Source organism: Panulirus ornatus, chromosome 54 (assembly GCF_036320965.1).
Source record: "Panulirus ornatus isolate Po-2019 chromosome 54, ASM3632096v1, whole genome shotgun sequence".
Classification (NCBI taxonomy): Eukaryota; Metazoa; Arthropoda; class Malacostraca; order Decapoda; family Palinuridae; genus Panulirus; species Panulirus ornatus.
The window spans coordinates 2540266-2684444 of NC_092277.1; the positions used below are offsets into that span (position 1 = coordinate 2540266).

Here is a 144179-nt window from a genome sequence, read left to right on the forward strand (position 1 = left end):
TATATATATATTTATATAATCCCTGGGGATAGGGAAGAAAGAATACTTCCTACGCATTCCCCGCGTGCCTCAGAAGGCGACTAAAGGGGACGGGAGCGGGGGGCTAGAAATTCTCCCCTCCTCGTATTTTATCTTTTTAAAAGGGGTAACAGAAAAAGGAGTCATGCAGGGACTGCTCATCCTCCTCGAAGGCTCAGACTGGGGTGTCTAAATATGTGTGGATATAACCAAGATGAGAAAAAGGGAGATAGGTAGTATGTTTGAGGAAAGCAACCTGGATGTTTTGTCTCTGAGTGAAAGGAAGCTCATGGATAAAGGGGAAGAGTGGTTTGGGAATGTTTTGGGAGTAAAGTCAGGGGTTCGTGAGAGGACAAGAGCAAAGGAAGGAGTAGCGCTACTCCTGAAACAGGAGTTGTGGTAGTATGTGATAGAGTATAGGAGAGTAACTAGATTGATATGGGTAAAACTGAAAGTGGATGAAAAGAGATGGGTGAATATTGGTGCCTACGCAACTGGGCATGAGAAAAAAGATCATGAGAAGCAAGTGTTTTGGGAACAGATGAGCGAGTGTGTTAGCAGTTTTGATACACGAGACCGGGTTATAGTGATGGGTGATTTGAATGCAAAGGTGAGTAATGTGGCAGTCGAGGGAATAATTGGTATACATGGGGTGTTCAGTGTTGCAAATGGAAATGGTGAAGAACTTGTAGATTTATGTGCTGAAAAAGGACTGGTGATTGGGAATACCTGGTTTAAAAAGAGAGATATATATAAGTATAGGTATGTAAGTAGGAGAGATGAGCAGAGAGCGTTATTGGATTACGCGTTAATTGATAGGAGTGTGAAAGAGACTTTTGAATGTTAATGTGCTGAGAGGTGCGACTGGAAGGATGTCTGATCACTGTCTTGTGGAGATGAAGGTAAAGATTTGTAGAGGCTTTCAGAAAAGAAGAGAGAATGTTGGGGTGAAGAGAGTGGTGAGAGCAAGTGAGCTCGGGAAGATGACTTGTGTGAGGAAGTACCAGGAGAGAAGGAGTGCAGAATGGAAAAAGGTGAGAGCAAAGGAGATAAGGGGATTGGGGGAGGAATGGGATGTATTTAGGCTTGCACAAAATATGATTGTGGCATGAGAAAGGCGGGAGGTGGGCAGATTAGAAAGGGTAGTGAGTGGAGGGATGAAGAAATAAGATTATTAGTGAAAAAGAGGAGAGACGCATTTGGTCGATTTTTGCAGGGAAATAGTGCAAATGACTGGGAGATGTATAACAGAAGGAGGCATGAGGTCAAGAGAAAGGTGCAAGAGGTGAAAAGGAGGGCAAATGAGGGTTGGGGTGAGAGAGTATCATCAAACTGTAGGGGGAATAAAAAGATGTTTTGGAAGGCGGTAAATAGAGTGCATAAGACAAGAGAAAAAATGGGAACATTGGTGAAGGAGGGAAATGGGGAGGTAATAACGAGTAGTGATGAAGTGAGAAAAGGATGGAGTGAGTATTTTGAAGGTTTGTTGAATCTGTTTGATGATAGAGTGGCAGATATAGGATGTTTTGCTCGGGGTGGTGTGCGAAGTGAGAGGGTCAGGGAGAATTGTTTGGTAAACAGAGAAGTAGCGAAAGTTTTGAGGAAGATGAAAGCCGGCGAGGCGGAGGGTTTGGATGGTATTGCAGTGGAATTTATTTAAAAAAAGGGGGTGACTATGTTGTTTATTTGGTTGGTAAGGATATTCAATGTATGGATGGATCATGGTGAAGTGCCTGTTCCATCAATGTTATATGGTTGCGAGGCATGGGCTATACATAGGGTTGTGCAGAGGAGGTTGGATTTGTTGGAAAAATGTTTTGAGGACAATATGTGGTGTGAGATGGTTTGATCGAGTAAGTAATGAAAGGGTAAGAGAGATGTGTGATAATGAAAAAAGAGTGTGATTGAGAGAGCAGAAGAGGGAGTGTCGAAATGGTTTGGACACATGGAGAGAATGAGCGAGGAAAGATTGACAAAAAGGATATATGTGTCAGAGGTGGAGGGAAAAAGGAGAAGTCGGAGACCAAATTGAAGGTGGAGGGATGGAGTGAAAAAGATTTTGAGCGATCGGGACCTGAACATACAGGAGAGTGAAAGGCGTGCAAGGAATAGAATGAATTGAAATGATGTGGTATACGCGATCGACATGCTGTGAATGGACATGACCAGGGCATGTGAAGCGTCTGGGGTAAACCATGGAAAATTCTGTGGGGCCTGGATGTGGATAGGTGGCTGTCGTTTTGGTGCATTACATATGACAGCTTGTCGCTGTTCTTGTGTGTAAAGTTGTGATGTAGGAGTTGAGTGACGTGGACAGGATGGAAGTGTTGTCCATGCCGTCAGCTAGTGGGCCTTCATTGTTTCTCGGGAAGGCCTGTATGTTGGGTGGTGACGACTGGTGGAGGTGTTGGGGCAAGGGTTGCAGTGCCCAGGTGTGGGGCAGGGATTTAATGTTGGTGATCCTGGAGCTGTGTGGCACATGGTCCAGTCTCAAGAATGTTATGCCGGAGTACACCATTGTGCTAGTAATTGTGACCCTGAACCTATGAAAAGTGATCTCAACTCCAGTTTCACCTGTGTGCTGATAGGGGAGGCACTGTGTGAGTAATTGGATGTAGTAAATAAGACATTGTGATAATAATGTATATGTGTGGGTGTTATGTTTTGTAATTGGTACTGTGACATGTACACTTATTACAGGTTGGGCCCTAGATTAAATAGAGTAACGACCAGTGCTGTCTCACTCACACCTTGGTGAAACAGTCCAACACATCCCCTGCCAAGATGGATGAACAGCTGATGAAGGAGCGGACCATCGCCAAACGCAAGTTTACTAGGAAGGTCAACTTGTCAAAGGAAGCGCAAGGCCGGGATGACCCTTTGGAAGTGTTACGAGGTATTTATGATGACATGTGCAAACAGTTCCTTGAAATTGAAGAAATTAATGAGCAGTTAGCTGAGTCTCTTGATACAAAGAAATCAAATTATGATGTGCTCATTAATGAACTTGATACTTATATCACTGATATTGAAAGGACAAAAATTCAGGCTCATGCAAGAATAGCTAAAGTCACAAAGAAAGACAAAGCCAGTGTTAACGAAATGCACAAAGTGAGAACGCAGCAGTTAACTCCACCACATTTTGATGGCAAGCTTCGTGATTATCCCACATTCTGTAAAGACTATGAATTAATGAAATCAGTATATGAAGATGATCCATATGTGTTGCGATCCTGTCTGTCGGGGGAGGCAATGGAGGTAGTTCACGGGGTGGATGACTCTTTTGATTCCATGATGAAAAGGTTGGATGCCAGGTATGGCAATCCAGCAAGACTAGTGCAGTCAGTCTTGAATGACATAAAGACATGAAAACCAATACCCGTGGACAATCCACGGAAATTCATGGATATGGTAAGCATAGTTGAAAGAGCCTCTTTAGATTTAGACAAAGTTAATTTGTCTGAAGAGATGAATACTGTTATTATGGTCAGTCATATAGAAAAGCTTCTCCCACCAATGCAGAAAAGAGAGTGGACGAAAATTTTGCAAACTCTAAAGGATTAAAGTAAAATGTTTGAAGAGTTGCTGAAATATTTGTTGAAAGAGAAACAAGCACTAGAATACATGAATGATGACATTAGGGCAACTAACCCTAATATTAACGTGCATGTACACTCAGTGAACCTAGACAGTGAAACTGACGTATTAACTACAGCCATAACCCAGCTTCATGGAAAACAAAGCAAGATGGAGGAGTGTTTAGTTAATTTATCTAAGCAAATCTCTATGTTAACTGGAAATATGTCTGGAGTAGAGTCTCAAAGACCAGTTGAATGTTGGTACCATGGCACAGATACACATAATATGTACGGCGTTTCAAAAACTTCAGAGCAAGGAGAAGATTAATGCCGTATATAGGATGGGTGCCTGCTTCCTTTGTTTACAGTTAGGTCACAGGGGCCGTCAATGTTCACAGAAATCTTTATGTGGTGAATGTGGGAGAGGCCACCATCAGATTCTCCATAATTGTTTTGGTAAAGAGCAGGGATACATAAATAGCAGTTTGTCACCAAAAAGGGGCATTTTGTTAATGATAAGTTCAGTTTATGGTAACACACGACCCATAACTACCCTCTGGGACTCTGGTAGCAATATGTCACTCATAACTGATCGTATGGCAAAATTTATGGGCTTAAAAGGGAGAAGCATAAATTTGGCTGTTACTAAAGTAGGAAATGACTATCACAAAATTGAAACATTGGAATATGATGTTCCTCTTAATGATTTTCAAGGCCAAACTCATGTAATCAAAGCTTGTGGAATATCAGAAATTACCTCAGAAACAGGACAGGTGGATATGGGTAGCGTGGCAGATTTACTAGGAGTACAAGCTAAGAACATTGAACGTCCATATGGCAACACTGATCTGTTGATCGGCGCTGATTACTGCAAATTATTCCCATCTGTGGTTAAAACTGTAGGTAACCTCCAACTATTCTGGGAACCATTTGGATACTGTATTAGAGGTTCACACACTAGATTAAAGGTGAAAGGTGTCGACTCTGCTCATGTTCTTGTTAGGATTAATCACATTGCTGCATGTACAGTAAATGATTTAGTTGTTGAATCAAAAGCCAGTGTTACGAGAAGGATTGATGACTTCTTCTCTGTAGAAAATCTGGGGACATGTTGCATTCCAAAATGTGGCAACTGCAAATGTGGAAAGTGTCCCCTTGGAAGTAACAAATATTGTCTTAAAGAAGAAAGGGAATTGTCTCTAATAACACAAGGTTTAATACATGACTCAAAAACAAGTCAATGGACAGCTTCCTATCCATGAATAAAATCGCCAAAGACCTTGCCAAATAACTTCACAGCCTGCATGGGCAGACTTAGAGCTACAGAAAAGAGATTAGCAAAAAGAGGAGTTGCATATGCAAAGGAATATAGTGATCAGATCAGTGACATGGTGGAGCGAGGTGTAGCTCGAAAATTGACTACAGATGAAATCAAGGACTATCAGGGCCCAGTACACATCCCTCATCATGAAATATTAAGACCAGACTCTAAATCCACTCCCATCAGAATAGTGTTTAATTCCTCTGTCTCATACATGGGACACGTCTTGAATGACTATTATGCCAAGGGGCCTGATGTGCTGTGTGATCTTTTTGGCATATTGCTTAGGTTTCGTCAGGGTCCGGTAGCAATTGTGGGAGATATCAGTAAAATGTATAATTCTGTACTCCTCTCTGAAGCGGATAAAATGATCCACCGGTTCTTGTGGCGAGATATGAACACTACCAGGGAGCCTGACCATTATTGTTTACAGACGGTAACTTTCGGTGACAGACCCAGTGGAATGAATGCCATGACAGCCCTCCATAAAACTGCCGAAATGTTCAAAGACAAGTACCCGGAAACAGCTGCCATGATCATTAATAACTCGTATGTGGATGACAGTCTTCATTCATGTGAAAGTGCAGAAGAAGCCCTTGAAAGAATGAAAACGACCGAAGAGATCCTTAAAAGAGGAGGATTCCAGATGAAACAATGGGTAATGTCTGGAAGCCATGATATGACAGAAGATTCTAAGATAATTGATACTGAGGTTGAAAAGGTACTAGGGATGATTTGGGAACCAAAGAAAGATCAATTCTCTTACAAAGTAAAGATTAACTTTTCTACAAAACGCAAGAAGATCCGCACTGCTCCTGACCTAACTAACAGTAGAGGAAATAGTGCAAAGGATACCCAAACAACTGACAAAAAGAATGATCCTAAGTCAAGTGGCGTCACTATACGACCCTCTAGGCCTTGCTACACCTTTCACGATACGATGTAAGCTATTAATGAGACATCTCATCACACGAAAACAAGAATGCAAAGATGATGAGCAACTGGGATGGGATGAACCAATCCCTGATGAAATGCATGTGCACTGGGTTAATTTGTTCCAAGATATGTATGCCTTGGAGGAGCTAAGATTTAGGCGGTGTATAAAGCCTGATAATGCACTTGGTAACCCCACACTTGTCATTTATGCTGATGCCAGCAATATTGCATACTCTACATGTGTATACATTCGCTTTGAACTGAAAGATGGCACATTTTCTGCTCAATTACTCGCAGCCAAGAGTCGAATTGCTCCCATTCGGCAAATAACTACTCCGAGACTGGAGCTTTGTGCAGCAGTATTGTCTGCTAGGTTACGGAAGGTAACAGAAAAAGAAACAAGTTTTGTGTTCGATAGGGTACTACATCTAACTGACTCAATGATTGTAAGGTCACAGATACAAAATGAATCACATGGATTTGGAGCTTTTGTTGGAACAAGGATTGCGGAGATTCAGACACATACTAATACTAATGATTGGTGGTGGATGGCCACTGACGGCAATGCTGCGGACTACGCCACACGGTCACACAATCCAAGAAAACTAGGATCCGAGTCAGCATGGCAAAGGGGCCCACACTATTTAACTTTACCTATTGATCAGTGGCCAATAGACCAACCTTGCATAAAGGAGTTACCAGATAAGAATAGAGTATCACTACAATGTAACATCAAACAGGAGGTAACACCCAGGATGAATATTGAAAGGTTTAGGTGTTACAAAAGAATGATAAAGATCACGGCTATAATCCTTTGCATTATTAGAAAGAAAACATTCAGAGGAATATTGCATACACTCACTGCCGATGATGTGAGAAAGGCAGAAAGGTACTGGGTTAAGATGGTCCAAAGGGAATTCGAAGAAAATTGTAAGGAAAGATTCAAAAGGCTAGGACCCAGTAAAGATGAAGATGGGATCATTGTAGTAGGGGAGAGAATCAGCAGCTGGTTGAAGGACAATTGGAATCAAAACCAGTTTATGTTACCCTCGCAAAACCATCAGTTTACCAGACAATACATCACTTACACAACACTGATCACGGGGGTATAGACCTCACCTTAGCTAAACTTCAAAGTAAGTTTTGGGTTATCCTCGCACCATGCATTCAGACATGGGAACACAGTTAATGGCTGCCAATAAAGAAATCAGGAATATGACTGAAAAATGGAACATGGACCAAATATCTCAAATCGGGCTTCATCAAGGTATGACATGGTCATTCAACAAATCGGTGAATGCACCCTGGCAAAATGGTGCATGCGAATCTCTGATTAAGACGGTGAAACGGCTGCTTGTTATAGTAGTGGTCGAAAATGTACTAAGCTTCGGCGAACTACAAACTGTGTATATGAGGTAGCAAATATATTGAATGAACGCCCAATCGGACTGAAACCTGAATACGATATATCTTTGGGTGCTTACTTGTGCCCTAACGATCTACTGCTTGGTCGTGCAAGCAACAAGGTACCAAGTGGGCCCATGGTGGAAACGACTGATACAAGGAAGCGTTTCAGTCTTGTACAAAGTATTGTAACCTCGTTTTGGAGGAAATGGATGAGAGACTACTTCCCAACCTTAACCATCAAGCAAAAATGGCACACGGCACGTAGAAATTTGCGGGAAGGAGATGTTGTTTTAGTGCAAGACAGTGATTTGATTAGAGGAAATTGGAAATTAGCACAGGTTTTCTGAAAGAGCTAAACCAGGCAGGGACGGAAAAGTACGAGATGTAGTATTAAGATACAAAATCTCGAAGTCTGACTCTATGAGTGATGGGAAGGACAGGTTGATCAACAGATCGGTTCACAGACTTGTGTTGCTGCTCCCCATTGAGGAGCAATAATTGTTTTTGCTTGTAGTTGTGGCGGAAGTGTACTGAGAATATCTCAGTATGTCCTATTGGTCAAGTTTTCTTTGAATTGAATAGATAAATTGTATTATTATATTATTGTTATTGTATTAACTAAATTTGTTATTTTCTTATGTTTTGCATACAATTTGTACTATTATTTTGCTAATGAGATATTATATTTCGCTCTCCCGTTTTGGCATGAGCTTGTCGCTGTTCTTGTGTGTAAAGTTGTGATGTAGGAGTTGAGTGACGTGGACAGGATGGAAGTGTTGTCCATGCCGTCAGCTAGTGGGCCTTCATTGTTTCTCGGGAAGGCCTGTATGTTGGGTGGTGACGACTGGTGGAGGTGTTGGGGCAAGGGTTGCAGTGCCCAGGTGTGGGGCAGGGATTTAATGTTGGTGATCCTGGAGCTGTGTGGCACATGGTCCAGTCTCAAGAATGTTATGCCGGAGTACACCATTGTGCTAGTAATTGTGACCCTGAACCTATGAAAAGTGATCTCAACTCCAGTTTCACCTGTGTGCTGATAGGGGAGGCACTGTGTGAGTAATTGGATGTAGTAAATAAGACATTGTGATAATAATGTATATGTGTGGGTGTTATGTTTTGTAATTGGTACTGTGACATGTACACTTATTACAGGTTGGGCCCTAGATTAAATAGAGTAAAGACCAGTGCTGTCTCACTCACACCTTGGTGAAACAATTGTTGGAACCACTATTTCTTCATACATGCCCATTTTTGCTTTCCGAGATAATGCTCTCGACTTCCACACATTCTTCAACGCTCCCAGAATTTTCGCCCCCTCCCCCACCCTATGATTCACTTCCGCTTCCATGTTTCCATCCGCTGCCAAATCCACTCCCAGATATCTAAAACACTTCACTTCCTCCAGTTTTTCTCCATTCAAACTTACCTCCCAATTGACTTGACCCTCAACCCTACTGTACCTAATAACCTTACTCTTATTCACATTTACTCTCAACTTTCTTCTTTCGCACACTTTACCAAACTCATTCACCAGCTTCTGCAGTTTCTCACATGAATCAGCCACCATCGCTGTATCATCAGCGAACAACAACTGACTCACTTTCCAAGCTTTCTCATCCACAACAGACTGCATACTTGCCCCTCTCTTCAAAACTCTTGCATTCACCTCCCTAACAACCCCATCCATATACAAATTAAACAACCATGGAGACATCACACACCCCTGCCGCAAACCTACATTTACTGAGAACCAATCACTTTCCTCCTACACGTACACATGCCTTACATCCTCGATAAAAACTTTTCACTGCTTCTAACGACTTGCCTCCCACACCATATATTCTTAATACCTGCCACAGAGCATCTCTATCAACTCTATCATATGCCTTCTCCAGATCCATAAATGCTACACACAAATCCATTTGCTTTTCTAAGTATTTCTCACATACATTCTTCAAAGCGAACACCTGATCCACACATCCTCTACCACTTCTGAAATCACACTCCTCTTCCCCAATCTGATACTCTGTACATGCCTTCACCCTCTCAATCAATACCCTCCCATATAATTTCCCAGGAATACTCAACAAACTTATACATCTGTAATTTGAGCACTCACCTTTGTCCCCTTTGCCTTTGTACAATGGCACTATAAAAGCATTCCGCCAATACTCAGGCACCTCACCATAAATAATACATACATTAAATAACTTTGCCAACCAATCAACAATACAGTCATCCCCTTTTTTAATAGATTCCACTGCAATACCATCTAACCCGCTGCCTTGCCAGCTTTCATCTTCCGCTAAGCTTTTACTACCTCTTCTCTGTTTACCAAATCATTTTCCCTAACCCTCTCACTTTGCACACCACCTCGACCAAAACACCCTATATCTGCCACTCTATCATCAAACACATTCAACAAACCTTCAAAATACTCACTCCATCTTCTCACATCACCAACTACTTGTTATCACCTCCCCATTAGCCCCCTTCACTGAAGTTCCCATTTGTTCCCTTGTCTTACGCACTTTATCTACCTCCCTCCAAAAGATCTTTTTATTCTCCCTAAAATTCAATGATGCTCTCTCACCCCAACTCTCATTTGCCCTCTTTTTCACCTCTTGCACCTTTCTCTTGACCTCCTGCCTCTTTCTTTTATACATCTTCCACTCATTTGCATTATTTCCCTGCAAAAATCGTCGGAATGCCCCTCTCTACTCTTTCACTAATAATCTTACTTCTTCATCCCAACACTCACTACCCTTTCTAATTTGCCCACCTCCCACGCTTCTCATGCCACAAGCATCTTTTGCGCAAGCCATCACTGCTTCCCTAAATACATCCCATTCCTCCACCACTCCCCTTACCTCCTTTGTTCTCACATTTCTCCATTCTGAACTCAGTCTCTCCTGGTACTTCCTCACACAAGTCTCCTTCCCAAGCTCACTTACTCTCACCGCTCTCTTCACCCCAACATTCTCTCTTCTTTTCTGAAAACCTCTACAAATCTTCACCTTCGCTTCCACAAGATAATGATCAGACATCCCTCCAGTTGCACCTCTCAGCACATTAACATCCAAAAGCCTCGCTTTCGCGCGCTTATCAATCAACGCGTAATCCAATAACGCTCTTTGGCCATCTCTCCTACTTACATACGTATACATATGTATATCTCTCTTTTTAAACCAAGTATTCCCAATCACCAGTCCTTTTTCAGCACATAAATCTACAAGCTCTTCACCATTTCCATTTACAACACTGAACACCCCATATATACCAATTGTTCCCTCAACTCCCACATTACTCACCTTTGCATTCAAATCACCCATCACTATGACCCGGTCTTGTGCATCAAAACCACTAACACACTCATTCACCTGCTCCCAAAACACTTGCCTCTCATGATATTTCTTTTCATGCCCAGGTGCATATGCACCAATAATCACCCATCTCTCTCCATCAACTTTCAGTTTTACCCATATCAATCTAGAATTTACTTTCTTACCCTCTATCACATACTCCCACCACTCCTGTTTCAGGAGTAGTGCTACTCCTTCCCTTGCTCTTGTCCTCTCACTATCCCCTGACTTTACTCCGAAGACATTCCAAACCACTCTTCCCCTTTAGCCTTGAGCTTCGTTTCACTCAGAGCCAAAACATCCAAGTTCCTTTCCACAAACATAATACCTATCTCTCCTTTTTTCTCATCTTGCTTATATCCACACACACTTAGACACCCCAATGTGAGCCTCGAGGAGGATGAGCACACCCCGCGTGACTCCTTCTTCTGTTTCCCCTTTTAAAAAGTTAAAATATAAGAAGGGGAGGGTTTCTAGCCCCCCGCTCCCGTCCCCTTTAGTCGCCTTCTACGACACGTGAGGAATGCGTGTGAAGTATTCTTTCTCCCCTATCCCCTATCCCCAGGGATATATATATATATATATATATATATATATATATATATATATATATATATATATATATATATATATATATATATATAATCCCTGGGGATAGGGAAGAAAGAATACTTCCTACGCATTCCCCACGTGCCTCAGAAGGCGACTAAAGGGGACGGGAGCGGGGGGCTAGAAATTCTCCCCTCCTCGCATTTTAACTTTCTAAAAGGGGAAACAGAAAAAGGAGTCATGCAGGGACTGCTCATCCTCCTCGAAGGCTCAGACTGGGGTGTCTAAATGTGTGTGGATATAACCAAGATGAGAAAAAGGGAGGTAGGTAGTATGTTTGAGGAAAGGAACCTGGATGTTTTGTCTCTGAGTGAAACGAAGCTCATGGATAAAGGGGAAGAGTGGTTTGGGAATGTTTTGGGAGTAAAGTCAGGGGTTAGTGAGAGGACAAGAGCAAAGGAAGGAGTAGCGCTACTCCTGAAACAGGAGTTGTGGTAGTATGTGATAGAGTATAGGAGAGTAACTAGATTGATATGGGTAAAACTGAAAGTGGATGAAAAGAGATGGGTGAATATTGGTGCCTACGCAACTGGGCATGAGAAAAAAGATCATGAGAGGCAAGTGTTTTGGGAGCAGATGAGCGAGTGTGTTAGCAGTTTTGATGCACGAGCCCGGGTAATAGTGATAGGTGATTTGAATGCAAAGGTGAGTAATGTGGCAGTTGAGGGAATAATTGGTATACATGGGGTGTTCAGTGTTGCAAATGGAAATGGTGAAGAACTTGTAGATTTGTGTGCTGAAAAAGGACTAGAGATTGGGAATACCTGGTTTAAAAAGAGAGATATATATAAGTATAGGTATGTAAGTAGGAGAGATGGCCAGAGAGCGTTATTGGATTACGCGTTAATTGATAGGAGTGTGAAAGAGACTTTTGGATGTTAATGTGCTGAGAGGTGCTACTGGAAGGATGTCTGATCACTATCTTGTGGAGGCGAAGGTAAAGATTTGTAGAGGGTTTCAGAAAAGAAAAGAGAATGTTAGGGTGAAGAGAGTGGTGAGAGCAAGTGAGCTCGGGAAGCTGACTTGTGTGAGGAAGTACCAGGAGAGAAGGAGTGCAGAATGGAAAAAGGTGAGAGCAAAGGAGGTAAGGGGATTGGGGGAGGAATGGGATGTATTTAGGCTTGCACAAAATATGATTGTGGCATGAGAAAGGCGGGAGGTGGGCAGATTAGAAAGGGTAGTGAGTGGAGGGATGAAGAAGTAAGATTATTAGCGAAAAAGAAGAGAGACGCATTTGGTCGATTTTTGCAGGGAAATAGTGCAAATGACTGGGAGATGTATAACAGAAGGAGGCATGAGGTCAAGAGAAAGGTGCAAGAGGTGAAAAAGAGGGCAAATCAGGGTTGGGGTGAGAGAGTATCATCAAACTGTAGGGGGAATAAAAAGATGTTTTGGAAGGCGGTAAATAGAGTGCATAAGACAAGAGAAAAAATGGGAACATTGGTGAAGGAGGGAAATGGGGAGGTAATAACGAGTAGTGATGAAGTGAGAAAAGGATGGAGTGAGTATTTTGAAGGTTTGTTGAATCTGTTTGATGATAGAGTGGCAGATATAGGATGTTTTGCTCGGGGTGGTGTGCGAAGTGAGAGGGTCAGGGAGAATTGTTTGGTAAACAGAGAAATAGCGAAAGTTTTGCAGAAGATGAAAGCCGGCGAGGCGGAGGGTTTGGATGGTATTGCAGTGGAATTTATTTTAAAAAAAGGGGGTGACTATGTTGTTGATTGGTTAGTAAGGATATTCATTGTATGGATGGATCATGGTGAAGTGCCTGTTCCATCAATGTTATATGGTTGCGAGGCATGGGCTATACATAGGGTTGTGCAGAGGAGGTTGGATTTGTTGGAAAAATGTTTTGAGGACAATATGTTGTGAGATGGTTTGATCGAGTAAGTAATGAAAGGGTAAGAGAGATGTGTGATAATAAAAAAGGGTGTGGTTGAGAGAGCAGAAGAGGGAGTGTCGAAATGGTTTGGACACATGGAGAGAATGAGCGAGGAAAGATTGACAAAAAGGATATATGTGTCAGAGGTGGAGGGAAAAAGGAGAAGTCGGAGACCAAATTGAAGGTGGAGGGATGGAGTGAAAAAGATTTTGAGCGATCGGGACCTGAACATACAGGAGAGTGAAAGGCGTGCAAGGAATAGAATGAATTGAAATGATGTGGTATACGCGATCGACATGCTGTGAATGGACATGACCAGGGCATGTGAAGCGTCTGGGGTAAACCATGGAAAATTCTGTGGGGCCTGGATGTGGATAGGTGGCTGTCGTTTTGGTGCATTACATATGACAGCACGATACTAAGTTTGAACAAATGTTGCTGTTTATGTCTGTTTTCCTGGCGCTACCTCGCTGAAGCAGGGGGTGGCGATGTGGCTTCCTGTGGGATGAGGTTGCGTCAGGAATGGATCGGGGTAAGCAAGTGTGAGCATGTACATATGTATATATGTATACGAACAAAGTGCCTATGAACGCGTACCTTCATAGAACATACAAACCTCCAACAGCCAAGATCGAACCCGGGACCCTGTGCAACAGGCGGGAGCGCTACCGCAAGGTTATAATCTCCCCAAATAGGGAAATGACTATTCGAATACTATGTACTCGAATACCGTTCGTCTCACGTTGGTGAGCAACGGGGTCTACACCGGTCATTTCCCATCAGGCTCGCACAGCCGGCAGATAGCATTTTACCGAACCTAACTGTACAACGCGGACGTATATGAATATCAACAAAGTGCATATGAACGCGCACCTTCACAGAACATACAAACCTCCAACAGCCAGGTTCGAACCCGGGACCCCAGTGCAACAGGCGGGAGCGCTCCCGCTAGGCTATGATCGCCCCAAATAGGGAAATGACTATTCGAATACTAAACTATTCTATTTCATTCTTTATTATACTCTGTCGCTGTCTCCCGCGTTAGCGAGGTAGCGCAAGGAAACAGATGAAAGAATGGCCCAACCCACCCACATAAACATGTTTATACATACACGTCCACACACGCAAATATACAAACCTATACATTTCAACGTATAGATATATATACATACACAGACATATACATATATACACATGTACATAATTCATACTTGCTGCTTTTATTCATTCTCGTCACCACCCCGCCACACATGAAATGACACCCCCCCCTCCCCCCGCAAGCGCGCAAGGTAGCGCTAGGAAAAGATAACAAAGGCCACATTTGTTCACACTCAGTCTCTAGCTCTCATATATAATGCACCGAAACCACAGCTCCCTTTCCACATTCAGGCCCCATAAAACTTTCCATGGTTTACCCTAGACGCTTCACATGCCCTGGTTCAATCCAGTGACAGCACGTCGACCCGGTATACCATATCGTTCCAATTCACTCTATTCCTTGCACGCCTTTCACCCTCCTGCATGTTCAGGCCGGGATCGCTCAAAATCTTTTTCACTCCATCCTTCCACCTCCAATTTGGTCTCCCTCTTCTCGTTCCCTCTACCTCTGACACATATATCCTCTTTGTCAATCTTTTCTCACTCATTTTCTCCTTGTGACCAAACCATTTCAATACACCCTCTTCTGCTCTCTCAACCAGGATCGAGTAAGTATGTTGATATCATTACAAAAGCCAAGGAACATGTACGTTTAGGATCTTCATAGAACATACAAACCTCCAACAGCCAGGATCGAACCTGTACCGGTCATTTCCATCAGGCTCACACAGCCAGCAGATAGCATTTCACCGAACCTAACTGTACAACGAGGAGGTATATAAATACGAACAAAGTGCCTATGAACGCGTACCTTCATAGAACATACAAACCTCCAACAGCCAGGATCGAACCTGGGACCCCTGTGCAACAGGCGGGAAATGACTATTCGAATACTATGTACTCGAATACCTTTCATCTCACGTTAGTGAGCAACGGGGTCTACACCGGTCATTTCCATCAGGCTCACACAGCCAGCAGATAGCATTTTACCAAACCTAACTGTACAACGCGGACGTATATGAATATCAACAAAGTGCATATGAACGCGCACCTTCATAGAACATACAAACCTCCAACAGCCAGGATCGAACCTGGGACCCCTGTGCAACAGGCGGGAAATGACTATTCGAATACTATGTACTCGAATACCTTTCATCTCACGTTAGTGAGCAACGGGGTCTACACCGGTCATTTCCCATCAGGTATGCGCACACGTTCCTTGGCTTTTGTAATGATGTAAACATACTTTCTCGATCAAACCACCTCACACCACATATTGTCCTCAAACATCTCGTTTCCAACACATCCACCCTCTTCCGCATAACCCTATCTATAGCCCACGCCTCGCAACCATATAACACTGTTGGAACCACATTCCTTCAAACTTACCCATTTTTGCTTTCCGAGATAATGTTTTCGTCTTCCACTCATTCATCGAACTTCCCAGAACCTTCGCCCCCTCTCCCACCCTGTGACTCACTTCCGCTTCCATGGTTCCATCCGCTGCCAAATCCACTCCCAGATATCTAAAACTTCCTTCAGTTTTTCTCCATTCAAACTTTCCTTCCAATTGACTTGTTCCTCAACCCTACTGTACCTAATAACCTTGCTCTTATTCATATTTACTCTCAGCTTTCTACTTTCACACACTTTACCAAACTCAGTCACCAGCTTCTGCAGTTTCTCTCCCGAATCAGCCACCAGCGATGCATCATCAGCGAACAACAACTGACTTCCCAAGCCCTCTCATCCACAACAGACTACATACTTGCCCTTCTCTCCAAAACTCTTGCATTCACCTCCCTGACAACCCCATCCATAAACAAATTATACAACCATGGAGACAACACGCACCCCTGTCGCGAACCGACATTTACTAGGAACCAATCACTTTCCTCTCTTCCTACACGTACACATGCCTTACATCCTCGATAAAAACTTTTCACTGTTTCTAGCAACATGCCTCCCAAACCATATACTCTTAATACCTTCCACACAGCATCTCTATCAAACTCTATCATATTCTTTCTCCAGATCCATAAATGCTACATAAAAATCCATTTGTTTTTCTAAGTATTTCTCACATACTTTCTTCAAAGCAAACACCTGATACACACATCCTCTACCACTTCTGAAACCACACTGCTCTTCCCCAATCTGATGCTCTGCACATGCATTCACCGTCTCAAATACCCACCCATATCCCTGTGGATAGGGGAGAAAGAATACTTCCCACGCATTCCCTGCGTGTCGTAAAAGGCTACTATTCGAATACTATGTACTCGAATACCTTTCATCTCACGTTAGTGAGCAACGGGGTCTACACCGGTCATTTCCCATCAGGCTCACACAGCCAGCAGATAGCATTTTACCAAACCTAACTGTACAACGAGGAGGTATATGAATACAAACAAAGTGCATATGAACGCGCACCTTCATAGAACATACAAACCTCCAACAGCCAGGATCGAACCTGGGACCCCTGTGCAACAGGCGGGAAATGACTATTCGAATACTCTGTACTCGAATACCGTTCGTCTCACGTTGGTGAGCAACGGGGTCTACACCGGTCATTTCCCATCAGGCTCACACAGCCAGCAGATAGCATTTCACCGAACCTAACTGTACAACGAGGAGGTATATAAATACGAACAAAGTGCATATGAACGGGTTCGATCCTGGCTGTTGGAGGTTTGTATGTTCTATGAAGGTCCTATACACACATGTTCCTTGGCTTTTGTAATGATATCAGCATAGAAGGGCTATCACTTTTTTTTATTATGTCAACACATGTTTTTTTGTATGTTTTACTGACGTCATGTTCTCTTTTTGTTGCAATGAAGTGAACACAACTTCTTTGGCCATCATTTTGGTGGCAAAAAGGGTGTTTTTGGTCCTGTACGCACATATTCTTTGACCTTTGTAATGTTGTCAATGCGAAGGAAGGGTCTTTGACTTGGATGTTTCATTGATGTCAGCACTATGTTTCCTGGATGATTTATTGAAGTTAACACACGTTCTGTTTTTGTTGTAATGAGGTTAAGCGAACTTCATTGGACGTCGTTTTGATAGCAAAAAGTGTTCTAACGTCTGTATGCACATGTGCTTTGGATTTTGAAATGATGTCAACGTAGAGGGGGTTTTGCTTTTTAATGTCAACACGTGTTGTTTGGATGTTTTATCACTGTCAACACATGTTTCTCGGGTGTTTTACTGATGTCAAAAGCATGTTCTGTTTTTGTTGCAATGAAGTTAATACAACTTGTATGGCTGTCATTTTGATATCAAAAAGGGTGTTTTAGCTCCTGTACGCACAAGTTTCTTGGCTTTTGCAAGGATGTCATCGTAGAGGGGTTTTTCCTTTTTTAATGATGCAACACATGTTTTTTGGATGTTTTATTAATGTCAACACATGTTTCTTGTATGTTTTACTGATGTTAAAACACATGCTCTGTTTTAGTTGCAATGAGGTTAACACAACTCCTTTCCTGCTGTTTTGATAACAAAAAGGTGTTTTAGGTTCTGTACGCTCATACATTTGACTTTTGTAATAATGTCAATGGACAGGGTATTTGTCCTCTTTAGTGATGCCAACACATGCTAGTTGGATGTTTTACTGATATGAACATATGTCCCTTGGATGTTTTATTGATGTCAAAACAACTGTTCTGTTTTTGTTGCAATGAGGTTAACCCAACTTGTTTGGCGGTTTTAATAGTAAAAAGGACGTTTTAGCTCCCGTATGCATATATTCTTTGGCTTAAGTAATGATGTAAATGAGAAGGTCTTTGGCTGTTTTCATGATGTCAACATAAGTTGTTTGGATGTTTATTGATATCACCACAAGATTTTGAATGTTTTATTTATGTTAAAACACATGTTCTGTTTTTGTTGCAATGAGATTTCCACAACTTCTTTGGCTGTCGTTTTGATAGGAAAATAGATGTTATAGCTCCTGTATGCACATATTCTTTGGCTTTTGTAATGATGTCAACGTTGAGGGGCTTTCGATTTATTAATAATGTCAACATATTTTTTTGGATGTTTTATTGGTCACCACATGTTTCTTGTATGTTTTATAGATATTAAAACACATGTTCTGTTTTTGTTGCAATGAGGTTAACTTGTTTGGTTGTCGCTTTGATATGAAAAATGGTTGTTTAGCTCTTGAACACACATGTATTTTGGGTTTTGTAATGATAATGTAGAGAGGCTTTGGCTGTTGTTATGATGTCAAAACACATTTGCTGTATGTTTCATCTATGTCAAGACGTGTTTCTTGAATGTTTTACTGATGTCAACAAAACTTTTTCTTTTTTTAATGATGTTTTATAGGTGTGAAAACACATATCTTTTTGTTGGAAAGAGGGTAACACAACTTCTTTGGCTGTCGTTTTAGCTCCTGAACACACTTGTTCATTGGATTTTGGAATGTCAACATATAGAGGCTTTGGCTTCTTTAATGATGTCAACACATGTATCTTGGATGTTTTATTAATGTCAACACGTTCTTATGATGTTTTATTGATGTCAAAACACATACTTTAATTGCAATGAGGTTAAAACAACTTCTTTAGCTTTGATATCAAAAAGGGTTATTTATCTCTTGAATGCACATATTCTTTGGATTTTGTAATGATGTCAAAGTAGAGGGGCTTTGACTGTTGTAATGATGGCTAGACATGTTTCTTGGACGTTTTATTGATGTCAGTACAAATGTTCTGTTTTACTTGATGTTAAAAACTTGAGCTATTTTCATATAAGAAAGTGTTGTTTAGCTCTTAAACGCACATACATTTTGGCTTTTGTAATGATGTGGAGGTAGAGGGGCTTTGGCTGTTGTAATGATGGTAACATGTTTTTGGATGTTTTATATGAACAAAACGTGTTTGCTTTTTGTAATACCAACCAAATTTCTGTGGCTGCTTTAATAATGTAAACAAAAGATTTTTGGCTTGAGTAATGTCAACGTAGAGCGGCTTTGGCTGTTCTAATGATGTCAACACATGTTCCTTGGATGTTTTATGTAAACACATGATTCTTGGATGTCTTATTGATGTCAAAATACGTTCCGTTTTTGTTCTGATGAGGGAATCACAACCCATTAGTCTAACGTTTTGATATAAAGAATGGTTGTTTAGCTCCTAAACGTACTTATTCTTTGGATTTTGTAATGATGTCACCGTAGAGGGGCTTTGGCTGTTTTAATGATGCCATGTATTAATTGATGTCAGCACTTGTTTGTTTCATAATTTCAGAACATTTTCTGTTTTATTTGAAGAGTATAAAGCAACTTCTTAGGCTGTCGGTGAGATACAAAAATAAATGTTGTTAGGTCTTCAACGCACTTTTTTTTTTTTTGGGGGGGGAGGGGTTGGTAATGATGTGAATGTACACGGTCTTTTCCCATTGTAATAATGTCAACATATGTTTCTTGTATGTTTTTTTCTGATGTCAACACGTTTCTTAGATGTTTTATTCATGCAAACAAAACGTTTTTGCTTTGTAATACTTAACCAATTTCTTTGGCTGCTCTAATAATGTAAACATAAAAGTTTAATGGCTTTTGTAATGACGTACCTTGGAGGGGATTTGGCTGTTGTAATGACGTCAACACATGATTCTTGGATGTTTTATTGATGTCAACACATGATTCTTGGACGTTTTATGTAAACACATGATTCTTGGATGTCTTATTGATGTCAAAACAACTGTTCTGTTTTTGTTGCAATGAGGTTAACCCAACTTGTTTGGCGGTTTTAATAGTAAAAAGGACGTTTTAGCTCCCGTATGCATATATTCTTTGGCTTAAGTAATGATGTAAATGAGAAGGTCTTTGGCTGTTTTCATGATGTCAACATAAGTTGTTTGGATGTTTTATTGATATCACCACAAGATTTTGAATGTTTTATTTATGTTAAAACACATGTTCTGTTTTTGTTGCAATGAGATTTCCACAACTTCTTTGGCTGTCGTTTTGATAGGAAAATAGATGTTATAGCTCCTGTATGCACATATTCTTTGGCTTTTGTAATGATGTCAACGTTGAGGGGCTTTCGATTTATTAATAATGTCAACATATTTTTTTGGATGTTTTATTGGTCACCACATGTTTCTTGTATGTTTTATAGATATTAAAACACATGTTCTGTTTTTGTTGCAATGAGGTTAACTTGTTTGGTTGTCGCTTTGATATGAAAAATGGTTGTTTAGCTCTTGAACACACATGTATTTAGGGTTTTGTAATGATAATGTAGAGAGGCTTTGGCTGTTGTTATGATGTCAAAACACATTTGCTGTATGTTTCATCTATGTCAAGACGTGTTTCTTGAATGTTTTACTGATGTCAACAAAACTTTTTCTTTTTTTAATGATGTTTTATAGGTGTGAAAACACATATCTTTTTGTTGGAAAGAGGGTAACACAACTTCTTTGGCTGTCGTTTTAGCTCCTGAACACACTTGTTCATTGGATTTTGGAATATAGAGGCTTTGGCTTCTTTAATGATGTCAACACATGTATCTTGGATGTTTTATTAATGTCAACACGTTCTTATGATGTTTTATTGATGTCAAAACACATACTTTAATTGCAATGAGGTTAAAACAACTTCTTTAGCTGTCGTTTTGATATCAAAAAGGGTTATTTATCTCTTGAATGCACATATTCTTTGGATTTTGTAATGATGTCAAAGTAGAGGGGCTTTGACTGTTGTAATGATGGCTAGACATGTTTCTTGGACGTTTTATTGATGTCAGTACAAATGTTCTGTTTTACTTGATGTTAAAAACTTGAGCTATTTTCATATAAGAAAGTGTTGTTTAGCTCTTAAACGCACATACATTTTGGCTTTTGTAATGATGTGGAGGTAGAGGGGCTTTGGCTGTTGTAATGATGGTAACATGTTTCTTGGATGTTTTGTTTATATGAACAAAACGTGTTTGCTTTTTGTAATACCAACCAAATTTCTGTGGCTGCTTTAATAATGTAAACAAAAGATTTTTGGCTTGAGTAATGTCAACGTAGAGCGGCTTTGGCTGTTCTAATGATGTCAACACATGTTCCTTGGATGTTTTATGTAAACACATGATTCTTGGATGTCTTATTGATGTCAAAATACGTTCCGTTTTTGTTCTGATGAGGGAATCACAACCCATTAGTCTAACGTTTTGATATAAAGAATGGTTGTTTAGCTCCTAAACGTACTTATTCTTTGGATTTTGTAATGATGTCACCGTAGAGGGGCTTTGGCTGTTTTAATGATGCCATGTATTAATTGATGTCAGCACTTGTTTCATAATTTCAGAACATTTTCTGTTTTATTTGAAGAGTATAAAGCAACTTCTTAGGCTGTCGGTGAGATACAAAAATAAATGTTGTTAGGTCTTCAACGCACTTTTTTTTTTTTTTGGGGGGGGGAGGGGTTGGTAATGATGTGAATGTACACGGTCTTTTCCCGTTGTAATAATGTCAACATATGTCTCTTGTATGTTTTTTTCTGATGTCAACACGTTTCTTAGATGTTTTATTCATGCAAACAAAACGTTTTTGCTTTGTAATACTTAACCAATTTCTTTGGCTGCTCTAATAATGTAAACATAAAAGTTTAATGGCTTTTGTAATGACGTACCTTGGAGGGGATTTGGCTGTTGTAATGACGTCAACACATGATTCTTGGATGTTTTATTGATGTCAACACATGATTCTTGGACGTTTTATTGATGTCAAAACACGTTCTGCTTCTGCTCCAATAAGGGTAACACAACTTCTCTCGCTGTCGTTTAGATATTAAAAAAAAAAAAAAATGGTTTAGCTCCTGAACTCACTTATTCTTTGGATTTTGTAATGAGGTCAAGGTAGAGAGAGACTTTGTTTTAATGTCAACAAGTGTTTCTCGTATGTTTTATCGATGCAAACGAAACGTTTTTGCTGTTTGAAAAATACGAACCCAATTTCTTTCGCTGCTCTAATAATGTAAACATACATACTTATTGGCTTTTGTGATGATGTCAACTTGGAGGGGGGTTTGGCTGTTGAAAATATGTCACGATAAGATTCTTGTATTTGTTGATGTCAACACATGATTCTTGGATGTTTTATTGGTCAAAACACATATTCTGTTTTTGTAGCAATGAGGGTAATACAATTTCAAATTTCTTACACATGATTCTTGGATGTTTTATTGGTCAAAACACATATTCTGTTTTTGTAGCAATGAGGGTAACACAATTTCAAATTTCTTTGGCTGTCGTTTGATATCAAAAATGTTTGTTTAGCTTGTTAGGTTGTTTAGGGATAAGTCAACCTCATAGTTGGCAGCAGGCTAAGAGCTGCGAGATGTTGTTCCGGCAACATTATCTGATAAACTGGCGATGGAGAACTGGTCTGCGAAACAGGGAACAGAGATCCAAGCTCGAGTGCATGGCGGCCCAGCAGGTGACGCTGCTACGCTGCCCTTACAATTCAAAATGGCATCAAGTGATTGTAAGGGGTGCAATGAAAGAAGGTAGTCCGTCCCCACTTTATTATAAAGAAGCATCCTTTCGCGGGAGAAGGGAATCATGACTATCTCAGTTTGACTCCTGCCTCCAACTGCTGAGCGCTCTCACACTAACAGGTGCCCGCCGCCCAACTATCGTACCACGCACTAAACCCTACATCCCTTCACGAGATTTTGGTAACTAAATGTGACACTTTGTTGCAACCAAAACTAAAAACAAATCAACAAAAAAGAGAGTGAAATTTAGCTTCGAAAAGGAATAAGACAAATATACACACAAATCTCTGCTTATCAGCAATACACTTCCTTTACATGCGAGCAGAACAAAAATGACAAAACAAATTAGTGTGTTTACTCTTCCCAGGAGCCACCACAAACATAATCTTGACATGTGCGGGCCGGTGTCTCACGGTAGGGGTGCCGCCGTCTGAGGCTGGGTGTCGCGACAACTGGGGGCAAAACCGCTGCTGGTGGGTACTGTCCTTGATCAACGGGTGTCGTCGGGATCGGCGAAACCCGGGGCCATAGGTTAAGTCGGTTTTGCAGACAGGTGGCTTCACCTGCACTACCATACCCAACCTGTCCCACACCTTCGAAGCGACGTCCTCCACGCAGTTGGGATGCCCACGGACAGCTGGGGCAGCGTAGCAGTGTCATCTGCTGGGCTGCCCTGTACGACAGCCTAGCTCTCTGCTCTGGCCCGCTCCCTGTTTCGCAACTGTCTTCCTGCTGCCAGCTGTGCGGGTGACTTATCCTCCTTAGGGGTGGTGTTGAGATATTGGGGCATAGCCTGAGTTGCTTTGCTGTTGTGCAGGCTACCTCCAACACCAGTGTTGCCCCTCAACACCTATTTAGCTGCCTTTACCACTGCTTCAGCGCATCCATTGGACTGGTGGAAGTGCGGGTGGAAATGCGGGTCATGATTCCCCATTTTCTTTTTAGAAACCTTCCATTTCCTTGGGTGCGCCCCATCTCCTGAAGAAGGTGAGCAGCCTTGCCATAACTTGGGATTTTCCTGTGTAAGTTCGAATCCTACTCACTGTGCCATGTAAGAGGTGCAATAAAAGCAAGCAGTCCATCCTCATTTTATTAAAGAACTATCCATTCACAGGAGAGAGGTGGCATCATCTCCATCTGAGTCTGACTCCTGCCTCCTTGGCAACTGCCTACCGCCCAACCATCGCAACACACACCAAACCCTACAGTGATAGACGAATTAAAAGAAAGTGTGTGAACTTAGTGTGGCATAGAAACAAGTTACATTCAATTAAACAGACTTTTGGTATTAACGACCACTCCTTCCCCAGAAAAGGGAAATAAGTCTGCTCAGGATACAAGGAAAAATTTATGCAAGAATGTTCACTTAAAGAGGGAAGGAAGTGACTGAATGCAGAATAAGTGAAGAGCAAGAGGGTTTCAGGAAAGTTAGGAGATATGTGGAATATGCTTTTATGGAGGAGACGACAGTGGGAAAGTATTCTCCAAAAGGTAATTAGTTGTATGCAGCTTTTATGGATCTGGAGAAATCATTTGACAGTATAACAGAGTCGAGTGGAATTCTTTATGGGATGCACAAAGGATATAAGGGATGAGAGACAACTGTTGGATGATGTGAAGCATTATATAGAGGAGCATTTGCATGTGTAAGAGTGAATGGAAGGCTGGGATACATGTGGATGTGAGGCAGGGCTGTATGACATCACTTAAGGATGGAGTGATAAGAGACATGAAAGCAAAACTATGGAAAGGAGCTGCAGAGATTGAGTGCAGCTGTGAGGTATGGTGGCTAGTGCAAGTAAAAGAAAAGTAATGGTGTTTCAAAGGAGAGTGAAAATACAGATCTTTCAAAAACCTAGAGAGTGAAAAAGAAAATGTACTAAGCTATTTTGGTGAAGGAATTTAAGTATTTTGAAGCTGTCTTGGGTAACTTTGGTAATATGGAAGAGCAACAAGGGTAGAAGAGACAGTGGGTCCCTTAATAGAATAATAAAGGGTATGGGTGTATGGAAATAAAGAGAGGATTTAGGGACAGCACAGTCTTCCCAACTCTGACCTATGTAACCGAAACATAGATGATTCAGAGGTCAAAACCCCAGGCTGTGGAAATGAGACATGTGAGAGGAGCATAAGGTTTGTCTCAATGTAATGAAAAAATGATGAATGTATGAAAGTTGCAGTTTGGCAGGGAATGCAAAGGAAACTAATTGCAGTGTTAGAGAGGGTGAAACGTAATACTGAGGGGGTTTGAGCATGTGAAAAGAATGCAAGATGGGTAGTCTACATATAGAGTGTATGAGAGTACAATTACATGGGTTGGTGTGAGAGGAAGACCACCTGTGACATGGGGAAATAAAGTGGAAAAATACTAAGGGGAGAAAAATGGGGGAAGACTGTGTGGTACAGCATATGTGAGGGAGGCATGTAAAGATGGGGATAAGTGGGAACTCTCTGGTCATGGGCACTCCCTTGATTGGAGTTCCCGGAGGGAACAGGCATCAAAGATATAGTCAGCTAGATAGATAGATCCCTTGCATCAAAACTACTGACATACCACTCATCTCCAAAAACATTTGCCTGTCTTCATTAGTCCTCTTTTTGCCTAGGGTATAAGCTCCATTAAATGCCCACCTCTTGTAATCCACTTTCATTTTTGCCCATATCAATCTGGGGCACACTTGCTTATACTTAGCTCTCTCTTTGCCTCTTAACATGCAAACACAACTTCTGGTCCATTATAATGACATGAGCAAAAGTCTGATGGATGGGAGAAGAGAGGACATTGTTTTTTTATTTTGCAAAATTTTGTCATTAAAGTAGTAAGTCAAAATATAAAACAAAACATTGAAAAAATTAAGCAAAGAATTTTTAACCAACAGAAAATTCAAAGTAACTGCAAATGGAGATGCATCTGATGTACTGTCTAGGATACTGCAAAAGACTGTTCTTGCCACAATACTCTTTGCAATTTTTTTTTTTTTATACTATTCGCCATTTCCCACGTTAGCGAGGTAGCGTTATGATCAGAGGACTGGGCCTCTGAGGGAATATCCTCACCTGGCCCCCTTCTCTGTTCCTTCTTTTGGAAAAAAAAAAATGGTTGTCAAGTTGCTGCCCTCTGACACAGGCAGCTGTCTCTTCTTTCTACCTTACTGACACATGAACTAACGGCACTCTGTCCACAGACACACAATCTCTGTCATACATAACACTTGAAAACATTTAATTCACACAGCCATTCTTCATAACCCTAGATTTTCCTGTGGTGAGCACTATGTGCTAGCCCTGCCTTTTGGCAAAATGGTAGGAGCAACATCTAGATGTATTTTATGAATATTTAGGTAGGAGCATTAGTTATAAACTGTAGGTAGAAGCAGTTGGTTTGGAACATTAAGCAGGGGCATTAGGTAGTAGTCAATTGCCTGTTAAGGGTGAGTCACAAAAAGCTAAGAAGTGGCACAGGAGTTCACTTGTTATAAAACAGATGGGGATCAAGAAAAACTTTAAAGAGACCTTGAAATTATCTACAGATGGCAGATAAGAAATTGTTTTAATTATTGAGAAATCTGAACACATTTGTCATAAGAGAGATTACATTACTGCACTGCAATAGTGCAATACACAGACACTACAGGAAAAGAAATAGCAAATTAAGCAATCATCAGAGATTTGGGAGCAATCATCAGTGAGAAACTTTAATTCGAATTGACTATTGAGAAGATAGTGCTTTCAAGCTGAATAATGAGGAAAGATATTAAGAATGTTTGCACTAAGATACTTAATTCCAGTCTACTGATGGGAAAAAGGAGTTGGTATTACCAATCCATTAACTATAACAGATATAACACCTCTATACCTGCTTAGCGCATCACTATCAACGTGGACACATGATGGAACGACCACCATCAATGGGCAGAGTAACACCAGTGATGAAAGAAGCATTGTCAGAAGCCAGAAATACAACACCTCTTGCCACCTCATCTACTTCTCCAACTCGACCCATGGCATGTGTTGTTTTACTATGCTCGAGAAACTGTGAAAAGAAGTATCTGACTTTATAATTAGTAAAATATAAGGATATACAAATTTAGAAATGAAAACTTACTAAAATTTCAAGTAAAAATATTCACAAGTCCTACAAATAACTACCTAAAAAAAATCTACCTTTCCAAACATGCAAAAAAAAGTATTACTCTATAATACCTTTCCTCTCCCAGTGGGCAAAATGGAGCTGCATAATCTATGGCAGATTGGTTTGTAAACATAGCTGTATATACTTTTACCATATTCTGCCCCCGGTAACAAATACAAGCAAAATTTCTAAATGTGAAAATAATATCTACTCAGCGATATTCTGAATCTGCCCAGGTGACATGCAAAACCTATTAGATAATGATATTATGCACAAGTTGGGCCAAATTAGATAAATTCACTGGCAAATCTTATTGCTGAAAAACTTCTACATTTTAATAGGCAAGTAGTTATTTATCTTATTTATTATACTTTGTCGCTGTCTCCTGCGTTAGCGAGGTAGCGCAAGGAAACAGACGAAAGAATGGCCCAACCCACCCACATACACATGTATATACATACACATCCACACACGCACATATACATACCTATACATCTCAACATACACACATATATATACACACACAGACATATACATATATACACATGTACATAATTCATAATGTCTGTCCTTATTCATTCCTGTCGCCACCTCGCCACACATGAAATAACAACCCCCTCCCCCCGCATGTGCATGAGGCAGCGTTAGGAAAAGACAACAAAGGCCACATTCGTTCACACTCAGTCTCTAGCTGTCATGTATAATACACCGAAACCACAGCTCCCTTTCTACATCCAGGCCCCACAGAACTTTCCATGGTTTACCTCAGACGCTTCACAAGCCCTGGTTCAATCCATTGACAGCACGTCGCCCCCGGTATACCACATCGTTCCAATTCACTCTATTCCTTCCACGCCTTTCACCCTCCTGCATGTTCAGGCCCCAATCACTCAAAATCTTTTTCACTCCATCCTTCCACCTCCAATTTGGTCTCCCACTTCTCTTCGTTCCTTCCACTTCTAACACATATATCCTCTTTGTCAATCTTTCCTCACTCATTCTCTCCATGTGACTAAACCATTTCAAAACACCCTCTTCTGCTCTCTCAACCACACTTTTTATCACCACACATCTCTCTTACCCTTTCATTGCTTACTCGATCAAACCCCCTCACACCATATATTGTCCTCAAACATCTCATTTCCAGTACATACACCCTCCTTGGCATAGTTCTATCTATAGCCCACACCTTGCAACCATATATCATTGTTGGAACCACTAATCCTTCAAACATACCCATTTTTGCTTTCCAAGATAACGTTCTCGACTTCCACACATTCTTCAACACTCCCAGAACTTTCGCCCCCTCCCCCACCATATGATTCACTTCCGCTTCAATGGTTCCATCCACTGCTAAATCCACTCCCAGATATCTAAAGCACTTCACTTCCTCCAGTTTTTCTCCATTCAAACTTACCTCCCAGTTGACTTGTCCCTCAATCCTACTGTACCTAATAACCTTGCTCTTATTCACATTTACTCTCAGCTTTCTTCTTTCACACTACCAAACTCAGTCACCAGCTTCTGCAGTTTCTCACCTGAATCAGCCACCAGCAAGTAGTAAGAACAGTTATCCATGGGGTAGTGGAGAAAGAATTCTACTCCACCGTAATCTCTGTGTGATGTGGAAGGCAACTAAGCGGATGGAAGTGTGGGGCTGAAAACACCTGTTCTTGTACTGCAATTTCTAAAAGAGGGAACAGAAGAAGGAGCCCAGCTAGGAATGTTCAACCTCCTTGAAGGTTCAGTCTAAATGTATTTGGATGTAACTAAGATGAGAAAAGAGAAAAGATAGGTAATATGTTTGTGGGATGAAACTTGGACATTCTGGTTAAGGGGAAGAATGGTCTGTAACATAAGCTATGGAAGGAGAAACACTACTGCTGAAGCACAAGCTGTGGGAGTATGTGAAAAAGTGTAAGAAGGTACAATTGATGTGGGTAAAAATGAAAGCTTATGCACCTGGCCATGAGAAGAAAGGTTATCAGAGGTAAGTTCTTTGGAAGCAAATGAATGGTTGTGTCAGTAGTTTTGATGTGAGAGGCTGGGTTTTAATGACAGGTAATTCAAATGGTTGGTAACGTAGCAGTTGAGGGTACAAATTGGAAATTTGGGGTGTTCAGTACTATAAATGGAAATGGTGAAAAGCTTGCAGAGCTGTGTGCTGAAAAAGGACTGGTGACTTTGAATACCTGGTTTTAAGAGAGGGACATGCACAAGTATGTGAATAGGAAAGATGGTTAGCAGCATTATCAAATTACATATCAAATGACAGGCATGTAAAAGAGACTTTTGGATGAAAATGTGCTAAGAGGAGCAGCTTGTGTAGGCGAGCGTGAAGGTTTATAGAGGTTTCCAAAGAAGAGGAAACAATATTGGTGAGAACAGAATGGCAAGAGTGAGGTTGGAAAAAAGACATGTGAAGAAATACCAGGAGACATTCTGTGTAGAATAGCAAAGGGTGAGAGGAAATGAAGCAGGGGGAGTGGGTGAAGTACGGGAGGTTCTCAGGGAAGCAGTGCTGGGCATGTGGAAGAAATACATGTGGCATGCGGACGGTGGGAGATGGGCGGATCAGAAAGTATGGTGAGTGGTGGGATGAAGTAAAGATGACAATGAAAGAAAAGAGAGGCATTTGGGCTGCACTCAAAGGGAGGATAGTGTACAGGATTGGAGTATGTACAAGAGAAAGTGGCTGGAGGTCAAGAGGATGGTGCATGGGTTGAAAAAGGGAGCAAATGACAGATGGGTGAGCCAATATCAGTAAACTTTAGAAAGAATAAGATGATGTTTTGGAAGGATGTTAATAATGTGAAAAAAAGAACAAATAGGAACAGCAGTGAAAGGAAGGGGGAGTGGTAACTAGTAGTGATAAAAAAGGAGATGCAGAGAGCATCTTGAAGGACTGTTCAATGAGTCTGAATGATAATGTGGCGGACTTAGGGTGTTTGGGTCTGGGTGTTATGTGAAGTGAGAGTCATGGAGAGTAGTTTGGTGCAGAGCCAAGAGGTGGTGAAAACTGTAAAATCAAATGTGACAGGAGGGCTGGAGTGGATAGTATTGCAGTTGAATTTATTAAGAAAGGGGGTAACTGCATTGCTGACTGGTTGGCAAGGGTTTTCAATGTGTGTATGCATCATAGTATGGTGCCTGAGGATTGCCAGCAGAATGCATGTATAGTTCCAAGGGGGAAAGACAAGGGAGGTAAAGGCGAGTGTTCAAACTACAGAGGTATAAGTTTGTTGACTGTACCTTGTAAGTTGTATCGGAGGATACCGAGTGAGAGGTTGAAAGCATGTAGAGAGCATCAGATCCGGGAAAAGCACTGTGGTTTCATAAGTTGTACAGGACGTATGGATCAGGTATTTGCTTCATAGAATGTGTTTGAGAGATATACTTAGACAAACAGATGTATCTATAAGTGGTATTTGTGGATCTTGAAAAAGCATATGATAGGGCTAATAGAGATGTCTTGTGGAAGGTCTTAAGAATATATAGTGTGGAAGCAAAGTTGCTAGAAGCAGTGACAAGTTTTTATCAAGGGTGTAAAGGCATGTGTAAAAGTTGTTAGAGAAGAGAGTGAACTGTTCCAAGTGAAGGTTAGTCTGCAGTAGGGGTGTTTAATGCCATGATGGTTGTTTAATTTGTTTATGGATGGGGTGGTGAGGGAGGTAAATGCAAGTCTTGGAGAGAGGGATGAGAATGCAGTCTGTGGGGGATGATAGGGCCTGGGAAGCGAGTCAGTCGTTCTCTGATGATGATACAGCACTGGTGGCAGATTCAAGTGAGAAACTGCAGAAACTGATGATTGGAAGAGAGTCTGAAAGGAGGAAGTTGAGAGCAAATGTATATAAAAGCAATCTTATTAGGTTTTGCATGATTGAGGGACAGGTAAGTTGGCAGGTGTGAGTTTGAATGGAGAAAAATTGGAGGACATGAAATGTTTTATAGATACCTGGGAGTGGATATGGCAGCCAATGGCTTCATGGAAGCAGAAGTGAGTCATGGTGGGAGAGGGGATGAAGGTTCTGGGAGTACTGCAGAATGTGGAGAGAAAATGCTATCTGCGGCAAAAATGGGTATATTTGAAGGTATAGTAGTCCCAACAACATCATATGAATGAATGTAAGGCACAGGCTATAGATATGGCTGTGTGGAGGCGGGTGGATGTTTAGGAAATAAAATGTTTGAGGACAATATATGATGTGAGGTAAATGTTTGAGGACAACATATATGATGTGAGGTGGTTTGATCAGATAAGTAAAGAAAGGGTAAGAGAGATGTGTGGTAATAAAAAGGGTGTGGTTCAGGGAGCTGAAAAGGGTGTGCTGAAATGTTTTGGACATATAGTGAGAATCAGAGAGGAAAGGGTGATAGCGGTGCTGGCGGAAAAAATTCGCGTGCCCTACTTACAGTGTGATGCATCATACAGAATATCAATAAACAAGTAAAACAGGTACTCACCCCCCCCTTAGTACTTCATATGACATCCCTTCACCTTAATACAATCCTGAAGGCTCTTGGGAACAGATGCTACAAGATGCTGAAGGTATGTAGGGTCAAGGTTGTCCAAATATCCTGGATGGCAACCTGGAGTTTAGGAATGCTGGGTGTATCCCACTCACACAACTATGACTTTACAATCGACATCAAGTTCTCAACAGGGTTAAAGTCAGGTGAGTTACCTGGCCAGTCATGACTATATGTCATAAAACAAAATGCAAACCAGTCAAGTATCAATTCAGCAGTGTGGCACGGTGCACCATCTTACATAAAAAAATGTCACAACCAGTCTTCTCAAAACACAATAGCTCCAGGTATCATTCATAGTCAGATTTGGAGGTAAAAACACAAGACTTCCAACACCATTATAGCCAAAAGCCCCCAAACCATAAGTGAGTCTGGAAATTTTACAGTTGCTTGAATGTCCTTAGGGTCATAAATGTTACGAACAAGCCTCCAGTAACTTTGCCTCTGGCTGCCAGTAACATCATATGTAGCCTCAACAGACCACAACACTTTCTTCCATTTTTCTTTGTCCAACTGCAAACATTTCCAGGCAAATATGAGTCTGTTCTTGCGCAATACATCTCTTGAATTTCAAGTTACCATGAAGCCGGCTACAAATAGTATGTACTGACACATAACAAAGTAGCCTAAGGTTGTCTTCCTGTAACTGTTGTGGATTCTCGTCTACTTGATGCTGGATAATCTTCAGAGTGTGTTGGGAAGAGATATGAGGTTGTTTAGGTCACTTCTCTTGGGTAAGAAGTCAATGCCAACACTGTCAATGAAGCACTTTGTCCATCTTTGCATACTTCGTAGTGCCAGCCCTATAGTTTCAGCTATTTCTTTATCACATTTCTCTGCTTTGTACAAGGGTACAATAGCAGCAATATCCTCTCTAGTCAAGACAAACCCACCACAAACCACATGTGGGTAGGGTAAAAAAGAGGATTTCAGGGGGACAACAGAAAAAAAAAATTGACCCACCACAATAGCTCCAGGCAGACAGACTACTACCTGTTGCTATCCCAACGTCCATGAGCTGCCCCAGTATTTTTCGTCACTTCAAAGTAATGTTTTGGAGGTATGATACAAATGGGCAAAAAGTACATGTGCAGGCCCTATCATGACAGTTTTTTCTACCAGGACTGTGTCAGAAGTAGAGGGAACAAGGCGAAAGGGGAGACCAAACTGGAGATGGAAGGATGGATGAAAAAGATTTTGAGCAATTGGGATCTGAATATGGTGAATGGTTCAAGGCTTGCATGGAATAGAGTGAATTGGAACAACCGAGTACTGGGGTCGATATGCTGTCAGTGCACTTAACCAGAGCATGTGGAGTGTCTGGGAAAAACCATGGAAATGTCTGCAGGACCTAGCTGTGGATACGGTGCATTACACGACAGACAGAGAATGAGTGTGAGCATATGTGGCCTTTCTTCATCTGTTCCTTGTGCTACCTCGATAACACAGGAAAGGGTGATCAAGTATATCCTTTCAGCCATGCTCAACCAGTATCTACAGGGCCAACAATACAACATTACTATTCCTACCAATAAACATTCAACTTTGTGATTAAATCTATGTGTATGGGTTCAGAAAGATGATGTCATGCATTACAAATCTTCTGGACTTCTAAAACAAACCAACAACTATCACTAAATACTTAACTATGTACTCATCTAACATCTTTAACTAATTTCACATTCACATGGGGTGGTTCAAACACACACATTCATCAATTTTGGGAACTATATCTGCAGGACTGGAGTCAGAGTGAGAAGTAGCCTTAAAAGATAATGGATGTGCTAATTATGTGTCCTTGAACTCTAAGGATGCATTTCAAACTTTTCCCAACAGAACGATGTCATAAAAAAGTGGATGTATTGATTATGAGTAACTGAACTCCCAGAAAGTATTTCCAACAGAAGGATGGCAACAGAATTCTTTCCTTCCATACCAAATCCCTCATACACCACCTCATAACTTTCTTCATTCCATCTAGTCATACCACATGATCCTATCCAATAATTCATTTCCACATCTTGGTTTCTTGTTAATTCCAACCAAATGCAAAAAAAAGATGGGACACAGTGAAAGGAAGCCCATGACACCTATTTGCTAAAACTTAGGGAAAATCTTTGAGGAGAGCAAGAAATGCCAGTTATCATTATGCATATGAATACAGAAATTCTTTGTAAAATATTCAGCATACACTAAACTGAAATTAGAGTATGTCTTACCTGTCATACCACTTGAAAAAATATACTTAACAGACAACATCTAACATATTGCAACAACAATGGCACCTGAAGTGCATGAGCAGAGTTACGGGGAGACACTTGTGGCCCACACTGGAAGAGAAAGGGATGTGAGGGAGACATGATATTGACATAGAGTTAAGAGTGAACGGTTCTTTGAAATTTGCAAAAAGAGTGATAAGTCATGGTAAGAAGACGTCTGGAAGTACTTCTACAGAAACAAAGAGGTGGATGTATGGAATAAGCTAAGTGATGACTGTGAATACAAACTAATTTAAACAGATGCAAGAGAGTATATTACAAATATGTAATTATGAACATGAGCATAATTATCAGTTACCTACTTGTACTGTATGGGAAGCAATCTCTACACTAGGGAGAGGCCCCATTTCTTTAATATTCTTCACTGACATAAAACTTCTTGAACAAATTTAAACAGATGAAAGACAGTACATCAAGAATATGTAATTATGAACATGAGCATAATCTTTAGTTACCTTCTTGTACTGTATGGGGAGCAATCTCTACACTAAGGAGAGGCCCCATTTCTTTAATTTTCTTCACTGACATAAAACTTCTTAAACTTTTGTATGCTGTCTCCATTAACCATGTCCTCAGTCCTTTTATTCCATTCATCCACTTCTCTTATAATGTAAGAATACCTATTTACATCTTTTTTCAATAAATTTCTCACTTGATTCTACGTTATGTCCTCTAATAGCCAAATCCTTGCTTCTCTCAACGAACTATTGACTTTATATTTCACTGCTCTTTTCTAAAAACTTATAGGTTGTGATAAGGTTACCCCTCACTCTTTTCTCTCTCATAGTGGAAAAGTTAAAGCCTTTCCTGTAACTCAGCTTTCTTAATTTTGGAATCATCTTTGTTGTCCACCTCAGGACCTTCTCTAATTGCACTTTGTGCCTCTTTAGGTGTGGTGACCACACCTGAGAAGCACATTCTAGTTTTTGCTTTATGCTGGATAGTAACAGCTTGCTAAGTCTTTCCTCATCCATATACCTGAAAGATATTATTATTCAATAACACATAGTTTGTCTCCACTATTCTCCTATAGTGGGTTTCTGGCAACAGTTAGGGATGATGTCAACTCCCAAATCCTTTTTACACTGAAGCTTATTTCTTGCTACATAAGAATCATAGTGAGGCCTTCTTTCACTTTGTTCCATCCTCATTACTTTACACATGCTCACATTAAATTTCATCAACTATCAAACCAACAAGGACCCTTTGTAAGTAAAGGCAATCCACCTTACTTTTGACATCTTAATGACCTTTGCATCATCAGTATCATATTCAGGTAGGAATCCTTACATGTGGATGAATAATGTGCATAGATTAAGAAACAGAACACAACCCAGTGGCAATCTGCTGGTAACCCCAAGCCATTTAGAGATGGCTCCTCCAGTGATCAACTTCCTTAATCAGCCTCTTATGCAGTCCAGATACAAATGCTCCATCCAGTCTTCTGTTTTCCAAGACAATACTCACTCTCTTGTAGAAATCCCTTTTCCCAGAAAAGATGGGCTCTGCCTCTCAACTAGGCAATTCCTCCATTTAGTTATCTTTTCCAGATCTTACTTATCTTTTTCCAGAATACAAACCACACTTGTAAGTTAAAACTGGTCTATACTTCTATGCCTGTTTCCAGTCTTTATCCTTATAGACAGGTATGGTGTGTGCCTTTCTTCACTCCCTTGGTACTTTGTCTCTTTCCAGTGAAATCATGAACAGTATTTCAGGAGTTTTTTTTCTAGCTTATATGCACACACTTTCCAGACATGTGGAATTTCAACTGTACACCATGAGCCTTCTCTGGGCCAAAATTATTTAGTATATTGTTAATGTCTTTTCAAGATATCACAATGTTTTCTAAAGCCTTCTCCTCATTTCATCTCACTGGTGTTGGGGCTATTTGATCTTCCATTATGAAAACACTTTTGAAATTGTTACTCAGTTTTTCACATATCCTTATATCATCCTCTACAATTACTCCCTCTGAATCTCTTAGCATGATAATATATGGAAAAGTTTTGGATTTTCTCCTACCTTGTCCACAATATTCTTTACAAAATCTTTATGTTCCTCCTTTCTTATACTGCTATATAAGGAATGATTAACCAATAAGAGTTGTTGAAAGCAGTACAATAGATACATCTAAAAGCAGATAATAAATATTTTGCTAGAAATCCACTCCTGACATTATTTGTGCTACCCTAGTTGCATGAAAAGTTTACATTGTTTTCTCTTTGAAATACAAATTTTTCTATTCTTACCACATTAATCTACGAGTTTTTCACTTTTTTTATAAAACTATCTCAAACAGCCTCAAAAGGAGCCAACAGTCTCTTGCTGCTTGTATTCTTTGCTCCCTCATACCTCATAAATGCTAACTGACTGGAGTTCCATCAATAACCACCACTGCACATCACAAAGCTCCCCTGCTTTCTGACACCTTTTAATAAAACATTCTTTCCTATTTCTTACCATTCCTCCTGTATTTGAGGTTAGAATTACCCATGTTCCTACTACTCCATTGTAAATTTCATAGATCCTTACAAAATAACTCCTAGTTCCTGTCTACAGAACTTCATTTCCTCATTTACCAAACACTCAAATTTGAGCACTGTTATATTTATTCAGTATACTTTATCGCTGTCTCCCGTGTTAGCGAGGTAGCACAAGGAAACAGACAAAAGAATGGCCCAACTCACCCACATACAAATGTATATACATACACGTCCACACATGCACATATACATACCTATACATTTCAACGTATAAATATATATACATACAAAGACATATATATATATATATATATTATCCCTGGGGATAGGGGAGAAAGAATACTTCCCACGTATTCCCTGCGTGTCGTAGAAGGCGACTAAAAGGGGAGGGAGCGGGGGGCTGGAAATCCTCCGCTCTCAATTTTTTTTAATTTTCCAAAAGAAGGAACAGAGAAGGGGGCCAGGTGAGGATATTCCCTCAGTGGCCCAGTTCTCTGTTCTTAACGCTACCTCGCTAACGCGGGAAATGGCGAATAGTTTGAAAAAAAAAAAAAAAAAATATATATATATATATATATATATATATATATATATATATATATATATTATCCCTGGGGATAGGGGATTAAGAATACTTCCCACGTATTCCCTGCGTGTCGTAGAAGGCGACTAAAAGGGGAGGGAGCGGGGGGCTGGAAATCCTCCCCTCTCGTTTTTTTTTTTTTTTTTTTTTTTTTTTTTTTTTTTTTCCAAAAGAAGGAACAGAGAATTGGGCCAGGTGAGGGTATTCCCTCAAAGGCCCAGTCCTCTGTTCTTAACGCTACCTCGCTAATGCGGGAAACGGCGAATAGTTTGAAAAAAAAAAAAAAAATATATATATATATATATATATATATATATATATATATATATATGTGTGTGTGTGAAAGAAGAAAGTTAAGAGTAAATGTGAATAAGAGCAAGGTTATTAGGTACAGTAGGGTTGAGGGTCAAGTCAATTGGGAGGTGAGTTTGAATGGAGAAAAACTGGAGGAAGTGAAGTGTTTTAGATATCTGGGAGTGGATCTGGCAGCGGATGGAACCATGGAAGCGGAAGTGGATCATAGGGTGGGGGAGGGGGCGAAAATTCTGGGAGCCTTGAAGAATGTGTGGAAGTCGAGAACATTATCTCGGAAAGCAAAAATGGTTATGTTTGAAGGAATAGTGGTTCCAACAATGTTGTATGGTTGCGAGGCGTGGGCTATGGATAGAGTTGTGCGCAGGAGGATGGATGTGCTGGAAATGAGATGTTTGAGGACAATGTGTGGTGTGAGGTGGTTTGATCGAGTAAGTAACGTAAGGGTAAGAGAGATGTGTGGAAATAAAAAGAGCGTGGTTGAGAGAGCAGAAGAGGGTGTTTTGAAATGGTTTGGGCACATGGAGAGAATGAGTGAGGAAAGATTGACCAAGAGGATATATGTGTCGGAGGTGGAGGGAACGAGGAGAAGAGGGAGACCAAATTGGAGGTGGAAAGATGGAGTGAAAAAGATTTTGTGTGATCGGGGCCTGAACATGCAGGAGGGTGAAAGGAAGGCAAGGAATAGAGTGAATTGGAGCGATGTGGTATACCGGGGTTGACGTGCTGTCAGTGGATTGAATCAAGGCATGTGAAGCGTCTGGGGTAAACCATGGAAAGCTGTGTAGGTATGTATATTTGCGTTTGTGGACGTATGTATATACATGTGTATGGGGGTGGGTTGGGCCATTTCTTTCGTCTGTTTCCTTGCACTACCTCGCAAACGCGGGAGACAGCGACAAAGCAAAAAAAAAAAAAAAAAAAAAATATATATATATATATATATATATATATATATATATATATATATATATATATATATATATATATATCTTTTCTTTTCTTTCATACTATTCGCCATTTCCCGTATTAGTGAGGTAGCGTTAAGAACAGAGGACTGGGCCTTTGAGGGAATATCCTCACCTGGCCCCCCTTCTCTGTTCCTTCTTTTGGAAAATTGAAAAAAAAACGAGAGGGGAGGATTTCCAGCCACCCGCTCCCTCCCCTTTTAGTCACCTTCTACGACACGCAGGGAATACGTGGGAAGTATTTTTTTTTTTTGCTGTCTCCCATATATATATATATATATATATATATATATATATATATATATATATATATATATATATATATATATATATATATATATATATATATATATATATATATTATTTTATATTTTTTTTTATTATACTTTGTCGCTGTCTCCCGCGTTTGCGAGGTAGCGCAAGGAAACAGACGAAAGAAATGGCCCAACCCCCCCCATACACATGTATATACATACGTCCACACACGCAAATATACATACCTACACAGCTTTCCATGGTTTACCCCAGACGCTTCCCATGCCTTGATTCAATCCACTGACAGCACGTCAACCCCGGTATACCACATCGCTCCAATTCACTCTATTCCTTGCCCTCCTTTCACCCTCCTACATGTTCAGGCCCCGATCACACAAAATCTTTTTCACTCCATCTTTCCACCTCCAATTTGGTCTCCCTCTTCTCCTCGTTCCCTCCACCTCCGACACATATATCCTCTTGGTCAATCTTTCCTCACTCATTCTCTCCATGTGCCCAAACCACTTCAAAACACCCTCTTCTGCTCTCTCAACCATGCTCCTTTTATTTCCACACATCTCTCTTACCCTTACGTTACTCACTCGATCAAACCACCTCACACCACACATTGTCCTCAAACATCTCATTTCCAGCACATCCATCCTCCTGCGCACAACTCTATCCATAGCCCACGCCTCGCAACCATACAACATTGTTGGAACCACTATTCCTTCAAACATACCCATTTTTGCTTTCCGAGATAATGTTCTCGACTTCCACACATTCTTCAAGGCCCCCAGAATTTTCGCCCCCTCCCCCACCCTATGATCCACTTCCACTTCCATGGTTCCATCCGCTGCCAGATCCACTCCCAGATATCTAAAACACTTCACTTCCTCCAGTTTTTCTCCATTCAAACTCACCTCCCAATTGACTTGACCCTCAACCCTACTGTACCTAAAAACCTTGCTCTTATTCACATTTACTCTTAACTTTCTTCTTCCACACACTTTACCAAACTCAGTCACCAGCTTCTGCAGTTTCTCACATGAATCAGCCAACAGCGCTGTATCATCAGCGAACAACAACTGACTCACTTCCCAAGCTCTCTCATCCCCAACAGACTTCATACTTGCCCCTCTTTCCAAAACTCTTGCATTTACCTCCCTAACAACCCCATCCATAAACAAATTAAACAACCATGGTGACATCACACACCCCTGCCGCAAACCTACATTCACTGAGAACCAATCACTTTCCTCTCTTCCTACACGTACACATGCCTTACATCCTCGATAAAAACTTTTCACTGCTTCTAACAACTTGCCTCCCACACCATATATTCTTAATACCTTCCACAGAGCATCTCTATCAACTCTATCATATGCCTTCTCCAGATCCATAAATGCTACATACAAATCCATTTGCTTTTCTAAGTATTTCTCACATACATTCTTCAAAGCAAACACCTGATCCACACATCCTCTACCACTTCTGAAACCACACTGCTCTTCCCCAATCTGATGCTCTGTACATGCCTTCACCCTCTCAATCAATACCCTCCCATACAATTTACCAGGAATACTCAACAAACTTATACCTCTGTAATTTGAGCACTCACTCTTATCCCCTTTGCCTTTGTACAATGGCACTATGCACGCATTCCGCCAATCCTCAGGCACCTCACCATGAGTCATACATACATTAAATAACCTTACCAACCAGTCAACAATACAGTCACCCCCTTTTTTAATAAATTCCACTGCAATACCATCCAAACCTGCTGCCTTGCCGGCTTTCATCTTCCGCAAAGCTTTCACTACCTCTTCTCTGTTTACTAAATCATTTTCCCTAACCCTCTCACTTTGCACACCACCTCGACCAAAACACCCTATATCTGCCACTCTATCATCAAACACATTCAACAAACCTTCAAAATACTCACTCCATCTCCTTCTCACATCACCACTACTTGTTATCACCTCCCCATTTGCGCCCTTCACTGAAGTTCCCATATATATTATCCCTGGGGATAGGGGATTAAGAATACTTCCCACGTATTACCTGCGTGTCGTAGAAGGCGACTAAAAGGGGAGGGAGCAGGGGGCTGGAAATCCTCCCCTCTCGTTTTTTTTTTTTTTTTTTTTTTTAATTTTCCAAAAGAAGGAACAGAGAATTGGGCCAGGTGAGGGTATTCCCTCAAAGGCCCAGTCCTCTGTTCTTAACGCTACCTCGCTAATGCGGGAAATGGCGAATAGTTTGAAAGAAAAGAAAGAAGAAATATATATATAGTTTTTTCTTTTTTTTTTTTGCTTTGTCGCTGTCTCCCGCGTTTGCGAGGTAGCGCAAGGAAACAGACGAAAGAAATGGCCCAACCCACCCCCATACACATGTATATACATACATCCACACACGCAAATATACATACCTACACAGCTTTCCATGGTTTACCCCAGACGCTTCACATGCCCTGATTCAATCCACTGACAGCACGTCAACCCCGGTATACCACATCGACCCAATTCACTCTATTCCTTGCCCTCCTTTCACCCTCCTGCATGTTCAGGCCCCGATCACACAAAATCTTTTTCACTCCATCTTTCCACCTCCAATTTGGTCTCCCACTTCTCCTCGTTCCCTCCACCTCCGACACATATACCCTCTTGGTCAATCTTTCTTCACTCATTCTCTCCATGTGCCCAAACCATTTCAAAACACCCTCTTCTGCTCTCTCAACCACGCTCTTTTTATTTCCACACATCTCTCTTACCTTTACATTACTTACTCGATCAAACCACCTCACACCACACATTGTCCTCAAACATCTCATTTCCAGCACATCCAACCTCCTGCGCACAACTCTATCCATAGCCCACGCCTCGCAACCATACGATTTCCACACATTCTTCAAGGCTCCCAGGATTTTCGCCCCCTCCCCCACCCTATGATCCACTTCCGCGGGAAATGGCGAAGAGTTTGAAAGAAAAGAAAGAAGAAATACATATATATATATATATATATATATATATATATATATATATATATATATATATATATATATATATAATTCTTTTTTTTTTTGCTTTGTTGCTGTCTCCCGCGTTTGCGAGGTAGCGCAAGGAAACAGACGAAAGAAATGGCCCAACCCACCCCCATACACATGTATATACATACGTCCACACACGCAAATATATATACCTACACAGCTTTCCATGGTTTACCCCAGACGCTTCACATGCCCTGATTCAATCCACTGACAGCACGTCAACCCCAGTATACCACATCGATCCAATTCACTCTATTCCTTGCCCTCCTTTCACCCTCCTGCATGTTCAGGCCCCGATCACACAAAATCTTTTTCACTCCATCTTTCCACCTCCAATTTGGTCTCCCACTTCTCCTCGTTCCCTCCACCTCCGACACATATATCCTCTTGGTCAATCTTTCCTCACTCAGTCTCTCCATGTGACCAAACCATTTCAAAACACCCTCTTCTGCTCTCTCAACCACGCTCTTTTTATTTCCACACATCTCTCTTACCCTTACGTTACTTACTCGATCAAACCACCTCACACCACACATTGTCCTCAAACATCTCATTTCCAGCACATCCAACCTCTGCGCACAACTCTATCCATAGCCCACGCCTCGCAACCATACAACATTGTTGGAACCACTATTCCTTCAAACATACCCATTTTTGCTTTCCGAGATAATGTTCTCGACTTCCACACATTCTTCAAGGCTCCCAGAATTTTCGCCCCCTCCCCCACCCTATGATTCACTTCCGCTTCCATGGTTCCATCCGCTGCCAGATCCACACCCAGATATCTAAAACACTTTACTTCCTCCAGTTTTTCTCCATTCAAACTTACCTCCCAAATGACTTGACCCTCAATCCTACTGTACCTAATAACCTTTCTCTTATTCACATTTACTCTTAACTTTCTTCTTTCACACACTTTACCAAACTCAGTCACCAGCTTCTGCAGTTTCTCACATGAATCAGCCACCAGCGCTGTATCATCAGCGAACAACAACTGACTCACTTCCCAAGCTCTCTCATCCACAACAGACTTCATACTTGCCCCTCTTTCCAAAACTCTTGCATTCACCTCCCTAACAACCCCATCTATAAACAAATTAAACAACCATGGAGACATCACACACCCCTGCCGCAAACCTACATTCACTGAGAACCAATCACTTTCCTCTCTTCCTACACGTACACATGCCTTACATCCTCGATAAAAACTTTTCACTGCTTCTAACAACTTGCCTCCCACACCATATATTCTTAATACCTTCCACAGAGCATCTCTATCAACTCTATCATATGCCTTCTCTAGATCCATAAATGCTACATACAAATCCATTTGCTTTTCTAAGTATTTCTCACATACATTCTTCAAAGCAAACACCTGATCCACACATCCTCTACCACATAATTCATACTTGCTGCCCTTATTCATTCCCGTCACCACCCCGCCACAAATGAAATGACAACCACCTCCCCTGCGTGCACGCGAGGTAGCGCTAGGAAAAGACAACAAAGGCCACATTCGTTCACACTCAGTCTCTAGCTATCATGTATAATGCACCGCAACCACAGCTCCCTTTCTACATCCAGGCCCCACAAAACTTTCCATGGTATACCCCAGATGCTTCACATGCAATGGTTCAATCCACTGACAGCACGTCGACCCCGGTATAACACATCGTTCACATTCACTATATTCCTAGCAAGCCTTTCACTTCACCCTCCTGCAGGTTCACGCCCCGATCACTCAAAATCTTTTTCACTCCCTCTTCCACCTACAATTTGGTCTCCCACTTCTCGTTCCCTCCACCTCTGACACATATATCCTCTTTGTCAATCTTTCCTCATTCATTCTCTCCATGTCAACAAACCATTTCAAAACACCCTCTTCTGCTCTCTCAACCACATTCTTTTTATTACCACACATCTCTCTTACCCTTTCATTACTTACTCAATCAAACCACGTCACACCACATATTGTCCTCAAAAATCTCATTTCCAACACATCCACCCTCCTCCGCACAACCCTATCTATAGCCCACGCCTTGCATCCATATAACATTGTTGGAACCACTATCCCTTCAAACATACCCATTTTTGCTTTCTGAGATAATGTTCTCGCCTTCCTCACATTTTTCAACTTTCACCCATCCCCTACCCTGTTACTCACTTCCACTACCATGGTTCCATCTGCTGCTAAATCCACTCCCAGATATCTAAAACACTTCACTTCCTCCAGTTTTTCTCCATTCAAACTTACCTCCCAATTGACTTGTCCCTCAACCCTACTGTACCCAATAACCATGCTCTTATTCACATTTACTCTCAACTCTCTTCTTTCACACACTCTACCAAACACAGTCATCAGCATCTGCAGTTTCTTACCTGAAGCAGCCACCAACGCTGTATCATCAGCGAACAACAAGTGACTCACTTCCCAAGCTCTCTCATCCACAACAGATTGCATACTTGCCCCTCTCCAAAACTCTTGCATTCACCTCCCTAACAACCCCATCCATAAACAAATTAAACAACCATGGTGGCATCATGCATCCCTGCTGCAAACCGACATTCACTGAGAATCAATCACTTTCCTCTCTTCCTACTCGTACACATGCCTTACATCCTCGATAAAAACTTTTCACTGCTTCTAACAACTTGCCTCCCACACCATATATTCTTAATACCTTCCACAGAGCATCTCTTATTAAACTCTATCATATGCCTTCTCCAGATCCATAAATGCTACATACAAATCCATTTGTTTTTCTAAGTATTTCTCACATACATTCTTCAGAGCAAACACCTGATCCACACATCCTCTACCACTTCTGAAACCACACTGCTCTTCCCCAATCAGATGCTCTGTACATGCCTTCACCCTCTCAATCAATACCCTCCCATACAATTTCCCAGGAATACTCAACAAACTTATACCTCTGTAATTTGAACACTCACCTTTATCCCCTTTGCCTTTGTACAATGGCACTATGCATGCATTCCGCCAATCTCAGGCACTTCACGATGAGCCATACATACATCAAATATCCTTACGAACCAGTCAACAACACAGTCACCCCCTTTTTTAATAAATTCCACTGCAATACCATCCAAACCCGCTGCCTTGCTGGCTTTCATCTTCCGCAAAGCTTTTACTACCTCTTCTCTCTTTACCAAATCATTCTCCCTAACACTCTCACTTCGCACACCACCTCGACCAAAACACCTTGAAACTGCCACTCTATCATCTAACACATTCAACAAACCTTCAAAATACTCAGTCCATCTCCTTCTCACATCATCACTACTTGTTATTACCTCCCCATTAGCCCCCTTCACCGATGTTCCCATTTGTTCTCTTGTCTTACACACTTTATTTACCTCCTTCCAAAACATCTTTTTATTCTCCCTAAAATTTGATGATACTCTCTCACCCCAACTCTCATTTGCCCTCTTTTTCAATTCTTGTACCTTTCTCTTGACCTCCTGCCTCCTTCTTTTATACATCTCACAGTCATTTGCACTATTTCCCTGCAAAAATCATCCAAATGCCTCTCTTTTCTCTTTCACTAATAATCTTACTTCTTCATCCCACCACTCACCACTACCCTTTCTAATCTACCCACCTCCCACACTTCTCATGCCACTAGCATCTTTTGCACAAGCCAACACTGTTTCACTAAATACATCCCATTCCTCCCCCACTCCCCTTACCTCCTTCATTCTCACCTTTTTCCAATCTGTACTCAGTCTCTCCTCGTACTTCCTCACACAAGTCTTCTTCCCAAGCTCACTTACTCTCACCACTCTCTTCACCTCAACATTCTTCTTTTCTGAAAACCTCTACAAATCTTCACCTTTGCCTACACAAGATAATGATCAGACATCCCTCCAGTTGCACCTCTCAGCACATTAACATCCAAAAGTCTCCCTTTCCTGCGCCTATCAATTAACACATATTCCAATAATGCTCTCTGGCCATCTCTCCTACTTACATACGTATACTTATGTATATCTCTCTTTTTAAACCACATATTCCCAATCACCAGTCCTTTATCAGCACACAAATCTACAAGCTCTTCACAATTTCCATTTACAACACTGAACACCCCATGTACACCAATTAATCCCTCAACTGCCACATTACTCACCTTTGCATTCAAATCACCCATCACTATAACCCAGTCTCGTGCATCAAAACTGCTGACACACTTACTCAACTACTCCCAAAACATTTGCCTCTCATGATCTTTCTTCTCATGACCAGGTGCATAGGCACCAATAATCACCCATCTCTTACCATCCACTTTCAGTTCTACCCATATCAATCTAGAATTTACTTTCACACAGTCTCTCACATACTCCCACAACTCCTGTTTCAGGAGCAGTGCTACTCCTACCCTTGCTCTTGTCCTCTCACCAACCTCTGACTTTACTCCCAAAACATTCCCAAACCACTCTTCCCCTTTACCCTTGAGCTTCATTTCACTTAGAGCCAAAACATCCAGGTTCCTTTCCTCAAACATACTACCCATCTCTCCTTTTTTCTCATCTTGGTTACATCCACATACATTTAGACACCCCAATCTGAGCCTTCGAGGAGGATGAGCACTCCCCGCGTGTCTCCATCTTCTGTTTCCCCTTTTAGAAAGTTAATATACAAGGAGGGGAGGGTTTCTAGCCCCCCACCCCAGTCCCCTTTAGTCGCCTTCTACGACACGTGGGGAATGTGTGGGAAGTATTCTTTCTCCCGTATCCCCAGCATTGTATGACCACTTTTTCCAGCAGGAATGTCATCATACTTTTTCTCATTATCCATACTCATAAGTGTAAAGATAAGATCTAGCAATGATGGTGTATCAGTCCTTCTCATCCTAGAGTGCTCACTGATTTGATGTTAGAAGAAACTTTCCTGCATACATTAAAATTTGTGTTTCCATAATTCCCTATCACCAAGAGAACCTCAGTGCTCCCAGGCTATCTTTTCATAATTGAAATCCCCCATTATTAGTACCTTACCATTTCTGAGAAGTAAGCATTTTACTGCTTCATGTACCATTCTAAATGTTCCTTCATTATCACTCTACTTTTGTTGCAGATCATTACAATGCCTTAGAGAATCATCATAAAATTAACACCATTATGATTTCTCCCCTATTGTCACTCTTCCCATAATGTATTGTCTAAATGAGCCATCCTCCAGCCTTCTTTTAAACTTAAGACTCCATGAGTGCAGAGCTCCCACTCCTGGTGTACAGTATTTTTTTCTTCTTTATGTTGGAGGCTTCAGTCACAGACAAATGTCCACATCAAGACTGAACCTAAGTTGAAATATACAGGATTATGAAAGGGAAAAAGAGAAGTAAAGTATTAACAAATTTTGAAAAGTGAAAAACCTATCTTTTACAATGAGTTACATCATAGTTATTGGGAAAAAGACAAGTTCCAAAGCTTCAAAGTGTGGAAAGAAACCATTATCAAATGTCCACACAAGTTACCAACAACCACACAATAATCATGAAACACAATAGCCTGCCAAGTATTGTGTGGTCTACTTAGTGGTGGGAGCACAAAAGCAGCAAACTCTTGGGAGCAAAATCTAAAGTAATACCAATAGAAGAGGGAAAATGAACCACCATTGCAGCAGGGGTAAGCAGGTCAAGTTTTAAATCAAAACACATTTGAATTGACTGTGTCAATTAAGGATGAAGAGGTAGAACCACCCCAGATATCATAGCAATACTCCATATGAAGGTGCACCAATCATTTGTATAAGCAGAGCAACTGTTCAGAAGAAAAGAAATCACGATATCTTAAACAGGACTCCCAGTTTCTTTGAGGCATACCAAGTATGTCCACTGAGTCAAGAGGTGAAATTACGAAAATGTTAAAGAAAAGAGGAAAGTTGTGAGGAATTTTTGACAGAGATGGGTAGAAACTGGGTCTTAGAGGCATTAAACTTTAGAAGATCTCCTCTACCTAAATGAGGTCCAGTCCAATTCTGGGCTTATTGAAGAAGTTGTGTCTGAACAAGATGAGAGAAGGAGCAGAATTGAAGAATATGAAGGAATGCAGCATCGAGTCATCAGCGTATGACTGCATTTGGTTATTTGTGGAAGAGAAGAAATCACTGACAAAAGAGACAAAGTGTAGGGGACAGGACAAACACCACTGTTGATGGAAAATAGGGGGTGGGAGGCTAAATCCATCAACAACATGGACAGAAAATGGCTAAAGATGAAGCAGAGTGAGTGAGGGGAGCTTAAAGATGAGACCACGATACAACATCCTGTCAAAAGCTTTGGATATATTGAAGGTAACTACATAGGATTCCCCAAAGTCTTTCAAGGGTGATGACCAAACATTAGCAAGATAGGAAATATATCACCAGTGGATCTCACCTTATGGAAACCATATTGGTGATCAGAGAGAAGACTGTGAGATTCAAGATGCCTAAGGCTGTGGGCCCAATATGCCTGGTCCCTTGCCTGAATGGCCTCAGAATAGGAATGGTTGAACCATGGATTAAGAGAAGAGTTTGTCTCGAAGGAAAAGAGGATAAATGCAAACTTACCTCTATTATGTATTTGGCATACACAAAAACATCAGAAAATATGAAACAGTAATTTACCCAAAGTAAAAAAAAAAATCAAAAGCACATAACAGATGGCAATTGGAAAAGAAATTTCATAAATGATTCCAGGTGGTGCTGTTGAGATGCCAAGATTTACACTTAGAAGCAGGATGTATTACAAGTGAAAAAAATTTCTCAAATATTAGAATGGTCACAACAGTCAGGAATATGGATAGGGTGGGAGATAATCTGCTCTTGATCACTGAGAATGGGGAACGTGAGGATTTCAATCCTCCATCATCCAAACAGGAGGAATTCAACCTTCCCAATGGTGCATTTTGAGATCCCCTTAGTAGAGGATCTCAGCTTATGGGTGAGAGGATGCCACAATCTCATGGAAGGAGTTTACATAGTTGAAGAAAGATATTTTGTAAATTTACACACTCCAACATATAACAAGTCTCCTCTAATGAAAGAACTTGAATTACTCAAGTATTTCATATATGCATGCAAAAAATCACACTTTCAAGCCTCAATGCTCGCACTTACACATACACTTGTTTCTTGATCAATATCATCATTTAGTGGCAGCTACAAAACTACAGTTATCAATAATATACACTATTCTTTCAATCATTTTCTATAGTTCATACATCTTCATAAAAGATGCTTACCTTTGCATAGGCTTCTTCATTCATTCCTCCTCTTTTGTGAATTTCAGTAATTATTACTCCAGGATTGACAGCATTAACACGCACACCACGACTTGCCACTTCTAAAGCCACAGTGCGGGTTAACTGATCAAGGGCAGCCTTGCTCATATTATAAGCTACAACACCTGGAAACTGAATAAGTACACTTTCACAATCAGAAAATAATGACTTAGTAAATAACTTACTAACAAGTTACACTGGCATTTAACAGTACTAGCTACCAAAATAAATGTGGAAAACCTAAGCATACTTTCAGCCTTTTCAAAGTTTTTAAAGATCCTGGGTATTTTAACTCCTTAACTCTTCAGTAGTTTTCTTTGCAACCCTGTGAATCTCAGTATTTCAAGTTGTATAAAAATCTGTATCAACTCTTACAATTTTAAATATATTCATATACCAGTGAAAAACACAGCTATCTCTAAGAAACACCATGCTGGAGTAAATTCAGGGGTTAGTGAGAGGACTAGAGCAAGGGAAGGAGTAGCACTACTCCTGAAAGAGGAATGGTTCGAGTATATGATAGAGTGTAAGAAAGTAAACTCTAGATTGATATGGGTAAAACTGAAAGTGGATGGAGAGAGATGGGTGATTATTGGTGCATATGCACCTGGGCATGAGAAGAAAGATCATGAGAGGCAAGCATTTTGGGAGCAGCTGAGCGAGTGTGTTAGTAGTTTTGATGCATGAGACTGGGTTATAGTGATGGGTGATTTGAATGCAAAGGTGAGTAATGTGGCAGTTGAGGGAATAATTGGTGTACATGGGGTGTTCAGTGTTGTAAATGGAAATGGTGAAGAGCTTGTAGATTTATGTGCTTAAAAAGGACTGGTGATTGGGAATACCTGGTTTAAAAAGAGAGACATACATAAGTATACGTATGTAAGTAGGAGAGATGGCCAGAGGGCATTATTGGATTATGTGTTAATTGATAGGCGTGTGAAAGAGAGACTTTTGGATGTTAATGTGCTGAAAGGTGCAACTGGAGGGATGTCCGATCATTATCTTGAGGAGGCAAAGGTGAAGATTTGTAGAGGTTTTCAGAAGAGAGAATGTTGGGGTGAAAAGAGTGGTGAGAGCAAGTGAACTTGGGAAGGAGACTTGTGTGAGGAAGTACCAGGAGAGACTGAATACAGAATGGAAAAAGGTAAGAACAAAGGACGTAAGGGGAGTGGGGGAGGAATGGGATGTATTTAGGAAAGCAGTGATGGCTTGCGCAAAAGATGCTTGTGGCATGTGAAGCGTAGGAGGTGGGCAGATTAGAAAGGGTAGTGAGTGGTGGGATGAAGAAGTAAGATTTTTAGTGAAAGAGAAGAGAGAGGCATTTGGACGATTTTTGCAGGGAAATAATGCAAATGAGTGGGAGATGTATAAAAGAAAGAGGCAGGACGTTAAGAGAAAGGTGCAAGAGGTGAGAAAGAGGGCAAATGAGAGTTGGGTGAGAGAGTATCATCAAATTTTAGGGAGAATAAAAAGATGTTTTGGAAGGAGGTAAATAAAGTGCGTAAAACAAGGGAACAAATGGGAACTTCAGTGAAGGGGGCAAGTGGGGAAGTGATAACAAGAAGTGGTGATGTGAGAAGGAGATGGAGTGAGTATTTTGAAGGTTTCTTGAATGTGTTTGATGATAGAGTGGCAGATATAGGGTGTTTTGGTCGAGGTGGTGTGCAAAGTGAGAGGGTTAGGGAAAATGATTTAGTAAACAGAGAAGAGGTGGTAAAAGCTGAGCAGAAGATGAAAGCCGGCAAGGCAGCGGGTTTAGATGGTATTGCAGTGGAAATTCTTAAAAAAAGGGGGTGACTGTATTGCTGGCTGGTTGGTAAGGTTATTTAATGTATGTATGACTCGTGGTGAAGTGCCTGAGGATTGACGGAATGCTTGCATTGTGCCATTGTACAAAGGCAAAGGGGATAAAAGTGTGTGCTCAAATTACAGAGGTATAAGTTTGTTGAGTATTCATGGGAAATTATATGGGAGGATACTGACTGAGAGGGTGAAGGCATGTACAGAGCATCAGATTGGGGAAGAGCAGTGTGGTTTCAGAAGTGGTAGAGGATGTGTGGATCAGGTGTTTGCTCTGAGCGAATGTATGTGAGAAAAACTTAAAAAAGCAAATGCATTTGTTTGTAGCATTTATGGATCTGGAGAAGGCATATGATATAGAGTTGATAGAGATGCTCTGTGGAAGGTATTAAGAATATATAGTGTGGGAGGCAAGTTGTTAGAAGCAATGAAAAGTTTTTATTGAGGATGTAAGGCATGTGTACCTGTAGGAAGAGAGGAAAATGATTGGTTCTCAATGAATGTTGGTTTGCGGAAGGGGTGCGTGATGTCTCCATAATTGTTTAATTTGTTTATGGATGAGGTTGTTAGGGAAGTGAATGCAAGAGTTTTGGAAAGAGGGGCAAGTATGCAGTCTGTTGTGGATGAGAGAGCTTGGGAAGTGAGTCAGCTGTTGTTCGCTGATGATACAGCACTGGTCACTGATTCGTGTGAGAAACTGCAGAAGCTGGTGACTGAGTTTGGTAAAGTGTGTGAAAGAAGAAAGCTGAGAGCAAATGTAAATAAGAGAAAGGTTATTAGGTACAGTAGGGTTGAGGGACAAGTGAATTGGGAGGTACGTTTGAATGGAGAAAAACTGGAGGATGGGAAGCGTTTTAGATATCTGGGAGTCGATTTGGCAGCGGATGGAACCATGGAAGCGGAAGTGAATCATAAGGTGGGGGAGGGGGCGAAAGTTCTGGGAGCGTTGAAGAATGTTTGGAAGTCGAGAACATTATCTCGGAAAGCAAAAATGGGCATGTTTGAAGGAATAGTGGTTTCAACAATGTTATATGGTTGCGAGGCGTGGGCTATAGATAGAGTTGTGTGGAGGAGGGTGGATGTGCTGGAAATGAGATGCCTGAGGAGAGTATGTGGTGTGAGGTGGTTTGATCAAGTAAGTAATAATAGGGTAAGAGAGATGTGTGGTAATAAAAAGAGTGTAGTTGAGAAAGCACATGAGGGTGTTTTGAAATGGTTGGTCACATGGAGAGAATGAGTGAGGAAAGATCGACCAAGAGGATATATGTGTCAGAGGTGGAGGGAACGAGGAGAAGTGGGAGACCAAATTGGAGTTGGAAAGATGGAATGAAAAAGATTTTGAGTGATCGGGGCTTGAATGTGCAGGAGGGTGAAAGGAGTGTAAGGAATAGAAAGAATTGGAACGATGTGGTATACTAGGGTTGATGTGCTGTCAATGGACTGAACCAGGGTATGTGAAGTGTCTGGGGTAAACCATGGAAAGTTCTGTGGGGCCTGGATGTGGAAAGGGAGCTGTGGTTTCGGTGCATTATACATGATAGCTAGAGACTGAGTGTGAATGAATGTGGCCTTTGTTGTCATTTCCTAGCACTACCTTACACACATGCGGGGGGAGGGGGTTGTTATTTCATGTGTGGCAGGGTGGCGATGGGAATGAATAAAGGCAGACAGTATGAATTATGTACATGTGTTTATATGTATATGTCTGTGTGAGTATATGTATGTATACGGCGAGATGTATAGGTATGTATATTTGCTGTGTGAACATGTATGTACATACATGTGTATGTGGGTGGGTTGGGCCATTCTTTCGTCTGTTTCCTTGTGCTACCTCGCTAACGCGGGAGACAGTGACAAAGTAGAATAATACTCTTCAATAACATGATCAACATATTTTCTATGTTTAAATGCATTGAAATTTGATTGCATTTCTTTTGCATCCTACTACAACAAGTTTCGTTTACAGTTTATAAAATACAAAACTGGTAACTTTTTTTCACACAGTGTTACTAGATTAGTTTGCTTACATCCACTTCTGCATTCAAATCACCCACCATGAGAACTTGAATCTTCGCAGAAGATTTGCCTAGGTACTCATTCAATTCCTCTGAAAGGATTCCTCTCTTATCCTCACTCCTCTTGCTGACAGGTGCGAGTACACTGATAATCACCCCCTCTCATAGTCTACTTTTATTCTCATTTACATGTCTTGTAATCACTTCCTTACACTTTTTTAAGACTTTCATGGACCAGGAGCTGAGCTCTACCAATACTCTTAATGTGAAAAGAGCATGCAAAGCCAGTTACCATCTGCACATATGTGTTTACAATAATCATCAGTCTGTGACACTGCTTTTAGTGCACAATTCCTTAATTTCACAAGAATTCATTGTTCATTAATTCATTCATAATACAATGTAAATCAAATATTAAATCTGATGATAACATCACCTTTACAGCACATTTTCTGAAATGCATAATACCACTAACGTGTAAATGTTTATGATACTTAAGAGATTTCCAATACCTTTTTTGGTCTAACACTTTTTTCACAACAATTTGTTTGCAAGTTGTTTCTCTTTAATACTATGTATCCCAAACAATAAACTTAGAGAGTAGTAGCATTACCATTACAGCAAGCATTTTGAGATTTGCCACCAGATGCACAGCACTGTATGTGAAAGTATATTGGATAGCAGTGTGTTGGGTAGGGAGTAAGCCCAAATAAAGTCAAAACACAAGATGCTGTAGAGTAAGCATTTCAAACCATGAAATAAATCTACTGACTCACTATCAAAAACAGCCCTAAAAGAACCCAGTGGTCTGTTGCTGTTTGAATTCCTATGTAACAATGGATTTCATGGGCAGTTCTAAATCTTTGGACACATTATATCCAAAGTTCACGAAAATTCTGAGACATCAGAACACAAAAGTGTTCACACATTCCCACTTCTTACCTCCTACTACCTACATATATGACAGATGATATATAAATCACTCCATCTTTCCACCTCCAATTTGGTCTCCCTCTTCTCCTCGTTCCCTCCACCTCCGACACATATATCCTCTTGGTCAACCTTTCCTCACTCATTCTCTCCATGTGCCCAAACCATTTCAAAACACCCTCTTCTGCTCTCTCAACCACGCTCTTTTTATTTCCACACATCTCTCTCACCCTTACGTTACTTACTCGATCAAACCACCTCACACCACACATTGTCCTCAGACATCTCATTTCCAGCACATCCATCCTCCTGCGCACAACTCTATCCATAGCCCACGCCTCGCAACCATACAACATTGTTGGAACCACTATTCCTTCAAACATACCCATTTTTGCTTTCCGAGATAATGTTCTCGACTTCCACACATTCTTCAAGGCTCCCAGAATTTTCGCTCCCTCCCCCACCCTATGGTCCACTTCTGCTTCCATGGTTCCATCCGCTGCCAGATCCACTCCCAGATATCTAAAACACTTCACTTCCTCCAGCTTTTCTCCATTCAAACTCACCTCCCAATTTACTTGACCCTCAACCCTACTGTACCTAATAACCTTGCTCTTATTTACATTTACTCTTAACTTTCTTCTTCCACACACTTTATCAAACTCCGTCACCAGCTTCTGCAGTTTCTCACATGAATCAGCCACCAGCGCTGTATCATCAGCGAACAACAACTGACTCACTTCCCAAGCTCTCTCATCCCCAACAGACTTCATACTTGCCCCTCTTTCCAAAACTCTTGCCTTTACCTCCCTAACAACCCCATCCATAAACAAATTAAACAACCATGGAGACATCACACACCCCTGCCGCAAACCTACATTCACTGAGAACCAATCACTTTCCTCTCTTCCTACACGTACACATGCCTTACATCCTCGATAAAAACTTTTCACTGCTTCTAACAACTTGCCTCCCACACCATATATTCTTAATACCTTCCACAGAGCATCTCTATCAACTCTATCATATGCCTTCTCCAGATCCATAAATGCTACATACAAATCCATTTGCTTTTCTAAGTATTTCTCACATACATTCTTCAAAGCAAACACCTGATCCACACATCCTCTACCACTTCTGAAACCACACTGCTCTTCCCCAATCTGATGCTCTGTACATGCCTTCACCCTCTCAATCAATACCCTCCCATACAATTTACCAGGAATACTCAACAAACTTATACCTCTGTAATTTGAGCACTCACTCTTATCCCCTTTTCCTTTGTACAATGGCACTATGCACGCATTCCTCCAATCCTCAGGCACCTCACCATGAGTCATACATACATTAAATAACCTTACCAACCAGTCAACAATACAGTCACCCCCTTTTTTAATAAATTCCACTGCAATACCATCCAAACCTGCTGCCTTGCCGGCTTTCATCTTCCGCAAAGCTTTCACTACCTCTTCTCTGTTTACCAAATCGTTTTCCCTAACCCTCTCACTTTGCACACCACCTCGACCAAAACACCCTATATCTGCCACTCTATCATCAGACACATTCAACAAACCTTCAAAATACTCACTCCATCTCCTTCTCACATCACCACTACTTGTTATCACCTCCCCATTTGCGCCCTTCACTAAAGTTCCCATTTGCTCCCTTGTCTTACGCACTTTATTTACCTCCTTCCAGAACATCTTTTTATTTTCCCTAAAATTTAATGACACTCTCTCACCCCAATTCTCATTTGCCCTTTTTTTCACCTCTTGCACCTTTCTCTTGACCTCCTGTCTCTTTCTTTTATACATCTCCCACTCAATTGCATTTTTTCCCTGCAAAAATCGTCCAAATGCCTCTCTCTTCTCTTTCACTAATACTCTTACTTCTTCATCCCACCACTCACTACCCTTTCTAATCAACCCACCTCCCACTCTTCTCATGCCACAAGCATCTTTTGCGCAATCCATCACTGACTCCCTAAATACATCCCATTCCTCCCCCACTCCCCTTACTTCCATTGTTCTCACCTTTTTCCATTCTGTACACAGTCTCTCCTGGTACTTCCTCACACAGGTCTCCTTCCCAAGCTCACTTACTCTCACCACCTTCTTCACCCCAACATTCACTCTTCTTTTCTGAAAACCCATACAAATCTTCACCTTAGCCTCCACAAGATAATGATCAGACATCCCTCCAGTTGCACCTCTCAGCACATTAACATCCAAAAGTCTCTCTTTCGCACGCCTGTCAATTAACACGTAATCCAATAACGCTCTCTGGCCATCTCTCCTACTTACATAAGTGTACTTATGTATATCTCGCTTTTTAAACCAGGTATTCCCAATCATCAGTCCTTTTTCAGCACATAAATCTACAAGCTCTTCACCATTTCCATTTACAACACTGAACACCCCATGTATACCAATTATTCCCTCAACTGCCACATTACTCACCTTTGCATTCAAATCACCCATCACTATAACCCGGTCTCGTGCATCAAAACCACTAACACACTCATTCAGCTGCTCCCAAAACACTTGCCTCTCATACATCATAATTCATCAAGTATGGTTCACTTACCGCTCTTAATCCTGTTACGGAAGATATGTTAACAATATTTCCTTTACTCGCTAAAAGATGAGGCAGGGACAATTTCATCATTAAGAACACTGAGCGGGTGTTAATGTTCATCAGCTGGTCGTAGTCTTCCATACTGATTGTTTCAATGCCACCTCTATGAATGAGACCTGAAACAGGAAAACAAAGAAAAACCAAGAACCATCTACCATTATCATCCTCACAAATTTCTATTCTTTCTCATTTATCCCATGATATATGCTACTCATGCTTCCTATATTTCATGTGGCTCACCAAATAGTCTGAGTTCGATTATGTACTGACTTTGCACAGAGACAATTTGATCATCTGATGATAGCTTCTTACATATGCCATTATGCAATGAAACAACTCACTTCACGAACAGAAAAATATTTACTGATACAGAGGTCTATCAAAACTTGTAAGCCATGAAGGTTTCACTGTCTAGGTTAATGTGTAGCACATATATCACTTTCTTTACCAGCACTATTGACCAAAATGTTGAGGCATCCAAAATGAGATAACGTGGCAGAAATCACACGGTGACAATCCTCATCCTTACACAGATCAGCTGCTACACTTAAAACCTGAAAAGAAAGAGAAACAATTTAAACACAGAAAACTGAAAAGTAGCCATATCAAAATTGACTTTAAGTATGTGGATGAGGAATTTTCTCTTAAATATTTATTTATTTATTTATTTATTTATTTTGCTTTGTCGCTGTCTCCCGTGTTTGCGAGGTAGCGCAAGGAAACAGACAAAGGAAATGGCCCAACCCACCCCCATACACATGTATATACATACACGTCCACACACGCAAATAGACATACCTACACATCTCAATGTACACATATATATACACACACAGACACATACATATATACCCATGCACACAATTCACACTGTCTGCCTTTATTCATTCCCATCGCCACCTCGCCACACATTGAATACCATCCCCCTCCCCCCTCATGTGTGTGAGGTAGCGCTAGGAACAGACAACAAAGGCCCCATTCGTTCACACTCAATCTGTAGCTGTCATGCAATAATGCCCGAAACCACAGCTCCCTTTTCACTTCCAGGCCCCACACAACTTTCCATGGTTTACCCCAAACGCTTCACATGACCTGATTCAATCCACTGACAGCACGTAAACCCCGGTATACCACATCGATCCAATTCACTCTATTCCTTGCCCGCCTTTCACCCTCCTGCATGTTCAGGCCCCGATCACTCAAAATCTTTTTCACTCCATCTTTCCACCTCCAATTTGGTCTCCCACTTCTCCTCGTTCCCTCCACCTCCGACACATATATCCTCTTGGTCAATCTTTCCTCACTCATTCTCTCCATGTGCCCAAACCATTTCAAAACACCCTCTTCTGCTCTCTCAACCACACTCTTTTTATTTCCACACATCTCTCTTACCCTTACATTACTTACTCGATCAAACCACCTCACACCACACATTGTCCTCAAACATCTCATTTCCAGCACATCCAACCTCCTGCACACAACTCTATCCATAGCCCATGCCTCGCAACCATACAACATTGTTGGAACCACTATTCCTTCAAACATACCCATTTTTGCTTTCCGAGATAATGTTCTCGACTTCCACACATTCTTCAAGGCTCCCAGGATTTTCGCCCCCTCCCCCACCCTATGATTCACTTCCGCTTCCATGGTTCCATCCGCTGCCAGATCCACTCCCAGATATCTAAAACACTTTACTTCCTACAGTTTTTCTCCATTCAAACTTACCTCCCAATTGACTTGACCCTCAACCCTACTTATCCTAATAACCTTGCTCTTATTCACATTTACTCTTAACTTTCTTCTTTCACACACTTTACCAAACTCAGTCACCAGCTTCTGCAGTTTCTCACATGAATCAGCCACCAGCGCTGTATCATCAGTGAACAACAACTGACTCACTTCCCAAGCTCTCTCATCCACAACAGACTTCATACTTGCTCCTCTTTCCAAAACTCTTGCATTCACCTCCCTAACAGCCCCATCCATAAACAAATTAAACAACCATGGAGACATCACACACCCCTGCCGCAAACCTACATTCACTGAGCACCAATCACTTTCCTCTCTTCCTACACGTATACATGCCTTACATCCTCGATAAAAACTTTTCACTGCTTCTAACAACTTGCCTCCCACACCACACATTCTTAATACCTTCCATAGAGCATCTCTATCAACTCTATCATATGCCTTCTCCAGATCCATAAATGCTACATACAAATCCATTTGCTTTTCTAAGTATTTCTCACATACATTCTTCAAAGCAAACACCTGATCCACACATCCTCTACCACTTCCGGAACCACACTGCTCTTCCCCAATCTGATGCTCTGTACATGCCTTCACCCTCTCAATCAATACCTCCCATATAGTTTACCAGGAATACTCAACAAACTTATACCTCTGTAATTTGAGCACTCACTCTTATCCCCTTTGCCTTTGTACAATGGCACTATGCAAGCATTCTGCCAATCCTCAGGCACCTCACCATGAGTCATACATACATTAAATAACCTTACCAACCAGTCAATAATAGACTCACCCCCTTTTTTAATAAATTCCACTGCAATACCATCCAAACCTGCTGCCTTGCCGGCTTTCATCTTCCGCAAAGCTTTTACTACCTCTTCTCTGTTTACCAAATCATTTTCCCTAACCCTCTCACTTTGCACACCGCCTCGACCAAAACACCCTATATCTGCCACTCTATCATCAAACACATTCAACAAACCTTCAAAATACTCACTCCATCTCCTTCTCACATCACCACTACTTGTTATCACCTCCCCATTAGCGCCCTTCACTGAAGTTCCCATTTGCTCCCTTGTCTTACACACTTTATTTACCTCCTTCCAGAACATCTTTTTATTAAATATATACATGTATAAGAATCTAAGCAAAGAATGCTACACCAATTTGGTTACCTCACTCTAGGAGACATGCATTCAGAGAATTCCCTAACACAGTCAGCAGGCACTGTACCTGAATTATAACAGCTGAGTTGTAAAGAGAGGATAGCAGCTATGGACTTGCTTAAATTGGAAAGGAGAAATAAAAAAGGCATGAAGAAAACTTCAATTTCTGAAACAATCTAAGTGTTAATATGAAATAAATCATTTGACAGGCAGAAACAAACAAACAGGACACAGAAAACTTAGCAAGAAGTGAAAAGTATTTAAAAGCATACCATCATTATAATGAGATGGATGAATGGAATAGATGAAGTGCAGTAGTGAATGCAATACCAAAAACATTTGAAAAGCTGTAAGAAAGTAAAGAAGCAGCTTTGGAAATGTAAAAAATCGTCCCCATTATTCACAAACACAGAATCATAAATTGGTAATCACACATTTAATGCAAAGGAACAAAAAAATTGGAGGCCTTACAGCATCTCATGAAATTCATGGTGGAAGAAGGGAATAATGACTTCTGTGGTTGGTGAAGTGTGCATTTCGTATAATAAAAGCCTGGTGAATGCAGACTTGAGTACAAAACAAAAGCAGGATGATTCATGAGTTAGAAGAATTTCTAAAAATTTCCCATAAAGTGGTGTAATTGGTAACTTGTCATGAACAGTAAGTCTTAATAAGGAATAAGGATCACTTTAAGACAATTCAAAAAAGCATCAAGAAATTACAGTCATCCCTCATTACACAGACACTAGAAAGCTATAAAATAAAGAAATACCAACTTGAAATTGATATACTGCATGTTACCTTGTTCCAGGTTGGGCCATCCTTGAAACTGGAACTAAATGTACTCACTACCAGTACCCACTTAAGTCCAGCACTGTTCATAAATGGTCACACAAATCTACAACTGAACATAACCTGTACTAAATTATACAACCCCAGGACCCTTTTAGGGGGATCTCTCAATTTCAAAGCTGCACTTCATGCACGACTTAAGAGATGATATGTCAAGGTAGCAGATGGCTGGAATAAAGTAACAAGTGGGACAGAGAATGCAGGCAGTTTACAAAGTCTTGAACTGCTACTTGATGGCAAACAAGTAATTACATATTGGTGATCAGTGGGCATACATACCTTCCCCCCATCATGTTATATGGGTAACTGAGATATTCTTTTCCAGTGCTAATTGTTGCTACCTATGAAATAAGGTATCTGTACAGCTTGCAAAATGAGCACACCTTTCAAGTGAACCCCTTAACTCTATATGTAAATGTACGAATCAAATTTTGCATCTATTTCAAGGCCGCCCATCGAGCCTGAATGGTTGCCAAGGTGGCAGTGCATGATAATTTCTCCCCACAGTTAGTCATCCTCCAGTAATGCCAATGGTATCACATTCTTAGAAGTTTTCTACAAAGGAAACTGAGACATTTTAGCAAGATTAGAGGAGCAAGCAGATGATGAGCCTTAATTACTTAACAATGATGATTTGTCTTCAGACTATGTGGAGAGTGATTTTAGGGACAATGACAATTCCAGCATTAATTGTCAAACAAAATGAGGTAGAAAAAGGTGTTTTCAGCATAAACAGAGGCAGTGTAGCTAGTGCCTGCTTGGTACTGACAACAATACATTTGAATGAAGCAATGGGAAACTGTAAAATTTTTATAATTTTGCTGTTAAGAAAATATAATCAATGAATCAATGATTATAAAATAAAGATTTATCATATACAAGAAAATCAAATCTAAAATCAAATTTTTGGTGTGGTTAAAATAAACAATAAAATGTACATAATGCCAACTAGCTTCACTCTAAGGCCTTATTCCATCAATTTTTAATGTTGTGCTGAAACATCTACAAAACTTTTACACTTTATCAGAGTGAAAATACCTGATGAAATAGACTTCTTGTCATTTTTTCACAGCCTACTCCATGAACCATGAAGGAAGGACAAGTCCTGACCCATTTACAGTATTCCTGTGGAATATGTCTTGCGAGTGTGGGATAAACAGCAGAGGAGAAAAACATAAGATAAAGACGGTCACATAATGGTAACTGCAAGCAAAACACGACTTTAAAATACTAGAGCAAAAAGTGGAATTAAGAAACCGTGGGATACTAAACTTAAAATTCCACTTTTATAGTTCATACCTTGCCCTCTGGTACACCAACTTCATGACAAAGTTTAGTAACTTCTTCTAATGCAGCAATATTGCGACCTGTTACAACAAGGAAGCAGCCCTCCTGAGCAAAAGCCATGGCACAGCCTTTCCCAATACCAGAGGTAGCACCTTAAAGAGAAACAGATTTGCATTGGTCAATGTCAGTTTCAGATTCATTTTAGACATTTCATACAACACACACATGCTAGAGGAGGGTACAGAAACAGTTGACACCAATCAAAATTTAGTTGAAATAAACTGATGGCAGAGGTTGAAAGGCCAAGGAGGTGGTAGATGGCAAATGACACACCTATCTCTAAGAACTGAAACTGGGAAACTGCACTAAACTACAGAGCTGTCTTTCTGATAAATGTAGTCTGTAGCATACCGGAAAAGATTATGAGAAGTCAAGTGGATAACTACTTGCAAAGAAGAAACTACTAGACAGACATGGGTTATGAGAAAGTTGATGCCTAACACATCTATTACTTTTCTAGTAGTAAGTATGATAAATTTTCGATAAGTGCAATGGGTGGGGTGGTTAATGTGTGTTCCTGGGTTTCTGAAGGCATTTGACACTACCTTGTAAAGGGTGGTTAAGAGGTTGGATTTTCAGGGAACCTAAATACAGTCCGTGGTCACCGGTAGCATGCCACAAGGATTGGAGTTGGAGCGTTCTTCTTTGTGATCTACTAATAAAACAGAACCAAATTAGACTGTGCTTCACAAGCTTGGTCACAAAAATGAACCCTTAGGGTAAGGTGTTCAAGTTTTTTGCATAATGCACAAGCATGTTGCTCGGGGAGATGCCAATCTCCTAAGCAAAGTCATACCCGATGATGATATTGACATAATTGCTGCCTGTATCATCATCGGGTATGATTCTCCTTGGGACATTAGCATCCCCACCTCCCCTGAGCAATGCTCTTGTGCATTATGCAAAAGACCCTAAAGCCGCACCCTTGTCCACTACCTTCTAAGATGTCCCCACACACAGTGCTTCTGCAATGCCTACTGGACCACCACTCCATGACCCCATGATGGAAACATGATGATCCTACCCATACTGGTCAGATATTTTCTAAACAATATTGGTAATGTGTTGAAGGAATGTCCTTCCCTTACTTAGGCTTTAGTAAGCCCCTTTGTTATATCTATATGTACTCATGATACTTGCCAGATGCTTCTGATGGTACTGAACAGGGGTGCCAAGTAACAGCACTAGGATCCCATTCCTCTATCAAGGAATATTGAAATCAAAATCAATTGAACTTAAACATCTCACCAAGTTTTCCTCTACATCCCTCAAAATTCACATTTTTTTTTGTCGTTACAAAAATTTGTTTTACCTTGTAATTTCAAATATACTTACATACTATTGAAAAAACACTGCTGAAGTATGTTTCAGTGACAAGTCTAACTGAAGATTTGTATGACAAACTGAGACAGCGCAGCCTGAGTGGTGTAAAGTTAGTCAGCACTGTGCATGTTTTATCATTCATTCTGTCCACAGTGAAAATCTGATTACTAATCAGGCATGTTTCCACAATTCAGAACAGCGAGATTATGAACTTTCAAGGGGGGCTGGGTGGAATAAACTAAGAACTTGCTAAAACAAAATCATTATCTCAAAACAAGAGTGGCATGTAAGAAAAAATCTATTAAAGAGAACTTAGCACTTTTTCATTTATTTGGATAACAAATTCAGTCACTTACGTTACTTACTTATGTAAGTATTTCAACTTTCTAAAAGGGGAAACAGAAGGAGTCATGTGGGGAGTGCTCATCCTCCTCAAAGGGTCAAATTGGGGTGTCTAAATATGTGTTGATGTAACCAAGATGAGAAAAAAGGAGAGATAGGTACTATGTTTGAGGAAAGGAACCTGGATGTTTTGGCTCTGAGTGAAACGAAGCTCAGGGGTAAAGGGGAAGAGTGGTTTGGGAATATCTTGGGAGTAAAGTCAGGGGTTGATGAGAGGACAAGAGCAAAGAAAGGAGTAGTGCTACTCCTGAAACAGGAGTTGTGGGAGTATGTGATAGAGTGTAAGAAAGTAAACTCTAGATTGATATGGGTAGAACTGAAAGTGGATGGAGAGATGTGGGTAATAATTGGTGCATATCCACCTGGTCATGAGAAGAAAGATCATGAGAGACAAGTGTTTTGGGAGCAGCTGAGTGAGTGTGTTAGCAGCTTTGATGCACGAGACTGGGTTATAATGATGGGTGATTTAAATGCAAAGGTGAGTAATGTGGCAGTGGAGGAAATAACTGGTGTAAATGGGGTGTTCATTGTTGCAAATGGAAATGGTGAAGAGCTTGTAGATTTGTGTGCTGAAAAAAAATTGGTGATTGGGAATACCTGGTTTTAAAAGAGAAATATACATAAGTATACTTATGCAAGCAGGAGAGATGGCTAGAAAGCACTACTGGATTATGTGATAATTGATAGGTGCGTGAAAGAGAGACTTTTGGACGTTAATGTGCTGAGACAGGCAACTGGAGAGATGTCTCATCATTATCTTGTGGAGGCAAAGGTAAAGATTCATAGAGACTTTCAGTAAAAGAAGAGAGAACACTGGGGTGAAGACAGTGGTGGGTGAGTGAGCTTGGAAAGGAGACTTGTGTGAAAAAGTACCAGGAGAGATTGAGTGCAGAATAGAAAAAGGGGAGAGCAAATGATATAAGGGGAGGGGGAGGAATGGGATGCATTTAAGGAAGCATTGATGGCTTCTGCAAAATATGCATGTGGCATGAGAAAGTTGGGAGATGAGCAGATTAGAAAGGGTAGTGAGTGGTGATATGAAGAAGTAAGATTGTTAGTAAAAGAGAAAAGAGAGGCATTTGGACGATTTTTGCAGGGAAGCAGTGCAAATGACAGGGAGATGAATAAGAGAAAGAGGGAAGAGGTCAAGAGAAAGGTGCAAGAGGTGAAAAATAGGACAAATGAGAGTTGGAGTTAGCAAGTATCATTAAATTTTAGGAAGAATGAAAAGATATTTTGAAAGGAGGTATATGAAGTGTGTAAGACAAGAGAACAAGTGGGAACATCAGTGAAGGGGTTAATGGGGAGGTAATAACAAGGAGTGATGACGTGAGAAGGAGATGGGGTGAGTATCTTGAAGGTTTGTTGAATGTGTTTGATGACAGAGTGGCCGATATGGGGTGTTTGGTAGGGGTGGTGTGCAAAGTGAGAGGGGTCAGGGAGATTGGTTTGCTAAAAAGAGAAGTGGCAGTGAAAGCTCTGCGGAAGATGAAACCCTGGAAGGCAGCAAGTTTTGATAGTATTCAAATGGAATTTATTAAAAAAAGGGGTGACTGTGTTGTTGATTCATTGGTAAGGATATTCAATGTATGTATGGATCATGGTGAAGTGCCTGAGGATTGGCGAAGTGCATGCATAGTGCCATTGTACAAAGGCAAAGAGGATAAAAGTGAGTGATCAAATTACAGAGGCATAAGTTTGTTGATTATTCCTGGGAAATTATATGGGAGGGTATTGATTGAGAGGGTAAAGGCATGTACAAAGCATCAGATTGGAGAATTTTAGTAGTATATGATGTAGGAGGTAGGTTGCTAGAAGCAGTGAAAAGTATTTACCAAGACTGTAAGGCATGTGTACAAGTAGGAAGAGAGGAAAGTGATTGGTTCCCAGTGAGTCGGTTTGCGGCAGGGGTGCAGGATGTCTCCATGGTTGTTTAATTTGTTTATGGAGGGGATGAATAAGGAGGTAAATGCAAGAGTTTTGGAAAGAGGGGCACGTATGCAGCCTGTTGTGGATGAGAGGGCTTGGGAAGTAAGTCAGTTATAGTTTTCTGATGATACAGTGCTGGTGGCTGATTCGGGTGAGAAACTGCAGAAGCTGGTGACTAAGTTTGGTAAAGAGTGTGAAAGACGATAGCTGAGAGTAAATGTGAATAAGAGCAAGGTTATTAGGTTCAGTAGGGTTGAGGGGCAAGTTAATTGGGAGGTAAGTTTGAATGAAAAAACTGGAGGAAGTGAAGTGTTTTAGACATCTGGGAGTCGACATAGCAGCAGATGGAACCATGGAAGCAGAAGTAAGTCTCAGGGAGAAGGAGGAGGCGAAGGTTCTGGGAGCATTGTAGAATGTGTAGAAGGTGAGAACGTTATCTCAGAGAGCAAAAATGGGTATGTTTGAAGGATTAGTTGTTCCAACAATGTTATATGGTTGCGAGGCATGGGCTATAGACAGGGTTGTGCGGAAGAGGGTGGATGTGTTGGAAATGAAATGTTTATTCATTTACTTATTATACTTTGTTGCTGTTTCCCACATTAGCGAGGTAGCGCAAGGAAAGAGACGAAAGAATGGCCCAACACAACAACATACACGTGTATACATATAGGTCCACACAAGCACATATACATACCTATACATTTCACCGTACACATATATATAATAATTATTATTATACATAATCGCTGTTTCCCGCGTCAGCAAGGTAGCGTCAGGAAAGAGATAAAGAATGGCCCATCCACTCATATACATATACAGACATATAAATACAGACATGTAAATAATTCATACTTGCTGCCTTTATTCATTCCCATTGCCACCACACCATACATGAAATGACAACACCTCCCACCGCACGTGCGAGAGGTAGCGCTAAGAAAAGACAACATAGGACACATTTGTTCACACTCAGTCTCTAGCTGTCATATATATAATGCACCCAAACCACAGCTTCCTTTCCAAATCCAGGCCCCACAGAACTTTCCATGGTTCACCCCAAACACTTCACATGCCCTGGTTCAAACCATTGACAGCAACGTCCACCCCGGTATACCACATCGTTCCAATTCACTATATTCCTTGCACATCTTTCACCCTCTGCATGTTCAGGCCCCAATCGCTCAAAATATTTTTAACTGCATCCTTCCACCACCAATTTGGTCTCCCACTTCTCGTTCCCTCCACCTTTGACACACATATACTCTTTGTCAATCTTACCTCTCATTTTCTCCATGTGACCAAACCATTTCAATACACCCTCTTCTGCTATCCACACTCTTTTTATTACCACACATCTCTCTTACCCTTTCATTTCTTACTCGATCAAACCACCTCACACCACATACTGTCCTCAAACATCTAATTTCCAGCACATCCAATCTCCTCTGCACAACCCTATCTATAGCCCACGCCTTGCAACCATATAACATTGTTGGAACCACTATTCCTTCAAACATACCCATTTTTGCTTTCTGAGATAATGTTCTCACCTTCCACACATTTTTCAATGCTCCCAGAACTTTCGCCCCCTCCCCCACCCTGTGAATCACTTCCGCTTCCATGGTTCCATCCACTGCCAAATCCACTCCCAGATATCTAAAACACTTCACTTTCTCCAGTTTTTCTCCATTCAAACTTACCTCCCAATTGACTTGTCCCTCAACCCTACTGTACCTAATATCCTTGTTCTTATTCACATTTACTCTCAGCTTTCTTCTTTCACACACTTTACCAAACTCAGTCACCAGCTTCTGCAGTTCCACACCTCCATCAGCCACCAGCACTGTATCATCAGTGAACAACAACTGACTCACTTCCCAAGCCCTCTCATCCTCAACAGACTGCATACTTGCCCCTCTCTCCAAAACTCTTGCATTCACCTCCTTAACGACACTATCTATAAACAAACTAAACAACCATGGAGACATCATGCACCCTATCGCAAATCGACATTCACTGAGAACCAATCACTTTCCTTTCTTCCTACTCATACACATGCCTTACATCCTCGATCAAAACTTTTCACTGCTTCTAGCAACTTGCCTCCCACACCATATACTCTTAATACCTTCTACAGAGCATCTCTGATCAACTCTATCATATGCCTTCTCCAGATCCATAAATGCTGCACACAAATCCATTTGTTTTTCTAAGTATTTCTCACATACATTCTTCAAAGCAAACTCCTGATCCATACATCCTCTACCACTTCTGAAACCATACTGCTCTTCCCCAATCTGATGCTCTGTACATGCCTTCATCCTCTCAATCAATACCCTCCCATATAATTTACCAGGAATACTCAACAAACTTATACCTCTGTAATTTGAGCACTCACTCTTATCCCCTTTGCCTTTGTACAATGGCACTATGCAAGCATTCCGCCAATCCTCAGGCATCTCACCATGAGTCATACATACATTAAATAACCTTACCAACCAGTCAACAATACACTCACCCCCTTTTTTAATAAATTCCACTGCAATACCATCCAAACCTGCTGCCTTGCCGGCTATCATCTTCCGTAAAGCTTTTACTACCTCTTCTCTATTTACCAAATCATTTTCCCTAACCCTCTCACTTTGCACACCACCACGACCAAAACACCCTATATCTGCCACTCTATCATCAAACACATTCAACAAACCTTCAAAATACTCACTCCATCTCCTTCTCACATCATCACTATTGTTATCATCTCCCCATTAGCCCCCTTCACTGAAGTTCCCATTTGCTCCCTTGTCTTACGCACTTTATTTACCTCCTTCCAAAACATCTTTTTATTCTCCCTAAAATTTAATGATACTCTCTCACCCCAACTCTCATTTGCCCTCTTTTTCACCTCTTGCACCTTTCTCTTGACCTCCTGTCTCTTTCTTTTATACCTCTCCCACTCATTTGCATTTTTTCCATGCAAAAATCGTCCAAATGCCTCTCTCTCTTCTCTTTCACTAATAATCTTACCTCTTCATCCCACCACTCACTACCTTTTCTAATCAACCCACCTCCCACGCTTCTCATGCCACATGCATCTTTTGCGCAAGCCATCACTGCTTCCCTAAATACATCCCATTCCTCCCCCACTCCCCTTACCTCCTTTGTTCTCACCTTTTTCCATTCTGTACTCAGTCTCTCCTGCTACTTCCTCACACAAGTCTCCTTCCCAAGCTCACTTACTCTCACCACTCTTTTCACCCCAACATTCTCTCTTCTTTTCTGAAAACCCCCACAAATCTTCACCTTCGCCTCCACAAGATAATGATCAGACATCCCTCCAGTTGCACCTCTCAGCACATTAACATCCAAAAGTCTCTCTTTCGTGCGTCTATCAATTAACACGTAATCCAATGATGCTCTCTGGCCATCTCTCCTACTTACATACGTATACTTATGTATATCTCGCTTTTTAAACCAGGTATTCCCAATCACTAGTCCTCTTTCAGCACATAAATTACAAGCTCTTCACCATTTCCATTTACAACACTGAACACTCCATTGAGATGTATAGGTATGTATATTTGCACGTGTGGATGTGTATGTATATACATGTGAATGTGGGTGGGGTTGGCCATCCTTTCGTCTGCTTCCTTGTGCTACCTCGCTAACGCGGGAGACAGCGACAAAGCAAAATAAATAAATAAACATAGGTGATGTTCAAGTGAGATTACCATGGGGGCCCATAGCCATGGTTTAAGTAAAACCCCTTAATTCAGACATTAATGACTCAACTAGACCAATGGTTTGCCAAGCATACTTTGACTATTCAGTTTCCTAAGGAAAAGCCTATAAACTTCTTACATTTAATATCTAAATGGAATGACATGGATACACAAGACCAGATAATTAAATGTGCGTTAAGCTTGCAGTGATTGGAATCTTAATATCTAACTGGGTCCGCAGATATTTACTTAATATTAAATATCTAACTCACAGTATCAGAAAGTGTGTGGCATGCATCATTACAGAAATGCTAATAGTAAATAAACATCCTAATTCTCAACGGCATTAGGCTCCTTATTCTCTGGAACTGAAAGTTCACTTGAGTTTGTGACACATGGTCTTAGATGGATTTTAGCAGCTGGACGGCAGCCAAGTCTATGGGCATGAGTGTGTCTGGCCAAACAATGGCCCCATATCCTCCTTATCAGGTCAGTCAGTCCATGCTCGTGTTTCCTACAACAGCGTTGAGTCAATCATGCCAGAGGCATGCCCTCATTCTTCACACATGCTGCATGGGACACACAAGCTGCTTTCCATGCATATCATGCTGACCTGTTGGGATCGAATTCATCAGTGTCTCTTGTAGACACATTATTAGCCCCTTACCTTTACAGGGGGTGAGCCATGCACATTGTATAAAGACAACTTTTGTAACAAATAGAGGTGCTAGCTTACTCGGATTTCTCAGTGGATGTTGAATGCTATGCCCCTAGGGCTGCGTAAGCCTGGAAGGGAGTAGGGTACTTAACTTGCCCCCCGAGCTGGGTACCCCTCTCTCCAATGGTGTAAGCTACTGAAGTAAACCACAACTGCATCTCATCTATATAATACATGACTTGAAACCACACTGGGTTGCCAAGGCGATCATTTCAATTTTCCTAGTTAATTACTTTGTGACTGCTATGTTGCTTTGTCACTTCCACACTCGATACATTTTCATGACCATATTTGAAAATGTATCACTGTACGTACTTAATTGAACACTGTAAAATATAAATGTCTGCACATGGCATAATCCTATGTGGAAACTGCTATGACGACATGCCTCATACAATTAAATTTCTATTATCAACTTTCAGCTATGTACTCATGATACATGCCACAAGTTATTTCACGTAACAATTCCTTACATTATTCTTACAATATGATACTTTGTTCCTTTCTAGTTAAACAATTTTAGAAGAGTACCCATATGTGGCCCCTTTCCCCACCACGTGAGGGATGCTGTTGTCCCCTTGCTGTTGACCCGGGCCACCAATCAACACCATGGGGATGCATACGTATGATCTCCCTTCCCCATATAGTGGCTCTAGCAATAATACATATTCTTAATTGCAAGATATAATATTCCCAACACATCAAATAACAACTAGAAGTCAAAGACACTATACAGGTTAGATAGATATGACACCAATGGAGACCATCTGCTCGGTTGTTGACTCCGTCTGTGTTTCTTTGGCTTGATGACAATATGGCCACGCAATAACTTTATGTATAATATCAAATCTCATCTTGTCTAACCCGTCTTTTCTATTACATATTTTTTTTTTTTTATACTTTGTCGCTGTCTCCCGCGTTTGCGAGGTAGCGCAAGGAAACAGACGAAAGAAATGGCCCAACCCCCCCCCCATACACATGTATATACATTCGTCCACACACGCAAATATACATACCTACACAGCTTTCCATGGTTTACCGCAGACGCTTCACATGCCTTGATTCAATCCACTGACAGCACGTCAACCCCGGTATACCACATCGCTCCAATTCACTCTATTCCTTGCCCTCCTTTCACCCTCCTGCATGTTCAGGCCCCGATCACACAAAATCTTTTTCACTCCATCTTTCCACCTCCAATTTGGTCTCCCTCTTCTCCTTGCTCCCTCCACCTCCGACACATATATCCTCTTGGTCAATCTTTCCTCACTCATCCTCTCCATGTGCCCAAACCACTTCAAAACACCCTCTTCTGCTCTCTCAACCACGCTCTTTTTATTTCCACACATCTCTCTTACCCTTACGTTACTCACTCGATCAAACCACCTCACACCACACATTGTCCTCAAACATCTCATTTCCAGCACATCCATCCTCCTGCACACAACTCTATCCATAGCCCACGCCTCGCAACCATACAGCATTGTTGGAACCACTATTCCTTCAAACATACCCATTTTTGCTTTCCGAGATAATGTTCTCGACTTCCACACATTCTTCAAGGCCCCCAGAATTTTCGCCCCCTCCCCCACCCTATGATCCACTTCCGCTTCCATGGTTCCATCCGCTGCCAGATCCACTCCCAGATATCTAAAACACTTCACTTCCTCCAGTTTTTCTCCATTCAAACTCACCTCCCAATTGACTTGACCTTCAACCCTACTGTACCTAATAACCTTGCTCTTATTCACATTTACTCTTAACTTTCTTCTTCCACACACTTTACCAAACTCAGTCACCAGCTTCTGCAGTTTCTCACATGAATCAGCCACCAGTGCTGTATCATCAGCGAACAACAACTGACTCACTTCCCAAGCTCTCTCATCCCCAACAGACTTCATACTTGCCCCTCTTTCCAAAACTCTTGCATTTAACCTCCCTAACAACCCCATCCATAAACAAATTAAACAACCATGGAGACATCACACACCCCTGCCGCAAACCTACATTCACTGAGAACCAATCACTTTCCTCTCTTCCTACACGTACACATGCCTTACATCCTCGATAAAAACTTTTCACTGCTTCTAACAACTTTCCTCCCACACCATATATTCTTAATACCTTCCACAGAGCATCTCTATCAACTCTATCATATGCCTTCTCCAGATCCATAAATGCTACATACAAATCCATTTGCTTTTCTAAGTATTTCTCACATACATTCTTCAAAGCAAACACCTGATCCACACATCCTCTACCACTTCTGAAACCACACTGCTCTTCCCCAATCTGATGCTCTGTACATGCCTTCACCCTCTCAATCAATACCCTCCCATATAATTTACCAGGAATACTCAACAAACTTATACCTCTGTAATTTGAGCACTCACTCTTATCCCCTTTGCCTTTGTACAATGGCACTATGCACGCATTCTGCCAATCCTCAGGCACCTCACCATGAGTCATACATACATTAAATAACCTTACCAACCAGTCAACAATACAGTCATCCCCTTTTTTAATAAATTCCACTGCAATACCATCCAAACCTGCTGCCTTGCCGGCTTTCATCTTCCGCAAAGCTTTCACTACCTCTTCTCTGTTTACCAAATCATTTTCCCTAACCCTCTCACTTTGCACACCACCTCGACCAAAACACCCTATATCTGCCACTCTATCATCAAACACATTCAACAAACCTTCAAAATACTCACTCCATCTCCTTCTCACATCACTACTACTTGTTATCACCTCCCCATTTGCGCCCTTCACTGAAGTTCCCATTTGCTCCCTTGTCTTACGCACTTTATTTACCTCCTTCCAAAACATCTTTTTATTCTCCCTAAAATTTAATGATACTCTCTCACCCCAACTCTCATTTGCCCTTTTTTTCACCTCTTGCACCTTTCTCTTGACCTCCTGTCTCTTCCTTTTATACATCTCCCACTCAATTGCATTTTTTCCCTGCAAAAATCGTCCAAATGCCTCTCTCTTCTCTTTCACTAATACTCTTACTTCTTCATCCCACCACTCACTACCCTTTCTAATCAACCCACCTCCCACTCTTCTCATGCCACAAGCATCTTTTGTGCAATCCATCACTGATTCCCTAAATACATCCCATTCCTCCCCCACTCCCCTTGCTTCCATTGTTCTCACCTTTTTCCATTCTGTACTCAGTCTCTCCTGGTACTTCCTCACACAGGTCTCCTTCTCAAGCTCACTTACTCTCACCACCCTCTTCACCCCAACATTCACTCTTCTTTTCTGAAAACCCATACAAATCTTCACCTTAGCCTCCACAAGATAATGATCAGACATCCCTCCAGTTGCACCTCTCAGCACATTAACATCCAAAAGTCTCTCTTTCACACGCCTGTCAATTAACACGTAATCCAATAACGCTCTCTGGCCATCTCTCCTACTTACATAAGTATACTTATGTATATCTCGCTTTTTAAACCAGGTATTCCCAATCATCAGTCCTTTTTCAGCACATAAATCTACAAGCTCTTCACCATTTCCATTTACAACACTGAACACCCCATGTATACCAATTATTCCCTCAACTGCCACATTACTCACCTTTGCATTCAAATCACCCATCACTATAACCCGGTCTCGTGCATCAAAACCACTAACACACTCATTCAGCTGCTCCCAAAACACTTGCCTCTCTTGATCTTTTACATATATATCATAAATTTCATCATACTTAAAAAGCAATTAAGAAACAAAAGAAGTCGTGCGGGGAGTGCTCATCCTCCTCGAAGGCTCAGATTGGGGTGTCTAAATGTGTGTGGATGTAAAGAAGATGAGAAAAAAAGAGAGAAAGGTAATATATTTGAGAAAAGGAGCCTGGATGTTTAAGCTCTGAGTGAAACGAAGCTCAAGGGTAAAGGTGAAGAGTGGTTTGGAAATGTTTTGGGAGTAAAGTCAGGGGTTGGTGAGAGGACAAGAGCAAAGGAAGGAGTAGCACTACTCCTGAAACAGTATGTGATAGAGTGTAAGAAAGTAAACTCTAAATTGATAAGGGTAAAACTGAAAGTGGATGGAGAAAGATGGGTAATTAATGGTGCCTATGCAACTGGCCATGAGAAGAGAGATCATGAGAGGCAAGTGTTTTGGGAGCAGCTGAGTGAGTGTGTTAGCAGTTTTGATGCACGAGACCGGGTTATAGTGAAGGGTGATTTGAATGAAAAAGCGAGTAATGTGGCAGTTAAGGGAATAATTGGTGTACATAGGGTGTTCAGTGTTGTAAGTGGAATGGTGAAGAGCTTGTAGATTTTATTTTTATTTATTTATTTTACTTTGTCGCTGTCTCCCGTGTTAGCAAGGTAGCGCAAGGAAACAGACGAAAGAATGGCCCAACCCACCCACATACACATGTATACATATACATGTCCACACACGCAAATATACATATCTATACATCTCAGTGTATACATATATATATACACACACACAGACATATACATATATACACATGTACATAATTCATACTGTCTGCCTTTATCTATTCCCATCGCCAACCCACCACACATGAAATAACAACCCCCTCCCCCCCTCGTGTGTGAGAGGTAGCGCTAGGAAAGGACAACAAAGGCCACATTCGTTCACACTCAGTCTTTAGCTGTCATGTAATAATGCACCGAAACCACAGCTCCCTTTCCTCATCCAGGCCCCACACAACTTTCCATGGTACCCCAGACGCTTCACATGCCCTGGTTCAAGCCACTGACAGCACGTCAACCCCAGTATACCACATCATCCCAATTCACTCTTTTCCTTGCATGCCTTTCACCCTCCTGCATGTTCAGGCCCCGATCCCTCAGAATCTTTTTCACTCCATCTTTCCACCTCCAACTTGGTCTCCCACTTCTCCTCGTTCCCTCAACCTCTGACACATATATCCTCTTGGTCAATTTTTCCTCACTCATTCTCTCCATGTGACCAAACCATTTCAAAACACCCTCCTCTGCTCTCTCAACCACATTCTTTTTATTACCACACATCTCTCTTACCCTATCATTACTTACTCGATCAAACCACCTCACACTACATACTGTCCTCAAACATCTCATTTCCAGCACATCCACCCTCCTCCACACAACTCTATCTATAGCCCACACCTCGCAACCATATAACATTGTTGGAACCACTATTCCTTCAAACATACCCATTTTTGCTTTCCGAGATAATGTTCTTAACTTCAACACATTCTTCATGGCTCCCAGAATTTTCGCCCCCTCCCCCAACCTATGATTCACTTCTGCTTCCATGGTTCCATCCGCTGCCAAATCCACTCCCAGATATCTAAAACACTTCACTTCCTCCAGTTTTTCTCCATTCAAACTTACCTCCCAATTAACTTGACCCTCAACCCTACTGTACCTAATAGCCTTACTCTTATTCACATTTACTCTCAGCTTTCTTCTTTCACACACTTTACCAAACTCAGTCACCAGCTTCTGCAGTTTCTCACATGAATCAGCCACCAGCGCTGTATCATCAGCAAACAACAACTGACTCACTTCCCAAGCTCTCTTATCCACAACAGACTGCATACTTGCCCCCCTTTACAAAACTCTTGCATTCACCTCCCTAACAACCCCATCCAAAAACAAATTAAACAACCATGGAGACATCACACACCCCTACCGCAAACCTACATTCACTGAGAACCAATCACTTTCCACTCTTCCTACACATACACATGCCTTACATCCTCAATAAAAACTTTTCACCGCTTCTAACAACTTGCCTCCCACACCATATATTCTTAATACCTTCCACAGAGCATCTCTATCAACTCTATCATATGCCTTCTCCAGACCCATAAATGCTACATACAAATCCATTTGCTTTTCTAAGTATTTCTCACATACATTCTTCAAACTTAACCTGTATATGCCTTCACCCTCTCAATCAATACCCTCCCGTATAATTTCTCAATAATACTCAACAAACTTATTTTTCTTTTTTTTCATACTATTCGCTATTTCCCGCGATAGCGAGGTAGCGTTAAGAACAGAGGACTGGGCCTTTGAGGGAATATCCTCACCTGGCCCTCTTTGTTCCTTCTTTTGGAAAAAAAAAAAAAAAAAAAAAAAAAATTAGAGGGGAGGATTTCCAGCCCCCCGCTCCCTCAACAAACTTATACCTCTGTAAATTGAGCACTCACTCTTATCCCCTTTGCCTTTGTACAATGGCACCATGCAAGCATTCCACCAATCCTCAGGCACCTCACCATGAGTCATAAATACATTAAATAACCTTACCAACTAGTCAACAATACACTCACCCCCTTTTTTAATAAATTCCACTACAATACCATCCAAACCTGCTGCCTTACTGGCTTTCATCTTCCGCAATGCTTTTACTACCTCTTCTCTGTTTACCAAAACATTTTCCCTAACCCTCTCACATTGCACACCACCACGACCAAAACACCCTACATCTGCCACTCTATCATCAAACACATTCAACAAACCTTCAAAATACTCACTCCATCTCCTTCTCACATCACCACTACTTGTTATCACCTCCCCATTAACCTCCTTCCTTGAAGTTACCATTTGTTCCCTCGTCTTATGCACTTTATTTACCTTCTTCCAAAACATCTTTTTATTCTCCCAAAATTTAATGATACTCTCTCACCCCATCTCTCATTTGCCCTCTTTTTCACCTCTTGCACCTTTCTCTTGACCTCCAGCCTCTTTCTTTTAAACATCTCCCAGTCATTTGCATTATTTCCCTGCAAAAATAATCCAAATACCTCTCTCTCTCTTTGTGTGCTGAAAAAGAACGGGTCATTGGGAATACCTGGTTTAAAAAGAGATATACATAAGTATACATATGTAAGTATGACAGATGGCCAGAGAGCGTTACTAGATTACATGTTAACTGATAGATGTGTGAAAGAGAGACTTTTGGATGTTAATGTAGTGAGAGGTGCAACTGGAGGGATGTCTGATCATTATCTTGTGGAAGTGAAGGTGAAGATTTGTAGAGGTCTTCAGAAAAGAAGAGAGAATGTTGCAGAAAAGAGTGGTGAGAGTAAATGAGCTTCGGAAGACGAATTGTGTGAGGAAGAACCAGGAGACTGACCGCAGAATGGAAAAAGGTGAGAGCAAAAAACGAAGGGGAGAAGGGGAGGAATGGGATGTATTTAGGGAAGCAAGTGATGGCTTGTGCAAAAGATGCTTGTGGCAAGAGAAGTGTGGGAGGTGGGCAGTTTAGAAAGGGTGGTGAGTAGTGGGATGAAGAAGTATGATTATCAGTGAAAGAGAAGAGAAAGGGATTTGGAGAATTTTTGCAGGGAAAGAGTGCAAATGACTGGGAGATGTATAAAAGAAAGAGGCAGGAAGTTAAGAGAAAGGTACAAGAGGTGAAAAAGAGGGCAAATGAGAGTTGGGTTGAGAGTATCATCAAATTTTAGGGAGAATAAAAATATATTTTGAAAGGAGGTAAATAAAGTACGTCAGACAAGAGAACAAAATGGGAACATCAGTGAAGAGTACTAATAGGGAGGTAATAACAAGTAGTGGTGATGTGAGGAGATGGAGTGAGTATTTTGAAGGTATGTTGAATGTGGAATGGCAAATATATGGTGTTTTGCTCAGGGTGGTGTGCAAAGTGAGAGGGTTAGGGAGAATGATTTGGTAAACAGAGAAGAGGTAATGAAAGCTTTGTGGAAGATGAAAGCCGGCAAGAGAGCGCATTTGGATGGTATTGCAGTGGAATTTATTAAAAAAAGGGGTGACTGTTACTGACAGGTTGGTAAAGATATTCAATGTATGTATGGCTCATGCTGCAGTGCCTGAGGATTGGCGGAATGCTTGCATAGTGCCATTGTACAAAGGAGAAGAGGATAAGAGTGAGTGCTCAAATTACAGAGGTATAAGTTTGTTGAGTATTCCTGGTAAATTATATGGGAGGGTATTGATTGAGAGGGTGAAGGCATGTACAGACAATTAGACTGGGGAAGAGCAGTGTAGTTTCAGAAGTGGTAGAGGATGTGAGGATCAGGTGTTTGCTTCGAGGAATGTATGTGAGAAATACTTAGAAAAGCAAATGGATTTGTATGTAGTATTTATGGATCTGGAGAAGGCATATGATAGAGTTGATAGAGATGCTCTGTGGAAGGTATTAAGGATATATGGTGTGGGAGGCAAGTTGTTAGAAGTAGTGAAAAGTTTCTATCAAGGATGCAAGGCATGTGTACGTGTAGGAAGAGAGAAAAGTGATTGATTATCAGTGAATATAGGTTTGTGGCAGGGGTGCGTGATGTCTCCATGGTTGTTTAATTTGTTTATGGATGGGGTTGTTAGGGAGGTGAATGCAAGAGTTTTGGAAAGAGGGGCAAGTATGCAGTCTGTTGTGGATGAGAGAGCTTGGGAAGTGAGTCAGTTGTTGTTCGCTGATGATACAGCGCTGGTGGCTGCGTCATGTGAGAAACTGCAGAAGCTGGTGACTGAGTTTGGTAAAGTGTGCGAAAGAAGAAAGTTGAGAGTAAATGTGAATAAGAGTAAGTTATTTGGTACAGTTGGGTTGAGGGTCAAGTCAATTGGGAGGTAAGTTTGAATGGAGAAAAACTGGAGGAAGTGAAATGTTTTAGATATCTGGGAGTGGATTTGGCAGCGGATGGAACCATGGAAGCAGAAGTGAATCATAAGATGGGGGAGAGGGCGAAAATTCTGGGAGTCTTGAAGAAAGTGTGGAAGTCGAGAATATTATCTCGGAAAGCAAAAATGGGTATGTTTGAAGGAATAGTGGTTACAACAATGCTGTATGGTTGCGAGGTGTGGGCTATGGATAGAGTTGTGCGCAGGAGGGTGGATGTGATGGAAATGAGATTTTTGAGAACAATATGTGGTGTGAGGTGGTTTCATCAAGTAAGTAATAAGAGGGTAAGAGAGATGTGTGGTAATAAAAAGAGTGTGGTTGAGAGAGCAGAAGAGGGTGTTTTGAAATGGTTTGGTCACATGGAGAGAATGAGTGAGGAAATATTGACCAAGATGATATACGTGTCAGAGGTGGAGGGAACGAGGAATAGTGGGAGACCAAACTGGAGGTGGAAAGATGGAGTGAAAAAGATTTTGAGTGATGCCGGCTTTCATCTTCCGCAAAGCTTTTACTACCTCTTCTCTGTTTACCAATTCATTTTCCCTAATCCTCTCACTTTGCACACCACCTCAACCAAAACACCCTATATCTGCCACTCTATCATCAAACACATTCAACAAACCTTCAAAATACTCACTCCATCTCCTTCTCACATCACCACTACTTGTTATCACCTCCCATTAGCCCACTTCACTGAAGTTCCCATTTGCTCCCTTGTCTTACGCACTTTATCTACCTACTTCCAAAACATCTTTTTACTCTCACTAAAATTTAATGATACTCTCTCACCCCAACTCTCATTTGCCCTCTTTTTCACCTCTTGCACCTTTCTCTTGACCTCCTGCCTCTTTCTTTCATACATCTCCCACTCATTTGCATTATTTCCATGCAAAAATCGTCCAAATGCCTCTCTCTTCTCTTTCACTGATAATCTTACCTCTTCATCCCACCACTCACTACCCTTTCTAATCAACCCATCTCCCACGCTTCTCATGCCACAAGCATCTTTTGCGCAAGCCATCACTGCTTCCCTAAATACATCCCATTCCTCCCCCACTCCCCTTACCTCCTTTGTTCTCACCTTTTTCCATTCTGTACTCATTCTCTCCTGCTACTTCCTCACACAAGTCTCCTTCCCAAGCTCACATACTCTCACCACTCTCTTCATCCCAACATTCTCTCTTCTTTTCTGAAAACTCCTACAAATCTTCACCTTTGCCTCCACAAGATAATGATCAGACATCCCTCCAGTTGCACCTCTCAGCACATTAACATCCAAAAGTCTCTCTTTCACGCGCCTATCAATTAACACATAATCCAATAACGCTCTCTGGCCATCTCTCCTACTTACATACGTATACTTATGTATATCTCGCTTTTTAAACCAGGTATTCCCAATCACCAGTCCTTTTTCAGCACATAAATCTACAACCTCTTCACCATTTCCATTTGCAACACTGAACACCCTATGTATACCAATCATTCCCTCAACCGCCACATTACTCACCTTTGCATTCAAATACCCCATCCTTATAACACGGTCTTGTGCATCCAAACCACTAACAAACTCATTCAGCTGCTCCCAAAACACTTGCCTCTCATGATCTTTCTTCTCATGCCCAGGTGCATATGCACCAATAATCACCCATCTCTCTCTCTCAACTTTCTGTTTTACCCATATCAATCTAGAGTTTACTTTCTTACACTCTATCACATACTCCCACAACTCCTGTTCCAGGAGTAGTGCTACTCCTTCCCTTGCTCTTGTCCTCTCACTAACCCCTGACTTTACTCCCAAGACATTCCCAAACCACTCTTCCCCTTTACCATTGAGCTTCGTTTCACTCAAGAGCCAAAACATCCAGGTTCCTTTCCTCAAACACACCACCTATCTCTCCTTTTTTCTCATCTTGGTTACATCCACACATATTTAGACACCCTAATCTGAGCCTTCGAGGAGGATGAGCACTCCCCGCGTGACTCCTTCTTCTGTTTCCCTTATTAGAAAGTTAAAATACAAGGAGGGGAGGGTTTCTGGCTCCCATCGCCTTTAGTCGCCTTCTACGACACGCGAGGAATGTGTGGGAAGTATTCTTTCTCCCCTATCCCCAGAGATAATGAGAGTTGGGGTGAGAGAGTATCATTAAATTTTAGGGAGAATAAAAAGATGTTCTGAAAGGAGGTAAATAAAGTGCATAAGACAAGGGAGCAAATGGGAACTTCAGTGAAGGGCGCAAATGGGGAAGTGATAACAAGTAGTGGTGATGTGAGAAGGAGATGGAGTGAGTATTTTGAAGGTTTGTTTGATGATAGAGTGGCAGGTATAGGGTGTTTTGGTCGAGGTGGTGTGCAAAGTGAGAGGGTTAGGGAAAATGATTTGGTAAACAGAGAAGAGGTAGTAAAAGCTTTGCGGAAGATGAAAGCCGGCAAGGCAGCAGGTTTGGATGGTATTGCAGTGGAATTTATTAAAAAAGGGGGTGACTGTATCATTAACTGGTTGGTAAGGTTATTTAATGTTTGTATGACTCATGGTGAGGTGCCTGAGGATTGGCGGAATGCGTGCATAGTGCCATTGTACAAAGGCAAAGGGGATAAGAGTGAGTGCTCAAATTACAGAGGTATAAGTTTGTTGAGTATTCCTGGGAAATTATATGGGAGGGTATTGATTGAGAGGGTGAAGGCATGTACAGAGCATCAGATTGGGGAAGAGCAGTGTGGTTTCAGAAGTGGTAGAGGATGTGTGGATCAGGTGTTTGCTTTGAAGAATGTATGTGAGAAATACTTAGAAAAGCAAATGGATTTGTATGTAGCATTTATGGATCTGGAGAAGGCATATGATAGAGTTGATAGAGATGCTCTGTGGAAGGTATTAAGAATATATGGTGTGGGAGGCAAGTTGTTAGAAGCAGTGAAAAGTTTTTATCGAGGATGTAAGGCATGTGTATGTGAAGGAAGAGAGGAAAGTGATTGGTTCTCAGTGAATGTAGGCTTGCGGCAGGGGTGTGTGATGTCTCCATGGTTGTTTAATTTGTTTATGGATGGGGTTGTTAGGGAGGTGAATGCAAGAGTTTTGGAAAGAGGGGCAAGTATGAAGTCTGTTGGGGATGAGAGAGCTTGGGAAGTGAGTCAGTTGTTGTTCGCTGATGATACAGCGCTGGTGGCTGCGTCATGTGAGAAACTGCAGAAGCTGGTGACTGAGTTTAGTAAAGTGTGTGAAAGAAGAAAGTTAAGAGTAAATGTGAATAAGAGCAAGGTTATTAGGTACAGTAGGGTTGAGGGTCAAGTCAATTGGGAGGTAAGTTTGAATGGAAAAAACTGGAGGAAGTAAAGTGTTTTAGATATCTGGGAGTGGATCTGGCAGCGGATGGAACCATGGAAGCGGAAGTGGATCATAGGGTGGGGGAGGGGGCAAAAATTCTGGAAGCCTTGAAGAATGTGTGGAAGTCGAGAACATTATCTCGGAAAGCAAAAATGGGTATGTTTGAAGGAATAGTGGTTCCAACAATGTTGTATGGTTGCGAGGCGTGGGCTATGGATAGAGTTGTACGCAGGAGGATGGATGTGCTGGAAATGAGATGTTTGAGGACAATGTGTGGTGTGAGGTGATCGAGTAAGTAACGTAAGGGTAAGAGAGATGTGTGGAAATAAAAAGAGCGTGGTTGAGAGAGCAGAAGAGGGTGTTTTGAAATGGTTTGGGCACATGGAGAGAATGAGTGAGGAAGGATTGACCAAGAGGATATATGTGTCGGAGGTGGAGGGAGCGAGGAGAAGTGGGAGACCAAATTGGAGGTGGAAAGATGGAGTGAAAAAGATTTTGTGTGATCGGGGCCTGAACATGCAGGAGGGTGAAAGGAGGGCAAGGAATAGAGTGAATAGGATCGATGTGGTATACAGGGGTTGACGTGCTGTCAGTGGATTGAATCAGGGCATGTGAAGCGTCTGGGGTAAACCAAGGAAAGCTGTGTAGGTATGTATATTTGCGTGTGTGGACGTATGTATATACATGTGTATGGGGGTGGGTTGGGCCATTTCTTTCGTCTGTTAACTTGCGCTACCTCGCAAACGCAGGAGACAGCGACAAAGCAAAAAAAAAAATATATATATATATATATATATATACATATACATATATATATATATATATATATATATATATATATATAGATATATATATATACATATATATCCCTAGGGATAGGGGAGCAAGAATTCTTCCCACGTATTCACTGTGTGTCATAGAAGGCGACTAAAACGGGAGGGAGCGGGGGGCTGGATATCCTCCCCTCTCGTTTTTTTTTTAATTTTCCAAAAGAAGGAACAGAGAATCGGCCCAGATGAGGGTAGTCCCTCAAAGGCCCAGTCCTCTGTTCTTAACGCTACCTCGCTAATGCGGGAAATGGCAAATGGTTTGAAAGAAAGAAAAGATATATATATATATATATATATATATATATATATATATATATATATATATATATATATATATACATATATACATATCTATACATATCTATACATATACATATTACCTCGCAAACGCGGAAGACAGCGACAAAGCAAAATAAATAAAAATAAATATATATATATATATATATATATATATATATATATATATATATATATATATATATATATATATATATATATATATTTTTTTTTTCTTTTATTCATACTATTCGCCATTTCCCGCAATAGCGAGGTAGCGTTAAGAACAGAGGACTGGGCCTTTGAGGGAATATCCTCACCTGGCCCCCTTCTCTGTTCCTTCTTTTGGAAAATTAAAAAAAACCCAGAGGGGAGGATTTCCAGCCCCCCGCTCCCTTCCCTTTTAGTCACCTTCTACGACACGCGGGAAATACGTGGGAAGTATTCTTTCTCCCCTATCCCCAGGGATATATATATATATATATATATATATATATATATATATATATATATATATATATATATATATATATATATTTTCTTTTTTTTTTTTTGCCGCTGTCTCCCGCGTTTGCGAGGTAGCATAAGGAAACAGACGAAAGAAATGGCCCAACCCACCCCCATACACATGCCTTGATTCAATCCACTGACAGCACGTCAACCCCGGTATACCACATCGCTCCAATTCACTCTATTCTTTGCCCTCCTTTCACCCTCCTGCATGTTCAGGCCCCGATCACACAAAATCTTTTTCACTCCATCTTTCCACCTCCAATTTGGTCTCCCACTTCTCCTCATTCCCTCCACCTCCGACACATATATCCTCTTGGTCAATCTTTCCTCATTCATTCTCTCCATGTGCCCAAACCATTTCAAAACACCCTCTTCTGCTCTCTCAACCATGCTCTTTTTATTTCCACACATCTCTCTTACCCTTACATTACTTACTCGATCAAACCACCTCACACCACACATTGTCCTCAAACATCTCATTTCCAGCATATCCATCCTCCTGCGCACAACTCTATCCATAGCCCACGCCTCGCAACCATACAACATTGTTAGAACCACTAACTCCTTCAAACATACCCATTTTTGCTTTCCGAGATAATGTTCTCGACTTCCACACATTCTTCAAGGCTCCCAGGATTTTCGCCCCCTCCCCCAACCTATGATTCACTTACACTTCCATGATTCCATCCACTGCCAGATCCACTCCCAGATATCTAAAACACTTTACTTCTTCCAGTTTATCTCCATTCAAACCTACCTCCCAATTGACTTGACCCTCAACCCTACTTATCCTAATAACCTTGCTCTTATTCACATTTACTCTTAACTTTCTTCTTTCACACACTTTACCAAACTCAGTCACCAGCTTCTGCAGTTTTTCACATGAATCAGCCACCAGTGCTGTATCATCAGCAAACAACAACTGACTCACTTCCCAAGCTCTCATCCACAACAGACTTCATACTTGCCCCTCTTTCCAAAACTCTTGCATTCACCTCCCTAACAACCCCATCCATAAACAAATTAAACAACCATGGAGACATCACACACCCCTGCCACAAACCTACATTCACTGAGAACCAATCACTTTCCTCTCTTCCTACACGTACACATGCCTTACATCCTCGATAAAAACTTTTCACTGCTTCTAACAACTTGCTTCCCACACCATATATTCTTAATATATATATATATTTTTTTTTTTTCAAACTATTCGCCATTTCCCGCATTAGCGAGGTAGCGTTAAGAACAGAGGACTGGGCCTTTGAGGGACTACCCTCACCTGGCCCAATTCTCTGTTCCTTCTTTTGGAAAATTAAGAAAAAAAAAACGAGAGGGGAGGATTTCCAGCCCCCCGCTCCCTCCCCTTTTAGTCGCCTTCTACGACACGCAGGGAATACGTGGGAAGTATTCTTGCTCCCCTATCCCCAGGGATATATATATATATATATATATATATATATATATATATATATATATATATATATATATATATATATATATATATATCTATGGGGTTGTTAGGGAGGTGAATGCAAGAGTTTTGGAAAGAGGGGCAAGAATGATGTCTGTTGTGTATGAGAGAGCTTGGGAAGTGAGTCAGTTGGGCACAATAGGGTTGAGGGTCAAGTCAATTGGGAGGTAAGTTTGAATGGAGAAAAACTGGAGGAAGTAAAGTGTTTTAGATATCTGGGAGTGGATCTGGCAGCGGATGGAACCATGGAAGCGGAAGTGAATCATAGGGTGGGGGAGGGGGCGAAAATCCTGGGAGCCTTGAAGAATGTGTGGAAGTCGAGAACATTATCTCGGAAAGCAAAAATGGGTATGTTTGAAGGAATAGTGGTTCCAACAATGTTGTATGGTTGCGAGGCATGGGCTATGGATAGAGTTGTGCACAGGAGGGTGGATGTGCTGGAAATGAGATGTTTGAGGACAATGTGTAGTGTGAGGTGGTTTGATCGAGTAAGTAATGTAAGGGTAAGAGAGATGTGTGGAAATAAAAAGAGCATGGTTGAGAGAGCAGAAGAGGAGGTTTTGAAATGGTTTGGGCACATGGAGAGAATGAGTGAGGAAAGATTGACCAAGAGGATATATGTGTCAGAGGTGGAGGGAACGAGGAGAAGTGAGACACCAAATTGGAGGTGGAAAGATGGAGTGAAAAAGATTTTCAGTGATCGGGGCCTGAACATGCAGGAGGGTGAAAGGCGGGCAAGGAATAGAGTGAATTGGATCAATGTGGTATACCGGGGTTGACATGCTGTCAGTGGATTGAATCAGGGCATGTGAAGCGTCTGGGGTAAACCATGGAAAGCTGTGTAGGTATGTATATTTACGTGTGTGGACGTGTATGTATATACAGGTGTATGGGGGTGGGTTGGGCCATTTCTTTCGTCTGTTTCCTTGCGCTACCTTGCAAACGCGGGAGACAGCGACAAAGCAAAAATAAAAAAATAAAAAATATTTATTATCATTTTGCTCTGTCAATGTCTCCCGCGTTAGCGAGGTAGCGCAAGGAAACAGACGAAAGAATGGCCCAACCCGCCCACATACACATGTATATACATACACGTCCACACACGCAAATATACATACCTATACATCTCAATGTATACATATATATATACACACACAGACATATACATATATGCACATGTACATAATTCATACTGTCTGCCTTTATTCATCCCCATCACCACCTCGCCACACATGAAATAACAACACCCTTCCCCCTCATGTGTGCGAGGTAGCGCTAGGAAAAGACAACAAAGTCCCCATTTGTTCACACTCAGTGTCTAGCTGTCATGTAATAATGCACCGAAACCACAGCTCCCTTTCCCCATCCAGGCCCCACAGAAACTTTCCATGGTTTACCCCAGATGCTTGACATGCCCTGGTTCAATCCATTGACAGCACATCAAACCCCGGTATACCACATCGTTCCAATTCACTCTATTCCTTGCACGCCTTTCACCCTCCTGCATGTTCAGGCCCCGATCACTCAAAATCTTTTTCACTCCATCTTTCCACCTCCAATTTGGACTCCCACGTCTCCTCGTTCCCTCCACCTCTGACACATATATCCTCTTGTTCAATCTTTTCTCACTCATTCTCTCCATGTGACCAAACCATTTCAAAACACCCTCTTCTGCTATCTCAACAACACTCTTTTTATTACCACACATCTCTCTTACCCTTACATTACTTACTCGATCAAACCAACTCACACCACATATTGTTCTCAAACATCTCATTTCCAGCACATCCACCCTCCTGCGCACAACTCTATCCATAGCCCTTGCCTCGCAACCATACAACATTGTTGGAACCACTATTCCTTCAAACATACCCATTTTTGCTTTCCGAGATAATGTTCTCGACTTCCACACATTCTTCAAGGCTTCCAGAATTTTTGCCCCCTCCCCCACCCTATGATTCACTTCCGCTTCCATGGTTCCATCCGCTGCCAAATCCACTCCCAGATATCTAAAACACTTTACTTCCTCCAGTTTTTCTCCATTCAAACTTACCTCCCAATTGACTTGATCCTCAACCCTACTTATCCTAATAACCTTGCTCTTATTCATATTTACTCTCAACTTTCTTCTTTCACACACTTTACCAAACTCAGTCACCAGCTTCTGCAGTTTCTCACATGAATCAGCCACCAGCGCTGTATCATCAGCGAACAACAATTGACTTACTTCCCAAGCTCTCTCATCCACAAAAGACTGCATACTTGCCCCTCTTTCCAAAACTCTTGCATTCACCTCCCTAACAACCACATCCATAAACAAATCAAACAACCATGGAGACATCACACATCCCTACCGCAAACCTACATTCACTGAGAACCAATCACTTTCCTCTCTTCCTACACGTACACATGCCTTACATCCTTGATAGAAACTTTTCACTGCTTCTAACAACTTGCCTCCCACACCATATATTCTTAATACCTTCCACAGAGCATCTCTATCAACTCTATCATATGCCTTCTCCAGATCCATAAATGCTACATACAAATCCATTTGCTTTTCTAAGTAGTTCTCACATACATTCCTCAAAGCAAACACCTGATCCACACATCCTCTACCACTTCTGAACCCACACTGTGCTTCCCCAATCTGATGTTCTGTACATGCCTTCACCCTCTCAATCAATACCCTCCCATATAATTTACCAGGAATACTCAACAAACTTATACCTCTGTAATTTGAGCACTCACCTTTGTCCCCTTTGCCTTTGTACAATGGCACTATGCAAGCATTCTGCCAATCCTCAGGCACCTCACCATGAATCATACATACATTAAATAACATTACCAACCAGTCAACAACACAGTCACCCCCTTTTTTATAAATTCCACTGGAATACCATCCAAACCTGCTGCCTTGCCGGCTTTTATCTTCCGCAAAGCTTTTACTACCTCTTCTCTGTTAACCAAATCATTTTCCCTAACCCTCTCACTTGGCACACCACCTCGACCAAAACACCCTATAGCTGCCACTCTATCATCAAACACATTCAACAAACCTTCAAAATACTCACTCCACCTCCTTCTCACATCACCACTACTTGTTATCACCTCCCCATTAGCCCCCTTCACTGAAGTTCCCATTTATTCCCTTGTCTTACGCACTTTATTTACCTCCTTCCAAAACATCTTTTTATTCTCCCTAAAATTTAATGATACTCTCTCATCCCAACTCTCATTTGCCCTCTTTTTCACCTCTTGCACCTTTCTCTTGACCTCCTGCCTCTTTCTTTCATACATCTCCCAATCATTTGCATTATTTCCCTGCAAAAATCGTCCAAATGCCTCTCTCTTCTCTTTCACTAATAATCTTACCTCTTCATCCCACCACTCACTACCTTTTCTAATCAACCCACCTCCCACGCTTCTCATGCCACATGCATCTTTTGTGCAAGCCATCACTGCTTCCCTAAATACATCCCATTCCTCCCCTACTCCCCTTACCTCCTTTGTTCTCACCTTTTTCCATTCTGTACTCAGTCTCTCCTGCTACTTCCTCACACAAGTCTCCTTCCCAAGCTCACTTACTCTCACCACTCTTTTCACCCCAACATTCTCTCTTCTTTTCTGAAAACCCCCACAAATCTTCACCTTCGCCTCCACAAGATAATGATCAGACATCCCTCCAGTTGCACCTCTCAGCACATTAACATCCAAAAGTCTCTCTTTTGCATGCCTATCAATTAACACATATCCAATAACGCTCTCTGGCTCATCTCTCCTACTTACATACGTATGCTTATGTATATCTCTCCTTTTAAGCCAGGTATTCCCAATCACCAGTCCTTTTTCAACACATAAATCTACAACCTCTTCACCATTTCCATTTACAACACTGAACACCCCAAGTATACCAATTATTCCCTCAACCGCCACATTACTCACCTTTGCATTCAAATCACCCATCACTATAACCTGGTCTCGTGCAACAAAACCATTGAGACACTCATTCAGCTGCTCCCAAAACACTTGCCTCTCATGATCTTTCTTCTCATGCCCAGGTGCATATGCACCAATAATCACCCATCTCTCTCCATCAACTTTCAGTTTTACCCATATCAATCTAGAGTTTACTTTCTTACACTCTATCACATACTCCCATCGCTCCTGTTTCAGGAATAGTGCTACTCCTTCCCTTGCTCTTGTCCTCTCACTAACCCCTGACTTTACTCCTAAGACATTCCCAAACTAATCTTCCCCTTTACCCTTGAGCTTCGTTTCACTCAGAGCCAAAACATCCAGGTTCCTTTCTTCAAACATACTACCTATCTCTCCTTTTTTCTCATCTTGGTTACATCCACACACATTTAGACACCCCAATCTGAGCCTTCGAGGAGGATGAGCACTCCCCGCGTGACTCCTTCTTCTGTTTCCCCTTTTAGAAAGTTAAAATACAAGGAGGGGAGGGTTTCCAGCCCCCCCTCTCCCGTCCCCTTTAGTCGCCTTCTACGACATGTAAGGAATGCGTGGGAAGTATTCTTTATCCCCTGTCCCAGGGATAGGGGAGATAGTGGATAGGGGAGAAAAAAAAAAAACTCTTCCCACGTATTCCCTGCATGTCATAGAAGGCAACTAAAAGGGGAGGGAGCAGGGGGCTGGAAATCCTCTCCTCTCTTCTTTTTTTTCTCTTTTTTTTTTTAATTTTCCAAAAGAAGGGACAGAGAAGGAGGCCAGGTGAGGATGTTCCCTCAAAGGCCCAGTCCTCTGTTCTTAACGCTACCTCGCTAATGCAGGAAATGGCGAATAGTTTGAAAGAAAGAAAAGATATACATTGCAATGTATAGGAGTATATGTGCGTGTGTGGACGTGTATGTATATACATGTGCATGTGGGTGGATTGAGCCATTCTTTCACCTGTTTCCTAAAGTCAGCGGTTGGTGAGAGAATAAGAGCAAAGGAAGGAGTAGCACTACTCCTGAAACAGAAGTTGTGGGAGTATGTGATAGAGTGTAAAAAAGTAAACTCTAGATTGATATGGGTAAAACTGAAAGTGAATGGAGAGATATGGGGGAATATTAGGGCCTAAGCACCTGGGCATGAGAAGAAAGATCGTGAGAGACAAGTGTTTTGGGAGCAGCTGAGTGAGTGTGTCAGCAGTTTTGATGCAAGAGACCAGTTTATATTGATGGGTGCTTTGAATGCAAAGGTTGAGGGAATAATTGGTGTACACTGAGTGGAAATGGTGAAGATCTTGTAGATTTGTGCTGAAAAAGGACTGGTGATTGGGAATATTTGGTTTAAAAAGAGAGATATAGATAAGTTTACATATGTAAGTAGGAGATGGTCAGAGAGCGTTATTGGATTACATGTTAATTGATAGGCACATGAAAGAGAGACTTTTGGATGTTAATATCGTGGGAGGTGCAACTGGAGGGATGTCTGATCATTATCTTGTGGAGGCGAAGGTGAAGATTTGTAGAGGTTTTCAGAAAACGAGAGAATGTTGGGGTGAAGAGAGTGGTGAGAGTAAGCAAGCTTGGGAAGGAGACTTCCTGGTACTTCCAACCAGGAGAGACTGAGTGCACAATGGAAAAAGGTAAGAGCATAGGACGAATGGGGAGCGGGGGAGGAATGCGATGTATTTAGGGAAGCAGTGATGGCTTGTGCAAAAGGTGCTTGTGGCAGGAGAAGTGTGGGAGGTGGGCAGATTAGAAAGGGTAGTGAGTGGTGGGATGAAGAAGCAAGATTATCAGTGAAAGAGATGGACAATTTTTGAAGGGAAATAAAGCAAATGACTGGGAGATGTATAAAAGAAAGAGGCAGGAGGTCAAGAGAAAAGTGCAAGAGGTGAAAAAGAGGGCAAATGAAAGTTGGAGTGAGAGAGTATCATTAAATCTTAGGGAGAATAAAAAGATGTTTTGGAAGGAGGTAAATAAAGTGTGTACGACAAAAGAACAAATGGGAACATTGGTGAAGGGGGCTAATGGGGAGGTAATAACAAGTAGTGGTGAGGTGAGGAGATGGAGTGAGTATTTTGAAGGTTTGTTGAAGTGAGAGGGTAAACAAACAAGAGGTAGTGAAAGCTTCGTGGAAGATGAAAGCTGGCAAGGTGGCAGGTTTGAATGGTATTACAGTGGAATATATTAAAAAGGGGATGCTTATGTTGTTGACTGTTGAGGATATTCAATGTATGTATTGCTCGTGGTGAAATGTCTGAGGATCAGCGGAATGCATGCATAGTTCCATTGTACAAAGGGAAAGGGGATAAGGGTGAGTGTTCAAATTAGAGACGTATGAGTTTGTTGAGTATTCCTCGGAAATTATATGGAAGGGTACTGATTGAGAGGTTGAAGCCATGTACAGAACATCCGATTGGGGAAGAGCAGTGTGGTTTCAGAAGTGGTAAAGGATGTGTGATTCAGGTGTTTGCTTTGAGGAATATGCGAGAAATACTTTGAAAAACAAATGGATTTGTATGCAGCATTTATGGATCTGGAGAAGGTATATGATAGAGTTGATAGAGATGCTCTGTGGAAGGTATTAAGTGTATATGGTGTGGGAGGCAAGTTGCTGGAAGTGGTGAAAAGTTTTTTACGAGGATGTAAGGCATGTGTACAAGGAGGAAGAGAGAAAAATGATTGGTTCTCAGTAAATGTCAGTTTGTGGCAAGGGTGCGTGATGCTCCATGCTTGTTTAATTTGTTTATGAAGAGGGTTGTTAGGGAGGTGAATGCAAAAGTTTTGGAGAGAGGGGCAAGTATGCAGTCTGTTAGGGATGAGAGGGCTTGGGAATCGAGTCAGTTGTTGTTCGCTGATGATACAGTGCTGGTGGCTGATTCAGGTGAGAAACTGCAGAAGCTGGTGACTGAGTTTGGTAAAGAAAGAAGAAAGCCAAGAGTAAATATGAATAAGAGCAAGGTTATTAGGTACAGTAGGGTTGAGGGGCAACTAAACTTGGAGGTAAGTTTGAATGGAGAAAAACTGGAGGAAGTGAAGTGTTTTAGATATCTGGGAGTGGATTTGGCAGTGGATGGAACCATGGATGCGGAAGTGAGTCACAGGGTGGGGGAAGGGGCGAAAGTTTTGAAAGCATTAGAAAATGTGTGGAAGGCGAGACCATTATCTCGGAAAGCAAAAATGCATATGTTTGAAGGAATAGTGGTTCCAAAAATGTTTTATGGTTGCAAGGTATGGCTATAGATAGGGTTGTGCAGAGAATGGTGGATGTGTTGGAAATGAGATGTTTGAGGACAATATGCGGTGTGAGGTGGTTTGATAGTGTAAACAATGAAAGGGTAAGAGAGATCTGTGGTAATAAAAAGTGTGATTGAGAAAGCAGAAGAGGGTGTATTGAAATAGTTTGATCACATGGAGAGAATGAGTGAGGAAATATTTATAAAGAGAATATGTGTCAGCAAGTATGAATTATGTACATGTATACATTGAAATGTATAGGTATGTATACGTGCACATGTGGACGTGTATGCATATACATATATATTAGGTGCGTTGAGCCATTCTTTCGTCTGTTTCCTTGCGCTACCTCGCTAAAGTGCGAAACAGAGTTAAAGTATAATGATAATTATATATAATATTTGATTTATAATCATTTATTTATTGTACTTTGTCACTGTCCCCCGCGTTAGCGAGGTATCACAAGGAAACAGACGAAAGAATGGCCCAACCCACCCACATACACATGCATATATATACATGCACACACACAGAATGGAAATGGTGAAGAGCTTGTAGATTTGTGTGCTGAAAAAGGACTGGTGATTTGGGAATACCTGGTTTAGAAAGTGATATATACATAAGTATATGTATGTAAGTAGGAGAGATGGCCAGAGAGTGTTATTAGATTATGTGTTAATTGATAGGCGCATGAAAGAAAGAATTTTGGATGTTAATATGCCGAGAGGGGCAACTGGAGGGATGTCTATCATTATCTTGTGGAGGAAAAGGTGAATATTTGTAATTATTCAGAAAAGAAGAGAAAATGTAGGGGTGAAGAGAGTGGTGAGAGTAAGTGAGCTTGGAAAGGAGACCTGTGTGAGGAAGTACCAGGAGAGATTGACTGCAGAATGGAAAAAGGTGACAGCAAATGATGTAAGGGGAGTAGGGGAGAAATGGGATGTATTTAGGGAAGCAGTGATGGCTTGCGCAAAAGATGCCTATGGCATGAGAGAGGTGGGAGGTAGGCAGATTAGAAAGGGCAGTGAGTGATGGAATAAAGAAGTAAGATTGTTAGTGAAAGAGAAGAGAGAGGCATTTGGATGATTTTTCCAAATGACAAGGATATGTATAAAAGAAAGAGGCAGAAGTTCAAGAGAAATGTGCAAGAGGTGAAAAAAAGGGCAAATGAGAGTTGGGGTGACAGAATGTCATTAAATTTTAGGGAGACTAAAAAGATGTTTTGGAAGGAGGTAAATAAAGTGCATAAGACAAGAGAACAAATGGGAACATTGGTGAAGGGAGCTAATGGGGAGGTAATAACAAGTAGTGGTGAAGTGAGAAAGAGATGAATTGAGTATTTTGAAGGTTTGTTGAATGTGTTTGATGATAGAGTGAAAGATATGGGGCGTTTTCCTCAAGGTGGTGTGCTAAGTGAGAGGGGTCAGGGAGAATGGTTTAGTCAACAAAGAAAAGGTAGTGAAAGCTTTGTAGAAGATGAAAGCCAGCAAGGTGGCGGGTTTGGATGGTACTGCAGCGGAATTTAAAAAAAGGGGATGACTGTGTTGACTCATTGGTAAGGATATTCGATGTATGTATGGTTCATGGAAGTACCTGAGGAGTGGTGGAATGCTTGCATAGTGTCATTGTACAAAGGCAAAGGGGATAAAAGTGAGTGTTCAAATTACAGAGGTATAAGTTTGTTGAGTATTCCTGGGAAATTATATGGAAGGGTATTGATTGAGAGGGTGAAGGTATGTACAGAGCATCAGATTAGGGAAAAGCAGTGTGGTTTCATAAGTGGCATAGGATGCGTGGATCAGGTGTTTGCTTTGAAGAAAGTATGTGAGAAACACTTAGAAAAACAAATGGATTTGTATGTAGCATTTATGGATCTGGAGAAGGCATATGATAGAGTTAACAGAGATGCTCTTTGGGAGGTATTAAGAGTATATGGCTTGGGAGGTAAGTTGCCAAAAGCAGTGAAAGCTTTTATTGAGGATGTAAGGCATGTGTACAAGTAGGAAGAGAGGAAAGTGATTGGTTCCCAATGAATGTCGGTTTGCAGCAGGGCATGTAAAGCGTTTGGGGTGAACCATGGAAAGTTGTTTCCACATCCAGGCCCCAAAGACTTTTCCATGCTGTCTCCCACATTAGCGAGGCAGCGTAAGGAAACAGATGAAAGAATGGCCCAACCCACCCACATACACATGTATATACATACATGTCCACACACACAAATATACATACCTATACATCTCATCGTATACATATATATATACACACACACACAGACATATACATATATACACATGTACATAATTCATACTGTCTGCCTTTATTCATTCCCATCACCACCCCGCCACACATGAAATAACAACCCCCTCCCCCTGTATGTGTGCAAAGTAGCGCTAGGAAAAGACAACAAAGGCCACATTCGTTCACATTCAGTCTCTAGCTGTCATGTATAATGCACAAAAACCACAGCTCCCTTTCCACATCCAGGCCCCACAGAACTTTCCATGGTTTACCCCAGACACTTCACATGCCCTGGTTCAATCCATTGACAGCACATCGACCCCGGTATACCACATCGTTCCAATTCACTCTATTCCTTGCACGCCTTTCACCCTCCGGCATGTTCATGCCTCGATCACTCAAAATCTTTTTCATTCCATCTTTCCACCTCCAATTTGATCTCCCACTTTTCCTTGTTCCCTCCACCTCTGACACATATATCCCCTTGGTAAAACTTTCCTCACTCATTCTCTCCATGTGACCAAACCATTTCAAAACACCCCCTTCTGCTCTCTCAACCAAACTAATTTTATTACCACACATCTCCTTACCCTTTCATTACTTACTCGATCAAACTACCTCACTCCACATATTGTCCTCAAACATTTCATTTCCAACACATCCTTCCTCCTCCACATAACCCTATCTATAGCCCATGCCTCGCAACCATATAACATTGTTGGAACCACTATTCCTTCAAACACACCCATTTTTCCTCTACAAAATAACGTTCTCACCTTCCACGCATTTTTCAACACTCCCAGAACCTTCACTCCCTTCCCCACCCTGTGATTAAATTCTGCCTCCATGGTTCCATCTGCTGCTAAGTCCACTCACAGATATCTAAAACACTTCACTTTCTCCAGTTTTTCTCCATTCAAACTAACCTCCCAATTAATTTGTCCCTCAACCTTACTGAACCTTGCTCTTATTCAAGTTTACTCTCAACTTTCTTCTTTCACACACCCTACCAAAGTCCGTCACCAATTTCTGTAGTTTCTCACCAGAATCAGCCACCAGCACTGTATCATCAGCAAACAACAACTGACTCACTTCCCAAGCCCTCTCATCCACAACAGACTGCATACTTGGGCCCTCTCTCCTAAACTCTTGCATTCACCTACCTAACCATCCCATCCATAAACAAATTAAACAACCATGGAGACATCACCCACCCCTGCCACAAACCGACATTCACTGGGGACCAATCACTTTCCTCTCTTCCTACTTGTACACATGCCTTACAATCTTGGTAAAAACTTTTCACTGCTCCTAGCAACTTACTTCCCACACCATTTCATCTCTTCCTACTTGTACGCATGCCTTACATCCTTGGTAAAAACTTTTCACTGCTTCTAGCAGCTTACCTCCCACACCATATACTCTTAATACCTTCCACAGAGAATCTCTATCAACCCTATCCTATGCCTTATCCAGATCCATAAATGCTACATACAAATCCATCTGTTTTTGTATTTCTCATATACATTCTTCAAAGCAAACACCTGATCCACACATCCTCTACCACTCCTGTAAACACAATGCTCTTCCCCAATCTGATGCTCTGTCCATGCCTTTAACCTCTCAATCAATACCGTCCCATATAATTTCCCAGGATTACTCAACATACGTATGCCTCTGTAATTTGAACACTCACCTTTATCCCCTTTGCCTCTGCACAATGGCACTATGCATGCATTCTGCCAATCCTCAGGCACTTCACCATGATCCATACATACAATGAATATCCTTACCAACCAATCAACAACACAGTCACCCCCCCTTTTATACAAATTCCACAGCAATACCATCTAAACCCGCTGCCTTGCCGAGTTTCATCTTCCGCAAAGCTTTCACTAACTCTTCTCTGTTCACCAAACCATTCTCCCTGACCCTCTCACTTCGCATACCACCCCGACCAAAACACCCTATACCTGCCATTCTATCATCAAATACATTCAACAAACCTTCAAAATATTCACCCTATCTCCTTCTCACTTCATTGCTACTTGTTATTACCTCCCCATTTGCCCCCTTCACCAATGTTCCCATTTGTTCTCTTGTCATACGCACTTTATTTCCTCCTTCCAAAACGTCTTTTTATTCTCCCTAAAATCTAATGATACTCTCTCTCACCCAACTCTCTTTTGCCCGCCTTTGCACCTTTCTCTTGACCTATCACTTTCTTTTACACATCTCTCACTTGTTTGCTCTACTTCCCTGCAAAAACGTCCAAATGCCTCTCTCTTCTCTTTCACTAACAATCTTACTTATTCATCCCACTACTGACTACCCTTTCTAATATGCCTTCCTCCCATCTTTCTCATACCACATGCATCTTTTGTGCAAGCCATTACTGCTTCCCTAAATACATCCCATTCCTCTCCCACTCCCCTTATGTCACTTGCTCTCCCCTTTTGCCATTCTGCACTCAATCTCTTGTGGTACTTCCTCATACAAGTCTCCTTTCCAAGTTCACTTACTCTCACCACTCCCTTCTCCCAATATTCTTCTTTTCTGGAAACCTCTATAAATCTTCACCTTTGTCTCTCTTTAACACATCTATCAGTTAACCCACAATCCAATGGCACCCTCTGGCCATCTCTCTTACTCACATATGTATACTTATGGACGTCTCTCTTTTTAAACCAGGTATTCCCAATCATCAGTCCTTTTTCAGCACACAAATCCACAAGCACTTTGCCATTTCCATTTACCGCAACACCCCATGTATGCCAATTATACCCTCAACTGCCACATTGCTCAACTTTGTAATCAAGTCACCCATGGATATCTCTCTTTTTAAACCAGGTATTCCCAATCATCAGTCCTTTTTCAGAACACAAATCCACAAGCACTTTGCCATTTCCATTTACCGCAACACCCCATGTATGCCAATTATACCCTCAACTGCCACATTGCTCAACTTTGTAATCAAGTCACCCATCACTATACCCTGGTCTGGTGCACCAAAGCTGCTAACACACTCTCTCAGCTGCTCCCAAAACACCTGCTCTCATGATCTTTCTTCTCATGAACAGGTGCACAGGCACCAGTAATCACCCATCTCTCCCATCCACTTTCAGTTTTACCTATATCAATCTAAAGTTTACTTTCTTCCACTCTATCACATATTCCCACAACTCTTACTTAAGGAAGAATGCTGTTATATTTCCTCAGATGTGTTCACACTCTGAAAAAAACATAATGTACATATAGTTTTGAAATATGACAAAAACTATCAAGAAAGGCCTCATCAAAAATACCCCATAAAATGATAAAGGTATTGTGTATAAAGTCCCACGTAAAGACTGTAACCAATTTTATATTGGATAATCAGGGAAAGATTTGGAGACTAGGATCTCACAACATAAGTATAGTGTTAAGATAGCCCAACAGAGGAATGGCATTTTTCAATAAAAAGCTGCCTTTGATCTCCATATTGACTGAAAAAGAGCTAAGACCATAGCTAAAGCAAATTGTTTCAATAAAAGAAATGTAATTGAATCATGTTTGATCTCTGGCACATTTGATCATTATGTAAAATATGTCTTTTAGTTATTTTAGATGTGACAAACTGTTAACTGAAAAAATTATCAAGAAGTATCCACCAGAATAACCCTGTCTACACACACTGTAAAAAGAGGAAGGTCATATGTCAGGTCACATAATTAGTGCCCACCAGCATGTCAGTGCTTTTAAGGACCTCAGTACCTGTATCCCCCCACTCTCTTTGAGGATGTAATAAAAGAAAATACTAGCCATTCTTATTTTCTCTTTCAAGTGGTGATTGTTGTATATATCTATTTATTTCTTATACTTGATAGCTGTTTCCCATGTCAGTGAGGTAGCGCCACGAAATAGACAAAGAATGGCCCATCCACTCATACACACCCATATTCATATAAATGCCCAAACATGCACATATATATACATATCAACATATACACATATACATACACAGACATATACATATATAAACATGTACATATTCATACTTATCCCTAGGGACAGGGGAGAAAGAATACTTCCCACGCATCCCCCACATGTCGTAGAAGGCGACTTAAGGGGACGTGAGTGGGGGGCTAGAAACCCTCCCCTCCTTGTATTTTAACTTTCTAGAAGAGGAAACAAAAGAAGGAGTCATGCGGGGGAGTGCTCATCCTCCTCGAAGACTCAGATTGGGGTGTCTAAATATGTGTGGATGTAACCAAGATGAGAAAAAGGATAGATAGGTAGTATGTTTGAGAAAAGGAGCGTGGATGTTTTTGGCTCTGAGTGAAACGAAGCTCAAGGGTAAAGGGGAAGAGTGGTTTGGAAATGTTTTGGGAGTAAAGTCAGGGGTTGGTGAGAGGACAAGAGCAAGAGAAGAAGTAGCACTACTCCTGAAACAGGAGAGGTGGGAAAAACTGAAAGTGGATGGAAAGAGATGGGTGATTATTGGTGCCTATGCACCTGGGCATGAGAAGAAAGATCATGAGAGCAGCTGAGAGGTGTGTTGGTAGTTTTGAAGCACAACACCAGGTTATAGTGATGGATGATTTGAATGCAAAGGTGAGTAATGTGGCAGTTGAGGGAATAATTGGTGTACATGGGAAGTTCAGTGTTGTAAATGGAAATGGTGAAGAGCTTGTAGTTTTGTGAGCTGAAAAAGGACTGGTGATTGGGAATACCTGGTTTAAAAAGAGAGATATACTTAAGTATACATATGTAAGTAGCAGAGATGGACAGAGAGCGCTACTGGATTACGTATTAATTGATAGGCGCATGAGAGACTTTTGAATGTTAACGTGCTGGTGGTGCAACTTGACGGATGTCTGATCATTATCTTGTGGAGGCAAAGGTGAAGGTTTGTAGAGGTTTTCAGAAAAGAAGAATGTTGGAATGAAGAGAGTGGTGAGAGTAAGTGAACTTGGAAGGAGACTTGTGTGAGGAAGTACCAGGAGGGACTGAGTGCAGAATGGAAAAGTGAGAGCAAAGGACGTACAGGAAGTGGGGGAGGAATGGGATGTATTTAAGGAAGCAGTGATGGCTTGAGCAAAAGATGCTTATGGCATGAGAAGCATGGGAGGAGGGCAGATTAGAAAGGGTAGCGAGTGGTGGGAAGAAGAGCTAAGGTTATTAGTGAAAGAGAAGAGAGAGGCATTTGGATGATTTTTGGCAGAGAAATAGTGCAAATGAGAGAGAGGTATAAAAGAAAGAGGCAGGAGGTTGAGAGAAAGGTGGAAAAGAGGGCAAATGAGAGTTGGGGTGAAAGAGTATCATTAAATTTTAGGGAGAATAAAAAGATGTTTTGGAAGGAGGTAAATAAAGTGCATAAGACAGGAGAACAAATGGGAACATTGGTGAAGGAGCTAATGGGGAGGTAATAACAAGTAGTGGTAATGTTAGAAGGACATGGGGTGAGTATTTTGAAGGTTTATTAAATGTATTAGATGATATAAATGCAGATATAGGGTGTTTTGGTCAAGGTGGTGTGCGAAGTGAGAGGGTTTGGGAGAATGATTTGGTAAACAAAGAGGAGGTAGTGAAAGCTTTGCGGAAGATCTAAGCCGGCAAGGCGGTGGGTTTGGATGGTACTGCAGTGGAATTTATTAAAAAAGGGGGGTGACCGTGTTGCTGACTGCTTGGTAAGGATATTTAATGTATGCTTGACTCATGGTGAGGTGCCTGAGGATAGGCAAAATACATGCATAGTACCATTATACAAAGGCAAAGGGGATAAAAGTGATTACTCATGTTAGAGAGGTATAAGTTTGTTGAGTATTCCTGGGAAATTATATGGGAGAGTATTGATTGAGAGGGTGAAGATATGTACAGATCATCAGACTGGGGAGAAGCAGGGTGGTTTCAGCAGTGGTAGAGGATGTGTGGATCAGGTGTTTGCTTCGAGGAATATATGTGAAAAATACTTAGAGAAGCAAATGGATTTGTATGTAGCATTTATGGATGGTATTAAGAATAAATGGTGTGGGAAGCAAGTTGCTAGAAGCTGTGAAAAGATTTTATTGAGAATGTAAGGCATGTGTACGAGTAGGAAGAGAGGAAAGTGATTGGCACTCAGAGATTGTCGGTCCGCAGCAGGGGAGCGTGATGTCTCCATGGTTGTTTAATTTGTTTATGGATGAGGTTGTTAGGGAGGTGAATACAAGAGTTTTGGAGAAAGGGGCAAGTACACAGTCTGTTGTGGATGAGAGGGCTTGGGAAGTGAGTCAGTTGATGATCGCTGAAGATACAGCGCTCGTGGCTGATTCGGGTGAGAAACTGCAGAAGATGGTAATTGAGTTTGGTAAAGCGTGTGAAAGAAGAAAGCTGAGAGTAAATGTGAATAAGAGCAAGGTTATTAGGTACAGTAGGGTTGAGAGACAAGTCAATTGGGAGGTAAGTTTGAAAGGAGAAAAACTGGAGGAAGTGAAGTGTTTTAGATATCTGGAAGTGGATTTGGCAGTGGATGGAACCATGGAAGCAGAAGCGAGTCACAGGGTGGGGGAGGGGTCGAAGGTTCTGGGAGCGTTGAAAAATGTGTGGAAGGCAAGAAAATTATCTCAGAAAGCAAAAATGGGTGTTTGTAGGAATAGTGGTTCCAACAATATTATATGGTTGTGAGGCTTGGGCTATAGATAGGGTTGTGTGGAGGAGGGTGGATGTGTTGGAAATGAGATGTTTGAGGACAATATGTGGTGTGAGGTGGTTTGATCGAGTAAGTAATGAAAGGGTAAGAGAGATGTGTGGTAACAAAAAGAGTGTGAACTGGTTCAGAGAGCAGAGAAGGGTGTTTTGAAAGGGTATGGTCACATTGAGAAAACAAGTGAAGAAAGATTGACAAAGAGGATATATGTGTCAAAAGGTGGAGGGAACAAGGAGAAGTGGGAGACCAATTTGGAGGTGAAAGAATGGAGTGAAAAAGATTTTGAGCAATCAGGGCTTGAACATACAGGAGGGTGAAAGGCATGCAAGGAATAGACTGAATTGGAACGATGTGGTATACCAGGGTCGACGCGCTGTCAATGGATTGAACCAGGGCATGTGAAGCATCTGGGGTAAACAATGGAAAGTTCTGTGGGGCGTGGATGGGGAAAGGGAGCTGTGGTTTCGGTGCATTATACATGACAGCTAGAGACTGAGTGTGATCGAATGTGGCCTTTGTTGTCTTTTTCTAGCGCTACCTCACGCACATGTTGGGGGAGAGGGTTGTTATCTCATGTGTGGCAGGGTGGCGATGGGAATGAATAAAAGCAGCAAGTATGAATCATCTGCATGTGCATGTATATGCATGTATACGTTGAAATGTATAGGTATGTATATGTGCGTGTGTGGACGTGTATGTATATACAAGTGTAAGCGGATGGGTTGGGCCATTCCTTCGTCTGTTTCCTTGTGCTACCTCACTAATACAGGAGACAGCGACAAAGCATAATTAATATATAAGTAAATAAATAGTATATATATATATATATATTTCCCTGGGGATAGGGGAGAAAGAATACTTCCCACGTATTCCCTGCGTGCCGTAGAAGGCGACTAAAAGGGAAGGGAGCGGGGGGCTGGAAATCCTCCCCTCTCGTTTTTTTTTTTTTTTTAATTCTCCAAAAGAAGGAACAGAGAAGAGGTCCAGGTGAGGATATTCCCTCAAAGGCCCAGTCCTCTGTTCTTAACGCTACCTCGCTATCGCGGGAAATAGCGAATAGTATGAAAATATATATATATATATATATATATATATATATATATATATATATATATATATATATATATATATATATATGGATTTGTATGTAGCATTTATGGATCTGGAGAAGGAATATGATAGAGATGATAGAGATGCTCTGTGGAAGGTATTAAGAATATATGGTGTGGGAGGCAAGTTGTTAGAAGCAGTGAAAAGTTTTTATCGAGGATGTAAGGCATGTGTACGTGTAGGAAGGGAGGAAAGTGATTGGTTCTCAGTGAATGTAGGTTTGCGGCAGGGGTGTGTGATGTCTCCATGGTTGTTTAATTTGTTTATAGATGGGGTTGTTAGGGAGGTGAATGCAAGAGTTTTGGAAAGAGGGGCAAGTATGAAGTCTGTTGGGGATGAGAGAGCTTGGGAAGTGAGCCAGCTGTTGTTCGCTGATGATACAGTGCTGGTGGCTGATTCATGTGAGAAACTGCAGAAGCTGGTGACTGAGTTTGGTAAAGTGTGTGAAAGAAGAAAGTTAAGAGTAAATGTGAATAAGAGCAAGGTAATTAGGTACAGTAGGGTTGAGGGTCAAGTCAATTGGGAGGTAAGTTTGAATGGAGAAAAACTGGAGGAAGTAAAGTGTTTTAGATATCTGGGAGTGGATCTGGCAGTGGATGGAACCATGGAAGCGGAAGTGGATCATAGGGTGGGGGAGGGGGCAAAAATCCTGGGAGCCTTGAAGAATGTGTGGAAGTCGAGAACATTATCTCGGAAAGCAAAAATGGGTATGTTTGAAGGAATAGTGGTTCCAACAATGTTGTATGGTTGCGAGGCGTGGGCTATGGATAGAGTTGTGTGCAGGAGGATGGATGTGCTGGAAATGAGATGTTTGAGGACAATGTGTGGTGTGAGGTGGTTTGATCGAGTAAGTAACATAAGGGTAAGAGAGATGTGTGGAAATAAAAAGAGCGTGGTTGAGAGAGCAGAAGAGGGTGTTTTGAAATGGTTTGGGCACATGGAGAGAATGAGTGAGGAAAGATTGACCAAGAGGATATATGTGTCAGAGGTGGAGGGAACGAGGAGAAGTGGAAGACCAAATTGGAGGTGGAAAGATGGAGTGAAAAAGATTTTGTGTGATCGGGGCCTGAACATGCAGGAGGGTGAAAGGAGGGCAAGGAATAGAGTGAATTGGATCAATGTGGTATACCAGGGTTGACGTGCTGTCAGTGGATTGAATCAGGGCATGTGAAGCGTCTGGGGTAAACCATGGAAAGCTGTGTAGGTATGTATATTTGCATGTGTGGACGTATGTATATACATGTGTATGGGGGTGGGTTGGGCAATTTCTTTCATCTCTTTCATAGCGCTACCTCACAAATGCAGGAGACAGCGACAAAGCAAAAAAAAAAAAAAAAAAAATATATCATCCCTGGGGATCGGGGATTAAGAATGCTTCCCACGTATTCCCTGCGTGTCGTAGAAGGCGACTAAAAGGGGAGGGAGTGGGGGGCTGCAAATCCTCCCATCTTGTTTTTTTTTAATTTTCCAAAAGAAGGAACAGAGGGGGCAAGGTGAGGATATTCCAAAAAAAAGGCCCAGTCCTCTGTTCATAACGCTACCTCGCTAACGCGGGAAATGGCGAATAGTTAAAAAGAAATAAAAGATATATATATATATATATATATATATATATATATATATATATATATATATATATATATATATATATATATTTTCTTTTTTTTTTTTTATACTTTGTCGCTGTCTCCCGCGTTTGCGAGGTAGCGCAAGGAAACAGACGAAGGAAATGGCCCAACCCCCCCCCCATACACATGTACATACACACGTCCACACACGCAAATATACATACCTACACAGCTTTCCATGGTTTACCCCAGACGCTTCACATGCCTTGATTCACTCCACTGACAGCACGTCAACCCCTGTATACCACATCGCTCCAATTCACTCTATTCCTTGCCCTCCTTTCACCCTCCTGCATGTTCAGGCCCTGATCACACAAAATCTTTTTCACTCCATCTTTCCACCTCCAATTTGGTCTCCCTCTTCTCCTCGTTCCCTCCACCTCCGACACATATATCCTCTTGGTCAATCTTTCCTCACTCATTCTCTCCATGTGCCCAAACCATTTCAAAACACCCTCTTCTGCTCTCTCAACCACGCTCTTTTTATTTCCACACATCTCTCTTACCCTTACGTTACTTACTCGATCAAACCACCTCACACCACACATTGTCCTCAAACATCTCATTTCCAGCACATCCATCCTCCTGCACACAACTCTATCCATAGCCCACGCCTCGCAACCATACAACATTGTTGGAACCACTATTCCTTCAAACATACCCATTTTTGCTTTCCGAGATAATGTTCTCGACTTCCACACATTTTTCAAGGCTCCCAAAATTTTCGCCCCCTCCCCCACCCTATGATATATATATATATATATATATATATATATATATATATATATATATATATATATATATATATATATATATGTCTATGTATGTATATGTATGTATACGTTGAAATATATAGGTATATATATGTGCGTGTGATCGAATGTGGCCTTTGTTGTCCTTTTCTAGTGCTACCTCATGCACATGTTGGGGGAGGGCGGTTGTCATTTCATGTGTGGCAGGGTGGCGATGGGAATGAATAAAGGCAGCAAGTATGAATCATGTGCATGTGCATGTATATGTATGTATACGTTGAAATGTATAGGTATGTATATGTTCGTGTGTGGACGTGTATGTATATACACGTGTAAGCGAGTGGGTTGGGCCATTCCTTCGTCTGTTTCTGTGTGCTACCTAGCTAATGCAGGAGACAGCGACAAAGCATAATAAATATATGAATAAATAAATAGTATATATATATATATATATATATATATATATATATATATATATATATATATATATATATATATATATATATATGTCTGTGTGGATTTGCAGCGGATGGAACCATGAGAGCGGAAGTGAATCATAGGGTGGGGGGAGGGGGCGAAAATTCTGGAAGCCTTGAAGAATCTGTGGAAGCCAAGAACATTATCTCGGAAAGCAAAAATGGGTATGATTGAAGGAATAGTGGTTCCAACAATGTTGTATGGTTGCGAGGCGTGGGCTATGGATAGAGTTGTGTGCAGGAGGGTGGATGTGCTGGAAATGAGATGTTTGAGGACAATATGTGGTGTGAGGTGGTTTGATCGAGTAAGTAATGTAAGGGTAAGAGAGATGTGTGGTAATAAAAAGAGTGTGGTTGAGAGAGCAGAAGAGGGTGTTTTGAAATGGTTTGGTAACATGGAAAGAATGAGTGAGGAAAGATTGACCAAGAGAATATATGTGTCAGAGGTGGAGGGAACGAGGAGAAGTGGGAGACCAAATTGGAGGTGGAAAGATGGAGTGAAAAAGATTTTGAGTGATCGGGGCCTGAACATGCAGGAGGGTGAAAGGCATGCAAGGAATAGAGTGAATTGGAACGATGTGGTATACCGGGGTCGACGTGCTATCAATGGATTTAATCAGGGCATGTGAAGCATCTGAGGTAAACCATGGAAAGTTCTGTGGGGCTTGGATGTGGAAAGGGAGCTGTGGTTTCGGTGCATTATTACATGACAGCGAGAGACTGAGTGTGAACGAATGGGTCCTTTGTTGTCCGTTACTAGCGCTACCTCGCACAAATGAGGTGGAAAGGGTTTGTTATTCCATGTGTGGCGAGGTGGCGATGGGAATGAATAAAGGCAGACAGTATGAATCATGTACATGTGTATATATGTCTATGTCTGTGTGTGTGTATATATATGTATACATTGAGATGTACAGGTATGTATATTTGCGTGTGTGGACGTGTATGTATATACATGTGCATGTGGGTGAGTTGGGCCATTCTTTCGTCTGTTTCCTTGCGCTACCTCGCTAATGCGGGAGACAGCAACAAAGCAAAATAAATATAGATAAAAATATGTCTGTGTATGTATATGTATGTATATGTTGAAATATATAGGTATATGTGCATGTGTGGACATGTATGTATATAATGTGTATGTGGGTGGGATGGGCCATTCTTTCGTATGTTTCCTTGCACTACCTCGCTAACACAGGAGACAGCGACAAAGTATAATAGATAGATATTCATACTTGCTTGCCCTCATTTATTCCTGGCACTACCTCATCCAACAGGAAACAGCATCACTACCCCCTGCTTCAGCAAGGTAGCACCTGGAAAACAGACAAAAATAAGCCACATTTGTTCACACTCAGTCTCTAGCTGTCACATATAATGCATTGAAACCACAGCTCTCTATCCACAACCAGGCCTCACAGACCTTTCCATGGTTTACCCCACACGTTTCACAGGCCCTGGTTCAATCCATTGACTGCACTTCGGCCCCAGTATACCACATCGTTCCAATTCATTCCATTCCTTGCATGCCTCTCACCCTCCTATATGTTCAGGTCCCGATCGCTCAAAATCTTTTTCACTCCATCCTTCCACATCCTATTTGGTCTTCTGCTTCTCCTCGTTCGCTCCACCTGACACATGTAGCCTCCCTGTTAATCCTTCCTCGCTCATTCTCTCCATATGCCCAAACCATTCCAACACACCCTCTTCTGCTCTCTCAACCACACTCTTTTTATTACCACACATCTCTCTAACCCTTTCATTACTTACTCGATCAAACCTCACACCACATATTGTCCTCAAACATTTCATCTCCAACAAATCCACCCTTCTCTGCACAACCCTATCTATAGCCCATGCCTCACAACCATATAACATTCTTGGAACTACTATTCCTTCAAACACCAATTTTTGCTATCCAAGATAACATTCTCTCCTTCCACACTTTCTTCATCGCTCCCAGAACCATCGTCCATTCCCCCACCCTGTGGCTCACTTCCACTTCCATGGTTCCACTTGCTACTAAGTCCACTCCCAGATATCTAAAATACTTCACTTCCTCCATTTTTTCTGTATTCAAACCAAGAAGCAGCACTGGAAATCTTTACTTACAGAGATTCTGCTGCTGTGGCCATGCCTTTGAGAGAATTCCAATTGGAACAGGCATCAGATATATATAGATACATAGACATTTCAAATGTTAGATAAGCAAACTTATGAGCTATGTTAAGTTATGAAAGTAAAGAAATATAAAAAGTCAAGAAATTTTCTCTTTAAAACTGACACTTTTGAGGTTCCCTGCCAAAAATAAATTTGAAAGAAAAAGGGTTGAGCTATAGTACATGTAAGAGTTACTAAGTCACATCTGAATTCTGAACACCAACATCTCCACCATTACACAGACTGATTCATCAAATCACAAGACCCCTCAATGTCTATGATGCAACTTCCAAACTTGAAGATACTAAATACTTATACCTCAAGTGTCTTTTCCTCAGCCCACAAAGACATGCATACATCACGACAATTTTTGACCCATGGTTCCACCTAATGGATATGTATGTTGTCCTAAGCACTGCTGAACCCTTATTAAAGGGGACTCTGGGACAGAAAGGTAAGGCCAAAGGTGGGCTAAAATAGAGCTCACATCCACAGCTCCACAGAAGAGTACTATGTGAAATGGAAATAATATACAAAATTATTTTTTTTTATTTTGCTTTGTCGCTGTCTCCCACGTTTGCGAGGTAGCGCAAGGAAACAGACGAAAGAAATGGCCCAACCCATCCCCATACACATGTATATACATACAAGTCCACACACACAAATATACATACCCATACATCTCAATGTACACATATATATACACACACAGACACAGACACATACATATATACACATGCACACAATTCACACTGTCTGCCTTTATTTATTCCCATCGCCACCTCGCCACACATGGAATAACATCCCCCTCCCCCCTCATGTGTGCGAGGTAGCGCTAGGAAAAGACAACAAAGGCCCCATTCGTTCACACTCAGTCTCTTGCTGTCATGCAATAATGCACCAAAACCACAGCTCCCTTTCCACATCCAGGCCCCACAAACGTTCCATGGTTTACCCCAGACACTTCACATGCCCTGACTTAATCCACTGACAGCACGTCGACCCCGGTATACCATATCGATCCAATTCACTCTATTCCTCGCCCGCCTTTCACCCTCCTGCATGTTCAGGCCCCGATCACACAAAATCTTTTTCACTCCATCTTTCCACCTAAAATTTGGTCTCTCACTTCTCCTCGTTTCCTCCACCTCGGAACATATATCCTCTTGGTCAATCTTTCCTCACTCATTCTCTCCATGTGACCAAACCATTTCAAAACACCCTCTTCTGCTCTCTCAACCACGCTCTTTTTATTTCCACACATCTCTCTTACCCTTGCATTACTTACTCGATCAAACCACCTCACACCACACATTGTCCTCAAACATCTCATTTCCAGCACATCCACTCTCCTGCGCACAACTCTATCCATAGCCCACGCCTCGCAACCATACAACATTGTTGGAACCACTATTCCTTCACACATACCCATTTTTGATTTCCGAGATATTGTTCTCGACTTTCACACATTCTTCAAGGCTTCCAGGATTTTCGCCCCCTCCCCCACCCTATGATCCACTTCCGCTTCCATGGTTCCATCCGCTGCCAGATCCACTCCCAGATATCTAAAACACTTTACTTCCTACAGTTTTTCTCCATTCAAACTTACCTCCCAATTGACTTGACCCTCAACCCTACTGTACCTAATAACCTTGCTCTTATTCACATTTACTCTTAACTTCCTCCTTTCACACACTTTACCAAACTCAGTCACCAGCTTCTGCAGTTTCTCACATGAATCAGCCACCAGCGCTGTATCATCAGCGAACAACAACTGACTCACTTCCCAAGCTCTCTCATCCCCAACAGACTTCATACTTGCCCCTCTTTCCAAAACTCTTGCATTCACCTCTCTAACAACCCCATCCATAAACAAATTAAACAACCATGGAGACATCACACACCCCTGCCACAAACCTACATTCACTGAGAACTAATCACTTTCCCCTCTTCCTACACGTACACATGCCTTACATCCTCGATAAAAACTTTTCACTGCTTCTGATAACTTGCCTCCCACACCATATATTCTTAATACCTTCCACAGAGAATCTCTATCAACTCTATCATATGCCTTCTCCAGATCCATAAATGCTACATACAAATCCACTTGCTTTTCTAAGTATTTCTCACATACATTCTTCAAAGCAAACAATGTATTAATTATCATGTTGAAGTCAGCACCCGTGGATCAGTTGGTAACAGAAATGTATCACTTTAGCTCTGCATTGCTATTAGCTTTGGGTATCCAAAGCTAATAGCAATGTGTATTGTTTAGTTAATATATGATTTTTAAGTTTTACATTCTACTGAACAACAAAATTAGGCAAAGGTAAGAAACAGAAAAAAAAGTGGCACTAAAGCAAAAGTATGTAACATTAGTATAATCAAGAGAACACAAAAATCTTACCTAACCTCCCAACCAGTCAAGATTTATCTTAATATTCAATATTCTAAAGGAAATATACCATTCATGCAAACAGTTGACACAGTGAGTGCCCATGCAATCTTGACCAGCAGAATCATTCAATACTGGTATATATCTATTCTCATTCTCGTTACTAACAGCATTCCTTATACATAAGACTCGCTCCTACCACATTACATTCAGTGCCATTCACATAATGCCCAACTACAGTTATTGTATTCTTTAAGCACTGCAAAAGCACTGCACAAGAAAATCCCTCAACAAAGCTAATAGTGATGGTGATGGAGATTTAAATTGACAAATCACCCTATTGACCATTTTATTCTCCTCATTACCATATTCATTGACTTTTCCTAAAGAATAAAAGTTTTTGCAAAAATTGAGATTCATACAGATATCATTTCTGGTGATTTAAAAGACGAATTTTACTTACACCAAGTTGAAGTTACAACAGAAATACAGTGTTTAAGAAACTCCCAAAACAAATCTAATCACCAAGTCCTGATGGTGTGTTCCCAGTTACAACAGAATTCTGTGCCAACATTCTATGTAGCACACTTTTAGATATCTCCCAATCCTCTTTGAAAACAGATGAAGTTCCTAATGAATGAAGTGTAGGTAGAATGCTTTTAAGAAGGACATTCTTTAAGAAGTAGCAGTGTCGTAACCAATAAGGTTACTGTGACAGGCTCGGAACTGGAGAAATTTCTGAATTTCATCATCTCAAAGAACGCTCTAGTTTTCTTGAGTATCAAAGCCTCACCCTGCATTTTTATGGTCACCTCCTTACTACACCCTTGGGGTAGAACTAAAACGGAAGGTGTTGCCCAACTTAAGCAGGGAAATAGCAGTGGTAGTTTTCCTTTAAAATACAGACAAACACTAGAGGTGTGCTGGGATTTTTAGCTTTTTTTGGACAATTTTGGAGCCTCGTTACCTCTGGAAACACTGTGCTCGACTTGCACTCTGCCAGTGGCCTGTCAGGGGTGAGGGAAAAAAGCATAAGAAGCATCACTGGAGTCTACCAGTTATGCCGAGGAGTAAGAGATGAGTGACTGAGTGATGGCACTGAACATAAATGGGATGACTAGTAAGATTAAAAGGAGGGAGCTTGTGAAGTTTAAAAGTAATATCTTGGAAATGTTGGGGACTAGGGATACTCATATCCTTGGGGAAGGTTATGGAAAGCAGGTTATGGGAGGGTGTAGTAGTAGTATGGACAGGAATAAATGAAAATTATCAGGGAAGAGGAAAAGGTGGGTTGTGCAATTCTGCTATCACCAAGAATGTGGGAGGATGTTACAGAGCATGGATGGAATGGATCGAGAACAGTGTGGGTGAAAGGAAAGACCGGAATTGTGAAGTATGAAGTATGCATGAGTATGTGTACATGCACCTGTAAATATGAAGAATGAATGAGTCAAGGATGAAATTAAGTGTTTATGAATAAATTTCAATGACAGTATACACAGTTCTGAGAATGAGAGATATGAGATATGAATGCAAAGGTGGGATGTGATGAAATGGTGAGAGATGCTAAATGGTGAGTGCCTGGAGGAAATGAGAAAAAAGTTATCTTCAGGATGTCTGTCATGGGATTTATTCCATGCAAACACCTTTTTTCAGCTCAAGATGATCCACAGGTACACATGGATGAGAAATGATAGAGGAGAAGACGAAAATTATTTGACTGACTATGGATGAAAGACTGAGAAAGGCTGTGCTAGATGCCAGAGTTGTGAGAGGATTCTTTGGAGACTGACCATCTAGCATCTCTTGTGGGGGTGAGAATCAGATGGAAGTGGAGGTATGAAGTAAGGAAGAATGGAGAGGTAAAAGTGTTGTCAAGTGAGAAGATGAATGAGAAGAAAAAAAATTGCAGGTAGGACTATGAAAGAAGGGTAACTGCAAGTTTGGATGGAAATGCAGTGTATGTAGAAATGCAGTCATGTGTGAATGAAGCGTTTAAAATGGTTAGAGTAATGCTATTAAAGGATGTATGATTAGCAGTTGGATACAAGGTCATGAGTTATAGGAATAAAAAGGTCAATGCATGGTGGGCAAGAGAGATTACAAAAGCAGTGGAAGAGAAAAAAAAGAAAAGGCACATGGTAGATTGCTTGAAAAGGGTGTCCAGTGGAAGTTCAGCAAAGGAGGAGGGAAGAATAAAAAATGTGTGGGCAGAATGTCAAGAAGCTGATACAGGAAAGCAAAGAAAGAGTAAATGAAGATTTTGAAAGAAATTTTAGTGAAAAGCTTTCAAAAAATAAGCATCGTACTGGAAGGAGGTGGAAAAGGAAAGAGGTGCATGTAACAGTGGCAATGTTAATTTGAGCAGTAAGGAAGGTCAAGTGCTGAATCAAAATGAAAGTAAAATAAAGATGTTAAGGGTATTTTGAAGAACTGATTAATGTGAGAGGTGAGGCAACATCTATTACACACATGAGTATGGAGTATGGTAGAAGATACAAGTGCAAGGGCCTATGGCAAAAAAGGGAGGTAAAAAGGGGCAATAATGAGGCTGAAGGTAGGAAAGACATCTGGAGTGGATGGATTTACAGATGAAATGCTGAAGTATAGTGGAGAAAGTGTGACAAAGTGGATGCACCTGATATGTATTTTCACACAGAAAATCAAGGTTATGCCTGTGGATTGTTCCTTATTCAAAGAAAAAGGTGCTAGGGATGTATGTAGGGGATGTATTATAGGGGAATAAGTCTGTTAAATGTATGCAAGAATCTTGACTGATAAAGTGATGGAAGTAACTGAATGCAGAATAAGTGAAGAGCAAGGGAGTTTTAGGAAAGGTAGGGAATGCATGGATCAGACTTTTGAGGTAAAGATGACCATGGAAAAGTATTTAGCAAAAGGTGAAACGTTGTATGTAACTTTTATGGATTTGGGGAAAGTGTATGATAGCATCAAATAGAATGCTTTATGGGAAGTGTTTAGGATATATGGGATAAGGGGGACAACTGTTGGATGGTGTTAAAGCCTTCTATAGAGCAAGTGCATGTGTAAGAGTGGATGGAGAGTTTAGTGAAAGGTTCAGTAAATATGTGGGTGTGACACAGGGCTGTGTTATGTCACTGTGGCTTTTTAAGATGGAGCAATAAGAGATATGAAACCAAAACTAAGGAAAAGGGGTGCAGAGATGAGTGTGGTGGTGAGATATGGTGGCTAGTAGCAAGTCTGTTTGTGTATGATACTGTGTTGTTTGCTGAAGTAAAAAGGAGTTGCAGATGGTTGTAAGTGTTTTATGATGTGTGTAAGCACAGGTGACTGAAGATAAATGCAAGTAAAAGTATATGATTATCATAATTATCATTTTGCTTTGTCGCTGTCTCCTGCGTTAGCGAGGTAGCGCAAGGGAACAGACGAAAGAATGGCCCAACCAACCCACATACACATGTATATATATGCACGTCCACACACGCAAATATACATACCTATACATATATATACACACACAGACATATACATATATACACATGTACATAATTTATACTGTCTGCCTCTATTCATTCCCATCGCCACCCCGCCACACATGAAATAACAACCCCCTTCCCCCGCATGTGCACGGGGTAGCGCTAGGAAAAGACAACAAAGGCCATATTCGTTCACACTCAGTCTCTAGCTGTCATGTATAATGCACAGCTCCCTTTCCACATCCAGGCCCTACAGAACTTTCCATGGTTTACCCCAGATGCTTCACATGCCCTGGTTCAATCCATTGACAGCACGTCGACCCCGGTATACCACATTGTTCCAATTCACTATCTAAAAGTAAACAGAGCAAAAGTAAAGATTTTGCAAATCCATACAGAGTGAAAGAAAGTGTGCCAAATTGTTTTGGATGTGAGGGAAGACAGACTGAAAATGGTGAGAGAATCTAGGTATTCAGGAGGTGCCTTTAGTATGTATGGTGATATGGAACGAAAGATAAGGGAGAGAGCAGTACAAGGTAGAGGAATAACTGGGTCCCTTAACAGAATAATGAAGGGAACAGGTTTCAGTATGGAAGTGAGGAGACGATTTAGGAATAGCGAAGTCCTCGAAAAAATGGACATGAAATGTGTTACAGAGGTAAAGAGTCAAGGCTGTGGAAATGAGCTGTGTGAGAGAAGCATGAGTCATGACTAAATTAAAAGAAGGAAAAAAATGAAGGGGTGTATGAGAGGGAATGCAAAGGGAAAGAACTGTGGAGTGGCAGAGTGGGTGGAATGGAATACTATGAGGCAAGTTGGGAATGTGGAAAAGACTGGTAGTTTTAAAGGAGAGTGTATGGTAGTACAATTAGATGTTGTTAGTGTGAAAGGAAGACCACCTGTGAGATGGGGAAATAGAGTGGAGGAATACTGGAGGGAAAGAGCTGGTGGAAGAATGCATGAAATGGTGTATGCAAGGGAGGCACGTAAGGACAGGAACAAGTGGAAAGTCTCTTGCCAAGACCACACCCATGATGGGAGTTCCCAGAGGGAATGGGCATCAGAGATATGGGTAGATAGATAGGTAGAAACAAAAATGTGCCATTTCAGTAGAGACATGTGTCCTTCATTAGCATATCAGAACTCCTAAATGGTATAATTCAAAGACTAATTAAACCATAACCAGGAATGATATTCTTGGCAGCTTTCAATATGGCTTCAAAAATATGAACTGCCCTACCAATATGCTATTTTAGCAATATGCTCTTTTTAATTGCAGTGGATAAACAGTATTCTGTGGATGTTAATCATTTAAACTATGAAAAGCATTTGACAGTGCCACTTTGGATGCTGATTGCTAAACTGGAGGCACTGGGTGTAAGAGGAAACATTTAAGGAAAGATATCACACTTCCAAGCAGGATAAGCCACACTTTTCATATGAATCTTTAGACTGGTTACCAATGAATACATAGTGATGTGCCCCAAGGGTCTGTAATAGGATAAAACACTTCAACATTTATGTTAATGATGTTAACACCCAAAAATGAGAAGCTATCTTCTTTGCTGATAATGCTGAGATACAGAAAATTAATAAGAACACAGACATGAATACTTGAAGAATGCATAAAGAAGTAATCATCATCTTTAAGTGAGAATAAGTGTAAAAGCATGCACTCTAGCAAAACTAATTTAAATCAAAAATTCCACTCAAATGGAGCTGTGCAATATAAGTGTGAACTTGAGAATTGACCTCAGGATGCTTGTTGCATCTAACCTAAAACCATGTGCACATGTAACTCTGGTAGCAGACAAGGCTAACAGCTGACAAGGAATGGTTAAAAAGAATCTGTCGCAATACCTAACCCAAGTCATACCAATTACTGACTACGTAGTCCAAAACTGGTCACTACATTTAGTCAAATAATATACAGCTACTTTAGCAGGTGCAGCACTGAGCAACTAAGTTCCAGAGTAAGCCAACATGGCATGAATACACAGATGCAAAGCTCTAGGCTTACAAACACTTGAATTCAAGAGAACAGGAAGATTGGGTATAGGGTCGAGGTCTACAAGTTAGTACATGGACAAAAAGACATCTCTTTCCCAAAATTCTTCAACTGCATCACATATAACTTAAGAGATCAGTACCACTTACTGAAAGCAGGGCACTTTATAGAGCTACTTTAAAAGGCAATCAAAATGCCTTCAAAACAGTTACCCACTGAAATGCTCTCCCAAAGAGTTCATTAAGACTGACATTTAAGATTATGATAAATAACTGGACACAGTACAAGGCTGACGTGTTTGCACGAAGGGAACATTGAAAAGATTTTGATATTCATCTAGAATAACTACACATCAGCATTCACTTTTATTACTGACCATCTATATCGTGCAATTTTGCCAGCGTATTATTTAATCTTACATTAAACAGTCAGTTGTTGTTCGCTGATGATACAGCGCTGGTGGCTGATTCATGTGAGAAACTGCAGAAGCTGGTGACTGAGTGTGGTAAAGTGTGTGAAAGAAGAAAGTTAAGAGTAAATGTGAATAAGAGCAAGGTTATTAGGTACAGTAGGGTTGAGGGTCAAGTCAATTGGGAGGTAAGTTTGAATGGAGAAAAACTGGAGGAAGTAAAGTGTTTTAGATATCTGGCAGTGGATCTGGCAGCAGATGGAACCATGGAAGCGGAAGTGAATCATAGGGTGGGGGAGGGGGCGAAAATCCTGGGAGCCTTGAAGAATGTGTGGAAGTCGAGAACATTATCTCGGAAAGCAAAAATGGCTATGTTTGAAGGAATAGTGGTTCCAACAATGTTGTATGGTTGCGAGGCGTGGGCTATGGATAGAGTTGTGCGCAGGAGGGTGGATGTGCTGGAAATGAGATGTTTGAGGACAATGTGTGGTGTGAGGTGGTTTGATCGAGTAAGTAATGTAAGGGTAAGAGACATGTGTGGAAATAAAAAGAGCATGGTTGAGAGAGCAGAAGAGGGTGTTTTGAAATGGTTTGGGCACATGGAGAGAATGAGTGAGGAAAGATTGACCAAGAGGATATATGTGTCGGAGGTGGAGGGAACGAGGAGAAGTGGGAGACCAAATTGGAGGTGGAAAGATGGAGTGAAAAAGATTTTGTGTGATCGGGGCCTGAACATGCAGGAGGGTGAAAGGAGGGCAAGGAATAGAGTGAATTGGATCGATGTGGTATACCGGGGTTGACGTGCTGTCAGTGGATTGAATCAGGGCCTGTGAAGCGTCTGGGGTAAACCATGGAAAGTTGTGTGGGGCCTGGATGTGGAAAGGGAGCTGTGGTTTCGGGCATTATTGCATGACAGCTTGAGACTGAGTGTGAACGAATGGGGCTTTTGTTGTCTTTTCCTAGTGCTATCTCGCACACATGAGGGGGGAGGGGGATGGTATTCCATGTGTGGCGAGGTGGCGATGGGAATGAATAAAGGCAGACAGTGTGAATTGTGTGCATGGGTATATATGTATGTGTCTGTGTGTGTATATATATGTGTACATTGAGATGTATAGGTATGTCTATTTGCGTGTGTGGACGTGTATGTATATACATTGTGTATGGGGGTGGGTTGGGCCATTTCTTTTGTTTGTTTCCTTGCGCTACCTCGCAAACGCAGGAGACAGCGACAAAGCAAAATAAATAAATAAACATCCCAATATTTTCTGAGATATAAATAAACCTTACTGCAATATTTCATATACTTCAGGAAACTATAACACTCTGAATCTTACTCTGAATTGTTATTGTATTCTATAAAACACTACACTAGCACTGCATTTCATAATCATGCAAAATCAAAAGCAAATAACAATGTTGAACTATTCCAGACAGTTACCTAAATTCTAAAAATTTTCCTTACTTAAATTTTGGGGAAAATATAAATCATAGTAAACCTGACATGTAACTAAATGCACTTCATTTGTCAAACCATGTTATAAAGCATATAAAACTAATTAAGCTTAAATTTCTTCATCAGTAGCAACCGTCTTTTTCTTCATACTCTTAATTTCAATCTCCTTAGAAAAGTACAAGACAAAACTCTAAACAGATGCATGTGTGCATGCTCATCAGTTGAGCTATGCTATCTCATATCATTATCACTCATAAAAAAAAATGGAAGACCATATATTTCAATTGACCTAATACTAATGCATACAATACACATTCACAAATCATTACACAATATCATAATATTCATTTGTTAATTTTCTCATTTCATGGGGCATGCAACATTGATGTGCTATCCCTTGGATGGTGACATACATCATAAAGTTCAAGAGACAAATAATGAATAAATAAAATAACCAGGATTTCCTCAAAACTTTAGAGTTAACATATCCTTACTTCAGTATCTTTCAGATGGAATATTACACACCTACTTTTTAACATTCTGTTCTCTTGATATATATGGAACAACAATTTGTGTTTACAGAACCGAATTTCTACTAGTATTTGGAATTTGCTTCTACAAGGAGAAAAAAGGAACCAAGATTCAGAATTTGCTTACAGAGGGGAAACAGAGGGAGACATTTTCTAGTACATACTAATCATTAAATATCTATCATATTTTTGCATAAAAAGTTATAAAATATCTATGGCTTATACAACTTGCAGTATTTAAAAGATGGAATAAGTGTGGATAGGTTGTGATTCCACAAGCTTTGAAATTTGACGTTTATTTCTGGACCAAGACACTTTAGTTTCCATTCACCTTTGCCATCAGTCACTTAATAAAGCAACGCAGTCTCCATATTGTAGCACATACCGACAATAAGGAAGTTATATGATCATTTCAGTCTTTTTAGGGATGCATTAAGTTGTGGTGGCCACAGGAAGGACACTGGCTGACAACACATCCATTTGGCATTTTGGGGGGATTCTACAGAATTCCTAATAAAGATAATTCTATTCTAGTAACTCTATTACAAAAAAGCTCTACAGAATGTAAACAAAAGCCAGGTGGATGTATGTTGTCAGCTGTAAACAAGATCCATAAAAAATGATTGGTAAAGTTTGATGGATTTTGATGCAAATGGTAATAATGGATTCATTATACTCTGTACTGTTTATACAAAGTGCTACTACCTCATAATTCCTGTGTACTTCATAGCCCTTCCTACACTGTGAGGCTCCAACTTATGGGAGTAAAAAAAGAGCAAGAGTGAAGTAATCCACTATTACCAATATCGTTAGAATCTATCAACTAGGGTAGATAGAGTACTAGAATCTATCAACTAGGGTAGATAGACTAGAATCTATCAACTAGAGTAGATAGAGTACTAGAATCTATCAACTAGGGTAGATAGAGTACTAGAATCTATCAACTAGGGTAGACAGAGTACTAGAATCTATCAACTAGGGTAGATAGAGTACTAGAATCTATCAACTAGGGTAGATAGAGTACTAGAATCTATCAACTAGGGTAGATAGAGTACTAGAATCTATCAACTAGGGTAGATAGAGTACTAGAATCTATCAACTAGGGTAGATAGAGTACTAGAATCTATCAACTAGGGTAGATAGAGTACTAGAATCTATCAACTAGGGTAGATAGAGTACTAGAATCTATCAACTAGGGTAGATAGAGTACTAGAATCTATCAACTAGGGTAGATAGAGTACTAGAATCTATCAACTAGGGTAGATAGAGTACTAGAATCTATCAACTAGGGTAGATAGAGTACTAGAATCTATCAACTAGGGTAGATAGAGTACTAGAATCTATCAACTAGGGTAGATAGAGTACTAGAATCTATCAACTAGGGTAGATAGAGTACTAGAATCTATCAACTAGGGTAGATAGAGTACTAGAATCTATCAACTAGGGTAGATAGAGTACTAGAATCTATCAACTAGGGTAGATAGAGTACTAGAATCTATCAACTAGGGTAGATAGAGTACTAGAATCTATCAACTAGGGTAGATAGAGTACTAGAATCTATCAACTAGGGTAGATAGAGTACTAGAATCTATCAACTAGGGTAGATAGAGTACTAGAATCTATCAACTAGGGTAGATAGAGTACTAGAATCTATCAACTAGGGTAGACAGAGTACGTCTATAATGAGATAAATCACTACCATCCATGAGGGACTCTGCTACACAGGGTCAGATTCTAACATTCTATTAATCATCTGAATTCACTGTTTACCTCTTGAAGTAAAGAGCTTACCTCATCATAACCCTACCAATAACGTGTTATTCTATATCAAATGATAAGTTATCTGTTCTATAAGCTATATTCCAACCCTTCTGTGGATATCATTTACAGTATCGTGAACAATTCCATAAATGTAGAACAGAGATTAAAACCAAAATAAGCGCGCCCGCTTAGCTAATATTTATCATAAGACGGTTGACATAAGTCTAATTATAACATTGTCTATATAAAGTGTAGGGATAAATACGGTGACTTGGTCAGAAGGTGTAAATTATAACACGAGCCTGTTATCGTAGGCATCACCCACTGGAAATGTAGCTGTGAGGACAACCAAACCCCATTCACAATGATACAGCTATAAAAACAAATGAGAAATACTGGTCTCAGTATTTGTCTACGATAACTTAAAAGCCAAAATCATGTTACACAAAAATAGATCTCGAGAAACCGAGGTATAAACGCACCTTTGTGACCTACATCAGAAAATAAAAGTCAGGTCTCAATGTATCACAAAATTTATCACAAAAATACTTCATACCTGTAATCAATGCCACCTTCCCTTTAAGTCCTGCACCATTTTGAGATGACATAATAGCTTATATGAGCGAGATGCTTCTATCTTCACTTCTCCGTATAAGTACAAGACAGGTCTGCCAACTGACCATTTGGTTATTTTTAAGACTGAGCAGCGACGCAGCGTTGCCAACGCAACATTCAGAAGTCGCTATATTCACTCCCGGAAACCGCTACAAATTACACAACACTAAAATGATAGCGAGAAAGCTCTTTAGATTATTTCTTCACTTTGACGCCAGATTATTTATGCCAGGTATGATTGACTAATCTAACACTAAAACACTCATCATTATGCCAGGTCTGCTAATTCCCAATCCAGAATCCCTTCGTCCTCGGTGTCTTTGGGTGGTGGTAATGTGAGGTTATGGTTGCCATGACGTTTGCTTTTAAAGACCCAATGGTTTTCATTACTTCCATAGGCAGCGCATAATCATAACAGCAATTTCCTATTCTTCTTAGTCCATACATGATAGTTAATATAGCATTCAAGCTTTTGATACTCAGTCTATTTCGAAACTTTGACTTCACGAAGTTCAACACGCAAATATACATACCTACACAGCTTTCCATGGTTTACCCCAGACGCTTCACATGCCTTGATTCAATCCACTGACAGCACGTCAACCCCGGTATACCACATCGCTCCAATTCACTCTATTCCTTGCCCTTCTTTCACCCTCCTGCATGTTCAGGCCCCGATCACACAAAATCTTTTTCACTCCATCTTTCCACCTCCAATTTGGTCTCCCTCTTCTCCTTGTTCCCTCCACCTCCGACACATATATCCTCTTGGTCAATCTTTCCTCACTCATCCTCTCCATGTGCCCAAACCACTTCAAAACACCCTCTTCTGCTCTCTCAACCACGCTCTTTTTATTTCCACACATCTCTCTTACCCTTACGTTACTCACTCGATCAAACCACCTCACACCACACATTGTCCTCAAACATCTCATTTCCAGCACATCCATCCTCCTGCGCACAACTCTATCCATAGCCCACGCCTCGCAACCATCAAGCTTTTGATACTCAGTCTATTTCGAAACTTTGACTTCACGAAGTTCATATGATTAAATATACGCTCTACAGCAGCGTAGGAGTGAGAACATGTCAGCACAGGCAAAGCCAACGTAGAGAGGTTACTGAAGGTATTTTCTCCTGTTGCTTCTCAAGAGTGCTAGTGTTCTGTTTCCACAATATACGAAGAAGCTTCCTCCACTGAAACTCAATGCGTGTAAGAATTTCTTCGCTATCAGTAAACATCTTTGCTAATTCCAGTATTCCAGGATTTATGAGTTGTAGGCATTCACTTTCACTCAGTAATGACATTGGACATTGTCTAGTAAACGTTGACAAAGCTGTTTAACCAACTCCACTATAAACTGTATTCATCAGGAAGCTAACATTACATGAGTTTACTTACACAAGACGAACAACAGAAGGTCTGATTGGCCCACCACTGGTTTGTCTGAAGAAAAAAAAATGACAAGAAAATGTAATTCCTTTCAGCAATCTTTTATAAGCCTTCTTCTGTTCCCGTACCGCTGTCGTTTATACATATATTTCTGACGTTTTTCTCAGAGTATACCTGAATGTATGCAATATTTGTCTAAACGACTTTTGAAGGTATTTACAGTCTTAGCATTCACTACGTCTGACGGTACCTTATTGCAGTGCTCAACACACATATATGAAAATAAGCTCTTGCCCATGTCCGAACTACATCGTTTACCTATGAGGTTCATTCCATTTGTCCTGGTAACCGTATTTTCTTGTATTTCGAAAAGATGTTCCTGATTTACGGTATCGAACTTGTTCAGAATTTTAAACACTCAGATTAACTCGCCGTGAAGTCTACGTTTCTTTTTTTTTTTCTTAAGAGAGAAGAGATCCAATCGTTTTAGCCTCTCTTCGTATACCAGATGGAAAGGGATGGGGTCAATTTTTCTCGCGCCCTTGTACTTGCTTTATTTTTTCTGTCTTTTTTATAGTTTGGCGACCAAAACTGCACGCATATTCAAGGTGTGGTCTTACTAGAGAATTATAAAGTGTGAGAATTGTTTCGAGTGTCTTGTTATGTATGCTCCTGGCTATGAAACCAAACATTTGTTGCCTTTTCATTTCCTGCTTGACTGTTTGGCGTATTTCAGATTTTTGCTGATGACAGCTCCAAGGTCCTTTTTTTCATTTACTTGAGTTAGAGAGTATCCGAATAGTTTTTAATCGTAACGTATATTCTTGTCTCCAAAATGCATAACTTTACACTTTACATCAAACTTCATTTGCCATCTGTCTGACCACTAAGCTAGAAGATCTCTTTCAATCATTTTGCAGTCCCACCTGTTTACAGCTCTTCCTCCGAGTTTAGTATCGTCAGCAAATTTGGAGATCTTATATATGAGACCGTGTTCTAGCTCATTAATGTATATTATGAAAATAATTGGGCCTTAGACGGACCCCTGTGGCACACCACTCCTTACGTCTAGCCAAACGAGGCTTTTCCGTTTAATACTACGCCCTGTTTGCTTCCGGTAAGCCAGTCTCTGATCCATGTACAGAGTTTTTCACCGATTCCGATTTTATATAAAAGTATCTTGTGAGGTACTTTATTGAAAGTCTTTTCGAAATTAATTATACTACATCAGACGGTACTTTTCCGTCCCAATTCTGATGAATTACATTAAAAAAAATCCAGCAGATTCGTCAGGAAGGATCTTTAATTGCGGAAACCGTGTTGGTTTCCGATTAAATTTTGTGTTCTTGAAACATAAGTATTATCTTGTATCAATTTTTTTTTCATTTTCCTAACACTGACGTAAGGCCAATTGGGCGACAGTTCAAGGCACAATTTTTCTCTACTTTCCGGTTGACACCTGACCGTCCGATAAAGATTTGTTGAATATTTTTGTTATGGGTTATATCAGTTGTCCTCTGACCTTCTTTATGGGGTATATCAGCTGTCGTCTGACCTCCTTTATGGGTTATATCAGCTGTCTTCTGACCTCCTTTATGTGTTATATCAGTTGTCTTCTGACCTCCTTTATGTGTTATATCAGTTGTCCTCTGACCTCCTTTATGGGGTATATCAGTTGTCTTCTGACCTCCTTTATGGGGTATATCAGTTGTCTTCTGACCTCCTTTATGGGGTATATCAGCTGTCTTCTGACCTCCTTTATGGGGTATATCAGCTGTCTTCTGACCTCCTTTATGGGGTATATCAGCTGTCTTCTGACCTCCTTTATGGGGTATATCAGACGTCTTCTGACCTCCTTTATGGGGTATATCAGACTGTCTTCTGACCTCCTTTATGGGGTATATCAGCTGTCTTCTGACCTCCTTTATGGGGTATATCAGCTGTCTTCTGACCTCCTTTATGGGGTATATCAGACGTCTTCTGACCTCGTTTATGGGGTATATCAGCTGTCTTCTGACCTCCTTTATGGGGTATATCAGTTGTCTTCTGACCTCCTTTATGGGTATATCAGTTGTCTTCTGACCTCCTTTATGGGGTATATCAGCTGTCTTCTGACCTCCTTTATGGGGTATATCAGACGTCTTCTGACCTCCTTTATGGGGTATATCAGCTGTCTTCTGACCTCCTTTATGGGGTATATCAGCTGTCTTTCTGACCTCCTTTATGGGTATATCAGCTGTCTTCTGACCTCCTTTATAGGGGGTATCAGCTGTCTTCTGACCTCCTTTATGGGGTATATCAGCTGTCTTCTGACCTCCTTTATGGGGTATATCAGCTGTCTTCTGACCTCCTTTATGGGGTATATCAGCTGTCTTCTGACCTCCTTTATGGGGTATATCAGACAGTCTTCTGACCTCGTTTATGGGGTATATCAGCTGTCTTCTGACCTCCTTTATGGGGTATATCAGTTGTCTTCTGACCTCCTTTATGGGGTATATCAGCTGTCTTCTGACCTCCTTTATGAAGTATATCAGTTGTCTTCTGACCTCCTTTATGGGGGTATATCAGACGTCTTCTGACCTCCTTTATGGGGTATATCAGCTGTCTTCTGACCTCCTTTATGGGGTATATCAGCTGTCTTCTGACCTCCTTTATGGGGTATATCAGCTGTCTTCTGACCTCCTTTATGGGGTATATCAGACGTCTTCTGACCTCCTTTATAGGGGTATATCAGCTGTCTTCTGACCTCCTTTATGGGGTATATCAGCTGTCTTCTGACCTCCTTTATGGGGTATATCAGCTGTCTTCTGACCTCCTTTATGGGGTATATCAGCTGTCTTCTGACCTCCTTTATGGGGTATATCAGCTGTCTTCTGACCTCCTTTATGGGGTATATCAGCTGTCTTCTGACCTCCTTTATGGGGTATATCAGCTGTCTTCTGACCTCCTTTATGGGGTATATCAGCTGTCTTCTGACCTCCTTTATGGGGTATATCAGCTGTCTTCTGACCTCCTTTATGGGGTATATCAGCTGTCTTCTGACCTCCTTTATGGGGTATATCAGCTGTCTTCTGACCTCCTTTATGGGGTATATCAGCTGTCTTCTGACCTCCTTTATGGGGTATATCAGCTGTCTTCTGACCTCCTTTATGGGGTATATCAGCTGTCTTCTGACCTCCTTTATGGGGTATATCAGCTGTCTTCTGACCTCCTTTATGGGGTATATCAGCTGTCTTCTGACCTCCTTTATGGGGTATATCAGCTGTCTTCTGACCTCCTTTATGGGGTATATCAGCTGTCTTCTGACCTCCTTTATGGGGTATATCAGCTGTCTTCTGACCTCCTTTATGGGGTATATCAGCTGTCTTCTGACCTCCTTTATGGGGTATATCAGCTGTCTTCTGACCTCCTTTATGGGGTATATCAGCTGTCTTCTGACCTCCTTTATGGGGTATATCAGCTGTCTTCTGACCTCCTTTATGGGGTATATCAGCTGTCTTCTGACCTCCTTTATGGGGTATATCAGCTGTCTTCTGACCTCCTTTATGGGGTATATCAGCTGTCTTCTGACCTCCTTTATGGGGTATATCAGCTGTCTTCTGACCTCCTTTATGGGGTATATCAGCTGTCTTCTGACCTCCTTTATGGGGTATATCAGCTGTCTTCTGACCTCCTTTATGGGGTATATCAGCTGTCTTCTGACCTCCTTTATGGGGTATATCAGCTGTCTTCTGACCTCCTTTATGGGGTATATCAGCTGTCTTCTGACCTCCTTTATGGGGTATATCAGCTGTCTTCTGACCTCCTTTATGGGGTATATCAGCTGTCTTCTGACCTCCTTTATGGGGTATATCAGCTGTCTTCTGACCTCCTTTATGGGGTATATCAGCTGTCTTCTGACCTCCTTTATGGGGTATATCAGCTGTCTTCTGACCTCCTTTATAGGGTATATCAGCTGTCTTCTGACCTCCTTTATGGGGTATATCAGCTGTCTTCTGACCTCCTTTATGGGTATATCAGCTGTCTTCTGACCTCCTTTATGGGGTATATCAGCTGTCTTCTGACCTCTTTATGGGGTATATCAGCTGTCTTCTGACCTCCTTTATGGGGTATATCAGCTGTCTTCTGACCTCCTTTATGGGGTATATCAGCTGTCTTCTGACCTCCTTTATGGGGTATATCAGCTGTCTTCTGATCTCCTTTATGGAGTATATCAGCTGTCTTCTGACTCTTTATGGGGTATATCAGCTGTCTTCTGACCTCCTTTATGGGGTATATCAGCTGTCTTCTGACCTCCTTTATGGGTATATCAGCTGTCTTCTGACCTCCTTTATGGGGTATATCAGCTGTCTTCTGACCTCCTTTATGGGTATATCAGTTGTCTTCTGACCTCCTTTATAGGGTATATCAGCTGTCTTCTGACCTCCTTTATGGGGTATATCAGCTGTCTTCTGACCTCCTTTATGGGGTATATCAGTTGTCTTCTGACCTCCTTTATAGGGTATATCAGCTGTCTTCTGACCTCCTTTATGGGGTATATCAGCTGTCTTCTGACCTCCTTTATGGGGTATATCAGCTGTCTTCTGACCTCCTTTATGGGGTATATCAGTTGTCTTCTGACCTCCTTTATGGGTATATCAGCTGTCTTCTGACCTCCTTTATGGGGTATATCAGCTGTCTTCTGACCTCCTTTATGGGGTATATCAGCTGTCTTCTGACCTCCTTTATGGGGTATATCAGCTGTCTTCTGACCTCCTTTATGGCGTATATCAGCTGTCTTCTGACCTCCTTTATGGGGTATATCAGCTGTCTTCTGACCTCCTTTATGGAGTATATCAGCTGTCTTCTGATCTCCTTTATGGGGTATATCAGTTGTCTTCTGACCTCCTTTATGGGGTATATCAGTTGTCTTCTGACCTCCTTTATAGGGTATATCAGCTGTCTTCTGACCTCCTTTATGGGGTATATCAGACGTCTTCTGACCTCCTTTATAGGGTATATCAGTTGTCTTCTGACCTCCTTTATGGGGTATATCAGCTGTCTTCTGACCTCTTTTATGGGGTATATCAGTTGTCTTCTGACCTCCTTTATGGGGTATATCAGCTGTCTTCTGACTTCTTTTATGGGGTATATCAGACGTCTTCTGACCTCCTTTATGGGATATATCAGCTGTCTTCTAACCTCCTTTATGAGGTATATCAGCTGTCTTCTGACCTCCTTTATGGGGTATATCAGCTGTCTTCTGACCTCCTTTATGGGGTATATCAGCTGTCTTCTGACCTCCTTTAAAGATCTTGGAGTCCTAGTATGTTATGTAGGCCGTTGAATTTGTTTGGATTTCATTGGTCCAGGTATTTATGCACTTCAGAGCTCTTTATTTCTTTAACCTTCAACTCTTCTTCATCAGATCTTTGAAACATTTTCATTGATTGAGGTATTCGAGATGTTTCTTCAATGGTGAATATAGAGTTAAAAGAATGATTTAGTATGGTAGCTATTTCCATGTGTCATGTTCGTTGCGTAATGGTCCACTTCATTACTTACTGTCTTCCTTTGTCTTATATATTTGAAGAATTCTTTGTGGTTATTTTTAACTTTCAAGGAAATTCCTTTTTCTTCCTTGCGTTTACTCTTTCGTATAACCTTCTTACACTCTCTTTGGATTTCAATTAACTTTTACTGATTTTCATCGGTTCCCAATTATTTGAATTTCTGATATGTTTTCATCTTTTGGTGATTTGGTCTTTCTATTCTCCTATTTATCCATGATGATTTCAAAATTTGCAAGTTCTCTTCGTAATTCGTGGAATATGTATATTTTCAATCTCGAGTAATGTGTTTTTTGAATTATTCAACATTTTCTCTACCGTATGAAAGTCAAGAGGTTTTGTGCACTGCGAATTTCATGTCTAATGTTTTCAAAATTTGCTCACCTCTAATCTAGTCCCAAGAGTTCGTTGTCATTTATATCATGATCTAAAATATCTCTAATCTGATCAAAATGTGATCGCTGTTTGACAGACTCGCGCCTATTTCGGAAGAGTTGATTGTGTCATTGGTGAGGACAAGATCAAGAATGTTTTTACATTTTATCTTAATTAACTTCTAGAAAAGTGTCTTCAATCAGTTTCGTTAGTCTCGTTCCCTATCGGTCACCCGTGAACGTGTTACTCTTTATGTTAGAAGTGTCGAAGTTGCCTACTATTAAAACTTCTTTACTGTTTGCTATAGTTTTGATTTCAGTATATAACATCTTACCGTCGTCTTCTTTTGCTTAAGAGGTCTGTAGATAACGCCGAGACTTAGTTTACTTTTGAATTTGTCGGTAATGTCAATATAGAGTCGTAAGGGTATGCCTGCTCATCTTAATAGCACTTAAATTGTTATCAACGTAGATCAAAACTTCGCCTCCTACCCTGTACAAGCCATCTTTCGTAAATAGTTTGTGTCCGGATATTGCTAACTCGGCCATTGAGTGTTTATTCTCAGAGTTTATTCGCGTTTCTAAGATTGCAATAATGTTCTGTTTTTCATTAATGCATAGGATATATGTTCATCGCGTTTCGTATGATGCTCCGTTTTCTTTGGAGTTGATTTCTGGACATTTCTTTTTTTTTTTTTTTTTTGTATGCGTGTCAGTACGATCATGTAATGTTTGCATATGCAGCAGCGGGAGAGAGAGACGGTTCTCCATCTGTTTGCGTTCGCCGCCTGACTCTGACCCTCCCCGCACTGGACCCTACAAGAATAGTTTCTAAAAGTTACCTGAGAGTTGACCTGTAGCTGTGCTAACCCGCTACGTATACTGCCTGAGTTGTCCCCAACTGACCCTATTTGACCTTTCTTCGCTAATTCTTCTGCCTGTGAGGTTACCGCTACTCCCCGAGGATCCCTATCGCCAGTGTCCCAATCCATCCTCTACCGCTACCATTATAGTGGTCAAACTGGACGCCTTGTTCCTCAATACCCCGTCACACTCAGATTCTCCATGCGCCGACCACCAACACCCCCACTGATACTCCCTCACCCTTCCCCATTCTCCTAGTTCTTTCGTTAGCTAGACCATGATTTGCTCTTTTGACCAGTTTGTATCTATCGAAAAAAGGCCAAATATTCTCATCCAGTACTTTGTCAAGGCGGGCTTTCCCTATTTTATTTAAGTGAAGACCATTCCTAGCGTACAAAAGCCATTCTAAACACACTATCCACCTCCCTACAGAGAGCTTCGATCCTTCTGTTTATCCCCAGCAAGGTGCAAAAATCGTGATATCCTGATATCGTAAGCTTCCTACGACTTTCTTTAAACTTGTTAATAAGTTCCCTATACTTCGCTACTATTTCTTCCGATCTCCCATTAACTGCATTGTTCGTACGCACCTTAACGACAAAATCACATCCTCGGAATTGTTTGAGAATATGTCATACATACGTAGGACGTGATCCATACTAGCACCTGTATTACGCAAGTTCTTCCTGTTTCTACCCTTCACACATCGTCCTGATGTCTGAATGTTGAGTCCCCGACCACGATGATGCTACGATCACCCTGTACTTCATCATCTAGTACGTTAACCTATTGTGAGTGGAGAGTTCGTTCGGTTGTAAGGTAATGCGGTGACAAGTTTTTTTCGCAGGTTGGAAAGTGGAAGTATCTTCCAACTTCATATCTACGGTTGCTATCCTACTATTTAAGCTATCTACCCTTGATGATATATTTGTGTCTCTTCCCACACTTTCATCCTAGCATGTATTTCTCCAAGGATTCTCTGTTTTTCCTAATTCCTACCAAAAGCCTATCAGATACGTCGCAGAACAAACAAGAAGTGTATTCATCTTTTCTGAGAAGAAAGTTCCTGGTAAACTGCCTATGGCATCTAGGGCAGGCAACTCGAGAAGCTGCAGCCATCTTCTAGGATTTTCACTAAGTTTCAAAAGTTTTTACCAGGATTCAAAAATATTTTACTAAGATTCAAGTGATTTCACTGAGATTCAAGTGGGCCAGTAAGCGGCACACAACAAGACCTGTTTGAAACTATGAGCGAGAGCGTCAGTAGAGCACATCTATCCTCGACAAGTACGGATGTGGGTTTAAGTAGTTCTCCACTGAATCTGCTCCCTTTAATTTTCTCCCTGGGTTGAGGTCCTTAGAACTGATGGAATCAAGAAGTTGAGTAAGGTCACTCAGCAGTTTGGTTGGATCCTGTACCTTCGCACAAATTTCTCATTTACATACTGAAGTTCTCCAAGAATATACTTCAAGAATATCGGGAAGGCATAGTTCTTCTTGCCACAAAACGTCATAGAGAATCTGAGCTGTGTAACACCTTTCAACATTTCCTGCCATTTCAAAGTGAGACTTAAGTTCAAACTACTGCTGCAGTTTTCTGACAATTGCTGATTCAATTGACAACCATCGAGTTTGGTATATCATTTTAATGGAGCTTGACCATAATTGATCAAAGTAAAGATCTTGTACCTTGCTTGGCGAATGGCAGAGCGGGAGAACCGATAATAGGTTTCTCTGATCATAAAATCCAGGGGCCGTATGCAGAAAATATTTTGACCCAAACTGCATTTCATACTTCTTAAATCTTATGCTTACGTTTTGCTTAGCATCGTGCTTAGTCCTTTCCTGTGTGGCACTTAAGTCACTTGCTCAGCTAAGCATAAAAATAAGCAGAAATCTAAGAATTTTTCTGCATACGGCCCCAGGTTCCTAGGGAGACACTGTGCTGCAGCATGAGACACAGGTAGCTGTAGCGAGTAACACAGCTAGATGGAGGGAATGACACACACAAAGTTGGTCAGGATTACATGAGGAACTTCTGACTTGAGTTTAGCACACACTCCACTGTTAGCACCTGTCATCACCTAGGTATTGTCGGTGCCCATTGTAACAAGCTTTTGTAACTCTAACCCATTATTTTTTCAAGGACTTCTTGATGGCATCACATATTCCATTAGCATTACGGTCACTCAAAAAAGTCCAAGAAATTCACTACAATTCTTACTTTCAGTATAGAACCGGAGAGCGACACCCAATAGTTTCGTTACTGTAATGTCATTACTCTCATCAATCAAGAGGCTAAACTCTTCATTGTCTATGTCACTTTTCAAGTCACTGTTAAAATGCGGGACAATCACATTGCACACAACTGCACTACACTTCGAAATTCTTGCATCCTTTACTGCCCGCAAATCCTCCATTGTACTGAGATGATGAACGACACGTAATGAACAGCTGAGATGATGAACGACACGTAATAATCGATGTTCTGCAATAAATGGTGAACATTTTTCTTCAGTCTCCCGTGCGTCAACATTCACTTTTTGAAACGAACGAATATCCTGCCAGCATACATATGGCCCGTGTGACGAGGGAATATCCTGCCAGCATACATATGGCCCGTGTGACGAGGGAGAGTCCTGCCAGCATACATATGGTCACGTGTGACGAGGGAGAGTCCTGCCAGCATACATATGGTCACTGTGACGAGGAAGAGTCCTGCCAGCATACATATGGCCAGTGTGACGAGGGAGAGTCCTGCCAGCATACATATGGCCCGTGTGACGAGGGAGAGTCCTGCTAGCATACATATGGCCCGTGTGACGAGGGAGAGTCCTGCCAGCATACATATGGTCACTGTGACGAGGGAAGAGTCCTGCCAGCATACATATGGTCACTGTGACGAGGGAGAGTCCTGCCAGCATACATATGGTCACTGTGACGAGGAAGAGTCCTGCCAGCATACATATGGTCACTGTGACGAGGGAGAGTCCTGCCAGCATACATATGGCCAGTGTGACGAGGGAGAGTCCTGCCAGCATACATATGGTCACTGTGACGAGGGAGAGTCCTGCCAGCATACATATGGTCACTGTGACGAGGGAGAGTCCTGCCAGCATACATATGGCCCGTGTGACGAGGGAGAGTCCTGCCAGCATACATATGGCCCGTGTGACGAGGGAGAGTCCTGCCAGCATACATATGGCCCGTGTGACGAGGGAGAGTCCTGCCAGCATACATATGGCCAGTGTGACGAGGGAGAGTCCTGCCAGCATACATATGGCCCGTGTGACGAGGGAGAGTCCTGCCAGCATACATATGGTCACGTGTGACGAGGGAGAGTCCTGCCAGCATACATATGGCCAGTGTGACGAGGGAGAGTCCTGCCAGCATACATATGGTCACTGTGACGAGGGAGAGTCCTGCCAGCATACATATGGCCAGTGTGACGAGGGAGAGTCCTGCCAGCATACATATGGCCCGTGTGACGAGGGAGAGTCCTGCCAGCATACATATGGCCCGTGTGACGAGGGAGAGTCCTGCCAGCATACATATGGCCCGTGTGACGAGGGAGAGTCCTGCCAGCATACATATGGCCCGTGTGACGAGGGAGAGTCCTGCCAGCATACATATGGCCAGTGTGACGAGGGAGAGTCCTGCCAGCATACATATGGCCCGTGTGACGAGGGAGAGTCCTGCCAGCATACATATGGTCACTGTGACGAGGGAGAGTCCTGCCAGCATACATATGGTCACTGTGACGAGGAAGAGTCCTGCCAGCATACATATGGTCACTGTGACGAGGGAGAGTCCTGCCAGCATACATATGGCCAGTGTGACGAGGGAGAGTCCTGCCAGCATACATATGGCCCGTGTGACGAGGGAGAGTCCTGCCAGCATACATATGGCCCGTGTGACGAGGGAGAGTCCTGCCAGCATACATATGGCCCGTGTGACGAGGGAGAGTCCTGCCAGCATACATATGGCCCGTGTGACGAGGGAGAGTCCTGCCAGCATACATATGGCCCGTGTGACGAGGGAGAGTCCTGCCAGCATACATATGGCCCGTGTGACGAGGGAGAGTCCTGCCAGCATACATATGGCCCGTGTGACGAGGGAGAGTCCTGCCAGCATACATATGGTCAGTGTGACGAGGGAGAGTCCTGCCAGCATACATATGGCCCGTGTGACGAGGGAGAGTCCTGCCAGCATACATATGGCCCGTGTGACGAGGGAGAGTCCTGCCAGCATACATATGGCCCGTGTGACGAGGGAGAGTCCTGCCAGCATACATATGGCCCGTGTGACGAGGGAGAGTCCTGCCAGCATACATATGGCCCGTGTGACGAGGGAGAGTCCTGCCAGCATACATATGGCCCGTGTGACGAGGGAGAGTCCTGCCAGCATACATATGGCCAGTGTGACGAGGGAGAGTCCTGCCAGCATACATATGGCCAGTGTGACGAGGGAGAGTCCTGCCAGCATACATATGGTCACTGTGACGAGGGAGAGTCCTGCCAGCATACATATGGCCCGTGTGACGAGGGAGAGTCCTGCCAGCATACACATGGTCAGTGTGAGGAGAGAATGTCCTGCAAGCATTTATTTGACCAGTGTAACTGACGATAGAATGTCCTACCATCATACATATGGATATTGTGATGAAAGAACGTTTTGTCTGCAGACACATGTGCCAGTGTGAAAGTCCTCCCAATATCCTATAGTCATTGTGACGATACAATGTCCTGTCATATATATATATATATATATATATATATATATATATATATATATATATATATATATATATATATATATATATATATATATATATATATCTTTTCTTTCAAACTATTCGCCATTTCCCGCATTAGCGAGGTAGCGTTAAGAACAGAGGACTGGGCCTTTGAGGAAATACCCTCACCTGGCCCATTTCTCTGTTCCTTCTTTTGGAAAATTAAAAAAAAAAGAGGGGAGGATTTCCAGCCCCCCGCTCCCTCCCCTTTTAGTCGCCTTCTACGACACGCAGGGAATACGTGGGAAGTATTCTTAATCCCCTATCCCCAGGGATAATATATATATATATATATATATATATATATATATATATATATATATATATATATATATATATATATATATATATATATATATATATATATTCATTTATTGATTTTGCTTTGTCGCTGTCTCCCGCGTTAGAGAGGTAGCGCAAGGAAGCAGATGAAAGAAATGGCCCAACCCACCCACATACACAATGTATATACATACACGTCCACACACGCAAATATACATACCTACACATCTCAATGTACACATATATATACACACAGACATATACATATATACACATGTACATAATTCATACAGTCTGCCTTTACTTATTCCCATCGCCACCTCGCCACACATGGAATACCATCCCCCTCCCCCCTCATGTGTGCGAGGTAGCGCTAGGAAAAGACACCAAAGGCCTCATTCGTTCACACTCAGTCTCTAGCTGTCATGTAATAATGCACCGAAACCACAGCTCCCTTTCCACATCCAGGCCCCACAGAACTTTCCATGGTTTACCCAAACGCTTCACATGCCCTGGTTCAAACCATTGACAGCACGTCCACCCGGGTATGCCACATCGTTCCAATCCACTCTATTCCTTGCACGCCTTTCACCCTCCTGCATGTTCAGGCCCCGATCACTGAAAATCTTTTTCACTCCATCTTTCCACCTCCAGTTTGGTCTCCCACTTCTCCTCGTTCCCTCCACCTCTCACACATATATCCTCTTGGTCAATCTTTCCTCACTCATTCTCTCCATGTGACCAAACCATTTCAAAACACCCTCTTCTGCTCTCTCAACCACACTCTTTTTATTTCCACACATCTCTCTGACCCTATTATTACTTACTCGATCAAACCACCTCACACCACATATTGTCCTCAAGCATCTCATTTCCAGCACATCCACCCTACTCCGCACAACTCTATCCATAGCCCACGACTCGCAACCATACAACATTGTTGGAACCACTATTCCTTCAAACATACCCATTTTTGCTTTCCGAGATAATGTTCTCGACTTCCACATACTCTTCAATGCTCCCAGAATTTTCGCCCCCTCCTCCACCCTATAATTCCGCTTCCATGGTTCCATCCGCTGCCAAATCCACTCCCAGGTGTCTAAAACACTTCACTTCCTCCAGTTTTTCTCCATTCAAACTTACCTCCCAATTGACTTGACCCTCAATCCTACTGTACCTAATAACCTTGCTCTCATTCACATTTACTTTCAGCTTTCTTCTTTCACACACTTTACCAAACTCAGTCACCAGCTTCTGCAGTTTCTCACATGAATCAACCACCAGCACTGTATCATCAGCGAACAGCAACTGACTTCCCAAGCTCTCTCATCCACAACAGACTGCATACTTGCTCCTCTCTCCAAAACTCTTGCTTTCACCTCCCTAACAACCCCATCCATAAACATATTAAACAACCATGGAGACATCACACACCCCTGCCGCAAACCTATCATTCACTGAGAACCAGTCACTTTCCTCTCTTCCTACACGTACACATACCTTACATCCTCGATAAAAACTTTCACTGCTTCTAACAACTTGCCTCCCACACCATATATTCTTCATACCTTCCACAGAGCATCTCTATCAACTCTATCATATGCCTTCTCCAGATCCATAAATGCTACATACAAATCCATTTGCTTTTCCAAGTATTTCTCACATACATTCTACAAAGCAAACACCTGATCCACACATCCTCTACCACTTCTGAAACCACACTGCTCTTCCCCAATCTGATGCTCTGTACATGCCTTCACCCTCTCAATCAATACCCTCCCATATAATTTCCCAGGAATACTCAACAAACTTATACCTCTGTAATTTGAGCACTCACTTTTATCCCCTTTGCCTTTGTACAATGGCACTATGCACGCATTCCGCCAATCCTCAGGCACCTCACCATGAGATAAACATACGTTAAATAACCTTACCAACCAGTCAACAATACAGTCACACCATTTTTTAATAGATTCCACTGCAATACCATCCAAACCCGCTGCCTTGCCGGCTTTTATCTCCCGAAAAGCTTTTACTACCTCTTCTCTGTTTACCAAATCACTTTCCCTAACCCTCTCACTTTGCACTCCAGACCAAAACACACTATATCTGCCACTCTATCATCAAATACATTCAGCAAACCTTCAAAATACTCACTCCATCTCCTTCTCACGTCACCACTACTTGTTATCACCTCCCCATTTGCGCCCTTCACTGAAGTTCCCATTTGTTCCCTCGTCTTACGCACTTTATTTACCTCCTTCCAAAACATTTTTTTATCCTCCCTAAAATTTAATGATACACTGTCACCCATCTCTCATTTGCCCTTTTTTTCACCTCTTGCACCTTTCTCTTGATCTCCTGCCTCTTTCTTTTATACATCTCCCACTCATTTGCATTATTTCCCTGCAAAAATCGTCCAAATGCCTCTCTTTTCTCTTTCACTAATATTCTTACCTCTTCATCCCACCACTCACTACCCTTTCTAATCTGCCCACCTCCCACGCTTCTCATGCCATATATATATATATATATATATATATATATATATATATATATATATATATATATATATATATATATATATATATATATATATATGAGCGTGATTGAGAGAGCAGAAGAGGGTGTTTTGAAATGGTTTGGGCACATGGAGAGAATGAGTGAGGAAAGATTGACCAAGAGGATGTATGTGTCGGAGATGGAGGGAACGAGGAGAAGTGGGAGACCAAATTGGAGGTGGAAAGATGGAGTGAAAAAGATTTTGAGTGATCGGGGCCTGAACATGCAAGAGGGTGAAAGGCGGGCAAGGAATAGAGTGAATTGGATCGATGTGGTATACCGGGGTTGACGTGCTGTCAGTGGATTGAATCAAGGCATGTGAAGCGTCTGGGGTAAACCATGGAAAGCTATGTAGGTATGTATATTTGCGTGTGTGGACGTATGTATATACATGTGTATGGGGGTGGGTTGGGCCATTTCTTTCGTCTGTTTCCTTGCGCTACCTCGCAAACGCGGGAGACAGCGACAAAGCAAAAAAAAAAAAAAAAAAAAAATATATATATATATATATATATATATATATATATATATATATATATATATATATATATATATATATATATGTGTGTGTGTGTGTGTGTGTGTGTGTGTGTGTGTATAAGGGGTCAAGAGAAAGGCGCAAGAGGTGAAAAAGAGGACAAATGAGAGTTGGGATTAGAGAGTATTATTAAATTTTTTTTTTTTTTTTTTTTTTTTTAATTTTCCAAAAGAAGGAACAGAGGGGGCCAGGTGAGGATATTCCAAAAAAGGCCCAGTCCTATGTTCCTAACGCTACCTCGCTAACGCGGGAAATGGCGAATAGTTTAAAAGAAAGAAAAGGGAGAATGAAATGATGTTTTGGAAGGAGGTAAATAAAGTGCGTAAGACAAAAGAGCAAAATGGGAACATCGGTGAAGGAGACAAATGGAGAGGTAATAACAAGCAGTGGTGATGTGAGAGGGAGATGGAGTGAGTATTTTGAAGGTTTGTTGAATGTGTTTGATGATAGAGTGACAGATATAGGGTGTTTTGGTCGACGTGGTGTGCAAAGTGAGAGGGTCAGGGAGAATGATTTGATAAACAGAGGAGAGGTAGTGCGAGCTTTGCGGAAGATGAAAGCCGGCAAGGCAGCAGGTTTGGATGATATTGCTGTGGAATTTATTAAAAGAGGGGTTGACTTTGTTGTTGACTGGTTGGCGAGGATATTCAATGTATGTATGGCTCATGGTGAAATACCTGAGGATTGGCGGAATGCATGCATAGTGCCAATGTACAAAGGCAAAGGGGATAAAGGTGAGTGTTCAAATTACAGAGGTATAAGTATGTTGAGTATTCTAGGGAAATTATATGGGAGGGCATTAATTGAGAGTGTGAAGGCATGTACAGAGCATCAGACTAAGGAAGAGCAGTGTGGTTTCAGAAGTGGCATAGGATGTGTGGATCTGGTGTTTGCTTTGAAGAATGTATGTGAGAAATACTTTGAAAAACAAATGGATTTGTATGTAGCATTTATAGATCTGGAGAAGGCATATGATAGAGTTGATAGAAATGCTCTGTGAAAGGTATTAAGAGTATATGGTGAGGTAGGCAAGTTGTTAGAAGCAGTGAAAAGATTCTATCGAGTATATAAGGCATGTATACGAGTAGAAAGAGAGGAAAGTGATTGGTTCTCAGTGAATGTCGGTTTTCGCCAGGGGTGCGTGATGTCTCCATGGTTGTTTAATTTGTTTATGGATGGGGTTGTTAGGGAGGTGAATGCGAGACTTTTGGAGAGAGGGGCAAGTATGCAGTCTGTTGTGGATGAAAGGGGTTGGGAAGTGAGTCAGTTGTTGTTCGCTGATGATACAGCGCTGGTGGCTGATTCGGGTGAGAAACTGCAGAAGCTGGCGACTGAGTTTCGTAAAGTGTGTGAAAGAAGAAAGCTGAAAGTAAATGTGATTAAGATCAAGGTTATTAGGTACAGTAGGGTTGAGGGGCAAGTCAACTGGGAGGTAAGTTTGAATGGAGAAAAACTGAAGGAAGTGAAGTGTTGTAGATATCTGGGATTGGATTTAGCAGCGGATGGAACCATGGAAGCGGAAGTGAGTCACAGGGTGGGGGAGGGGCGAAATTTCTGGGAGCGTTGAAAAATGTGTGGAAGGCGAGAACATTATCTGGGGAAGTAGAAATGGGTATGTTTGAAAAATAATGTTCCAACAATGTTATATGGTTGCGAGGCATGGGCTGTAGATAGGGTTGTGCGGAGAAGGGTGGATGTGTTGGAAATGAGATGTTTGAGGACAATATGTGGTGTGAGGTGGTTTGATCGAGTAAGTAATGAAAGGGTAAGAGAGATGTGTGGTAATAAAAGAGTGTGGTTGAGAGAGCAGAAGAGGGTGTATTGAAATGGTTTGGTCACATGGAGAAATTGAGTGAGGAAAGACTGACCAAGAGGATATATGTGTCAAAGGTGGAGGGAACGAGGAGAAATGTGAGACCATATTTGAGGTGGAAGGATGTAGTGAAAAAGATTTTGAGCGATCTTGGCCTGAACATGCAGGAGGGTGAAAGGCGGGCAAGGAATAGAGTGAGTTAGAAGGATGTGGTATACCGGGGTCGACGTGCTGTCAATGGATTGAACCAGGGCATGTGAAGTGTCGGGGGTAAACCATGGAAAGTTTCGCCCCCTCCCCCACCCTGTGACTCACTTCCGCTTCCATGATTCCATCCGCTGCCAAATCCACTCCCGGATATCCAAAACACTTCACTTCCTTCAGTTTTTCCCCATTCAAACTTACCTCCCAATTTACTTGTCTCTCAACCCTACTGAACCTAATAACCTTGCTCTCATTCACATTTAATCTCAACTTTCTTCTTTCACACACTTAATTAAAATCAGTCACCAATTTCTGCAGCCACCAGCGCTGTATTATCAACGAACAACTGACTCACTTCCAAAGCCCTCTCATCCCCAACAGACTCCATACTTGGCCATCTCTCCAAAACTCTTGCATTCACCTCCCTAACAACCCCATCCATAAACAAATTAAACAACCATGGAGACATCACGCACCCCTGCCGCAAAAGACATTCACTGGGAACCAATCACTTTCTTCTCAGAGCCAAAACATCCAGGTTCCTTTCCTCAAACATACTACCTATCTCTCCTTTTTTCTCATCTTCGTTACATACACAATCATTTAGACAACCCAATCTGAGCTTTCGAGGAGGATGAGAGCTTCCCGCATGCCTCCCTCTGTATTTCCTTTTAGAAAGTTAAAATACAAGGAGGGGAGGGTTTCTAGTCCCCCGCTCCCGTCCTCTTTACGACACGCGGGGAATGCGTGGAAAGTATTCTTTCTCCCCCAACCCTAGGGGTATATATATATATATATATATATATATATATATATATATATATATATATATATATATATATATATATATATATTTTTTTTTTTTTTCTTTTTTTTTTTTTTTATACCTCGTCGCTGTCTCCCGCGTTTGCGAGGTAGCGCAAGGAAACAGACGAAAGAAATGGCCCAACCCCCCCCCATACACATGTACATACATACGTCCACACACGCAAATATACATACCTACACAGCTTTCCATGGTTTACCCCAGGACGCTTCACATGCCTTGATTCAATCCACTGACAGCACGTCAACCCCTGTATACCACATCGCTCCAATTCACTCTATTCCTTGCCCTCCTTTCACCTCCTGCATGTTCAGGCCTCGATCACACAAAATCTTTTTCACTCCATCTTTCCACCTCCAATTTGGTCTCCCTCTTCTCCTCGTTCCCTCCACCTCCGACACATATATCCTCTTGGTCAATCTTTCCTCACTCATTCTCTCCATGTGCCCAAACCACTTCAAAACACCCTCTTCTGCTCTCTCAACCACGCTCTTTTTATTTCCACACATCTCTCTTACCCTTACGTTACTCACTCGATCAAACCACCTCACACCACACATTGTCCTCAAACATCTCATTTCCAGCACATCCATCCTCCTGCGCACAACTCTATCCATAGCCCACGCCTCGCAACCATACAACATTGTTGGAACCACTATTCCTTCAAACATACCCATTTTTGCTTTCCGAGATAATGTTCTCGACTTCCACACATTCTTCAAGGCTCCCAGAATTTTCGCCCCCTCCCCCACCCTATGATCCACTTCCGCTTCCATGGTTCCATCCGCTGCCAGATCCACTCCCAGATATCTAAAACACTTCACTTCCTCCAGTTTTTCTCCATTCAAACTCACCTCCCAATTGACTTGACCCTCAACCCTACTGTACCTAATAACCTTGCTCTTATTCACATTTACTCTTAACTTTCTTCTTCACACACTTTACCAAACTCAGTCACCAGCTTCTGCAGTTTCTCACATGAATCAGCCACCAGCGCTGTATCATCAGCGAACAACAACTGACTCACTTCCCAAGCTCTCTCATCCCCAAGAGACTTCATACTTGCCCCTCTTTCCAAAACTCTTGCATTTACATCCCTAACAACCCCATCCATAAACAAATTAAACAACCATGGAGACATCACACACCCCTGCCGCAAACCTACATTCACTGAGAACCAATCACTTTCCTCTCTTCCTACACGTACACATGCCTTACATCCTCGATAAAAACTTTTCACTGCTTCTAACAACTTTCCTCCCACACCATATATTCTTAATACCTTCCACAGAGCATCTCTATCAACTCTATCATATGCCTTCTCCAGATCCATAAATGCTACATACAAATCCATTTGCTTTTCTAAGTATTTCTCACATACATTCTTCAAAGCAAACACCTGATCCACACATCCTCTACCACTTCTGAAACCACACTGCTCTTCCCCAATCTGATGCTCTGTACATGCCTTCACCCTCTCAATCAATACCCTCCCATATAATTTACCAGGAATACTCAACAAACTTATACCTCTGTAATTTGAGCACTCACTCTTATCTCCTTTGCCTTTGTACAATGGCACTATGCACGCATTCCGCCAATCCTCAGGCACCTCACCATGAGTCATACATACATTAAATAACCTTACCAACCAGTCAACAATACAGTCACCCCCTTTTTTAATAAATTCCACTGCAATACCATCCAAACCTGCTGCCTTGCCGGCTTTCATCTTCCGCAAAGCTTTCACTACCTCTTCTCTGTTTACCAAATCATTTTCCCTAACCCTCTCACTTTGCACACCACCTCGACCAAAACACCCTATATCTGCCACTCTATCATCAAACACATTCTACAAACCTTCAAAATACTCACTCCATCTCCTTCTCACATCACCACTACTTGTTATCACCTCCCCATTTGCGCCCTTCACTGAAGTTCCCATTTGCTCCCTTGTCTTACGCACTTTATTTACCTCCTTCCAGAACATCTTTTTATTCTCCCTAAAATTTAATGATACTCTCTCACCCCAACTCTCATTTGCCCTTTTTTTCACCTCTTGCACCTTTCTCTTGACCTCCTGTCTCTTTCTTTTATACATCTCCCACTCAATTGCATTTTTTCCCTGCAAAAATCGTCCAAATGCCTCTCTCTTCTCTTTCACTAATAATCTTACTTCTTCATCCCACCACTCACTACCCTTTCTAATCAACCCACCTCCCACTCTTCTCATGCCACAAGCATCTTTTGCGCAATCCATCACTGATTCCCTAAATACATCCCATTCCTCCCCCACTCCCCTTGCTTCCATTGTTCTCACCTTTTTCCATTCTGTACTCAGTCTCTCCTGGTACTTCCTCACACAGGTCTCCTTCTCAAGCTCACTTACTCTCACCACCCTCTTCACCCCAACATTCACTCTTCTTTTCTGAAAACCCATACAAATCTTCACCTTAGCCTCCACAAGATAATGATCAGACATCCCTCCAGTTGCACCTCTCAGCACATTAACATCCAAAAGTCTCTCTTTCGCACGCCTGTCAATTAACACGTAATCCAATAACGCTCTCTGGCCATCTCTCCTTCTTATATAAGTATACTTATCTATATCTCGCTTTTTAAACCAGGTATTCCCAATCATCAGTGCTTTTTCTGCACATAAATCTACAAGCTCTTCACCATTTCCATTTACAACACTGAACACCCAATGTATACCAATTATTCCCTCAACTGCCACATTACTCACCTTTGCATTCAAATCACCCATCACTATAACCCGGTCTCGTGCATCAAAACCACTAACACACTCATTCAGCTGCTCCCAAAACACTTGCCTCTCTTGATCTTTCTTCTCATGCCCAGGTGCATATGCACCAATAATCATCCACCTCTCTCCATCAACTTTCAGTTTTACCCATATTAATCGAGAATTTACTTTCTTACACTCTATCACATACTCCCACAACTCCTGTTTCAGGAGTATTGCTACTCCTTCCCTTGCTCTTGTCCTCTCACTAACCCCTGACTTTACTCCCCAGACATTCCCAAACCACTCTTCCCCTTTACCCTTGAGCTTCGTTTCACTCAGAGCCAAAACATCCAGGTTCCTTTCCTCAAACATACTACCTATCTCTCCTTTTTTCACATCTTGGTTACATCCACACACATTTAGGCACCCCACTCTGAGCCTTCGAGGAGGATGCTTTACTTGTGGTGCTGACTTCCGGCCACTTGGTTCAGTGAAATATATATATATAAATATATATATATAATCTTATACTTTATTATACTTCGTCGCTGTCTCCCGAGTTAGCAAGATAGCGCAAGGAAACAGACGAAAAAATGACCCAACCCACCCACATACACATGCATATACATAAACGCCCACACACACGCACATATACATAAACGCCCACACACGCACATATACATACCTATACATTTCAACGTATACATACATATACATACACAGACATATACTTATATATACATGTACATATTCATACTTGCTGCCTTCATCCATTCTCGTCGCTACCCCGCCACACATGAAACAGCACCCCCTCCCCCCATTCGCGCGCGAGGCAGCGCTAGTAAAAGACTACAAATGCCACATTCGTTCACACTCAGTCTCTAGCTGTCATCTGTAATGCACCGAAACCACAGCTCCCTTTCCACATCCAGGCACCACAAAACTTTCCATGGTTTACCCCAGACTCTTCACATGCCCTGGTTCAATCCATTAACAGCACGTCGACCTCGGTATACCACACCGTTCCAATTCACTCTATTACTTGCACGCCTTTCACCCTCCTGTATGTTCAGGCCTCGATCGCTCAAAATCTTTTTCACTCCATCCTTGCACTTCGAATTTGGTCTCCCACTTCTCGTTCCCTCCACCTCTGACACATATATTCTCTTTGTCAACCTTTCCTGACTCATTCTCTTCATGTGAGGAAACTATTTTAATACACCCTCTTCTGCTCTCTCAACCACACTCTTTTTATTGCCACACATCTCTCTTACCCTTTTATTACATACTTGATCAAACCACCTCACACCACATATTGTCCTCAAACATCTCATTTTCAACACATCCACCCCCCCTCCGCACAACCTTATCCATAGCCCACGCCTCGCAACCATATAACATTGTTGGAACCACTATTCCTTCAAACATACTCATTTTTGCTCTCCGAAATAACGTTCTCGCCTTTCACACATTCTTCAACGCTCCCAGAACCTTCGCCGCCTCCCCTAACCTGTGACTCACTTCCACTTCCATTGTTCCATCCGCTGCCAGATCCACTCCCAGATATCTAAAACACTCCACTTCCTCCAGTTTTTCTTCATTCAAACTAATCTCCCAGTTGACTTGTCCCTCAAGCCTACTGAAACTAATAACCTTGCTCTTATTCACAGTAATTCTCAGCTTTCTTCTTTCACTCACTTTACCAAACTCAGTCATAAGCTTCCGCAGTTTTTCACCCGAATCAGCCACCAGCGCTGTATCATCAGCGAACAACGACTGACTCACTTCCCAAGTCATCTCATCTACAACAGACTGCATGCTTGTCCCTCTCTCCAAAACTCTTGCATTCACCTCCCTAACGACCCCATCCAAAAGTAAATTAAACAACCATGGAGACATTACACATCCCTGCCTGAAACCGACATTCACTGACAACCAATCATTTTCCTCTCTTCCTACTCGTACACATGCCTTATATCCTCGATAAAAACTTTTCACTGTTTCTAGCAGTTTACCTCTCACGCCATACGCTCTTAATACCTTCCACAGAGCATCTCTATCAACTCTATCATATGCCTTCTCCAGATCCATAAATGCTACATACAAATCCATTTGCTTTTCTAAGTATTTCTCACACACATTCATCAAAGCAAACACCTGATCCACACATCCTCTACCTGTTGGCTGTTGAGGGTATGATTGGTGTACATGGGATATTCAATATTGTAAATAGCAATAGTGAAGAGCTTGTAGATTTATGTGCTGAAAAAGGACTGGTGATTGGGAATACCTGGTATAAAAAGTGAGATATACATAAGTATACGTATGTAAGTAGGAGAGATGGCCAGAGAGCGTTATTGAATTACGTGTTGATTGATAGACACGCGAAAGAGAGACTTTTGGATGTTAATGTGCTGAGAGGGGCAACTGGAGGGATGTCTAATCATTATCTTGTAGAGGCGAAGGTGAAGACATGTAGAGGTTTTCAGAAAAGAAGAGAGAATGTTGGGGTGAAGAGAGTGGTGAGAGTAAGTGAGCTTGGAAAGGAGACTTGTGTGAGTAATTACCAGGAGAGATTAAGAGCAGAATGGAAAAAGGCGAAAGCAAATGGAGAGTGGGGGAGGAATGGGATGTATATAGGGAAGAAGTGATTGCTTGTACAAAAGATGCTTGTGGCATGAGAAAGGTGGGAGGTGGGCAGATTAGAGAGGGTAGGGAGTGGAGGGATGAAGAGGCAAGATTGTTAGTGAAAGAGAAGAGAGAGGCATTTGGACGATTTTTGCAGGAAAATGGTGCAAATGACCGGGAGATGTATAAAAGAAAGAAGCAGGTCAAGAGAAAAGTGCAAGAGGTGAAGAAGAGGACAAATGAGAATTGGGTAGAGAGTATCGTTAAATTTTAGGGAGGATAAAAAGATGTTTTTTAAGGAGGTAAATAAAGTGCGTAAGACAAGAGAACAAATGGGAACATCGGTGAAGGGGGCTAACGGGGAGGTGATAATAAGTAGTGGTGAAGTGAGATGGAGTGAGTATTTTGAAGGTTTGTTGAATGTGTTTAATGATAGAGTGGCAGATATAGGGTGTTTTGGTCGAAGTGGTGTGCGAAGTCAGAGGGTCAGGGAGAAGAGGTAGGCAGAGAAGAGGTAGTGAACGCCTTGCGGGAGA

The 144179-nt window shown here is 41.4% G+C and overlaps 3 protein-coding genes across 7 annotated transcripts; 2 read left to right on the plus strand and 1 right to left on the minus strand.

Moving 5' to 3' along the window:
- Positions 1-4900: 4900 nt before the first annotated feature.
- On the plus strand, positions 4901-5863 carry LOC139765322 (uncharacterized). The gene has a single exon (XM_071692699.1). It carries the CDS (start codon positions 4901-4903, stop codon positions 5861-5863), a length of 963 nt encoding a protein of 320 aa, XP_071548800.1.
- A 7-nt stretch (positions 5864-5870) lies between these two features.
- On the plus strand, positions 5871-6965 carry LOC139765323 (uncharacterized). The gene has a single exon (XM_071692700.1). It carries the CDS (start codon positions 5871-5873, stop codon positions 6963-6965), a length of 1095 nt encoding a protein of 364 aa, XP_071548801.1.
- Positions 6966-23781: 16816 nt separating this feature from the next.
- LOC139765353 (2,5-dichloro-2,5-cyclohexadiene-1,4-diol dehydrogenase LinX-like) lies at positions 23782-119196 on the minus strand. Of its 5 annotated transcripts, none has more exons than XM_071692730.1 (7): positions 119008-119174; positions 61029-61168; positions 56408-56513; positions 55909-56075; positions 48539-48709; positions 26562-26738; positions 23782-23907 (listed from the first exon to the last, which is right to left on the minus strand). In XM_071692730.1, exons 1-6 carry the CDS (start codon positions 119057-119059, stop codon positions 26580-26582), a joined length of 795 nt encoding a protein of 264 aa, XP_071548831.1. In that variant the 5' UTR covers positions 119060-119174; the 3' UTR covers positions 23782-23907; positions 26562-26579. The 5 variants fall into 5 exon arrangements, with proteins under 5 accessions (XP_071548831.1, XP_071548832.1, XP_071548835.1 ...); XM_071692731.1 differs by lacking the exon at positions 119008-119174 and adding an exon at positions 118777-118825; XM_071692734.1 differs by lacking the exon at positions 119008-119174 and adding an exon at positions 105507-105525.
- Between the last annotated feature and the right edge of the window lie 24983 nt (positions 119197-144179).

What these genes read in the sequence shown, in the direction of transcription:
- LOC139765323 (XM_071692700.1), top strand. Translation starts at nt 5,871, where the DNA reads ATGAGACATCTCATCACACGAAAACAAGAATGCAAAGATGATGAGCAA.
- LOC139765322 (XM_071692699.1), top strand. Translation starts at nt 4,901, where the DNA reads ATGGGCAGACTTAGAGCTACAGAAAAGAGATTAGCAAAAAGAGGAGTT.
- LOC139765353 (XM_071692730.1), bottom strand. Translation starts at nt 119,059, where the DNA reads ATGTCATCTCAAAATGGTGCAGGACTTAAAGGGAAGGTGGCATTGATT. An exon ending in CCGTAACAGGATTAAGAGCG is followed by an intron (nt 48,710 to 55,908) that starts GTAAGTGAACCA and finishes GTACTTATTCAG; the next exon opens with TTTCCAGGTGTTGTAGCTTA. An exon ending in ATGAAGAAGCCTATGCAAAG is followed by an intron (nt 26,739 to 48,538) that starts GTAAGCATCTTT and finishes TTCTTTTCACAG; the next exon opens with TTTCTCGAGCATAGTAAAAC.